Source organism: Phocoena sinus, chromosome 15, assembly GCF_008692025.1.
Source record: "Phocoena sinus isolate mPhoSin1 chromosome 15, mPhoSin1.pri, whole genome shotgun sequence".
NCBI lineage: Eukaryota > Metazoa > Chordata > Mammalia > Artiodactyla > Phocoenidae > Phocoena > Phocoena sinus.
Genome location: NC_045777.1, coordinates 46,016,117 through 46,160,295, shown reverse-complemented (window position 1 = coordinate 46,160,295; position 144,179 = coordinate 46,016,117). Strand labels below are relative to the sequence as shown.

Genomic DNA, 144,179 nt, shown 5'->3' with positions numbered 1-144,179 from the left:
GGAGGGGCTGGGCCCGTGAGCCATGGCCGCTGAGCCTGTGCATCCGGAGCCTGTGCTCCGCAATGGGAGAGGCCACAGCAGTGAGAGGCCCACATACTGCAAAAAAAAAAAAAAAAAAAAAAAAAAAAAAAAAAAAGAATGAGATGGGAGTGACATCCGGAGACTTGCAGTGCACAGGTCTCACAAGGACTAGCAGCTTGCGCCTCCTCCCCTGGGAGCTCAGCCACCTGCCGTGCAGAAGTCCAGGCTGGGCTACTGAACGATTCCAGACCACGTGAAGAGAGTCCTGGAGGACGACAGGCTGCCTGGGTCATTCCACATGAATAAGCCCAGCTGACACTCCACGGAGAAGCGCCCAACAAGTCCTGCCTGAATTCCTGACACAGAGTTGTGGAAAAGAATAAATTGCTGTTGTGTTAAGCCACTCAGTTTGGGGTGGTTGGTTAAGCAGCCATAAATAACGGATACAGTGGGGACAAAGAGGTGGACACAGTGCTGAGCTGCTTGCCACATAAGAGGACGGCACGAATAGAATGAGAATGAATGCACAGAGTATTTGGGGATGCCCTAAATTGAGTAAACCAATCTGGCTAGAGCAGCCATTTCAGATTAGCAATCAGAAGAATGTAGATCGATAAACTGGGTCCAGGTAACTTTAACGTGGGAGGGGGAACTTCAAGACTCTTCATCAGTGCCCTCTGTAGTGGATGCTATCAGTGCCCTGTCGGCAGACCCCGGCCCTTATTCTTCAGTGGGCACCAGCTCAACATCCAACCACCAGCACTGGCATTTCATTGCCTGAGTGCTTGTTTGTTGTTGTCTCGCCCACCTACCTAAGCAAACAGGACAGAAATGCTGGGGGAAATAATGCCTGTGAGACTAATGACTGATGGGAGTTGGTGTATAAACATCCCAGCTCAGGTGGACTCACTCTAAGGCAGGTGTTCTACACTGGGTCCCAGAGTTTCCTTGGTAGAATTAAATCCCAGTCGCCCACAATGGTAACTTGGTTCATAATGCACTTTAATGGCTGAGTTCCCTTCCCTGTTATTCAACCCTGATTCCTACTGGTATTTACTTCCTACTGGAGGTCCTGAGATCACCTCCCAATAAATTGCTTGCCTTTGGAGAAACCCAAATGAAGAGACTCTCATTTTAGAGTTAGGAAAAATAAAGCCAGGATGCAGATTCCTTTGGGTGAGTGCTTTAACAAAGTGAACTAAAATATGCAGTTTTTCAAACCAAATAGAAATTTATTTCTCTCCAAGTAACAATTCAGGGTGAGAGGGCTCACTCTGCTCCAGTAAGTCATCTTGCAAACCCAGGCCATTGGGGGAGCTTGGTCATCCTCAATATTTGTCTTCCATTCACATCATTCCCAGCCAGCAGGAAGGAAGAGGAAGGTGCAAGTATGAGATGATGATTACGCCCATCACTTTCACTTGCCTTCCATTGGTGAGAACTTAGTCACATGGGCCAAATGCAGCTGCAAGGGAGGCTGGGAAATGTAGTCCAGATGGACAGCCATATGCCCAGCAAGAAGAGAATAAATTGGTGAGAAGTGGCAGACGGGAGTCTCTGACAGAGGGAGATTGGGTGATTGCCCAAGGGATTGCAGCTAGTTAGTGGACAACTAGAACTATAAGCCTTTTGCCCACCATTTTTTTTCCTTCTGCCCCCAAACTGATTCCAGCCTGACTGTGGTCTTGAATGCTTAAGAATCTGACATTCTGCAGGGTCCACCTCCCCACATCACAGAGTCAGCAAAGCAGAATAAGCCCTTGGAATTCCTCTCAATTTCAGTCCATACTAGGCTGCTAGATTGGACTTTCTGGCCAAATCAAATGGCATAGCGGCCCATAGTCTCTACTGCCGTGACCCTCCCTTTTAAGCAGAGGCAGCTAGCGTCACTGTTAGCCCATGTTGCCCCTTAATACAAATTTTTTAAATTAATTTTTATTGGAGTATAGTTGATTTACAATGTTGTGTTAGTTTTAGGTGTACTGCAAAGTGAATCAGTTATACATGTACATATATCCACTTTAGATGCTTTTCCCGTATAGGTTATTACAGAGTATTGAGTAGAGTTCCCTGTGCTATTCAGTAGGTCCTTGTTAGTTATCTATTTTATACATAGTAGCATGTATAGGTCAATCCCAATCTCCCAATTTATCCCTCCCAAATTTTTAAAAATAATAATAATGGCCCTCCCTCTTCCTCAAGGAAATTTACTGCCATTCAGCACAACAGTGTCTTAAAAACCATACAAGTCTACAATGGCAATGATGTGAAGGGCACCCCTGGAGTTAGGTGAGGTTTTCTACCTGTGAGTTGTAATCACGAGTCCTGGGCTGGGGAGGGAGAGGAAAGAACCATGGAGCTGGCTGACATCTGTGACGATCAGGGACATTTTACAGTCATCTCTGAAGAACTTGGACTTGTTCTTGGTTTGCAATTATCCACACACAGGCTAAGTGCTGAAGCTCTTTCCTTTTGAGCACAATATCAGGGATGGAGATGTACACCCAGCATCAGCACCCAGCACAGCTCATTAAAATATTAAAATAGAGGAAACTGAGAGTAGACAGGGCTGTCTAAGTGAATGCTCTTCACAACTTTTACATGCTAACTTGTATTTTTCACATTCAGTGTTTGACTAGAATTGGGTCATATGTGTAAAAATTGTCTTTTTTTTTTTTAAGGGCAATGGAAACAAATGACTTGAAAGAAATTGTCTAATGGCTCCACACTGTTCTTATCTCTCAGATTTAAAAAAACAATCCCTTTATCCGTGATAGAGATAGCACTGAATTATTAAATCATTATCCTACCCCTTAGCCATTCTTTAATTTTTCCCAAGATAGAAGGTATATTTCTTTTACAGTCAGGTTGGAAATAACCAGGGCATGTTCTGTTTAAGTTATTGACCATCACTTGTTACTGTATGTGCAATATTTTAAGTGCAAGTGTACATGAGTGCAGTTACCTCTGAATTGAACTCTACAAAGTAAGGTGGCACTCTGGATTTTTTCCCCAACAATTTCCCCTTATGCTCGACAAAGCTCCATCCAAATGCAAACCTCAGTCTCATTTGTACTGAAAATATGTGTCTAATCACCAAGAAGCCAAGCATTTATCAGGATAATCCTTCCAAAATCGTCAACTTTAATGGTATCCAGACGGCTTTTCTGGAGAGGGCTCATTAGTTTAAAAAAAAAAAAAAATTCTCAAAATGTCAGTGTTCTGTGGCTTTACTTAGAGAGTTAAAAACATAATCAGAGTTCCCTGCCTTCCTGCTTAATAGCCATTTTCTGCCTATATACTGCTTTGAAAAATAGTCAAGCAAATGTAAAGAAGATAAATATCAAGCATAAATGAAATACTGCCAAAGGGGATAGGTTGTACGCATAAAAATGAGTAACTTCAGAGCTGCACACTAAGAAACTGAATATCTTGGTGTTTAAAATTAGAATGGCTCCCCAAAGAATTGATAATGTTCCATTTAAGAAAAGAAATGTTTTCAAATCACTCCGCTGGCTAGAGAAGTCTGAATCAAAGTCAGAAATTAATAAAAAGATGCAGACAGAGACCCCCAGTCATAAATAACAGAGCCGATTTGTATGCTTATAAAAAGCCTGCAAGGCCTGGCGGTGTCTATAGTTCTAAGGGCAAAAAATTTAATAAGATGCAAGAAGAAAATAGAAAAAAATAGAAATGGATGTACTTGGTGGAAATGTTATTGTATTCTTGTGACACAATGACTTGTTTTCTGGAAAAGTAGTTCTTCCATTGAGCCCAGGCACACACTGTGTTCATTGTAAAGTTGTATATTCAGGCCTGTAGTCTGAAGGGTTTGCCCGTGTTTAAAGCTCAGTGCTACCCCAGGCTCATTAGAGTACAAGGACAAAGCTCTATCATGTTACTGCTTCAACACCACTCAGAACTTTGGGGTAGTTTTCAGTGGCTTCAAGTACTTACATTGTCAGCAGCGCGGGAAATAGAAAGTAGAATACTGAATGCGTGAGGTGTATACATCAAATGTGCAGGAATGTATAGACGGAGATAAGGATCCTAGTCGAACACCCCGTTACAGTGAAGTCGGCGCAGAACAGTTCCAGGGTAAAGACAGACGTGGAGTAAATGGAGCTGCAATGCACTGCTTGCAAAAATCAGAGCAGTCTGGGTCTCTTTCAAGATCAAAGGGCTCCTTTCTAGACTCTATATCAGGAACAGAGCTCTGCTATGGGTGGCAGAATGATAAGGGAACGTAATCACAGCCATAAAATCTTTAGTGTAGGGACAGGGATAGCAGAGGGAAAGCATCAATTCAGGTCTGTTTCGACAGCAAGATGGCATCATTCTACAAGTGGTTTTATTGTTGTTGTTTTGTTTTGTTTTTAAAATTCTGGGCCAACTCAATGTTTTGACTGACATGCTTGTTCTTTGTGGGAAGCTGCTTATCAGGATGGGGACAGCGTTGGCTGGGGGTGAAGGTAGGAAGGAGAGAGTGTGGTCAGGAGGAGAAGTGGGAAGAAGTCGGGTAAGGACTATGTCCAGTCAAAACAACTCACTCCTGCTGTGATAACTCAATTTGTTTCTTATGTATTTATTTTGGCAATAAATAATACCCACAGACAAGGAGAACATTGAAAGGTACAAGAAGCAATATGGTGAAAACTCAGTCCCCCTCCAGCCCACCTACCCAGGCTCCTCTTCCCGTGGGAACCACCATGACTCTCCCTTGCCTTGCAGATATTTCAATGCACAAGTCCAAACTCTGTTTCTATATTAAATAAAAACAGGCCTCCACCCCCTCAGTCCCCCTCCCCAGGACGTCTGTCTATCTCAGGGTCTTCAATAGATGAACTCCGGACACCAGGCGTTTTGTTTTGTTTTGTTTTGTTTTTTGTTTTAAGGGGCAGGATTATTACTTAATGATAATGACATATTTTACACATTGTCGTCTGCTGATGTTTAAAAGATAAGAAGAAATTTGTCTAGGCGGACGCCTGAGGCCCTCGGAGGACACCGGGAGACCCTGCCAAAACGCTTCCAAACTGAATAGTCGTTGGGCTGCCAGATAATTCAGAAACTATTTGTATGAGCTGTTTACCAAATTATTAACCGCACAGATGTTGTTTGGCTGAAGAGCAGCTGAATCCCCTTTCTGGCAGCCGCGGAGACAAAGGTCTCCAGGAATAATTGGAGATGTGCATGGAATATTAAATTAATTTACTGCTCTTAATTCTTATGCAAATTCTGACCTCCGATGGCGCCTATCAATTACCCCGCGCGCAGTGAAAGCTGAGGCGACAGTTTCTTTTCTTCTCTTTGCTTTTTTTTTTTTTTAAGAACTCGAAAAAGGAAATATTTGCAATAAGCAGGCGGTAGGAGCACCGCGTAACTGGAATTATTTAATTGAATCTCCAGGTTTTCAGGGTTGTCAGTAGGGGATATAACCCCAGGACTCGGGGGAGAGGGCGGGAGGGGTACGGAGGGCGCAGGAATTTGTGGGTTTGACTGCACACCTGTGGACCTCGGGAAATGCGGCAATGAGCAGAGACGAGTGTTGGAAAAGGAACCATCGGCCTGCAGGCGGACGCGGGCCTTCGCGACTCTGCGAGTTCAGCATCAATGCGCGATTCCGTGTCAGCCCCGCGCGCTTCGCAAACCCGGGTCAGGCTTGGAAGCACCTTTGCGCCGCTCTCCTGGACCGCTGCCTGCAAAGTCTGCATCTGAGCTCTGGCTTTCTTTAACTTATCTTTAAAGGGTTTTAACCCGTCTCTAACCCCCAACCAAAAAAACCAAAACAAACCAACCAACCAAAACAAACAAAACCAGATTTTATTCCTTGCTTGAAAAACCAAACCACCACGATGCGCGCGCACGTCCAGCTCCTACTGAAATCCCGGGTGGGCCGAAATGCATTTAATTGTCTCCTGCGTGGCGAAGTGACACCTACTCTTCTCTCTGAATTGAGCAAACGCCCGGGCTTTGTCTGCGCTTGTGGCTTCGGCTCTGTGCGGCTTCTGCACTTCGGTGGTGGGCTGTAAAACTGGGGTCTCTGAGTCTTTCATCATCTTTCTAATAAGGAAAACCAAGTCGGGCGCATAATGTCTTCGGCCCCGGCTCGACCTCCCCAGGACCTCGGCAGCCCGACGATGTATCCAGCGGCCCGCGGCGCAGTCACGACGCGACGCCTTTCAGCTCCTTGCGGCCCCCACAAAAGCCAGACAACAATATCAATTAATCATGCAGCCGGCAAACAAGGAGATTTATCCCGCGACAAACAGCCCCACCGAGAGCCGCTGAATGGGCGTGATTAGCATGTGAAAAGGCGAGCAAAACTCCGCGGTTCAACAGCTAAAGAGCAATTTGATGGGGCTGGGATGGGGAAATTACTTGATTAGCGTCCTTCGGAGGAGAGCACAGTTCCAGCCCCTCGGCCCGGAATCCGAAGCGAAACAAAACGCGCTGGTAAACGCGGCGACCTGGAGGGAGAGCGCGCGAGGGAGGGGAGCGCGGGGGCCGGCACTGCGGCTGTGAACCCGGGTGGGGCGGGAGGGGCGAGAAGATGATCTGCTGGCCACGGCCAACGCCCGAGGCCGGAACCAACACGAGCCGCGACAACTGCTTCTCACCGCCCTCACCTCGGGCTCCCAGGCCGGGACAGGGCGGACTCAGACATTCCCCACCCGGGGCTGGAGCTCGACTTTTCCGCGCTGCCCCTGCTCGGGTCCGAAAGAGGTGCATGCGGAGGGAAAGGCCCACCCACGGCGTCCCACGGGTCCCCTGCGGGGGCCTCAGGGGCGCAACCCGCCCGGCAGCAGCCTCCGCCAGCTCTAGGGCTCCGGACCCCGGGTCGGAGTCGCGAAGACTGCGATGCGGCCGTTCCATCCGCAGCTCTGCGGTTCCATTCCCGCGGGCAGAGAAGATTGGAGCCAGTCAAGACTGTTTTCCGGCTGCTTCGAATTTAATCACCTTGTTGCTGCCTGCTCGAAAGGCTGTCGCGTTTGGGCGTGATTTCTGATGGGAAAAGCGTTCCTTGGCTGCATCCCCTCGGGGAAGAGGTGGGGAGCTGGGGCAGAGTGCCACGCGGAGTGAGGGCGCTAGGGCCTAGGTGGAGGGACCCGGATGGAGCAGGCCCCGGGGCTCTCCCTGGGTTCGGGCGGGCAGCCCCGGGCCTGCCCCGGATCCGCACACGCAGGGCCAGAGCTGGCGGCTTGTGACGCTGCGTGTCGCGGCCTCCTCCCAGAGGAGGCCCGGAGTTTGGCTCGTGTACACTCGGGCCTTTGGGGCGACGCTTTTATTTTCTGGGGACATGGGTGACTGGGTGAAACGCTGAAGAGCAAGGGCAGCTCAGGGTTCGCCGGACTCAGGCCCCCAGTACGCCGTCTAGGGTGGGCGCCCACGCTTACCCCTCAACCCCCGCTCGGCTCCGGAGCTTAACCCCAGCCTTGGGAACTTAGTTTCCTCTCTCTGGGCGCCCATAACTTTCCCTCTGGACGCATGCCCACAAGCCCCTGCTCCCTGGCTCCTCCCAGCGCCAGGGAAGGGAAAAGCCACCCCCCAACCCCGTCCCCAGTTCCCCAAATCCCAGACTAACTCCCTCTCCGTCTCAGGACCTAAAAGGGTCCTTTCATCTCACGCCCCAGATCTGAGTTTACAGGTGTTTTCGGGATGCGGCCTTCAATTTTCCTGGGGGCGGGAGAGTCTAATTCGGCCTTCGTGAAGTACACGAACACAAAGGTAATAAAGACTTCAACAGGCAGATTCGCCAAGGCCCCGGCCGTCTTAAATTCACCCTGCCCCTTGGCACAAATGAACCAAGCATCGAGGAGTCAAGTCTTGTTTTATATAAAGGGGGGGCGGATCGCCCCATCAAGCTGAACAACTGTCACCCAGTTGAACAGGGTGTCAAGCCGCAGTTCGCGGCCAACTTGAAAAAGCTAAATTCTTTCTGAAAGGTCTCCGGCGGTGGGCGTGCAGCGAACTGCAGCTCGCCCCCTCCTCCCTTTCTCCTTCGCCCTCTCCCTCTCTCCCTTGACTCCGCGCTGAAGTTACAGTTACAGCCTTCCTCTTTCTGTCCCCAGTCGGACCCCGCGAGCCATGGCTTCTGGCTGAGGTCAGAGAGGGGCGCTGCGGCCCGCAGGCCTGGAGGGCGCAAGAGGGAGCAGGGCGCGGCGGCAGTGGCAGCTCCAGCGAGGAACCGAGGACCCGCGAAGCTGAGGGCTCACACCCGGACGCGGAGCCCCAGACGCCCGACGGTCTCCAAGCACGTCTGCCGGACAGGCAGAGCGGCGGGACACGCGGAAATCTGTGCCATGCGCCTCCGCCCATCTTTTTCCGCCCGACTCTAACGCGCCGCGTGGCCCGAAGCGCTTTCTCTGGACGGCTAGGGCGGTGCATTTTAATTCCAAAGCCAAGAGGTTGAACCGTCTCTAAGTTGGCGGGCGGAGGGGGCGGTAGCTGGAAACTGCGTGGCTGAATGCCTTTGCCTGCGGGGTAGCAGAGCTGTTCCCACCCATAGCGACGGCTTCGGGCTGGCTTTGTAGTTATTTTTGCGAGTTCTGCCCGGTGCCCATCACATTGCCCTGAAAAGCAAAAGAGGCCGCTGCAATTTATTCCGATGGGCGGCTTTTAAGAAGCTGGCAATTTGAACCGGCTGGGTGTTACTTAGTGCAATACGAAATCAAATGATCCTATTTCTCAAATAACAGTGTCTGTGAGGAGAAGTGAATCCTCTGAAAGGGTAATTGTCTGCTGATAGTGTTTCCCATTACACCCGATCTTGGCCTAAATGGTGTTCGAGAGCGGGCTGAGAGCGAGGGGTGAAATGAACGCGCGAGCTCGCCCTCGGGAGGCAGCGAAGCGGCCGCTCGGCTCGCGTCCTGGCACGTTGGGCCGGCAATGCCACCCGATGCGCCACCGACTTCGACGTCATTTTGCAGGTGGCCGACATCATTAGACACGAGTGATCTTGTGGATGAAAGAATAAAAGTAACTCTTCCTTCCTCTCGCAACTTTGGGAGTCGTTAGAAATTGGAGACTGCACTCTTCTTCACAGCGTCCTGGCGTCGTTTAGTCAGACAACAGATTGATGATAATCTGCGAAATAAAACCCAGCTTAGCCCCTCTCATCCTCCCGTGTTAATATTGAGAACGCGGAGTCTTTCCTTCCAAGGACACATTTGTGCCTAGGATCATCCCAGTCCTGTTTTCAGAACTCAAACTTAATTCCCAGGGAAAATACTGGGTCCAGGAGTTGCCTGTTATTCCCATGGCATGTGGCACATTTGGGAGGAAAGAGTTGGCCCCGAGCTTTATATTATCCTCTGTAGGCCCAGCCGCTGTTTTTAGTGACAGCCAGATATAGGGGTTCAGCTTATGTCTGAGAGAAGCACGGACGAGAAGCAAATTTAAGGAATGATTTTATGAACAGCGTAAAATCTTAGAAAGCGGCGGTCTGCAGCCTCCGCGTCTGGCCTCGGGGCGTGTGGGTGCCCGGGGTGGAGCGCCAGGGCGCACACTGATGATACCTGGGGCCACCTCTCTGCGGAATCACTCCCGGTGGCAGAGGCGCGCAAGCAGCAGCCTTGCCCATAAATCCTTTTTACTTATTATGCAGGCCCCACCAGGGGAGCGGCCTCCTCTGTAGAGCCTGCGAGCCTGGACACAGAGGCTTCGTCCGGACCAGTCTCACCCGGGAGAAAGGCAGCTCCAGGGCCACACTCGGGCCAAGGACGAGATAAGGCTTCTGGTCGATTCCTCCACACACACACCCCTTCAAATTTTTTTCTTACGCAGGACTTTTTGTGTTCCGAATATCCTGGAGTTGTAGGTACAGCATACACTGTGCTAATTGAGGCATTTCAGGCTGAGCCTACTAGAACCAACTCGTGGCTTGTTTTTGCTCTAGCTAGGCAGTTTTATTTTAGTTTTTAATATTCTCTTGGAGTGTTTTGAGACAAAATATTTCTTTTCTTTTTTTCCCCATCCTATGACCTCTGTTTACAAGTCCATTTGGTTGTTCGTGATTTCCCCTCTTTCTTGGCGCTGCTTCCACGTAATCTAGAGAAGACGAGGAAGGATGGTAATTCCCGCAAGTCGGAGGAACCACGCCGAGGACGCTTCTATCCCTTTCACGGAGGCACGTTCTGCCACCGCACCTGGAGTCCAAGACACAGGACACTAGGCGGCCGCTCCTGGAGCAATCTGGGGCCTCTCTGGCTGAAGGAAAGCGGGATAGCCTGGGTTCAGCCCGCAGCGTCCGCTCCAGGATTCGTCGCCTGCCTGAAAATCCAGCCGGCATCGGTCCTCCTGCCAGGCCCGGGGCACGGCCTGGACGCCCGGCCCTCCAGAGCCGGTGGTGGTGCTTATTCCTCGCACGCTCCTGCTCGGCGTCCGTACCGCCCGGAATGCCGTTCCCGAGGGGCTTCTGGGGACATCTCGCCTCTCGAGGCCCTCCTCCGGCTAAACTTTAAGGCCCGCGATGCAATCAGGAAGTGAGAGACCACGCTTCCTCTGCCCTCGAGTGGCCTCTCGGGGTCTCCGCGCAGCCCGGCCGCTCTGCCCTGCAGCACAAGCAGCCGCCGGCCTGGCTCGGGGCAGCCGGGGCGGCGGCAACAACGCGAGGACAGCGGACCCCTTCCCCCTGCGCAGGCCAATGCGGGGCGATCACCTCCAAACCTGCGCTCCCACTTCTCCCGGAGGAAAGGGGGCCACGCCCGAGCCTGTCCACGGGCCTTTAAGGAGAAGGAAGTGACAGTGAAGAGTCCCCCAGTAACCTCGGAAGGGCCTAGATCACATTCCCTCACCTCCTCCCCAGTAAATGAAGCTGGGAACCCCGGAGATGGGCCACGCGTTTTTGTCAACCTCGCTGCGCTCTCCCGGGGCTGCAGGCTCCTGCGCGGCTTGAGAGTCCCTCTCTCCTCCTGGACTTGCCTGGACCCAGGGGGCACGGACCCCGCTCCGCACGGGACGGTGCTGGGGGCCTCGGCTGGGGGAGAGAGGGGACTTGGATGGCTCAAACCTGCCGCCACCTCCCCGCCTTCAGGGAAACCCTCTCAAAGTCCAGGCCCGGGGAAGGGGGCGGGAGGAAACCCCGCGGTGCCAGGCCTCACTCCCCTTTTTCCCAGGGGTCCCGGGGTCCCAGGGACTCCCTAGGGCCCTGTGGCCGAGAGGCGGGGAGTTAAGAAAGATATCTCCTCTTGCCGGGGACCATCTCCCGGCCCCTCCGCGCCTTTGCCGGGGAAGAGCCGGCTGCTTGCCCAGTTCAGCGGCTCAGACCCGAGCGGTCCTGAGCGCACACTCCCTCCCCTCCGCGAGCGAGCCAACCTACCCCCAACCCCGCCCCGCCCCGCCCCGCCCCACCGCGCTCCGCTCCTAGACCCACTAACCTTGCGAAGGCGCGGAGCCGCCGCTCGCCCGACCTCGCCGGGCTCTGCGCGGAGGATGAGCGCGGCTTTGCGCGTGCTGGCTCCGCGGCGTAGGCCCATACTCCCCTCCCCCACGCCTTATAATTTAATCACACGCGATATTAAATTATCAAGCCGCTCATTAATCATCGTGCGAGTTACTGGGACTCAACACGCCTCCGCGAGTTTTGACAGCCCAGACCAGTTCGCGGGGTCGGAGAGTGTCTGGGTTTGGGGGACGAGGGGGGGTGTCGAACCACTCGAGAAATACTACGAGCCCCACGCGGGCTGTCGGGGCCTCTTGCCTGGAAAAAAGGTTTGAAAAAGAGCAGGCTGGGCTTCTGAGTTTGGTCTAGGCTAGGGTTTGTTAAAAGCCCAGACGCATCCCTCCCGGGCCCCTTTCCCGAAGATCTGGATTTTGATCACGACAATTAAGACAGCCAGCGGCGTATCAATCAACAGCATCTTAATTTGCAGTTTTTCCGGAGGGTGAATTTGACCTGAATTAGTGTATCTTCATTACCTACTTTGGACGGTATGAAATTAATGCGTTTGAAATACAGATGAAATCGTATCACTGAAGTCATTTCAAAGAACAACTTTTTCCCAACTCAAAGGGAGCTCTCTTGCCTTTTGCATACTACAGATGCGAAGACAGGAAAATAAAGGATTTTTTAAATTAAATCCTTAATGTGAGGTTTTCTTTTTAAAAATAATCCATGTTTTTCACTCCAAAGTTTTTACAAACTGGTTTTATTTTTTAGTTTTCCTCCCCTTTCCCTATTTCTAGTAGATGGATGTTTTAAAAGAATAAACCAATTAAATGAGAGTTCATGTGATTTGATTCCATACAATGAAGAAAAAAAGTGTTCATTAAAAGTTGTCCTAGTGGGGCTTCCCTGGTGGCGCAGTGGTTGCGAGTCCGCCTGCCGATGCAGGGGACACGGATTCGTGCCCTGGTCCGGGAAGATCCCACATGCCGTGGAGCGGCTGGGCCCGTGAGCCATGGCCGCTGAGCCTGCGCGCCCGGAGCCTGTGCTCCGCAACGGGAGAGGCCACAACAGGGAGAGGCCCGCGTACCGCAAAAAAAAAAAAAAAAGTTGTCCTAGTGGCACAAAAGAGGGTAATTAGTTCTTAGCGTTCAGGATCTCACACATCAGGAGAACAATAACCAAAAGATCAATAAAACAACAAGCAAAAAAATAAACACCCCCCTCTAGAGGGGGTGATGTAGGTAAGAATCTGTCAACCAACATTCTTTAAATATCCAGTTTGAAATTAGTCTTGAAAGAAACGTAATTCCCAAATGAAGTCCTTCCCCACATTAGCATAAGCTAAGGCAAGCGCGTATCAAGAGAAGGCCAGCTCCTGCAGGAAATGGCTGTGAATTTAGTTAAGTTGGCAAAGTTTTCTAAACAAATCTTAGAGAAATGAAATTACTTCCCTTTTAAAAATATAAAAACAAACAAAAAAATAAAAATAAAAATATAAAAACAAATGTCAAACCCAGGGCACGGTCAAAATCCTTAGCAGGTAAATTGCGTTTCACCTTCTCCACCAGAAAATGTGATCAATTTAGTAAGCAAATAAGTACATACATCTTGACCCTGTGGTCAAGATGCTTTACCACAGAATATTATCGATATTATTAAATGAGTCCAAGACCTTTATTGAGATATTTTCTCTCCTATTAATATGTTGTCTGCATTTTTCTACCCTACCAACACAAAGAGATAGGTATCAAAAACTCACACACACACACACACACACACACACTGCTAGGTGAAATACATAAATCCTAAAGAAGCTAGAAAGGGGGAAAAATACCATAATATGGTGTGATTTCTTTAAAATAAACCAACAGAGGAAAAAACTGTCTTGACTATCTTTATCCAGGCAGTTCATGCCTACCTATGTTCTGCAATAATAGGGACAATTGTTGTACAGACTGAGACGTGGCTTTCTGTCCCAGGTGCTCTGTCTAGTTAGAGTGAGCCATTGGCAACGGCCTGCTGAAAATCAAATCTGAAGATTTGAATTTAAAACTGGAGACTTCAGCATAACCTGAAATGATCCCAACAGCGTGGACTGGTGGACTGGCCAATTGACTACTTCTGAAATGCAGAAGGAGGATCAAGAGTACGTGGGAGGGGCTTCCCTGGTGGCGCAGTGGTTGAGAGTCCGCCTGCCGATGCAGGGGACACGGATTCGTGCCCCGGTCCGGGAGGATCCCACATGCCGCCGAGCGGCTGGGCCTGTGAGCCATGGCCGCTGGACTTGCGCGTCCGGAGCCTGTGCTCAGAGACGGGAGAGGCCGCGACAGTGAGAGGCCCAAGTACCGCAAAAAAAAAAAAAAAAACAGTACGTGGGAGCTTGCAAAAAAAAAATTAAAACACGAACGTTTTCTTGAATGGACCCACCAGAAATTAGGGAAATGAATTCCTTCCATTCATTTGACTATTTTTCTTCATGAAACTGCTTGTGCAGACATCATCCCATTTGACTCTTTCAGGAATGCTGAAGGTGTGATTGCCTGGATGAGACCAGTTCATGCCCAATCCCACCCATTGTCCAGCTTCTGTGCATCCCCCAGTTTCTTCAATCCGAATCATGCAGGGCAGTTGAACAGTTTCCTGCCGAGCAGAGTAGTGGATTATTATAGCCTTGTCATAAGTCTTGAAATCAGACTTACTTCTCCAACTTTCTTTTTTAGAGTTATTTGGGCTGTTCTAGGTCCTTTGCATTACCATATGAATTTTAGAATCAGCTTATCAATTTCTACAAAAAAAAGCCTACTGGGATTGTGATTGAGATTCCACTGAATCTATAGATCAATTTGGGGAGAACTGACATCTTAACAATGTTGCGCCTCCTGACCCATATTTCTCTTCATTAATTTAGATCTTCTTTAATGTCCCTCAGCAATATACACAGTCTTCAGTGTATAGAACTTTCACATCTTTTGTCAGATTTTTCCCTAAGTATTTCATATTTTTATTATAAAAGGTATTTTTTTTTATTTTGATTTCCTATTGTTTGTTGCTGGCATATAAAAATACAGTCGTTTTTGTATATTGATCTTTTATCCTACAACCTTAATAAAGCTCACTTACTAGTTCTCCACAAGGCAGTAGAAACCAGAGGTCAGACACAGCTTTAGCCAGATGAGAGGACATTTGTCATGTAGATAACCATGGGTGGATCTCTAGTTCTCTGTCGGCTGTAGGACCTTGAACAGGAGAATCAACCTCTCTGAGCCCCAGGATAATAATGCTTAACTTGCCACACTATCTTAAGATTGATGGTCTCATGTGTATTAAAGGGCACACATTCAGTGCCTGACTCATGTTCTAGGCTCTCTATGAAAACTTCTTTCATGCCCCCAAATACTAAGCACCCTTTAGGCCCAGAGTAAGTGCTCGAAAAGTCCTTACTTATTCACCTATCAGGAAGTACTTTCCATTAAGGAGCCAAAGGCTAGGTTCTTAGCTAATGTATATGCTGTTTCTAAACATAGCAGAGTCTGTCAGAGTCCATTTCCCCTTGATTCAGCCTGGATGGTACCTTCATGGTTTCTCTCCAGCCAAAGACATCCTGCGTCTCTCTGCCTGAGGGTGTTCTCTGGTCCATGGAAGATTGGAAACACTAGGCAGCTAACATCCCAGGGGCAACTCTCCATCCCGCCATCAGGATGATTTCGTTCTATTCTATACAGTCCCTTACAGGCTCCGTTGAATTGAGCCACACTTGCCCACAGTGATAACATGCTGATTAAAGTACCTATATCTGCCTCCTTCCCTCCCCTGTGTCACATCCTCTCTTTCTCAACCACTTCCTGGGGTCACCTCCTAAATAAACTACTTGTGCCCCAAAACCTTGTCTTGAGATCTGCTTTTGGGAGTGGAACCAAGACAGGTCATTTGACAAATGATGAAGCTAGCTAGAAGCAGAACTAGAGTTAGAACCCAGGTCTTCTGGCTCTAGAGTACATCCTCTAGTCCTACTGGATATGGAGTAATACACTTGAAACAATGATGACCCGATATCAAGCAGTGTATACCTGGACACCAACAAGGCAGCACTGACTCCACCATGCCTGTCTCCTAAGGCTGGTATTACCAAGTATGGGTCTGATTGTATGTGGTTACAACAGCTAACGATTGAAGTAGTGGTTCAGGTCAGGTCACTGAAGCCGAGGAGGGAAATTTTCTCTAAGATAATGGAATAGTAGTGGTATGGGGTGTTAAAAAATCTAATGAAAACTGGGGAGAGGGGGCTTAAAGAGGGGAGCACCTCTGGATGTATGACTTAATGATACACGTTTTTAAAAGCTCAGAGGTAGGTGTCAGCAGCCTCTCCTGAAGCATGTGTTTCCATATGTATGGCACACGCATGCATTTTGACCCATTAGCAGTTCTATAGTGGGGTGGCGCTCTGTTGTACCAGAAAGATGCCTATCCCAATGACATTATTAAGTCAATTTTTAGAAAGTAAATAGAAGTTACTGCATTAAATGACACCACTGTCAATATCATAGTGTACAAAATAAAAACAGGTCCATCAAGAGAGGACTGATTAAACTGCTTCATGTGATATCCATAAAGTGAAACACTATATTGCTGCATATAGAATGAGGCAGAGTTATAGTCCTACATATACTGGTACAGAAAGATCTCTAAGATATGTCAAGCATAACACAAGGTGAGGAAATGTGTTTCCTTAAAAAGTAAAAGTAGAACTACCATGACTTCCCTGGTGGCGCAGTGGTTAAGAATCTGCCTGCCAATGTAGGGGACACGGGTTCGAGCCCTGGTCGAGGAAGACACCATATGCCGTCGAGCAACTAAGCCCGTGTGCCACAACTACTGAGCCCACAAGCCACAACTACTAAAGCCCACGTGCCTAGAGCCCGTGCTCCACAACAACAGAAGCCACTGCAATGAGAAGTCCGCGCACCACAGCAAAGAGTAGCCAGCCCCCGCTTGCCACAACTAGAGAAGGGCTGCATGCAGCAACGAAGACCCAACGCAGCCAAAAATTAATTAATTAATTATAAAAAGTTAAAAAAAAAAAAGTAGAGCTACCATATGATTCAGCAATCTCACTCCTGGGCATATATCTGAAAAAGACAAAAACTCTAGTTCAAAAAGATACATGCATTCCAGTGTTCATAGAAGCACTATTTACAGTAGCCAAGACATGGAAGCACCCTAAATGTCCATTGACAGATGACTGCATAAAGAAGATGTGATACATATACACAATGGAATATTACTCAGCCATAAAAAAGAATGAAAGAATGCCATTTGCAGCAGCATGGATGGACCTAGAGATTATCATACTAAGTGAAGTAAGTCTGACAGAGAAAGACAAATGTCATATGATATCACTTATATGTGGAATCTAAAAAAATGATACAGATGAGTTTATTTACAAAGCAAAATAGACTCACAGACATAGAAAACACTCTTATGGTTATCAAAGGGTAATGGGGGGGGAAGGGAGGGATCAATTAGGAGTTTGGGATCAACAGATACACACTAATATATATAAAATAGATAAACAACAAGGATCTACTGTATAGCACAGGGAACTATATTCAGTATCTTGCAATAACCTATAATAGAAAAGAATCTGATAAAGAATAGATATACATTTATATGTATAACTGAATCACTTTGCTGTATACCTGAAACTGATACAGCATTATAAATCAACTATACTTCAATAAAAAAGAAATGTAGAGATATTCATATACATATAGACATAGACATATATATGTGCTCAGAATCACTCAGAAAAGTTACATAAGAAAATGGTAACTGGTTGCGCACCAGAAAAAGAAGCTGGAAGCTGGTGGTAGTGATTAGAGGGATATTTTTACTGTATATCTTTTCCACAGAATTTTGCATGATGTATTGTTTATAAATAAATAATGAAATATATGAGAGCTTTCTCGGCAGCCAGCTACTGTAGAAAGAAGCCAGATCATTGAATGATGCAGGACCATGTGGACAGAGGTCCAGCCAATTGCTTTACCAAGGCCCAGATATAAGGGTGAAACCCCCATGGACATTTTTCCAGCCTCAGCTGAGCTCCTGGTTGAATGCAGGCTAATATGTAATCCAGGTCACCTGGCTGAGCCCATCCAGCCCATAGGTTCATGAGAAACAGTAAATCATTTTTGTTTGAAGACACTGAAATACAAGCACAGGCACACATAGATACACACACACACACAGGAAAATAGAAAGGAAAGAAATATATGAGGGAAAAAAAGAGAAAGAATATTAAATGCAGAAGGATGATTTTTCCCAAGTAGAATCCCAAGGTAAGTAGGAGACACATTTTGGGTCACTCCTGGTGCTGCTAACTGCTAGCAAGTAGTTCACTGTGGACTCAATCCAGTCCCGGGTGAGGCTATCCTACAGTAGGGATCCAGGGATGTAGTAGAAAGCACATAGATTTAAATCCTCAGCAAGTTCCTTAACCACAAGCCTCAATGAAACTGTGATAATAATATACATTTTACAGAGCTCTTGTGAGGCTTGGAGATGACTCCCACAAATGATCCTATGGCTGAAAGACAGTGGGTATATAATAATCACTGACTTCTTCAACAAGTACCATTCTGCCTCAGCTGTATCAGTTATCTAATGCTGCATAACAAATCAGCCCAAAACTTAGTGACTTAAAATTAAAAGGACCATTTATTATCTCATGGTTCTGTGGGTCAGAATTCAAGAGCAGCTTGGCCGGCCCGTTCTCTCTGGAGGTCTCTCACGAGGTTGCAGTCAGATGTTGGCTAGAGCTGCAGTCATCAGGAGTGGGGACAGGGCTGGAGGATCCATTTCCACTCCCTCACATGGTGGTAAGGTGACACTGGCAGTTCGAGGGGGGCCCCAGTTACCCTCCAGTGACCCTTCTTCAGGATAGCTTGGGCTTCCTCACAATATAGTGGCTGGTTTACCTCACAGTGAGCCATCTTTGGATGTCACACACCATCACACACGTTAGTCCTGATTCAATGGGAAGGGACTGCACATGAGCATGAATTCCTGATGGAAAGGAGCACGGGGGGCTGTCATGGGCTGAGTTGTGTCCCCCAAAACTCATATGTTGAAGCCTTAATCCCCGGCACCTCAGAATGTGACTGTATTTGGAGACAGGCCCTTTAAAGAGGTGACTGAGGTAAAATGAAGTCACTAAGATGGGTGGGGCTAATCCAAAATGACGGGTGCCCTTATAAAAAGGGAGATTGGAACACAGACGTGCACAGAGGGAAAACCATGCAAAGACACAGGGAGACCATGGCGTCTCTGCAAGCCAAGGAGACAGGTTTCAGAAGAAACCAGCCCTGCCTAAACCTTGATCTCTTCTAGGCTCCAAAACTGTGAGAAAAGAAATTTCTGTTCTTTAAGCCACCGAGTCTGTGGAACTTTGTTATGAGAGCTGGAGCAGCTAATACAGGGGCCACCGTAGAAATCAGCTTCCACACTGACCATCCTAACATACGGAGAAAATAATGTCTTCTTCAGACACAATGCTACATATCGTGTAATTGTATTCATATAAGATTTCCACAGGCAAATCCACAGAGACAGAAAGTAGATTGGTGGTAGCCAGGGACCAGGGGTGCCCATAGGAAGGGAGAGTGACTGCTAACGGGTAGAGAGTCTCTTTGGAGGGTGATAAAATGTTCTAGAATTAGATAGTTGTGGTGGTTGCACAACTTTGTGGATATACTAAAAACCACCGAACTGTACCATTTAAAAGGGTGAATTTTATGAACTGTGAACTATACCTCAAGTTTTTTGGTTGCTTTGGGTTTCTTTTTCTTTTTCTTTTTTATTGAAGTATAGTTGATTTACAATGAGCCAGTCTCTGTTGTATAGCAAAGTGACTCAGTTATATACCTATATACGTTCTTTTCTTATATTCTTTTTCATTATGGTTTATCACAGGATATTGAATATAGTTCCTTGTGCTAATATATCTTAATTTTTTTTAATGGCTACATTGTCCTATCAGCCAGTATCTTGGAGTGGTCCTCTGGGCTGGGTTCTAGTCCCTGAGCTGAGCTGAAGAACGCCAAAGGAATAGATGCGTCTTTCTCTCTGCGGAAGAATTACAGTTGAGTTGTGGTAACGAACCATGGCTTTAAAATACTCACGGTGCATTATTTAAAGAGCTGAAGAGATTCCAATTGAGTCCAACCCGAAAAAGTCCACCCTGGGGAGAAGTGGTGTCTGTCAGACCTCCACAGACCCATTCCAGCTTCTGCTCCAGCTGCAGTGGCCCACCCTGGACAGGACATGGCCTCTCGTCCCTAAGTTTCCCTGCGCCAACAAACACTTGTCATGGTGAGAAGCTGGAGAAGACGGAGGGTTTGGGCTCTGTGTTGTCTGGTGGGGGTTATAACACCATGCCCGCTCTTGTGAGCTGTGTGGTCTTGGCTGGATTGCTCAACCTTGATGTGCCCCAAACTCCTCATCTGGAAAATGGGGATAGTACACGTAAAGAGCTAGGAAGAGCCTCCATTAATATGAACTATTTGATGCTATTTATTGATGCATGTGTACACGCACACCCCCAACGACAAACTGAACTTGTTGCCATTCCCCTTTGGTTACACGGAAAAGTCCTAGGAAATTAGGAGCGTTCCTTGTCCTCAGGGAGGTGTGGGATCCACTTGCTCAATGAATGTTTTCTACGGCCAGGCTTGTGCTAAGAGCTTCTCAAATGTTACCTCCTTTGTACCTCACAATAACTCCATAAATAAAAATTTGCTGCTCTGAGTTTAGAAATGAGAAAAATAAAGCATTTAAGATGTTAGGAAATGTGCTCAGAGCCACACAGCTGGTATAAGGCAGAGTTGGGATTTGAATTCAGGTCTTCTGATTCCCAAGCATGTGGTCTTTGGACAACGTGGTGCTGGGCACTCCCTTCCGTGGCCTGGATTTCTATTCCTGAGGGGTGATGGGCTGGGATCCCTCCTACATCCAGGTTAGACACAAAAGAATGAAACTGAATCTCGGGTTGAGGTTCCCAGCTGAATGTCACCTGCTGTGTCATCAGCCATGAGTTCAGGTGACTGGACCCCTCTGAGTTGGCGTGTGAGTGCAGAGCCAGCAGGGTTGATAAAGATGGAGAGGAAGCTTGGGAAGTGGCTTTGAGAGCTAGAGAGATAGAGACAAATCGTCCGAAGCAGAACATGGGCCTTTACCTCTGATGACTCTCCCCATCTCCCAAAGGGATATTCTTCTTGCCTTCTAAGAAGTGACACCAGCTTATATTTATTGGGGGCTAACTCTACCAGACATGATTCTATGTGCATCACACAGACTACCACATTTAATCCTCTCAACAAGCCTAAGAGGAAGGTACTATTACCATCACCATTTTGCAGATGAGGAATTTGAGGCACAGCAAGGTTAAGTAATCTGCCCAAGGTCACACAGCTTGCAAGAGGAAGTGGTAGTATACCACGCAGAGGAGGACCTGAGCCTGAATCACATCCTCTGTATTCTACCTCTTCTCTAGGACACATGGCAAGTGTTTATTGACTCCGGGAGGGTGTTCTGTGTGGCAGTCACCGTCCAGGTACCCCAGGGATGACTGAAGCCAACATTTCTACAAAGACACATGCCGTGGATAATTGTAGACGATGTGAAAAGTAGAAGTTCGACATCCGGTGCCCTGTCACCTGGTAAACACAAACACACAGCCACCAAATTCAATGGTATTTATTATGCAAAACCCTTTGGTTTCAACCTGCCTGCGAGTTTTAAGAGCAGGTCTAGAGCATCCCTTTGTTTCCAATCCTTGTAGTTAGGAGGAGTACTCGTTGAACCCTGGTGAGAAGTGCATGCAAGTGGCAAACAATTATGAAATCCACCAAATGATTTTTGAGGAGAATCTCAGCATTCAGATTGTTCACACGTGACGTCAACACCTACAAGGATGCAGGGCTGCTGCTCCTGCACCCAGGGATCTGGGACATACCTGGCCAGGTGGAACCAAGCCACCACCCAGTCCTGCAGGGAGAAGAGTGTAGGATTTGGTGCTCTAAGTCTAATGCCTCTGAGGATTCCATTCAATAATGGGAGAATCCTGGAGACCTCACAGAAGCAAAATTCAAGGGCTTCAGGGAAATCATGGGCACATGGAAGCTGTGAGGCAGAGCGAGCCCATCTCCTTTAAGAACCGAATCTCTAGCAGAGCCATTCAATGACTCTGTTATTCTATTTTTCAGCTGTTATTTAGCTTTCATATATCTCGCATATTTTAGAGATCCACACGTTAATTGCTGGTTTACATGATATGAAGTCATATGAGGAAATCTATGTTTTCACTTTATTTATTGGAATTTGCATCCTATTCTTATTGTTTTAAATTAGCTATTACAAATGCCTTAGAGCAAAACGCTCTTAGTAACCTCTTGCCTTCCTGTATCAATTAGTCAGGCTTCTCCAGAGAAACAGAAACAGTATGATAGATAGATAGATAGATAGATAGATAGATAGATAGATAGATAGATAGATATACAGACATACCTCATTGTTCTGTGCTTCACTTCATTGCACTTCACAGATACTGAGTTTTTTGCAAATTGAAGGTTTGTGGCAACCGTGCCCCGAGCAAGTCCATCGGTGTCATTTTTCCATGAGTACTTGCTCACTTCATGTCTCTGTGTCACATTTTGGTAATTCTCTCAATATTTCAAACTTTTAAATTATTATATTTGTTATGGTGATCTGTGATCAGTTTCTTTCATGTTGCTATTTCAAAAAATTATGACTCACTGAAGGCTCAGACGAGGGTTAGCACTCTTTTTGGCAAAAAGATATTTTTAATTAAGGTATGTACTTTTTTTAGACATAAGGCTATTGCACAGTTAATAGACTGCAGTACAGTGTAAGCATAACTTTTATATTCATTGGGAAACCAGAAAATTTGTGTGACTCGCCTTACTGCAGTATTTGCTTTATTGAGATTGTCTGAAGGGAACCCATAGTATCTCCAAGGTACACCTAAATTTATATCTGGACATAGAGAGAGAGATTGATTTATTATAAGGAATTGGCCCATGCAGTTGTGGGGACCAGCAAGAGCCAAGTCCATTGGGCAGGCCTGCAGGCTGGACATTTCAGTGAGAGATGATGCTGCTGTCTGGAGTCTGAACACTGGCGGTTTGGAGGCAGAATTCCTTTCTCTTCTGGAGACTTCAGTCTTTTCTCTGAAGGCCTTCAACTGATTTGATGAGGCCCACCCACATTATGCAGAGCAATCTGCTTTACTCAAACTCTAGTGATTGAAATCTAAAAATTACCTTCACAGCAACTTCTAGACTGGTATGTGACCAAACAGCTGGGCACCATGGCCTAAGCAAGTTGACCCATAAAATTAACAATCACACCTCTCCTCCTGATCACTATAACCTCCCACCAATGATGGTATTTCACCTTCTAGCTCCTGCTTTCCACTTCCTGGTGACTCATGACCGCCTCCTCTCCCCCACCATGCTTAACCATCTTTCTACTTTATCTCTAGAGCTTCACTGTTCGACACAGGAGTCAGTAGATACATGTCCTCTACAATTGTAATTTTAACAAGTTAAAATAAAATGAAATTTAAAATTCAATTCCAGGGTTGCGGTAGCTACATTAAAGTGCTCAACAGTCACATGTGGCTAGTGGCTACCATACTGGACAGCACAGAGTAGAACATTTCCATCATTGCTGAAGGTTCCAGTGGACAGAGGTGCTCTAGACGTTTCTTCACTATAGTTTTGCCTTTGCTATCTAGGCCTCTCTCCTCAGACCTTGACTCTGAATCTCAGAGCTGCAGGTTTGCAGTCTCCTTGACCATCTGGATAGTCATATATATCCTCATTGAGAATGTTGCAAAAAGATAGTTTGATGCATTTGTGTAATTCTTGCATGGAATGCTTGTGTATTGCTCAGGATAAGTAATGTTAGCTGCTGAAACAAACAACTCCAAAAGATCAGTGACTCAACACAATAAAGGTTTATTTCTTGCCCAAGTTACAGTCCTGTACTCTTTACAGCCATTCACTCTTCTTCCAGGGCCTCAGAGTTCTCCACTGGGTCCTCTGCATCCAGCCGGCCACCTAATGAAAAGTGGGGAAGACAGTACAGGATGTTCAGGGGCCAGGTCTGGAAGTGGCTGCATCACTTCTGCTCACATTTCATTGCCCAGCCTGGGTCAAACAGACCCATCTCACTGCTACAAATGTAGTCTTTCCAAGGGCCAAGGAGGAAAATTAACAGAATGGTGAACACAAAATGCTGTATCACAGCATGTAGAAAAAAAGCATTCCTAGGTCAAGGGATATTATTTCCCCCAACAATGAACTATGTATATGTAAAAACCCTTCTGGGTCACACAGTATATATGTCTACACATCTCATACAAGGAAAATAAAAAATATCAGTAACTATCAAATGATGAGTTTCAAGGCCATATAGAATGGAGGCTAAGAAAGGATGGACTTGGAAATTGGAAAAAGTCTGTTTGAATTCCAACACTACCACTAACTGGCCAAGAACACACTGGCAGTGTGATCTTAGGCCAGTTGCTTAAACTTGCAGGGCCCTCAGAGGACTCATGGGGTTTAAATGCGGCAGTAAATGCTTACATTAGTGTAGACGCTCAGTGGCAGGTGGGGCTACATACACACATACATGTGACGTCATGGCCTTTCCCCCACATTCTACTTTTGAGTCAGATCTACCTACAAACCGTGTAGTAATTGCAAAATGAAATACTTTCCCGTGTTCATGTCTCTTATAGGTTGAATTGTGTAGCCCCCACAAACTCCCCCAATTCATATGTTGAAGTCCTAACTCCCAGTACCTCAGAATGTGACCTTTGTTGGAAGCAGGGTCATTGCAGATCTAATTAGTTAAGATGAGGTCATACTGGAGGAAGGTGGACCCCTAATCCAATATGACTGGTATCCTTATAAAAGGGGAAATCTGGAGAAATACATGCACACAGGAGGAATGCCATGTGAAGATAAAGGCTGGGATTGAGTGAGGCATCTACTAAGCCAAGGAATGCAAAAGATGGCCAGCAAGCCACCAGAAGCTAGAGGAGAGGCATGCAATAGATTCTCCCTCACTGCTCTCAGAAGGAACCAATCCTGCCAACACATTGATCTCAGACTTTTGACCTCCAGAGCTATGAGACAATAAATTTCTGTTGTTTAAGCCACCCGGTTTGTGGTACTCTATCATGGCAGCCCTAGGAAACTAATATAATATCCAAGCAGTTATTGACTCATATACACAGAATTTAATCTTTAAATTGCAGGTGTTCACATTTTTGTAAAATGCTAATTTCAACATATTTCCAAAATCAATTTTCCATCCATTAATTCAACTGTTTTAGAGCTACAAAAACAGCAACTTCATAGGGGTCACCCTAAGATCCATATGAGTACCGGGATGAAACATTGGCTTTTCTTGCTGTTTGCTTAATGGGGCTGTTAGGGACCTATCTTTGGAACTAGGCTCATTAATATTACACAAATGACCGGTTGTATGACCTTAGCCAAGTCCCTTGTCTGCCCTGAACTCTTTTCCTCCTCTAAAAAATACGAGAGTGAGGCTACATTCCTTAACTAACTTCCAGCTAAGACATTCTTTGGCTTAAAAGAAACCTGGCCCATCTAGGAAGACTTGATGGCCTGTGGTCCAGGTGAGCTGAAAGCAGAACTGCTTACAGAAATCAGCTCTGCTAATATAAGGGGATTTAAGAACAATGTTAAAGGAGAGTGCACCAGCAAATTAAATATTCAAAGTGAAGAACTCTGAATTTATTAAAAGTCTGTCACCATTGAGAACACATAATTTTAGCATAAATACTCTAGAAATATTCATTTAATTTGCTAGGTGTAACTGTTAATAAATGGATCCTGCATCTAGATTGTCATATGTCATTAATAAATCAACCAAAGAATGCAAATTATAATTATTTTGAATTATCTATTTACTGCTTAATTATATTTAATTTTAGACTCTCCTAAAATGGCCAAATAAAAATTTTGGATGCTAAATGACTGTCTTATCTGCTTACTCTGTGTATTTGCTGAAAATAATTAGTTACATTAATTGGGGATTTTTTTCCTTAAAAAACTAATATGGGTAGGGATGGTCCTAAATAAAATATCGCCATACATGCATTTTTTTGGCCAGGGTTGTAGTAAAATATTGTTTGCACTAAAATCAGTAAGCAAAGCTTTGCTCACTACCATGGGATCAACTTGGTATAATGTGACATAACAACTAAATAAAAGTAACATCAGTACTACCCTTAGATTCAGGCAAGAGGCCCTACCTGGGCTTCTATACGTTACAGAGCCTGTTCTGGACTTTGTCTGGCCATGCCACTCCATACAAGGCGAGGAGGCCCCAGGGCCAGGGGACATGCCTGCCTGGAGGTCTCACACACACACACACACACACACACACACACACACACACACGTCCTTCTAGAACACACTCCAGGTGTCCATCACCCGGACATCCCCTGGTCAAAGGGGCCTAAGCTCCTTTCCAAGGCCTTTAAAGACCTCTTTCCTGGGTCCTTCTTGCTAGGATGAGCGTCACTGGTGTGCTTACCCTTCAGCCTGAGAAGTGGCCAAGAGGAGGCTGAGGTGGGAATGAGGACAGAGCTAGGACTTGTGGACTGGTATGGGGAGGGGGCTACTGGGGTGGGGGCCGGTAAGGCTGGGTAAGGAGTCAGAAAACTAAATTCCCCTGTATGAATTCTCCCCTTTTATGAAGGCACATTGGTCAAGGTAGGAGGGACCATATTTTATCTACAATTTGTCATCTTGATTTTTAATTGTTTCATATTTTGACAGATGGCATGAGGGTCTCCATTCATCCTCTTGCCCTGGACCTAGCAAATGTGAAGAGAAGGCTGAGTAACATCATCATTTTACACTGCAGACCTTTGAATGGCCCATCTCTCTTGCTGATGATCTATTTCTGAGTTTGTCACACCTAGCACACAAGTAAGTGAAATTAATGACAAAGAAAAAACAAAAGAAGTGAAGAATAAGAGACTAAAGAAATTCTATAGCTTCTTTTTTCCTGCCCTGTGGGCTTCAGAATACAGTTATGGTTCTTCAGAAAGTTTTTCCCCCAAGTTGGTGATGATGATGATAAAAACTGATGCTTCTTCCTATGTGCTGGGACCCCTTCTAAACACTTACACACATTAATGAATCTCATCATTATAGAAACGACATAGGTGGGTCGTGTAGTAACAGCCTCCCAGTTTTACATACGAGGAACCCTGGGGGTAAAGAGGGTGATTTGTACGTGGTCACACAGCTGGGCAGTGGAAGAAGGGATTGGAGCTCAGGCAGCGGGCTCCAGAGTCCCTGATGAAGTATTGTACAGGGCGTTTGTCCACTGAGCTCTGTCTGCACAAATGTCAGCTTTGCAAGCAACTTGCTGGCAACTTCCCCCTCTTCACCAGCCAGCAATGTGATCTGCAGCCTTAGCCACAGCCTCAGGGTCAGCACGGGCTTTCAGCTAACGGGGTCTACTCTCAGGGTTGAGCATAGCTGCTTAGGACTGAGGATTTTGTCTTTTTCGTGTTTTGTTTTGCTTTTAAGCGCTGGCAGGAAAACAAACAGCACTGTGCCCAGCACTCAGCAAATATGGTAAGAAGGGAAGGAAGGAGAGAATGCACCTGGTAAAGTTAAAGCAGTTTGATGCCAAAGACAAAAATGATCACGTGATTACTCCCGCCCAGCCTCCATCCTCTACCTAGGGGGCGGGGATCACGGGGTCGGCTTCAGACCTGGCCTTCAGAGGAGGGACCCGCCCGAAGGAGGGCCAGGGTCTCTCCCACGAGAACTCCGAACGGTTGGGGTAGAAGAAGACTCCAGCCTCAAAGCAAAGGGGCCTGGGCACTGAGTCGCAACGCCGCCTCTTCTTCGCCGGCGTGCACCCCGCCCTCTCCCACGGCGCCCCGCCCCTCCTAGCCGTCTGCCCCGCCTCCTCCCCGCCCCTCCATCGCGCCACGACCCCAGGAAGTTGCCCCACCCCTCACGGCGCCGTGCCCCCGCCCCTCCACGGCGCCCCGCCCCACCCCGTGCGGCGTCGGGGCGCAGCGTCTACCCGCGGTGCATGGTGGGGCCGTTGCTTCGGACAACTGGGGCCGCGGCCGCCCGGAGGCTGTGAGGAGTGGTTGCGGCGGCGGAATGCAGCGGGCCTCCGCGCCGTCCGCGCCCCTGGCGAGCCCCGACTACTACGAAAGGCTGGGCCGCCTCCAGCACGGGCTGCGGGACAGGTACGGCCTACCCGGGGCGGGGGCGGGGAGTCGGCCGGCCCGAGGGTCCGCCGGAGCCCTGCCTCCGGTTCCTTTCTGCTGCCCCCGCCCGCGGTTCCCCTGGGCCCGGGTCCAGTCCCGCGACGCCCCCCCCCCCCCCCCCCCCCCCCCCCCGTCTCGAGCTCCCGGAGGGGCCTGGAGGACGGAGTTTACCAGAGACACCTCCTTATGGGCAGTGTCCCGCGGGAGCGTGCGGCCGTGTCACTGAATGTGCCCAGAAGTGAGAGCGGGAGTCTCCTGTCACTCTCAATCCAGCCCGTGAATTTCTCTGGTCCCCTTCCACACGCCCCCTCCCCGGCTCTTCACATTCTCATCCCACCCTGACAGCTGCGCTGCATCAGTGATGACAGGTCCAGGAACGCAGGCGGGAGAGTGTGTGTGTTTGTCAAACATGTGCCCTGTTTAAATGAAGGAGGCTTTTTTGTGGGGCCAGATCTCCAGCGAAGGGATGACATTTCCAGCGGGAGAAGCCCAGCTTTCAGAGGGTTCGTGATACCTTGATTAAGACATGAAAGATGAGAACCACTGAAGAACAGCTTGATCACATAAAGAGAGAAAATTATAAAGCAATTTACTATAAATAACTGCGTAAAAGATAGGCTGTTGAAATTATTATTCAGTTGCTAAATTAATTGGAGTTGGAAATCTCATTAGTTGACAAGAAAGGAAATAGAGTTTTGGATCTCTTGATAAACAAAACGTTTAATGAGTGTTAAAAGTTACAAAATCATTTTAGTGAAGAGAGCTGTGTGTGTGATGATTCTAAAATGACAATAATTACATGGAAGGTAAAGGCAGAAGTTACTGGTTTTGAAAAGGAATTATATTCAACCTATGCTAGAGTTAATTCTTGTTTAATATTTATAGAGCATCTACAAGAGGCCTCCTTAATAACATTCTCACTGTATTTACCCCTGAACCCTTTTCTACATCCTGTTTTCTTTCTGACATACCACTACTCACCCACCCACCCACTCACCTCACCTCCAACTTAAAAAAAAAAATCACTTCCTGCAGTGCCTTCATTGAGAGACAAGATAGTGCTCTGTGCTTTGGTACACTTACAGTGCTCTGTGTTCTGTTAAAAGAGTGGCTTAGTTACCCCAGGCCTTTAGTTATTTGTATTTCTTAACCCAAGTTCTAATTTTAAAATGTTACTGGTTCAAATGGCATTTTTTTAAAAAAGCTAATTGTGAGTTATCATTTTTGCTTCCTGTGCTAGGAACACCTGGCTATTTATAGTCCTTATGGTATAATTTCTGTGTAATGATCATTACTCACTTTATGTCTAACACGTAATGCTTTCACTGTTAAGCAAGGTGAGGCTGTTGAAATTATATAAGGAATTTGAGTCAAATTTTACAGCCTATTCATGGTTCTGCATTTGGAGGTTTCATTTTTAAGTCAGTACAAATTTGTTACTGTGTGTATTCATTTTTCATTTTAAAAGTCCATAACTAGGGCTTCCCTGGTGACGCAGTGGTTGAGAGTCCACCTGCTGATGCAGGGGACTCGGGTTCGTGCCGTGGTCTGGGAAGATCCCACATGCCGCGGAGTGGCTGGGCCCGCGAGCTATGGCCGCTGAGCCTGCGCGTCCGGAGCCTGAGCTCCGCGACGGGAGAGGCCACAACAGTGAGAGGCCCGCGTACCGCAAAAAAAAAAAAAAATTCCATAACTAACTCTAATGCATAGTTAATAAGTACAGAGGCAAATCACTTCGGATACAAAGAAAACTGCAGGACAGCTGTGGAAACCTAGGTTCTAGTCCACCAACAGTTGTGTGACCTTGAGCTGGTCATTCAGCTCCCCTGACCTGCCTTCGTCACCAGAAATGAGGGGCCTTGAATATTATGTAAAGTAAGGCCACAGATTTTTTTTCTCTAGTAGAGCAATGAGCCTTAAAGTAAAAAAAAGTCTAAAGCTGTTAGTTTTGCAAAGCAGCAAGCAATGAATATTATCGTCTGTATCCCATCTGAGTATTTGTATGTACCTGTTTGTTGGTTTGACCAATCCCCGTGACCATAAGGACCTTTATCTCCTTAAAACTCTAGAGTCATTTTAAAGGCTGCAACCCCGGGTAGTCACAGCTGATTTGTCAGTCTGAAAATGTCCTGGGAATGGTAGAGAAAAACAACTTGCCCTTTCTTAGTCCTCTTAGAGGTGGGTTATTGCAATGTTAGCTGGTCTAATAACTGGGCCCTCCCCTTGTAAGTGGTGTATTTCTAACCCAAATTGTCTTAGCCGTGCTCACATAGATGTAATTTTATATTCTGAATTTTTTCCTTTTTGTATACAGTGTTTTCTCTGCATCATGGCAAAAGCCAGTCACTGGATTTAAAACAGCCTGATGGAGTGACTTGTTACAGTGTGTTCAGTGCCACAAGCATGGTAGCAACATGAAAGTGGAATCGACTCTTACAATTATATAAAAACATCCCTTGAAAAGGCCCATTAACCAGCCCCAGTTTTTTCAATGCCAATATTGATTCAGAGTGAGATATCATAATAGTCCAGAAATTGATGCTGAGATATTAGTTGAGTAAAGCTGAAGATGGTATTGAGACAAAAATAGAATAATAAGCAGCTTACAAGGAGAAAACTAAACCCCGTGGCTATACTTTAAGGAGCACCCAGCTGTGTAAAACTTTGAAAGGTCCAGGTCAGAGGTGTAGGTGATTGAAACCGGGGCCTATGGATACACATCTCAGGGCTGGGTGTTTAAAGATTCTGAAATAGAGATTTAAGATGCAGCAGTTCGGGCTTCCCTGGTGGCGCAGTGGTTGAGAGTCCACCTGCTGATGCAGGGGACATGGGTTTGTGCCCCGGTCCGGGAAGATCCCACATGCCGCGGAGTGGCTGGGCCCGTGAGCCATGGCCGCTGAGCCTGCACGTCCAGAACCTGTGCGGAGAGGCCACAACAGTGAGAGGCCCGCGTACCAAAAAAAAAAAAAAAAAAAAAAAGATGCAGCAGTTCTAAGATGATCTTCCCAATAAGCCTTTCTCTGGCTTTTTATTGGGGTAAATATCTTATTTTAAGTCTTGAATTTAAAATAGATATGAAAGTCAATGTCGGGGGCACTGCAGCTTGGATGTGTTTAGAAAATGGGCCTGTGAAGAAGAGTTAATGAGATCAGCATCATTTTGCCTGGAATTAGAAGGCCAAGAGGTGTTTGTGATTTTTCAGTGTTTGAAGGGTCGCAGTAGAGAAGTAAGACCAGTGGACGTCTGTATGTACTGAAGACAGAGCAGGAACACGGAAGTTTTACATTCATTATTGAAAAGAACTTTCTGCTTGGGAGGTGATGGATTCCCATAAAGCTGGTGGTCCTTTTTCATTTGAGGTCACGGGCAAATTTTTAAAATTATTTTGAAAAAAGTTCAAGCTTACAGAAAAGTTGCAAGAATAGGACAAAGACCTCTAATATTCTCCTCACCCAGATTCCTCAACTCCTTAACATTTTATTTCTTTTTCCCTTTCTGTTTGTCTCTCTGCCTGTCTATGTGAAAGCATGAGACTTCTTTGAACCATTTGAGAATTGCAGATATGATGTCCCTTACATGATCACTGTATAACCCTCTAATCAGAAAACTAACATTGATATACCAATCCACAGGCCCCAGTCACAGTTCACCAACTGTCCTAACACTTTTTTCTTTTCTGGTCCAGCACCCACCTGTGAACCAGTGTTGCCATGTCTCTCCATTCTATCCCAGTCTGGAACCATTCCTCCATCCTACCCTGTCTTTCGTGTTCCTGACAGTTTCATAGAATAAAGCTCTCATCCCAGAGGGTGATCCTCAAGCTGGGTCCGTCTGATGGTTCCTCATGACCAGACAGTGATCATGTTTTCTTGGCAGGAGTACCACAGAAGTGAATCATGACATCACGGGCAAGGTCACAACTGCATTTAAGGGTTTTTCTGTCCCCATAATTTAATGGCAAATTGCTTACACTGTCCAGTCAGTCACTCTTCATTATCATATTGATCGTGAAACCTTAGAAGGGGAATAAATACTTCTAACAGGGAAGCAGTTATACCACGTTTCCTTCACTTCTCTTCCAAGTCCAGTCTTCTTAATGAGAAAGTAAAGATCTGTGTGAAGCTACTAATTTAAAAATTTGTGATTCTGTAATCTTTTTCTTGTTTAAACATAGGCACAGCCCAACCAAGGAATGGATTGTGTTCCCCAAGCAAAGACTAGGTGTTTGGATTTTGGGCACCATTGTCCCTTTAGAAGAATTTTGGTTAAATAGTGGTTTCCATTCTAGATTACAATAAGCAGAAAAGTTTACTAGACCTATAATATAGCTAACAGTGTAACTTTGGGGTTTTTTTTATAGGAAAAAATCGACTGAAGGAAAACAGAAGCTAATAATTAAGAGCTCCCAAGTGGACGTGGCCTCGGCCCTTTCCCTCAGGAGGCCAGCCTGAGCGCCCATCCTCCTCTGGACTCCTTTGATTCACAGTCTTTTGTTTTGTTTTGTTTTTTTAGCATTTTTCTCTTAGACATTATGTGATTTCTCATTCAGCCTTGCTTAATTAATGTCAACTTAGATTACCAGTTTGACTTCAGTTGAAGCTTGTACTTTGGTGGTCTTTGAGCAGAGCCATCTGTGGTTAAACCTCCAAGGGCTCTTTTTGAGACTGGGATGGCTTGCTGTTCAGCAGTTTTACCCTCTAGCCCCTTGGTTTTGGCTGCTGCCACCTTTTCTGCTGTCCAGTTTCGCCTGCTTCTTGCCCAGGCTGGGTGTGCAGGTGGGCATGTCAGCTCTGTCCTCTAGCTTCCTGCCAGCACTTACCTGAACATCACAAGCTGTCTCTACTGGCAGTACCTCCGGGGACTAGCAGTGAGTGACGAATCATGGCGATGTTATCAAGTTATAAAAGGAAATGCCTTCAGTTCCAAGTAGTGGTGTCAGGGTACCTGGTCTCCCCCAAATGTGAGTAAGGCCAAGTCTGCTTCTCAGAGATCTCTTCCTAACTCAGCCACATGGCCCTGCCCAGGCCTGTCTGGTTGAGAGCAGAGCGAGCCCCCAGCCTTCCGTCCAGGATGGATTTATGGAAGCCTTGTGTGTGGAACCCCCATTGTTCTCAGAGATGCTGGCCATGTTGTATTTTGCATATTTATCTTGTTTATTGTCTGCCCTTCCCCCTTGAATGTCACTGCCTGAGGGCAGGGATCTTGGTTAGCTCATTTACCAGGTCAGTCTTCCCCTAGAGCAGAGCCTGGCTCACCACTGCACTCAATAAATAACTCTTGCTGAATGAATGAACCTGCTTCCCAGCCTTTTCTCACTACGTTTCCCCATTTACTTTGAGAATCTTGTTCTTTTTGCTTCATATTGGTGTCCTTTTTGCCTTTTAGACTTCCCTAGTGACTGCTAAGTACTTCTGTGTCTTGAGTTCCAAATGCAGGTGGCATTTTCTGCTTCTCAGAGAGACCAGAGAAGCATTCTCACGAAGGAGATCGTGTTCTAGATCTGCCTGTCTTGTTACCGATCAGTGTAATTTATTCATAAAATATATTCTTTCTGTATTATAGTGAAAAGAAGAGATTGGACCTGGAAGGGAAACTCTATGAATATAATCAATCTGATACATGCAGGTAAGATATGACAAAGTTTTAAAACCAATTTGCCTATATTAATCAAAATTTAACCCTAATATCAATATATGTTACAAATACCATAGTTGTCCTGTTGCCGTTCCTTATTTCTAATGTGTAATCGTTTCGAGTAAACACTGCAATTTAATACAATCACTATTAAGTGTAAGAATAAATTTGATGAAAATATAAGATAAAAATTATTGTATTTTCATTATTTGATAATTTGTGTTCTTTCAGGAATCTTGCTTAAAAAGCTTAAGAATAAGACACATTATAGTCTTACTTATCTTTTTGGTCACAATTTAAACACATTGAATCTGTGAATGATTGAGTCATAATTATTACAGCTGACCTTTCAACAAACTGTTGTAGGCAGGGTTACATGGTGTCTCATTTGTTCATGGGTGTATGACAATGACTGTTAAAATTATTCTGAGCAGTGGATAATATACATATTATCCTTTTTAGGTTACTTACTCTAACATTAAGAGCAAACTCTTAATATTTTTAATTATCTTTTAAGGAAACTGAACTTTATCCTTAAGCCAAATATATGGTGTAACCTCCAATATTATTCATAGGAAAGTTTTCTGGCTGTGATAGAGTTAAGTTTGTGACGTATCCACTTCACAGTACGAGTGAGAAATGAAAACATCTCATCCAGAAGAGAGAGAAACCAAGAATACTTTAAAACCAAAGCACCCATCAGGTCCATTTTTCCTCATCTCCAAAATTATTCTTTCGCTTTGTTTAGTGTCCATACTTCCAAAGCTACCAGAGTAGACAGCCATGTGTTTCTAGCGGCTCCAAAAGAGACAGGGAGAGTCAGCAAGACAGTGGAAGAAATAGCAGTGATGTGGATGCCGTGGCCTCAGAAGTGGGCCCTAAGTCTGAGAGGATCGTGGCAGTTGCCATTTTTCTAGCCCCTGACTACAGGGACAGAAGACAGGGCATAGACTCTTCCTACAGCCTGTTCCCAGGTGGCTTCCCGGCATAATGGCCGGGTGAGATGAGAGACCAGTGGGAATCTTCATCAAGCTTCGGCTAGCTGAATTTGTTCCCCTCTCTCAGCCTCTTGTTTCCTGGAAGACAGAGGGTATGGTTTGCTAAAAATATGCTTTCTTTGCCCATAGGATAAAATCCAAACCATCTAACATGGCTGCCTCAACCTGATTGCCCCAGAAGGCAGAGTCTGAGACAAGGGTTAGTGTGTAGGTGGTCGTTTATTTTAGGAAGTGGTCACATAAAGGGCTGGGAAGAATGGAGTAGGAGCTGGTAACTGCTGTGGGCACCTGCGGCTCCATCTCTCTGCTCCTCCCAAGTGTCCATTCAAGGGAAGGAAGAGGGGGGCTCTTTACCTTTCGGTTCCTGACCCCCGTTGGTCAGGGCCATCTCAGGAGGTGTTAACTCCTCCGCACCTCCAGGCTTTCCCTGCTGCAAATTCAGAAAAGCAGCCCCGGGAAAGCAAGATACCATGGGCGGCGGATGCAGGTGCTGCCAGGTTGCTGCAGCCATGGCTGCAGGAAGAAAAGCTAGGCCAGGAGGAGGTGAGGTGGTGCGGTGGTATACCAGAGCTTCTATTATCTGCCCCTGTTTAGTTTCCATCATTACTGTCTCTTGCCAGCCTCTCCCTAAAATTCTTCATGGACTGAATCCTCGGTTTCTGGAACGTGACAAGGTCTTGTATAGTGAAGCAGGTAGACTTTCTTGCCAGGTGCCTCTGTTTAGTCTCAGCCTTGCCAGCACTTAGCCAGGCAACCATGGGACAGTAACTTCAGTATTCTGTGCCTCTGTTTCTTCATCTGTCAAATGGGGATGGAGATAGTTATGAGAACTTAATAGAGCCTTAAGCAGGGTCTGACCCAGAGTAAGAGTCAATAATTTATTGTTTATGACCATTTTTTGTCAGTATCACTGTTACTCTTATTTATTGCCTCTGAGCTTTCCAACATGCTGTTTCCTCTGCCGGAATGTTTTCCCCTCATCTTCTCACTCTTGCTTTCCCCAATTTTGGGTTAACTGTTAATTCATCCTTCATATCTCAGCTGAAAATTAATTTCCACTGGGAAGGCCTCCTGGGCCCCTTCAGCTAGGTCACATTGCCCAGTCTTTAAGAGTCCCTTGCAGTTTCCCTCATAGCAGCCATCACACTATATTGTGTGTATCTAAGTTTTGTTTCCCTGTTGTCCCAAGCTGCATGGCTTTTGTATGCAGAGTGCTGACTGTATGAATGACTGCATGGAGGGCTGGATGATTTGATGTGGTTAGCTTCGAGGGTTAACGTGAGGGCAGGAGTGAAGCTAGACTTCGGGTGGAGAAGGCTTGGTTCCTATTGTACCTACTCCAGGTGGACTCTGGTCGCAGCCAGCAGCCTCCCCAGGTGCCTGTGTGGGAAAGTATGTCGGGTTCCACCTCTGTTACCGTCACTTGTGTCGAAAACGGCAGGCATGGGCAGCAGTACACCCAGTCCTGAGTTTTTTGTTCAGAAGGAAAAATGGGGACAGCCAACCAAGATCAAAGCACAGAATTATTAGCACGATAAAGAGTTTCTTGAAAATTATTGGCTTAGAGGTGGGAGTTTAAGGTCTATTGTTGTTTAATTTTTAACATCTCCAGCGTCTCTGCAAATCTGTTTTTGAGGGTGAACATTTTTATAGTTTGCAACTTATTTTCGCTTGATGAGAGAATGTTGAATAATTAATTGAGCCAGCAGTGGAAATGCTACATACCAGGTGCTCTTATGACTTAAATACTTGTGAAGACAAAAGAGCTGAGAGGAGCAGTGTTGGTAATGAGGGGAGAGGGGCTGCACAGTTCTAGCCACCTGCTGTGTCTTTTGATACTGCATTTTGGATGAGAGTCTCCAAAGGTTTCTTCACAATTTGAGTAGAGTGACAATCCATATATTGTTATAAAATATTTTCATAATACAGTATGTTATTGCAGTTTCTAAAAAAAATTTTAAATACCTAAATGAGAACTTTTAGGGCATTTTAAATTTCAAAATTTCTTAATGTTTGTGGATTGTGGTGCATAGTTTGATTCTATTTCTGTATGAGCAGGTAGTTTTGAAATTGTCACATAAAAGAACGCCATTGGGCTGTTCATCTGAAAAGGGCCACCTTGGCACGGCTCCTGACACCACACTTTTGAGAAAGAAATCCATATAAATCTTTATGTGTGAGTGGTGTAATGTGGTCTGGTATCCATTTCTCAGGAGAGTTATGCCTAGAGGTGATGCCTCAGTGATGCTGCATTAATTTCCTCTCTAAAAGTGCACATGCATCCTATCCTTTAGGCGGCAGCGTTTGGGTAAAATATCTTAGAATACATTGTCTCATTAACAATTTTGTTAAATTCTCCTCCTTAGAGTTGTTCAAGTCTAACTCCATCGTTTAAAAATCTGCTTTTATTCTTCTAGAGTTAAGCTGAAGTATTTAAAACTAAAGAAATACCTGAAGGAAATATGTGAATCAGAAAAGAAGGCTCATACTCGAAACCAAGAATATTTAAAGCGGTTTGAGCGGATCCAGGCTCACGTTGGACACTTTACCACAAGTTCAGAGAAGCTGCAAGAACTGAAGGTGACATCTCATTTTGTACTGTTTTCTTTTGTCCTTTTTAGCTAAGATTGGAACTAGTGAGTAGTAAGTTTCTGGTCCGTGGCAGTCACTGATATTCAGTTGTTCACCCGTAAGTTAACTGTCAGTTTTCTCTGGGAATTACTTACCATGTGACCAGATTTTGATCAGAGAACTGGAGATTGCATTTTCTCAGATTTCTACTTTAGTTGAGGAATTACTGGAACCTTTAGTTCCAGAACCTACTTTAGTTGAGGAATTACTGGAATACTTTGTTACTCTACACAGGTAGTTAAACGGGCACGGCCTCTGGCCACACCTGACCTGGCGCCTGGCACATGGGATCTCTTGGCCTCAGGACTGAATTTGAGCAACATCAGGTTCCCTGTGGAGCCTGCTTCCTTCTTCAGAGGTTCTTTTTCTGTGGCCTGAGCCCCACTGTTCTGGGCAGGCCAGGTGTCGGGGGGAGACTGGGGGGAAGAACTGGCCCAAGGACTTCACCCTCATGCCCGTCGACTCTGCGAGCCAGAACAGCCACGCCTTCCCTGCCCTCTCCGACCCTGGCCCCCACTCCCTTAGGCTGCCTGGCAACCTTCTGCTCTACAAACTGTGTCAAGCATGGGGGGCTAGGCCTTGTTTCTCACCATTTGTGCTGCTCAAGGCTTTTGCCCAACTTAACCCACCTGCGTACTGGTTACCGGAGAAGTTGGCTTCAGCACTTCCCTTCCTTTTTTTTCCTCTCAGTTTTCCCCTAGCCGTGTATAATACAGATTTTAAGTACACAGGAAAAGAATTATTATAATGAACATTCATGCTGTGGTCTGAATGTTTGTGTCTCCCTGCCCAAATGCATATGTTGAAATCCTAACCTCCAAAAGTGATGTTATTAGTGGATGGGACCTTTGAGAGGTGCTTAAATCACGAGGGTGGGGCTCTCATGAGCAGGATTAGTACCTTGTAACAGAGGCTCCAGGGCACTCCTGGCCCCCTCCACCAGGTGAGGACACAGTGAGAAGGTGGTAGCTCTGAACCAGGAGGGGTCTGTCACCAGAAGGCAGCCGTGCTGACATCTTGATCTTGGACTTCCAGCCTCCACAACTGTGAGCAATACGTATCAGTTGTTTATAAGGCACCCAGCCAGTGCAGTTTTATTACAGCAGCCTAAATGGACTAAGACAGCTCATGATCTAACCAGATGCAACAGTTGTAAATATTTTGCTATATTTGCTTTGTCTGTGTCTGTGTATGTATATTTTTTCCTGAGCCATTGAAAGTATGCAGCAGAACCCATGACATTTCTCCCCTGAATACTTGAGTGTGGATCCCTTAAGAACAAGAACAGTCTCCTCCATAATCATACCATTATCACACCAAAGAAAATTACTAATGATTCCATAATATTATTTAGTATTCAGCCAATATTTCAGTTTCCACAGTTCCCTTCAGAAGTCTGTTTTTCCAGACCAGGAGCCAACTAGGGTACACATTACATTTGTTATTGTGTCTTTTTTAGTCTCTTAATCTAATTTGGTTTCCTACCAGTCTTCCTTGTTTTGTTTTGTTTTTTTAAGTGATACTGGCTTTTTGAAGAAGCCAGGCCAGTTGCTTGTAGAATGACTTACATTCTGAATTTGACTGGTTGTTTTAACTTGTGTAGCATCCCCTGTGTTTCCTGTAAACTGGAAATTTGGTCTAGACTAGCACTGCCCAGTAGAACTTTGTGGTGATGGGAACCTTCTGTCTCGGTACTGATGCCATCTAATACAGTAGCCACTAGCCATACATGGCTACTGAGCACTTAAAATGTAGCTTGTGACACTGAGGACTGAGTTTTTGTGTTAAATTTGGTTAATTAAATTTAAATAGTCACAGCTGAGGTTATACATTCTACTGCATCCCGTCAGGAGGCTCATGAGCCATGATGTCAGGTGGTCTTGTTTGAGCCAGGCTGAGTTTGATGCCTTTGTTAACATGGTGACTTCTAGGTCTCTCTATTGTAAGGTACCTTTTTTTCCCTTTGTAAATTAGTAAATAATCTGTGGAGTGGTGGCATGACATCTTGGGAATACCTTGTTCCTCAACAGCCTTTTTTGCCTAGCGGTTTTAGAATCCATTAATGATGCCTGAATCAGTTATAGTGGAGGTTGTGAAATGGTGATTTTCTAATTTGATCTCGTCTTTTACATTTGTTAGCTGGCATTCTTCTATGAAGAAGAGCTTTCTTTCCTTCTTTTTCTCCCTCTCTCTGTCTAAATGTCACTCTGGGCTTGTGAATCTTTATTTAGTCATTGTATTATCAATTACTGTAATTATTCTTTTGTTGCTTACATTCTCCCAAATTTTGCCAGTGAGAGTCTCTTCGAGTTGGCTCCTGTGTCCTTTTGACAAGATGTTCCAGGTTTACCTTATACTTCCCTGCCTCGGACTTGGAATTAGCTTCTTATCTGAGGAGCTGTGGTTCCTTTGGGTGGGAAGGGGTATTTAGAAACCAAGATCTGGAGGCTAGATGTGCTCAAGCAATAGTGAGTCTTAGCTACAGCACTCCAGGTTTTTCCTCCTAGTGTTCAAGTAGAATGCTTAAGGCTCAAAAAGCAATTGTTATCAACATTGTAAACCTCTTTTCTTTTTTTTTTTTCTTTTTTCAGTACATGGGCCTCTCACTGTTGTGGCCTCTGCCGTTGCGGAGCACAGGCTCCGGACGCGCAGGCTCAGCGGCCATGGCTCACGGGCCCAGCCACTCCGCGGCACGTGGGATCCTCCCGGACCAGGGCATGAACCCACGTCCCCCGCATTGGCAGGCGGGCTCCCAACCACTGCGCCACCAGGGAAGCCCCGTAAACCTCTTTTCTTTTCAGAGAGTTCAAAGAGAAAATAAAAGTGGTGGACAAAGCAGGGAATTTCTTCTTCTCAGTGGAATAAAGGAAATAATAGAAGTTTTCCTCTTATTTTCATATTGATGCTTTACTTAATTATTGATTTCACATTATAACCAAATGTGAGAGGGAGGAATTTGAAAGGAAGTATCATTCTTTGTAAATATTTTAATATTGAGAGCATTTGTTGTGTATAGTATGATGTGTTAAAAAAAAAAAAAAACTTGTCTCATGAGCTACTAAAGAATATCAGCATAGGGGACCATTTTCAAGAAAAGAATGATAAACTGTATTTCTAGGACTATGTAAAGCTTTATTCATAAATATCATTTAAAAATGACACAGATATTGCTTTTTGAATTTTGGAGAAGGAATGCCTTTTTAAAAATCTGCTGATGGCATAAAAGGGCAGGTCATGTAGCTGCAGTTGGGAAACATACGTGTTCTGTGGAAAACTGTACATTGGCTGTGAACCAGCCAGTGATGCCCGTGACACCACCAACTCAGCAAGCTGTGGAGTGGAGTGTCCAAGCAGTGGGAGTCGTCGTGTTTCTTCCTGCCTCTTCCTTTGTGCCACGGCCAGTTGTGGCCTTAGGAATACCAGAGCCACTTGTCTCCCTTAATCCCGCCCCACTCCCACGTCACATCTTCAGCTCACGGAAGTCTTAGGAGAGAGGTATTCTGGTCAGCACCTACGTGGTGTATTTGCCACACACCCCAGAATGCCCGGGGCGTTTTCCCTTGACTAGAGTATAGTTAGTGTGAATGGACTTCTAACTGGTGGAAGTCCAGAAAGTGAAACAAGGTGAAGCATTGTGAGAGAAGTGGGGATTTTGCCCAAATTATATTAAGTGAATTTCTCCCTCTTTGTAAGACGAGGCCCACTTAATTGTAGAATGTTAAAATGGGCTGAAAAACTTTTTGAAAAGCCATTTCAACTGATTTTATGAATTATACTACTTTATTTGGGGTCCTATAATAATTTTCAGGGCTTTATAAGGATAGTGATGTATCATGTAGTTTTGTAAATACAGTTTTGTGGCCATATTGCTACTTGTCAGATGGATAAAGAGGGTGAATAAACTCAGTTCACGAATATAAATAGGAGAATCACCGGTGCTGTGAAGAGGGTGCCCCTCTCTCCCTCTTCTTGCCCCCTCACCGCCTCTCCCCACCCCACCCACTTCACCTCTGTTTCCCCTCCCTCCTCGCACTCCGCACCTTGGCAGCTTTAGTGGAAGGGCCCAGCTGGTACTTAGAGCAGTTTTCCTCAGGTGCCCTTTGCTCTTGTCTCAGGTTGGCTTTTCTCTGAAGCTGACCCTGAGACAAGGGTTCGGATGTAAGTGGCTTATTTGGGAAGTGCAAGGATGCCGGGAGGCAAGTGGGGAGCTGAGACAGGGAAGGACAAGTAGCCGGAATGGTGGTATTAAGTCAACTACCACAGTCGGCCCCTGGAGCTTAATTCCGCAGGGGAACTCCACCAAATGGTTCAGAGCATTTGGGAGATGCATAGCCGGGCTCCTGAGCATCACTGATTGAGGACTGCTGGGGGAAGGGCACAGGTGTGGGGAGCTCATTAACCGTGTGCTCCTGTAGGCAGAGCAGCCTCCCCAGGCTCTGAGGGGCCTTAAGCACAGAGACAGGGGTACTGGAACTTAGGAGCACTGAGAAAGGTCCCATGGCCACGTGTGGAGCATTGCCAGCGTCTGCTTTGGCCTCCTGCATTCAACTGCTGGGCTTGGGGCTGGCATGTCAGGGCTCAGGGAGGGTCCCTGGCCGGGAGCGGGTCATCATCTGGTCATGTCTCCCCTCTGCCTGAAATCCTTGAGTGCGCAGCCTTCTCGGGACAAAGCCCAGGCGCTGATCTCTGCCTGCCAACTACCCACAGCTTCAGCCTTCTGACCACACACAAGTTCTGTTCTCTCTCTGTCCCTCTCACACAGCTATATGGATGTGCACATTTTCTCTCCCCACCCTGTCCCCTTCCACCCTCTCCCTCCATCCCCACCCCTCGCTCCTGTCTCCCCTGCTCCCCTATCCCAGTCTTCCTCCTGCCATCTCCCCTCCCCTCCTCCACACCTCCATCTCTTCCCCTCTCTCTCCCACCGCATGTCTTCGCACCATGCCTCCACATCTTTATCTCCCACACATGCGCGTCTGCACTCTCTGCTACACACATGCTGAGTGGTTTGTAATTCCTTGAATGCGCCACGTTCTGTCCTACGTCCTTCGACTCGGAGGACATAGAGGAGACCTTGCTCCCTCTATGCCGCTGTAGGTCTATGTCATATGATCTACTTAAGCACCTCCTTCACGGTACTGTCATTGTTGCGTGTCTTTTTTCCCACCTCACCGTGAGCTCCTTGTCTTACTATTTCAGTGCTCTCAGTGGCACATAGTAAGTGCTCAGTAAGCACTGACTGAAAAGTAATTCTTCCATATTCTTGTTTTCTCTTATGGACCGTAAACAACTATGTGAGGATGAACGTGTGTGATTGGACCCATGGCAAACCACCCAAGAGCATTTGTGTTTGATAGCAGAGGCATTTTGAAGACATAATGTCATTATTTAAAGATGTGATCTTGTTGAAAATTCAGTCATCAGGTTACATGTGCCTATAGGGCATAAAATTTGAAGAGAACAAATCTTCTGAGCTCTCATACAATTCCTGCTAAGCACTGTGACAGCCACTGTGGGCAGAGCATGACCTTCTGGCTCCTGAAGACAAAGTCTGTAGCAAACCCCATTTTTTTGCCTGTTAATATGTTCTAGTTGAATAAATAAATATTCCTCCATATCTTTTGGTAAAAGTTCCACATTTAAGAGGAAGCCCATATACTGGAAAAAAATAGGAGAGGGAAAAACAAAAAGACTGTGAATCTCTCATATTCATCTGAGAGTCACATTAGTTTATTTAACTCTCTGTAGCCATCCTTCAACTGTAATGTGCAGAGGCCAGGCCAGCTGATCTTCAATGTCAATTCAGCTCTGCAGCTGAGAATTACTGTACAATTTCAAAGACCAGTGAAAAAAGGAAGCTTATGAAAAAGGTAATAGTGGCACTTTCAGGCAAGTGGTTATGTGACGAGGGAAAACTGAAGGACTGTAAGTGAGAATACAGGAGAAAAGAAGGAAACAATGAAAACTGGGGCGCATTGTGAGTATGGAGAGATCCCAGACATGCCAGGACCTCCAACTCCTCTTCCCACGACCCCAGATTACCGTCAGCAGATTTCATTAGTTGAGCTGAAATGAATCACCTGTGCAGAGTAAGGAAGTGAGTAGGAAAGGCCTCCTAAATTTAGGTGGACAACAGCAAATCCAGTGCTGTGAAGCAGTACAGGACAGCAAGTTCCTGATTGGGAGATGAGAGGATTGTCCTTAGAGAGGCTCTAGGCCAACACATGCTACTGAGGCGTGAGTCGTTTGGCCTCTGAAGCAGCAGCTCTGACTGTGAGGAATCTAGGCCACGTGGCAAGAAGGGAACAGGGACCTCAGTCTGCACCCAGGAGAAAGGATGCAGTGCAAGCCCTCCTGTATTGTGGAGATAGAAGAGGCCCATGGGACCTGATTCAGAGAAGAAATAGGGAATAAGACGTGAAAGACTGATGGTCAGAGAAATAGATGTACATGAGGACACATATTCTACTGCTTCATCAGGCATTTTTAGCTGGAAAGTCTTGGAGAGATTCATCTGTGCAATGTTTCCCAAACTTTAAAAAAAAAAAAAACCTTTTAAACATAGTATAACCCTTTGTTTAAATGCAGATAAAGGAGGAAGTAGAACTGGGGAGCCCTGTGGGTTGAGAGTCCCTGCTCTCCAGTGTTCAGGAGGTAGATTGGATGTATAATAACCAAGTACTGTATGTATAAATAAAAGGCAAAGAAGGAGAGCAAAGACAGTTGTAGGTGCAAACCCACAGTCCTAGGTCATGCAGAGTTACAGTTTGTGTCGATTATCAATTTATCATAGTAACTTGTAAAATTTCGAATACATTGTATAGTGTTTATTTGCATCATTAATTTGGAAGAGTAGCTACAGTTCAGATGTTTCATATGCATTGAGAACAATCTGCATTGGACTTTTTTTAAATTTTTTTTTTGCAGCACGTGGCTCTTCATTGCGGTGAGTGGGCTTCTCTCTAGCTGTGGCATGTGGGCTTCAGAGTGCGAGGGCTCAGTAGTTGTGGTGCTCAGGCTTAGTTGCCCCGCGGCATATGGGATCTTAGTAGCCCCACCAGGGATCAAACCAGCATCCCCTGTATTGCAAGACAGATTCTCAACCACTAGATCACCAGGGAGGTCACCCTGCATTGGACCCTTGAAGATAGTTTCCCTGCTGTTCCTTATGAAGTCCTGAAGCAGTTAGTACTTTTTTGCTTCAGTAAAATGAATTGAATAATACTCTTATATTTCCATGAGAAAGTGCTCTGTCTTCTGGAGTTGTGGCTCTGAAATGATCCCATAATGAGGAGATCAGGTACAATGCCTGTTGCATGTTTATAACTGATCTTAAAGAGCATAAGAAAACATTTGTAGCCACAGGAACAAAGAATTTTTGTTTAAGGTTTATTATTTAATAAACCTCTGTTTACTTTGTTTGTCTATTTTGTAAATCACCCCTCATCTCTTTTTAAAGGTATTTTCTCTTGGAATTTGTAGAGTGTGCCTGTTTAAAGCTCTTGGGGTTAAAAATTAAATATCTGTTGAGTTCAAAGGAGTAGATATAGAACAGAGAGATGTAAGTTGTATTTTCTTAATTGCCTTCTTTATCTTTTCTTGGCTTGTTTTGTCATTTTTACTGGCCTTATGAAACTTTGATTTAATTAGGTCTCTATTTATATCATTACTGCCAATCTACTGTGTTAATAGCATTCTGATAGAGAAAAAAGAAATCCCTGCTTAACATATTAAAAATGGGGCAGCATATAATACCTTTTAAGATAGTTTGAAGGAGACAAGTCAATTTTGGTTATTGTCTGTTCACTTTTTGTGTGTCAAAACAAAAGTTTGGGCCTATTTTATCTTCAGACTGAGAACTAAGAAAACAGTTTTCTAATTTGGTTATCTTATAGGTGTGTTTCCAATTGCAGTACATCACTGCCTCATTTAGAAAGTGTTCTGATACTTATCTGTGATGGACCACAAGCAGAGACTTTTTCAGGCTTTACTTACTAACATATGAATCAAAGTGCTTTTTATGCGTTGCTTTTAAGAAAAAGTCGTTTTATGATGGAATCACTTTCATCAATTATAGTGTGGTAATGACACAGACATCTTTATGAGTTATTAGCACGAGAGCAAACTTGATGCCTATGGTACTGATCATTGACATCTACAGTGTATTTGTATCCATAAAAAATGGAGTTTGCAGGGGACACGGGTTCGTGCCCTGGTCCGGGAAGATCCCACATGCCGCAGAGCAGCTAGGCCCGTGAGCCATGGCCGCTGAGCCTGCGTGTCCGGAGCCTGTGCTCCACAACGGGAGAGGCCACAACACAGAGAGGCCTGCGTACCGGAAAAAAAAAATGGAATTTGTTTCCAGTTGATGATCTAGCAAATAATATACTTGCTATGACAAGTAGGACCATGATATTATGTGGATACCATACAGATAAGAAATCAGTAGGATTGCTTTCTCTTCCTTTTTTTAGGGCAGAACTTTTCAGAAGCACTGTCAAATGTGTAACTTTCATGATAAAGTAACTGGATTTTTCATGATAGCTTAATATATCAAGGTTTAATTTCCTACATTGATGAAGGACTATGTGAAAATCCATCAAATGTTATTTTATTTAAAACATGTAACATTTTATAGAATTCAGCTTTTGATGTGTTATTTGTGAAATTGTCTGTTTTCTAAGATAAACTGAATTTCTCAGCAGTATCAGTTTTTACTTTCTCTTTACTGTTCCTTTTATGCTGTAAAGTCTGAAAAATATAAATAGGTGCTAGTTGTCGTAATATCCTCCACAAAATCAAACTTTGTTTATATTTAGATTGAATATGAGACTCAAATTAAGAAGATGCAGCTACTCTCAAAAGATAGCCTGGGAAAAAAAGGTGAACTGAAAGATGAAGACAGAGAAAAGGTAATAAATTAAAATGATAAACTTTCTGTTAACAGAGGATTTTTGGCGTGTTCATCTTTTAGGATACTGTTGTAAATAAAATGGTCTTATTACAAAGATCTTTTTGATTAAACTTTAAATGATTATTTAAAGACATTTGCTTATAGAGTATTGCTTTAATGTATAATTCAATTAAATTTGCTGAAAGGCAGTCACTGTGGCTGTAAGAGATAGATTCCAAAGAAAACCTCAGTGTTGTTAGTAGGTGAAATTTTGTTTTTCTAAATAATGCTTTGTAGCTGCCTTTTTCTTAGTTCCAAAAATGTTTTAAATGAGAAGTAAATGAAATGTGGCGTTTTGCTTCTTTTCTTTGTATACGTAATTTTGTACATTTTAACCTTTTCATAGATAAAGTGGAAAGAAAGGATTGCATATCTCAGCAACAGACAAAATGAATGGCAAGGAATACTTAAATAAATTCTGCTATGTATCTGCCGTAATGCAGGCTTCTAATCCTCCCGCCTATCTCCATATAAATGATTCTGCTCAAGACCATAGATGTTTTCTTCACTAAAAGCAGTAAAGCTCTTTTAGATGAAATGTCTAAAAACATCTTGTAATAACTTGGAGCATGCTGGCAAGAGTAGTCACTTGTGACTATGTGTGAAACCCCCTCAGCCAGTCGATATTGTAATAAGCAAAAATGGGAGCATCACTCCATTATTCAGAGAAGCCAACAGCGTGCTTCCTCCTTAGGCTGCAGCATTCATTAAGAAAAGCTTACTGGGCTGAAAGCTGGAAACAGATGATAACGGGATATGATTTTCATATTTAATGCTTTCCTTGGAAGAGTATGTGTGCTACAGATTGATAGAAGAATCAACTGCTACTTTACTGAAAGACTTTCAGGTTTGCCCTATAGCTACCGATGGAATCATTCAGCCAAGAAATTAACTTTTTCTCCTTTTACCTGTTTTATATATCTGCTAAGCAGGCTGCCGGGCTGCCAGTAAATGTTATTATGCAGTTAACTGTTTGGTATTTAAGACTCTTATCAGAAAAGAAACAGAGGCCACACTATTTTGTTTTTATAGTAGGAGCAAGGTTTTAGTTTTTCTTTTTTCCGTACATTAACAGGCATTAATCTGAGTTTATAGGAAGTTTTAGTTTTCCTTCCCAGAGATTAAAAAGTTAAAAAACCTAGAACTTTAGAGCATTCTTTAAACTGTAAGATACAGAACACCAAGCCCCAGCAACCCTGACCTATATAAAAAGGCCTTTAATGATAAATGATTTCTCTGCCATTAGATGTATACCAAATGTGGTATGATGTGATAGATTTCTGAGACATTCAGGCAGTTTTTCTGTTTGACGTTTGGTCATGAAATAATTGACGTGTTTTTTAATCTATAATCTAGTTTGTTCTTTCTGTGCTGTTCCTGATAGACACCTTGTTAGTATGACAGTGTCAATGGTACTTAAATAAAACAGGAGACTTTTTTTTATATTTGCACTTCTGATTCCTTACCTTACATATAGTTATATAGTTTCCTTTTAAGTCATATTTAAAATTAGGGCAAGAGACATATAGCTGACAACTCCTTAAAATGTTATAGAATAATTAGAAGTGTTTCCTGTTTACTGGAATGTGTCATCTCATTAAAAACTTTGACTTTTGACTGTATGTAAGACTCAATTAGGTAACGTTTTGAGACATAGCTTGCCTTTTTCAATTTCCCATTGATGTTCTATCAATTAAAAGGTAAAAATATTTCAGCAGAACCCTGAATTAGTTAACACTTACTATACACTAAACCAGAACAATTCCTTACCGTATGGGGTATGTTTTATCTTTCAGCAGTCACATGAGTTAGTCTCTGTGCCCAGAGCGCTGGTCTCCAGGGAATGGCCTGAGCACGGTGGTTGAATTCAGTAGATCGTTGCTGAGTGAGTGCTCTGTTTGAGAAGCTGCAGCAGGTCCCTCTAGGAATGCCACGATGCTTGCCCTTGAGGCGCTTCCCACAAAGCGATGTTCTTTCTGAGGCCTGGGATAGTGTGTGCTGAGTCCCAGCTACATGGAGAAAGAAAGTTTGCTTCCTCTGCAATGAGTCCTCCACGGCCTAGGGGAGAAGGTGGTGTGTGAGCTGGCGTGAAGGGTGGGGAGGGTGCCAGTCACTGGGTATTTGATAGACATTCTTGGGTCTGAAGATGTTGTGAGTGAAGGAGTGGAAGCAGGAAGCCCGGCGAGAAGCCATCAGTCTGGCTAAAGGCGAACATTCTTGCAGGAGAGTGGGAGAAAATGATCTTGGAAAGGGGCATCGTGGAACTCAGTCCAAGGCTCGAGGATTGAAAATTTCCCCCTGGAATCAGTGCGTGTGCACGTGCATGATGGGGCAGGTGAAGCAAGGACTGGGGCTCAGAGCAGTTACATCACAGGCGCAGGAAGGCAGGGCTGGCAGTGCTATGCAGGATGCCCTGGAGGAAGGAGCTCATGGGGTGAGAAAACCTGGGTTCATTCAGATGCAAGGAATGAACTGAGGGCCTGAGTTGGGGTGGCCATTGAGATGGAGAATGCCAGTGAAGGGGAGAGGAGCTGTCAAATTAATGATAATTCTGAGTTATGAAAAGATAGCTTTAAAAAGTGGTTGTGCAACTTTCAACCAGAAGCAGCAGCTTGAATGCGCCACTAAGAAGAATGATCAGGTAGTAGTTGTCTATTTTTTCAATGTAGAACTTTAGCTCGGTTTTATAATAGGAGTCCAGTGTTTTCATGCATCCAGTTGCTGCTCTTCAGAGTCATGTGTTCTCTGAAGAGAAGTAATCATCGATCTGTTCATCCCCCAAGCTTGTTTCTAATATTAGTCTACTTAGTAAACTCTTATGTTGTTGTTGTTAATAGACAGAAAAGACAAAGTTCCGTTCCCCATTTGACTCCTCACAAATTTTACTATAATATAGTAATCCTTCTCTATTATACATTGCCATTTTTTATTTGGGGGTGAACCCTCGTTCCATTGGTCTCTAGGCATGTTCTTCTTGTTGCCCAGATTTTTCGTATTAGCAGTGACTAGAGCATACACATAAAGACACATCAAAACATATGCACCCAGGAGAGGTGGAGATGGCATTAGTGAATGAGAGCATAAACCTTGAGGTGGGATTTGTGAAGTTTCTTTGAACTGTTACACTGTGAAATATGTTCTACTAAAAGCAGAAGTGAGCTGGATACTTCACAGAAAGATTATACTCTGTCAGGGCTGGAGAATGTGGAGGACCAGAGAATTCCATCACAGGGCTAAAGGCTGGTTGGGGAGTTCCACTTCCTCTGTTGTAAACCTCCCTGCAAGGGTCACGTGGAGAGTGACTGTGCAGCTTGTTACTTCCGCTTCTAATCCTAATATTAACAGTGGGGAACAGTGACTGCACACGTATTTTGTCAGGGGCAGCATTAAGCACTTCATATTCATCAACTCATTTAATCCTGTCAGCAATCCTGGAAGTAGATATTATCGTATCCTCATTTTAGAGGAAGGCTCAAAGAAGTTGGTTAACTTGCCCAAGACTACACTGCTAGGCAGAGCCCAAACTCAAACCCAGACCATGTGGCTTTAGCATCCATGTTATTAGCCATGTTGCTACACTGCCTTCCAAGGTAGTATGGGTGAAATGCTCCTCGAAAGTTGGGAGAAATTCGTGGTCAAATAAAAACAGTCTAGCCGTATCATGTGAAATATTTCAGTTATTCATTTAGATGCTGCATTTTCACCTAACCTTGGGAGAGAGTGAAATGGTCTCCCTTGGTGGTATAATAGTCCAGCTGAATCAAGTGAGATCTGATTTTGCACTGGTTTAATTGAGTAAGAAATTAGACATACACTTTAGATTCATTATTGGGGATTTTTTTTTTCAAAAAAAGCTGTGGTTTAGTAACACAATTTGAGTTTAACTCATTCAGTTTTGAGTATTGTGGCATAAGAGATGGGCACTGAAATCCTCGGGTTTGGATCCTGTGACCAAGAGCTAATTGTCCGACCTTGTAAGTCTTGCTGGAGTGAGTATAATAACAGTGGTTGATTTGAGGGTTTAAAAAGGTAATGAATAGAAGTCTGCTTGACACCTGGTAAGTGCTTGGCACGTGTTCAGTGATCCTCTTGCCCCTGTCCCCACTGTCACTGTCGTCAGCCATCTTCCTTCTCCACTGGGGTGGCCGTATGAGGGTGTCCCTGGCTTTCTACCACTTACCTATGGGAGTGGGGATAGAGAGGCTACCTACCAATTAGGAAACGAGAAGTAAAGCCCTTGGTGGTAGCAACTCATAATAGATGATTTTAGCATGATTACAATACAGAATAACTTACAGGACATACCTTTGAAGCCTGAATTTAATGGACCCATTTAAAAATTTAGGTAGTTCTAACCTCTTTTGGATTTAGTGGCCAGTAACATCTCCTCTTGGCCTCAGTTGTGAAAATTTGGTTGAGTCTCGAATCTATCCCATTGGCAAAATGAAGAGTTAAAAATCACATTGTCATGGTGTCTTAGTCAGCCTGGGCTGCCATAACAAAATAGCACATTCTGGGTAGCTTAAACAACAAATTTATCTTCTCATCCTTCGGGGGGCTGGATGTCTTAAGATCTAGGTGCCAGCTGGGGTGGTTTCTGGTGAGAGCTCTCTTTGGTTTGCAGATGACTGTCCTCTCTCTGGGTCCTCGTGTGTCCTTTTCTCTGTGCACATGTGTGGAGAGAGGCGGATCTCGGGTCTTTTCCTCTTCTAAGAACATCAGTCTGTTGGATTAATAGACCTCACTGAACCTTAGTTACCTCCTTCCAAGCCCCATTTCCAAATATAGTCACGTTGGGGGAGGGCTTCAACATAAGAATTTGGGGGGGCACAATTCAGTTTATAACACGCAATAAAGTAAAATAATTCCTTCAGGATTGTTATATGTAAATTTTTATTAAGGGATTTTTGGAAATCTTCTCATTGTGACTTAAGGGCTTGTAGAAACTAAGAGCAGTAATTGTACTGTGTGAAAAGCTGGAAATTGGGTTTGACAGCTCCATTTTAACATTCTGCATTTATCTTGTTACTTACCAATTCCCTCGTCTGTGGGGGAAAAATAATAAGAAAAGATAAAATTACTGCAGTATTCTGCAAAACATGAAGTATAACATAAGTATATTTTTCAAAGTACAATAATATTCAAGATCTACCTGCTTTGAAAACTGTAAGCAGTTATTATTAACTGAGACGCCATTACAGTAGTTCTTAACTTGCTGCTGGATCCATCAGCATGTCCTCTCCCCTTTCTGCCAGTAAAGATGAACTCCTGATTTTAAAAATATTTTCAACTGTATTCATTTGCTTTGCTATCACTTTCCCCAGCTCCCAATATGTTTTCAATTTATTTAAACTAAAAAAAGTTTTACCCATTTCTTTCATCTCCCACCCCCAACCTCTGGCAATCATCAGTCTGTTCTCTGTATCTATGAACCTGGTTTGTGTTTGTTTGTTTTAGATTCCAAATGTAAGAGGGATAATATGGTATTTGTGTGACTTATTTCACATAGCATAATGTCTCAAAGTCCATCCATGGTGTTGCAGATGGCAGGATTTTCTTTTTCATAGCTGAATAATATGCCATTGTATATTTTTACCACTTCTTTATCCATTCAGCCATCATTGGACACTTAGTTTGCTTCCATACCTTGGCTGTTGTAAATAATGCTGTAGTGTACATCGGGGTGCAGATAACTTTTCAAGATAGTGTTTTCATTTTATTCAGTTAAATACCCAGAAGTGGAATTGCTGGCTCATATGGTAGTTCTATTTTTAATTTTTTGAGGAGTCTCTATACTGTTTTCATAGTGGCTTCACCTGTTTACATTCCCACCAACAGTGCACACGGGTTCCCTTTTCTCCACCTCCTCATCAACACTTGTTATTTCTTGTTTTTTGATAATAGTCATTCTAACGTGTGAGGTGATATCTAATTGTGGTTTTGAGTTGCATTTCCTTGATGATTAGTGAAGTTGAGCATGTTTTCATATACTTTTTGGCCATCTCTGTCTTCTTTGGAAAAGTGTCTATTCAGATTTTTCTGCCCATTTTTTAATCAGATAATGTTTTGCTCTTGAGTTATATGAGTTCTTTATATATTTTGGATATTGGCCCCTTATCAGATATATCATTTGCAAATCTTTCCTGCCATTCAGTAGGTTACCTTTTTGTTGATGGTTTCCTTTTCTGTGCAGAAGCTTTTTAGTTTGATCTGGTCTCACTTGTTTATTTTTGCTTTTGTTGCTTTTGCTTCTGGTATCAGATTCAAAAATCATAGCCAAGAACTTATGTCAAGGAGTTTACCACCTATGTTTTCTTCTAGGAGTTTTATGATTTTGTAAAACATTCAAGTCTTTAATTCATTTTGAGTTAATTTTTGTATATGGTGTTAGATGGTGATCTAGTTTCATTCTTTTGCATGTGGCTGTCTAGTTTTCCCAGCACCATTTATTGAAGAGGGTTTTTTTTCTACTGTATATTCTTGGCTCCTTTATTGTAAATTAATTGACCATATGTGTGGGTTTATTTCTGCGGTCTCTATTCTGTTCCACTGATCTATGTGTTTGTTTTTATGCCAATACCATACTGTTGTAATTACTGTAGCTTTGTAATATACTTCAAAATAAAAGAGCATGATGCCTCCAGCTTTGCTCTTCTTTCTCAAGATTGCTTTGGTTATTTGGGCCTTTTGCATTTCCATACAAATTTTAAGATTGTTTTGTTTCTGTGAAAAATTTCATTTGAATTTTAATAGGGATTACATTGAATCTGTAGATTGCTTTGAGTAGTATGGACATTTTAACAATATTAATTCTTCTAATCCATGAGCACAGAATATCTTTCCATTTATTTGTATCTTCTTCAGTTTTTTTCATTAATGTCTTATAGTTTTTAGTATATAGTCTTTCACTTCCTTGGTTATATTTATTCGTAGGTATTTCTTATGCAGTTATGAATGGGATTGTTAATTTCCCTTTCTGATATTTCATTATTCATGTATAGAAACTCAACATTTTTGCATATTGATTTTGTTTTCTGTAACTTTACTGAATTGGTTTATTAGTTCTAACAGTTTTTTGATTGAGTCTTGAAGGGTTTTCTATATATAATATATATCATATGCAAATAGTGACAATTTTACTTGTTCCTTTCCAGTGTGGATGCCTTTTATTCCTTTTCCTTGCCTAATTGCACTGGCTAAGACTTCCAATAGTATACTGAATAAAAATGGAAAGAGTGGGAATCCTTGTCTTGTTCCTATCTTAGAGGAAACGCTTTCATTTTCACCATTGAGTATGATGTTAGCTATGGGCTTGCCCTATATGGCTTTTATTATGTCGAGGTGTGTTCTCTCTATACCTGCTTTATTGATACTTTTATCATGAATGGATGTTGAATTTTGTCAAATATTTTTTCTACATCTATTGAGATGATCATATGATATTTATCCTTCATTTTCTTAATGTGGTATATCACATTTACAGATTTGCAGATACTGAACCATCCTGTACCCCTGGAATAAATTCTACTTGATTGTGGTATATGATCCTTTTAATATATTGTCAGAAATTCCCTGTCCAGTGGTTAGGACTTGGTGCTTTCACTGCTGTGGTCTGGGTTTAAGCCCTAGTCAGGGAACTAAGATTCCACAAGCCGTGTGGCACAGCCAAAAAAAAAAAAATATTGTTGAATTCAGTTTGCTAATATTTTTTAGGAGTTTTGCATCTATGTTGATCAAGAATATTGACCTGTAATTTTCTTTTCTTGTGACATCTTTGTCTGGTTTTAGCATCAGGGTAATACTGGCCTCATAAAATGAGTTTGGAAGAGTTACCTCCTTTTCTGTTTTTTTGGAAAAGTTTGAGAAGGATTGGTATGTATGCTTCTTTGAATGTCTGGTAGAATTCACTAGTGAAGCCTTCTGGTCCTGGACTTTTGTTTATTGAGAAGTTTTTGATTACTGATTCTACCTCATTACTAGTAACTTATCTGTTCAGATTTTTTTGAATTTATCCACTTCTTGTTGGTTGTCCAGTTTGTTGGCATATAGTTGTTTATGGTAGTCTTATGATCCTTTATATTTCTGTGGTATCAGTGGTAACATCTCCTCTCCAATATTTTTTAAGAGGTACAGATGGATAACTGTGACAGGAAAAGGAAGAAATGAACTAAAGCCTTGGATTACAGATTTACCTCAAACACTTAACTACAGAAAGTAATAGGAAGGTATAGAAAAGTTGATCATTATGTCAGATCCTTAAACACTGACACATACTCCTTCCTTTGGCAATAACAGCCGTCTCTCAAAAACTTTTCAGTTCCTAATATTATACCACTGTCAATAATAATGTGAAACACAGCATTTTTCTCTTCAGCTTCCCTGGCTCAGAAGCTGCTTTGAGAAGACACATAATAATATTCAGAATTTTAAGGTTAAAGACCACCCTATTTCCTGTTGCTAAGCAAACAAAATGACAGACTATTCTTTAAAAAAAGAGACAGCTGTCTGAGCCATTTCAAACGTAGCAATGCCTTATAGCGAGCAGCAGTTAGTTTTTGCAGGTTTCTTGTAGTTTTGCAGGTTTCTTTTTTGTTATGCAAGTTTAAATAATTGCTGTTGGGAATGTAAAATGGTGTAGCCACTTTGGAAAACAGTTCCCGGTTCCTCACAATGTTACCATTGTGTACCAGTGTACTCACAACATAGTTACCATATGACCCAAAAACTCCACACTCAAGAGAGGTGAAGACATATGCCCACACAAAATCTTGTACACAGATGTTCATGGCAGCAGTGTTCTTAACAGCTGAAAAGTGGAAACATCTCAAATGTCTATCATCTGACAAATGGATAAACAAAATATGGTATATCCATGCAATGGAATATTATTCAGCCATTAAAGAGAATGAAATACTTATATTTGATACAACATGGAGACACCCTGAAAATGTTATGCCAAGTAAAAGAAGCCACAAAAAATACTGGAAAACAAACTAATGGTTATCAGTGGGGAGAGGGAAGGGGGAGGGGCAGTATGCATTACTGTGCCAATTAAATGTGGACTGTGGAATGGAAAATACATCAATGTTAAATTTCCTGATTTTGGTCATTGAACTCTGCTTGTGAAAGAGAATGTCCCTGTGCTCAGGAAGTACACACTGAAGTGTTCAGGGGGAGGGGGCAGGGTGTCTCCAAGTTAGCCTCAGATGGTTCAGGAGAAAATGGTGTGTATGTATATACACATACACATATGCATGTGTGTAGGCAGGGAGAGAATGATAAAACAAATCAGGCAAACCATAAACAATTTACTTATTGGTTTATTATAGACACTAATATGTAATGTTCTCATTAATTAGTGTATTACTAGAGCTTGTTGAGGACCAGAGTTCCATATTCTAAAAAGTCTGGCAAAATTGGCATTTAACTGTTTCCCGTCACAGAGAGCTGTAGCTTCTGTTTTCAGGAAGTACTCTTTGTTAACAGTGCCATCTTGAAGTGGTCACTGTTTTTGCTTTCTGCAGTTCTGTAAGCATTTAAATCGTGGGTACATGCTATTTTTGTTGATTGTGCAGGTTACCATTTAGATTTTGTTGTTTCTCTCCAGTTCTTGGCCCTGGGAATGGGCCTGGAGTCTTTTGCTTCTCTTAGTGGGTCAGAGGAGTTAGAGAGGAACTGATTGAAAGGAATAACTCAGGGGCACTTCCTTTGTCCTTCCCCAGGGGGCTTTCTCATCTCTAAGGCCTGCCTACCCTTTGACTTCATATCTTGGCCTTAAGCAGACCAACAAAGAGACAGGTACTTAGGGCTGCGGTGTACTCCCTGTTCTGAGTTAGTTCATTAATACTCCCTAAATCGGTCTTGAAAGTGAAAAATCAAAGGCCTCAAACTCATAAGTCTGATCACTGATTGGCCTCAAGTCTTCACTAAATGACCACTATTGTGTATATACTCTGAGTCCCCTTCAGCATACGGCCAGCTGAAGCTCTCCACAGTAACCCATCACTTGGAGCCATCTATTTAAATAACTTTTTGTTTGAGTACAGGAAAAATGAAAGTAGTTGTTAGATTAGGGTAGTGGTAATTGGTGATTTTTGCCTGTTTTAAGACTTCTTTGTTACTGATAATAGGTCACGTATTATGTCACAAACACTGTTTATACTGATGAATCAGAATGTTGATTAATATAATTTTGCTGTTTAAACCATGTGGTATAATGAAAAATTCTTAATAATGACATAATGGCCTCTTTGGACAGCAGTATCCTATAAGGCAGTCTTGACGGAGCAACTTCTGTTCTAGGAGGCTGTCCTACTCACATGTGTGCAGAGTCATACACTCAGGGATAATTATTGCACATGGTTTGGAAGGGTAGGTGGTGGGAAGCAAACCAAGGTCCATGAAAATAAGACTCGTTAAATAATTTATGGAACATCTATAGGAAAGGTTAATACACAGCTCTTAAAATTACAATGTAGTCAGTTTCCAGTCCAACGGGTAAGAAACTTGGAAGTCACCACTCCATCCTAACAAGTAAAAAGATGAACAAGCCAAAAATCAACATCTCTTTTTAGATCTGACAGAGAAGTGAGGTCACAGGGCAATATGCTGTCCCTGAGGTCCCAGGGCAATATGCTGTCTCTCTCTGGAGAGACCAAGAGATGACTAGAGAGAGCGACAGCTTCCCAGAGCGGAGCTGACGCCTCTGCAGGACTCAGTGCCGGACAGAGAAACAGGAACTGTGACTGACAAAGCTCAGTGTGGGCAGATCCACGAGAGAAACTCTGGGGGACCCAGCCACAGGGGCCCCCCACACTTTTGTGAGTTTTACCCCTAGTTCTACCAGGTCCTCACAGTGACTGTCAGGGAGGAGAAGGGGGAGAGGAGCCAGAATGCTCTGTTATTAACAAGGTCTGCCCTCAGGAGAAGCTGTTTAGCCAGAGCTTGACTGACCTGAGGGAAGGAAAAACCCAGCTCCAGAAGGTGCTAGCCTCCTGCGTGGAGGAACGGAAATAACAATTCCAGCCCCTTCTAGCCTTGAACCTAAAACTGCTCTAAAAATAATGTCTTTTTAAAAGTTCATTGAGTGTAGATATATGGATTTATTTCTGGACTCTCAGTTCTGTTCCATTGATCTGTATGTCTATTTTAATGCTAGTACAGTCTAAATTACCCCTGGTTTTGTAGTAAGTTTTGAAATTGGGAAGTGTGCATCTTCCAGCTTTCCGCTTCTTTAGAAAATTGTTTTGGCTATTCTGGGTTCCTTTATTTCCATATAAATTTTAGTATTAGCTTGCCAATTTCTACAAAAAAAGCCTGCTGGGATTTTGCTGGAGTTTGTATTAACTGTGTAAATCAATTTGGGAGTATTGCCATCTCAACAATTTTAAGTCTCGTATTGCTTGAACACAGAATGCTGATCTTGTTTGCCTTTCATTTCTTTTTCTTGCCTTACTGCCCTGGCTAGAATCTGTAGTATGGTGTTAAATAGAAGTGTTAAGAGCAGACATTCTTGTGTTAACTCTGATCTGAGGGAAGGAAAGCTTCCAGTCTTTTACCATTGACTGTGATGTTAGCTATGGGTTTTTCATAGATGCACTTTATCAGGTTAGGGAGTTCCCTTCTAGTCCTAGTTTGCTGAGTTTTTTAAAATCATAAACACATGTTGTATTTTGTCTAATGCTTTTTCTGTGTTTGTGGAGACAATAATTTGGGTTTTTTATTTGTTCTTTATTCTATTAACATGATGTATTATATCACTTAACTTTCATATGTTAAACTAACTTTGCATTCCTGGGAAAAATCCTACTTGGTCATGGGATATAATCCCTTGTATATTATGCTGAATTTGGTTTGCTAACATTTTGTTGAGAATTTTTACAACTATATTCATAAGAAGTGTTGGTCTGTAGTTTTCTTTCTTGTGATGTCTTTGTCTGGTTTTGGTATTATGGCTGGCCTCATAGAATAAGTTGTGAAATGGTTTTTCCTCACCTGTTTTTGGAAGAGTTTGTAAAGGATTGGTATTAATTCTGAAGGATTGGTATTAATCCTTCTTTAAATGTCTGGTAGAGTTCACCAGTGAAGCCTTCTAGTCCTGGGCTTTTCTTTGTGGGAAATTTTTGATCACTAATTCAATTGCTTAACTTGTTTTAGGCCTATTCAGATTTTCTGTTTCTTCTTGGGTGAGTTTTGGTAGTTGTGTCTTTCTAAGAATTTGTCCAATTTGTCTAGGTTGTCTAATTTGTTGGCAAACAATTATTCATAATATTCCCTCAGTTTTTTATATCTGTAAGGTTGGTAACAAAGTACCAATTTCATTTCTGATTTTAGTTATTTGTCTTGTTTTTTCCTTGGTCATTCTAGCTAAAGGTATGTCAATCTGTGAATCTTTTCAATGAATCAGCATTTGGTTTTGTCGATTGTCTCCAGCTTTTCTATTTTCTAATTCATTTATTTCTGCTCTAATCTTATTATTACCTTCCTTTTGCTTTCTTTGGATTTAATTTGCTCTTCTTTTTCTACTTTCTTAGCATGGAAGTGTAGGTTATTGATTTGAGTTCTTTCTTCTTTCTAATAAGCTTTTCCAGCTCTGAATTTCCTTCTAAATATTTCTTCCCATAGCCTTTAGGATCTTGTGTTTTCCTTTTCATTTATCTCAAACTGTTTTCTAATTTCCCTGGTCATTTTTTCTTTGACCCATTAATTATTTAGGAGTTTCTTATTTAATTTCTATATATTTGTGAATTTGCCAAATTTCCTTCTTTTATTGATTTCTAATTTCATTCCATTGTCATCAGAGAACTTTATTTTAATCCATTTAAATTTATTGAGACTTGGTTTATTGCCTAACATATGGTCTGTCTTGTAGAATGTTCCATGTACATTTAAGAAGAATATATATTCTGTGTATTCTACTGTTGGTAGGTGGAGTCTTCTTTATATGTCTGTTAGGTCTAGTTGGTTTATAGTTGGTTCAAGTCCTCTGTTTCCTTATTGATCTTCTATTTAGTTATTTTAACCATTATTGAATGTAGAGTATTTAAGTCTCCAACTATTATTGTTGGGTTTTGCTTTAGATAGGACTTTGTTGTTAGATATACTTACATGTTTCTAATTGTTATATCTTTTTTACAGATTGACCCTTTTATCATTGTAAAATGTCTTGTGTCTAGTTACAGTTTTGAGTCTTAAAAATCTATTGTGTCTGATTAACATAGCCACTTCGGCTTTCTTTCAGTACTGTTTGCATAGTATATTTTTTTTCCATGGGGCTCTCTTGATATATCTTTTCCCTTTCCTATGCTTTCAACCTGTTTGTGTCTTTGAATCTAAAATGAGTCTCATTAGACAGCATATAGTTGGATCATATTTTAAATCCATTCTGCCAGTCTCTGGCTTTAATTATAGTATTTAATCCATTTAAAATTAATGTAATTACTAAAAAGGTAGGATTTGCATCTGCCATTTTGCTCTTTGTTTTCTATATACTGTAAGTTCCCTACATACGAACCTTCAAGTTTTGAACTTTCAAAGATGCAAACGTGTGTTCCATCAGCGTCAGGCATGAGTGAAATTGCAGCTTGCCCTCCGTCTCCTATTGCTGGCGATCCTTCAGCTCTACTATCTCCCACCTCCTCTCCCTCTTCCAATCAGTAACTCTTCTTGCCTGTTCACTCAATGCCAGCCCCTGTATGCCAGCTGTTGTACTGCACTACTGTACTTTTCAAGGTACTGCACTGTCAGATTAAAAATGTTTTCTTGTTTTCTCCTATATGATTTAAAAGACAAGAGTTACATGAAAAACATATTTATGCTTTTATATGTACCAACATAGTTAAATACATATTTACCAGTGTAGTTAACCTAACTACTGCTATTTATTTCTTAATGCAGACTTGAGTTACTGTCCTTTCATTTCAGCCTGAAGGACTCCTTGTAGTATTCCATATAGGGAAAGTATGGTTGTGACAAATTCTGTTTTTGTTTAGTGAGGAACGCCTTAATTTTGCCTTTTTTTTTTTTTTTTTTTTTGGGCAGTGCTGCACTGCATGTGGGATCTTAGTTGCCCGACCAGTGCCCCCTGCAGTGGAAGTGCAGAGTCTTAACCACTGGACCACCAGGGGAGTTCCTCTCATTCGTTTTTGAAGTAACATTTTGGTGGCTATAGAATTCTTGGCTGATAGTCTTTTTCTTTCAGTGCTTTGACTGTGTTATCTTACTGCCTACTGGCCTCCACAGTTTCTGATGATAAGTCACCTGTTACTCTTATTGAGGATCCTTTTTATGTAAGGAGTCACTTCCCTGTTTTTGCTTTCAAGATTCTCTCTTTTTGGCCTTCAGTAGTTTGATTATGATATGTCTAGGTGAGGATCTCTTTGAATTTATTACACTTGGACTTCGTTGAGCTTCTTGGATGTGTAAATGTTTTTCATTATATTTGGGGGAGATTTCACTATTATTTCTTCAAAATTATAGTGTCTTTCTTTTTCTTCTCCTTCTGAGACTTTCATTATGCATATGTTGGTATGCTTAGTGGTATCCCGCAGGTCTCTGAGGTTCTGTTCATTGCTCATTATTTTTTCTTTCTTTTCCTCAATGTAGATAATCATAATTGATCTGTATTTAAGTATGTTGATTCCTTCTTCTACCTGTTCATATCTGCTGCTGAGCCCCTCTAGTGAATTTTTCATTCTGATGACTGTACTTTTCAGCTGCAGAATTTCTGTTTGGTTCTGTCTTTTAAATAATTTCTATCTCTTTATTAATCATCTCTATTTGGACATTTTTCCCATACTTTCCCTTAGTTCTTTTAGACATGATTTCCTTTAGTTCTTTGAACATGATTAAAATAGCTAATTTAAAGCCTTTGTGTAGTAAGTCCAACATTTGGGCTTCCTCAGGGATAATTTCTTTAATTTTTATTCTTAAAACTTTTTTTAGAATTGAAGTATAGTTGATTTACAATATTGTGTTGATTTCTGCTGTACGGCAAAGTGATTCAGTTATACATATATACATTCTTTTTTATATTCTTTTCCATTATGGTTTATTACAGGATACTGAATATAGTTCCCTGTGCTATAAGTAGGTCCTTGTTGTTTATCCATTCTATATATACTAGTTTGCATCTACTAATCCCAAACTCCCACTCCATCACTCCCCCACCTTCCCTCCTCCTTTGCAACTACAAGTCTATTCTCTATATCTGCGAGTCTGTTCCTGTTTCATAGGTAGTTTCATTTGTGTCATATTTTAGATTTCACATGTAAGTGAGACTATGTGATATTTGTCTTTGTCTGATTTACTTCACTTAGTATGATAATTTCTAGGTTCATCCATGTTGCTGCAAATGGCATTATTTTGTTGTTTTTTATGGCTGAGTAGTATTCCACTGTATATATGTACCACATATTCTTTACCCATTCATCTGTCAGTGGACATTTAGATGGTTTCCATGTCTTGGCTATTGTGAACAGTGCTGCTATGAACACAGGGGTGCATGTGTCATTTGGAATTATAGTTTTATCTAGATATATGCCCAGGAGTGGGATTGCTGGATCATATGGTAATTCTATTTTTAATTTTCTGAGGAACCTCCATACTGTTTTCCATAGTGGCTACACCAACTTACCTTCCCACCAACAGTGTAGGAGGGTTCCCTTTTCTCCACACCCTCTCCAGCATTTGTTATTTGTAGACTTTTTAATGATGGCCATTCTGACTGGTGTGAGGTGGTACCTCATTGTAGTTTTGATTTGCATTTCTCTAATAATTAGCGATATTGAGCATCTTTTCATATGCCTATTGGCCATCGGTATTTCTTCTTTGGAAAAAAGTCTATTTAGGTCTTCTGCCCATTTTTGGATTGGGTTGTTTGGTTTTTTTGTTGAGTTGTATGAGCTGTTTGTATATTTTGGAAATTAAGTCCTTGTCAGTCACATCATTTGCAAATATTTTCTCCCATTCCATTGGTTGTCTTTTCATTTTGTTTATGGTTTCCTTATGGCTGTGCAAAAGCTTGTTAGTTTGATTAGGTCCCATTTGTTTATTTTTGTTTTTATTTCTATTGCCTGGGGAGAGTGACCTAAGAAAACATTGGTAGGATTTATGTCAGAGAATGTTTTGCCTGTGTTCTATTCTAGGAGTTTTATGGTGTCATGTCTTAATGTTTAAGTCTTTAAGCCATTTTGAGTTTATTTTTGTGTATGGTGTGAGAGTGTGTTCTAACTTCACTGATTTACATGCGGCTGTCCAACTTTTCCAACACCACTTGCTTTTTCCCATTGTATATTCTTGTCTCCTGTGTTGAAGATTAATTGACTAGGTGTGTGGGTTTATTTCTAGGCTCTGTATTCTGTTAGATTGATCCATGTGTCTGTTTTTGTGCCCATACCAGGCCATTTTGATTACCGTAGCTTTGTAGCATTGTCTGAAGCCTGGGAGGGTTATGTCTCCTGCTTTGTTCTTTTCCCTCAGAATTTCAGGGATAGTTTCTATTGACTGTTCTTTTTCCTCCTGTGTATGGATCATACCTTATTGTTTCTTTTAACATCTCATAATTTTTTGTTAACTTTTGGACATTTTAAATAATAAAATGAACGTCAAATTTACCCCTTCCTAGAGTTTATTGTTTTGTTTGCTTGCTTAGTGATTTTCTGAATTGTGTAAAGTCTGTATTCTTCGGCATGTGTGGTCACTGAAGTTTCTGTTCAGTTAGCTTAGTAACCAGCTAATGATTAGACAGAGCTTTCTTCAAATGCCTGAAACCTGTAATTCTCACAGTCTTTACCAAGAGGCTTTGGCACTCATCCAGGCAGTTTCCAGCTCCACCTTAGCCTTCATGTCAGTGCTTGCCCAGAGCTTACCTTGAAAGATAAGCCTGAGGGGACAGCTTAGGCCCTTCTCAGGACTTTTCTTTTTTTTTTTTTTAACATCTTTATTGGAGTATAATTGTTTTACAATATTGTGTTAGTTTCTGCTGTATAACAAAGCGAATCAGCTATACATACACATATATCCCATCCCTCTTGTGTCTCCCTCCCAACCTCCCTATCCCACCCCTCTGGGTGGTCACAAAGCACTGAGCTAATCTTCCTGTGCTATGCAGCTGCTTCCCACTAGCTATCTGTTTTACATTTGGTAGTGTATATATGTCCATGCCACTCTCTGACTTCGTCCTGGCTTACCCTTCCCCCTCCCCGTGTCCTCAAGTCCATTCTCTACATCTGCGTCTTTATTCCTCTCCTGCCCCTAGGTTCATGAGAACTTTTTTTTTTTTTTTAGATTCCATATATATGTGTTAGCATATGGTATTTGTTTTTCTCTTTCTGACTTACTTCATTCTGTATGATAGACTCTAGGTCCATCCACCTCACTACAAATAACTCAATTTTGTTTCTTTTTATGGCTGTGTAATATTCCATTGTATTTATGTGCCACATCTTCTTTATCCATTCATCTGTCGATGGACATTTAGGTTGCTTCCATGTCCTGGCTATTGTAAATAGTGCTGCCATGAACATTGTGGTACATGACTCTTTTTGAATTATGGTTTTCTCAGGGTATATGTCCAGTAGTGGGATTGCTAGGTCATATGGTAGTTCTATTTTTAGTTTCTTAAGGAACCTCCATATTGTTCTCCATAGTGGCTGCACCAATTTACATTCCCACCAACACTGCAAGAGGGTTCCCTTTTCTCCACACCCTCTCCAACATTTATTGTTTGTAGATTTTTTGATGATGGCCATTCTGACCAGTGTGAGGTGATACCTCAGTGTAGTTTTGATTTGCATTTCTCTAATGATTAGTGATGTTGAGCATCCTTTCATGTGTTTGTTGGCAATCTGTATATCTTCTTTGGAGAAAGGTCTATTTAGGTCTTTGGCCCATTTTTGGATTGGGTTGTTTGTTTTTTTGATATTGAGCTGCATGAACTTTTTATATAATTTGGAGATTAATCCTTTGTACGTTGATTTGTTTGCAAATATTTTCTCCCATTCTGAGGGTTGGCTTTTCGTCTTGTTTAGGGTTTCCTTTGCTGTGCAAAAGCTTTTAAGTTTCATTAGGTCCCATTTGGTTTTTTTGTTTTTATTTCCATTTCTCTAGGAGGTGGGTCAGAAAGGATCTTGCTGTGATTTATGTCATAGAGTGTTCTGCCTATGTTTTCCTCTAAGAGTTTTATAGTGTCTGGCCTTGCATTTAGAGCTTTAATCCATTTTGAGTTTATTTTTGTGTATGGTATTACGGGGTGTTGTAATTTCATTCTTCCACATGTAGCTGTCCAGTTTTCCCAGCACCACTTACTGAAGAGGCTGTCTTTTCTCCACTGTATATTCTTGCCTTCTTTATCAAAGATAAGGTGACCATATGTGCGTGGGTTTATCTCTGGGCTTTCTATCCTGTTCCATTGATCTATATTTCTGTTTTTGTGCCAGTACCATACTGTCTTGATTACTGTAGCTTTGTAGTATAGCCTGAAGTCAAAGAACCTGAGTGCTCCAGCTCCGTTTTTCTTCCTCAGGATCGCTTTGGCTATTTGTGGTCTTTTGTGTTTCCATACAAATTGTGAAATTTTTTGTTCTACTTCTGTGAAAAATGGTAGTTTGATAGGGATTGCCTTGAATCTGTAGATTGCTTTGTGTAGTATAGTCATTTTCACAATGTTGATTCTTCCAATCCAAGAACATAGTATATCTCTCTGTATCATCTTTAATTTCTTTCATCACTGTCTTATAGTTTTGTGCATACTGGTCTTTTGTCTCCTTAGGTAGGTTTATTCCTAGGTATTTATTCTTTTTGTTGCAGTGGTAAATGGGAGTATTTCCTTAATTTCTCTTTCAGATATTTCAGATATCATTCCTTTCAGGTATCATTAGTGTATAGGAATGCAAGAGATTTCTGTGCATTAATTTTGTATCCTGCTACTTTACCAAATTCATTGATTAGCTCTAGTAGTTTTCTGGTAGCATCTTAGCATCTTTAGGATTCTCTATGTATAGTATCATGTCATCTGCAAACAGTGACAGTTTTACTTTTTCTTTTCCAATTTGGATTCCTTTTATTTCTTTTTCTTCTCTGATTGCTGTGGCTAAAACTTCCGAAATTATGTTGAATAATAGTGGTGAATGTGGGCAACCTTGTCTTGTTTCTGATCTTAGTGAAAATGGTTTCAGTTTTTCACCATTGAGAACGGTATTGGCTGTGGGTTTGTCATATATGGCCTTTATTATGTTGAGGTACGTTCCATCTATGCCTGCTTTCTCAAGAGCTTTTATCATAAATGGGTGTTGAATTTTGTTGAAAGCTTTTTGTGCATCTATTGAGATTATCATACAGTTTTTATCCTTCAGTTTGTTAATGTGTATATACATTGATTTGCATATATTGAAGAATTCTTGCGTTCCTGGGATAAACCCCACTTGATCATGGTGTATGATCCTTTTAATGTGCTGTTGGATTCTGTTTGCTAGTGTTTTGTTGAGGATTTTTGCATCTATGTTCATCAGTGATATTGGCCTGTAGTTTTCCTTTTTTGTGACATATTCGTCTGGTTTTGGTATCAGGGAGATGGTGGCCTCATAGAATGAGTTTGGGAGTGTTCCTACCTCTTCTATATTTTGGAAGAGTTTGAGAAGGATAGGTGTTAGTTCTTCTCTAAATGTTTGATAGAATTTGCCTGTGAAGCCATCTGGTCCTGGGGTTCTGTTTGTTGGAAGATTTTTAATCACAGTTTAAATTTCAGTGCTTGTGATTGGTCTGTTAATATTTTCTATTTCTTCCTGGTTCAGTCTCGGAAGGTTGTGCTTTTCTAAGAGTTTGTTCATTTCTTCCAGGTTGTCCATTTTATTGGCATATAGTTGCTTATAGTAATCTCCAATGATCTTTTGTATTTTTGCAGTGTCAGTTCTCCTTTTTCATTTCTGTTGATTTGAGTCTTCTCCCTTTTTTTCTTGATGAGTCTGGCTAATGGTTTATCAATTGTGTTTATCTTCTCAGAGAACCAGCTTTTAGCTTTGTTGATCCTTGCTCTTGTTTCCTTCATTTCCTTTTATTTCTGATCTGATCTTTATGATTTTTTTCCTTCTGCTAACTTTGGGGTGTTTTTTGCTCTTCTCTCTCTAACTGCTTTAGGTGTAAGGTTAGGTTGTTTATTTGAGATGTTTCTTGTTTCTTGAGGTAGGATTGTATTGCTGTAAACTTCCCTCTTAGAACTGCTTTTGCTGCATCCCATAGGTTTTGGGTCATCATGTTTTCATTGTCATTTGTTTCTAGGTATTTTTTGATTTCCTCTTTGATTTCTTCAGTGATCTCTTGGTTATTTAGTAGTATATTGTTTAGCCTCCATGTGTTTGCTTTTTTTCACAGTTTTTTTCCTTTAATTGATATCTAGTCATAGCATTGTGGTCGGAAAAGATACTTGATACAATTTCTATTTTCTTAAATTTACCAAGGCTTGATTTGTGACCCAAGATATGATGTATCCTTCAGATGTTCCATGAGCACTTCAAAACAAAGTATATTCTGTTGTTTTGGGATGGAATGTCCTATATCAGTTAAGTCCATCTTGTTTAATGTGTCATTTAAAACTTATGTTTCCTTACTTATTTTCATTTTGGAAGATCTGTCCATTGGTGAAAGTGGGGTGTTAAAGTCCCCTACTATTACTGCGTTACTGTCGATATCCCCTTTTATGGCTGTTAGCATTTACCTTATGTATTGAGGTGCTCCTGTGTTGGGTGCATAAATATTTACAATTGTTATATCTTCTTCTTGGATCCATCCCTTAATCATTATGTACTGTCCTTCTTTGTCTCTTGTAATAGTCTTTGTTTTAAAGTCTATTTTGTCTGATATGAGAATTGCTACTGCAGACTTCTTTTGATTTCTATTTGCATATGATATCTTTTTCCATCCCCTCACTTTCAGTCTGTATGTGCCCTAGGTCTGAAGTGGGTCTCTTGCAGACAGCATATATATATGGGTCTTGTTTCTGTATCCATTCAGCCAGTCTGTCTTTTGGTTGAAGCATTTAATCCATTTACATTTAAGGTAACTATTGATATGTATGTTCCTGTTACCATTTTCTTAATTGTTTTGGGTTTGTTATTGTAGGTCTTTTCCTTCTCTTGTGTTTCCTGCCTAGAGAAGTTCCTTTAGCATTTGTTGTAAAGCTGGTTTGGCGGTGCTGAATTCTGGACATTTGCTTGTCTGTACAGCTTTTAATTTCTCCATCAAATCTGTATGAGATCCTTGCTGTGTAGAGTAATCTTGGTTGTAGGTTTTTGTCTTTCATCACTTCAAATATGTCCTGCCAGTCCCTTCTGGTTTGCAGAGTTTCTGCTGAAAGATCAGCTGTTAACCTTATGGGGATTCCCTTGTGTGTCATTTGTTGTTTTTCCCTTGCTGCTTTTAATATTTTTTCTTTGTATTTAATTTTTGATTGTTTGATTAATATGTGGCTTGGCATGTTTCTCCTTGGATTTATCCTGTATGGGACTCTCTGCTTCCTGTACTTGATTGACTATTTTCTTTCCCATATTAGGGAAGTTTTCAACCATAATCTCTTCAAATGTTTTCTCATTCCCTTTCTTTTTCTCTTCTTCTTCTGGGACCCCTATAAGTTGAATGTTGGTGCATGTAATGTTGTCCCAGAGGTCTCTGAGACTGTCCTCAATTCTTTTCATTCTTTTTTCTTTATTCTGCTCTGTGGTAGTTATTTCCACTACTTTATCTTCCAGGTCACTTATCCGTTCTTCTGCCTCAGTTATTCTGTTGTTGATTCCTTATAGAGAATTTTTAGTTTCATTTATTGTGGTGTTCATCATTGTTTGCTCTTTCGTTCTTCTGTGTCCTTGTTAAACGTTTCTTGTATTTTCTCCATTGTATTTCCAAGAGTTTGGATCATCTTTACTATCTTCACTCTGAATCATTTTTCAGGTAGACTGCCTGTTTCCTCTTCATTTGTTTGGTCTGGTGGGGTTTTTACCTTACTCCTTCATCTGCTGTATACTTCTCTGTCTTCTTATTTTGCTTAACTTACTGTGTTTGGGGTTTCCTTTTCTCAGGCTGCGGGTCCATAGTTCCTGTTGTTTTTGGTGTCTGCCCCCAGTGGCTAAGGTTGGTTCAGTAGGTTGTGTAGGCTTCCTGGTGGAAGAGACTTGTGCCTGTGTTCTGGTGGATGAGGCTGATTCTTATCTTTCTGGTGGTCAGGACCGCATCTGGTTGTGTGTTTCGGAGGATCTGTGAACTTATTATGATTTTAGGTGGCCTCTCTGCTAATGGGTGGGGTTATGTTCCTGTCTTGCTAATTGTTTGGCATGGGGTATCCAGCACTGGAGCTTGCTGGTAGTTAAGTGGAGCTGGGTCTTAGCGTTGAGATGGAGATCTCTGGGAGAGATCTCACCGATTGATATTACATGGGGCTGGGAGGTCTCTGGTGGTCCAGTGTCCTAAACTTGGCTCTCCCACCTCAGAGGCTCAGGCTTGACACCCGGCCTGAGCACCGAGACCCTGTCAGCCACATGGATGCTGTTCATTAAAAGTTCATTAAGTAAGTCAGACAAAGACAGATATCATATGATGTCACTTATATGTGGAATCTCAATGACCTGGATGCCGGAGGCCCATGGTTCTGGAGTCGTCCTCAGGAGTCTCGCACACGCCACGTATCAAGCACACCTCAATCCTCTTGGATGCCTGACCCCCACAAAACTTCGAGTGACAGTGAGGTGGGGCGTCTCCCAGAAGCATGGTCAGGTGGCGGGAAACTGGGTCCGGCACCGAAGTCGTGCTGGTGTGGAACCGCCACGGCCGGAGCCGGACAGCCCGGGCAGCAAACTGCACTGCGCATGCCCAGGCCGCAAATCTCTCTCCTTCCAGAACCAACGCCCCCTCAGGACTTTTAGTGAGCATGCCCACAGTCTAGGTTTCCAGGAATATGCTGGAGCTTTTCAAAGCCCCTGTGGACAGCTCATTCACCAACTTTTCCTTTTAAGTTATTTTAGTTAGCCTGTTGTTTGCCCAACTGTTATCCACTGCCTTAGGCAGCCTTGATGTTAAACATTTGCCTCTGCTTATTTTTGACAAATAACCCCCAGGGAAAGTCAGCTCCAAGTCAGGTCAAATAAAGACAGTCTTGTGAGGGTGGTCTTCCAGGGAGCTACTAGACAGGTCAAATAATGTCAGTTCTCTGGGAATGGGGCTTTGAAAGAGTTCCAGTCCTTTTCTACTCCTTTCAGTGTCTATAAGGGTGCTGGTTTACAGGCTGTGATTACAGGCTGCTGATTTTCAAGGTTACCGCAGACTGGAGGAGGGGGAAATGCGAATAGGGCAAGTTAAAACACCGTGAAGTACTGCTGTTCCTACCAAGATTCAGTTACTCTTCTTGAATAAATGTTCCTCAGATTGCTGCAAGCCTTTGGTTAATTTCCAGAGTTCTGAAAAGTTATTCTGAAGATGTTTTCCACTGTTATTGTTTCTTTTACAGAGCAGAGAATTTTGAGAGGTCCTTATTCCGCCATTTCTCTGACATCCCTTTTCATTTGTTTTTGCTTCAGAGTTGTTTGTTTTATCTTTAGAAATAGAAGAGACAGTATGTTTGAAGGGAAGTAAGACCTAGATTCTGTTTCAGCTATGTGAATGACATTTTCTCTGAAAATTTTGGCCTCAGTTTTTCCATCTGCAGAGGAGGGGTGCAGATGCATCTCCCCATCAACCTATAGTGCTCTGTGGACTAAATGCTATTATGTATGTGGAGGTGCTTTGGTCCCTTTGGAAGAAAAACACTTAACTTCTTCAAGGCTTTATGATTGTTACTTCCAGTTCTGCTTCCCATTGTGTGTCCTTGATCAAGCCACTGAACCAGTTGCTTCTGTTTCTCTTTCCCATCCCACCCTCGTCCCCTCCTCTCTCTCTTTTTAAGGAAGAGACAGTGCTCATACTGCCCATAGACATGCCAGTGAATTTAAATTGCTTTAAATGTCTTTAAAATTACTTGAAGTTGTTCAGAAAAAAACTGCTATTATTTTCAGTTTGACAGGAAATTAGATTATTTTGCACATATGCATTATATTTTAATGCAGTCTTGAATATGTGATTATTGGAAGTTTTTTAATATTACCCACACTACTAGAAATAGAGTTTTGAAACCCCCAATAGTCCTTTATATGCCCCCGGTTTTTTGTTCAAGTACCTCTCTAGCTTCATCAAATCCACTTCTCTGTGGAAAGTGGTTAGAACTCAAAGTTTATTTTTTTAATTGTGGTAAAATATACGTAACAGAAAATTTACCATTTTAACCCATGTTTGAGTGTACAGTTCAGTGGCATTAAATACATTCACATAGCTGTACAATGCAATGTATGTATCTCTTTTTGAAAAATATAGATTCCATAGTTCCCTGACCGTATTTGCTTTGTGAACCAATATTGTTATTACAATTAAATAGTGTGGACTGTACTGTTTTTTGGTCATTCATTTTGTAGGAAGCCATGAGTTTTATAGAACATGGTAGGTGTTGCTTTCATTGGTCCTGCTTCCTGACCTAATTTCATTTCTGAAAACAACCTAAATAACCTCATTGTTCATACACAACCTGTTTAACTTTCATGTCTTTTGGTGGTGCAGGTTGTAATGCCGGCAGAAATTAACTCAGGGACCGCCGCGTCAAGAGGATTGTATCAACCAGCAACAATCTTTATGGGCCGCCAAGTGTCAGCCGTCTCAGGCGTTGGAGATTTCAGTACAGAGCAGAAATCTCCCCAACCCACAAAGAACTTTTCAATTCCTGACCCACATTCACACCAACAGACAGCCCAGAGCAGTAATGTGACAGACAGCTATGTAGTACAAATTCATAGTGACACACAGTGCTTAAATAAGTCTGACAGAATAGATGGAAAGACATCTCTTCAGATGGGTGAGAAAACGCCAGTCACAGCCAGCGCGTTGTCTGAGGAGGAACAAACTCATTGCTTGCAGATAGGAAGCAACGCACGTCAGGGCAAGAGTAATTTATCTGAAGGCAGAAAGTCTGCCGAACTCCATTCCCCATTACAGGAGAGATTAAGTCCAGAGAACAGAACCACTGATTTAAAGTGTGACAGTTCCAGCAGATCAGAGGGATCAGAGGGAGAAATACTGACACGGGAGCATATTGAAGTCGAGGAAGAAAGAGCCAGGCCGCCAGTCTCTCTGCCGTCAGGCTCAGAATACGGTGCATCTGAAATCGAGTGTTCTCAAGAGAAGCATCCTGCCTGGGAAGCTTCCTCAGGTGGGGGGAGAGGCTGAAATGGTTTGCTGGTTTTTGTTGGTATTTAGTTTTTTGGGTGGTGATGGTCTTATGTAAGAATACAAAATACTGTCTAATTGTATCTGTCAAAAAACAAAATAGTGACTTTGCCAACAAATTCCATTCTAATGAGTTCTTAACTAGGTACATGGAAATATTTTTGCGAGCAAATTCTCTGATTTTTAAACCCACTGTGATATTTTAAAAATATTTTTCATGGGTCTTAAAATACTGTAGTTCGCTGTGGATTGTTTATACACGTCTCTTAACAGATGAGCCAGCTCTGCTCTGGGAGGTAGGACGTCTCACCCCTGCTGCCGCCTGAAGTCAGTGATCAGTAATCTGTTCATGTCCCCGTTACAGATCGTCCTCCTCGCCGGGACCCAGAGGCACAGGAGCCCTGCAGAAAAATGTGGGAAGAGCAGGAGGAGGAGAGTGAGAGCAGCAGCAGTGACCTCACAGTTTCTGTAAGTGAAGAGGATCTGATTTTAAGGAGTCCAGAACCACAGCCAAATCCAGGTGACACGGTGGAGGAAGAAGACGGAATAGAGGCCTTAAATTTAATTCACTCCAAGCAAGAAAGAGATGCCCCATCCACTGAAAAACATAATTGTATTTTGCAAACCCTAAGCTCTCCAGATTCAAAAAAGGAATCCTCCACTAACTCGCCAACAAGAGAGTAAGCCATTCAATTTTTTTCATTGTTCTCTTTTTAGTTATAGACATTTTTAGAGACCATTCCACTGGGAGTATATTATTGAACACTCAGCCATGAATGTATAAGTTCCTTAAGTCTCATAAATAGTCTTTTAGATAAGGACTAATTTCTTTTCTTCTTTTTTTTTTATGAAATAGCTTTAAAAGCCTGAATATCATTGAAATCATGGTGATTGGCAGTTTATAATTATATCTAAAGAATCCCTGGTTAATTCATAAGTCATTCCCCCCACCCCCTACCCACAATCCTTTTGGAAAATCAGTCATTTTGGAGTTGTAGTAACACAGGTGACAAACACTTAAATTTCCTAGGAATTCAGCTTTTGAGACTAAGAACTTTATATCTAATTAATTTGCTTAATCCTTCTATCCCTTGCCAGAGTGTCATTTTCGTCATACAATTAAATACGCATTAATAAGTTTTTGTAATTATATATCTAAGGCAGCTTTCATTTTCTGAATGTAAAAGTGAGGACATTGGAGTCTTTAAGGGTAAATAGGAACATCGGTGTTATATGTTTTGAACACTTACAATATCCAAGTCATAAAAGCTCATATATGATTTTTTTACTGTTGATCGGAGATAGTGGAATTGTAGAAAACATGGAAACTGTTGAGAACCAATTCTGCAATAAAAGTAGCACAAATAGCATCAAATCTCTTAGGGATACAAGGAACTTAAGTACACAATCCGAGGTAGAGCTCGCTGTTTAAAATGAGGATACCAAAGCCAGGGGCATAGGAGTGGCACATAGGCCATGGGGGCAGACCCTCCACACAGCCTCGCCGACCCACCCCACCCCCAGAATGTTGTTACACTATGATATCATCTGTCTCTCTCTTTCCAACAGTCCCAGCAGCAGTGAAAAGCCAGGCGGGTGTTCTTGTATGCATAGGTTCACGTTCTCTTTAAAGCACCACTGAACCTTTTAATATATTGCCTCTTACCACTCATTACCTACTTACGGTGAAAAGTTTAATTTATAGTCTGATTGCCTCCAAACTGATGTTCAAGACATACTTATTAAGAGCATCCAAATACAAAGTATTTGCGCTGTGGATGGAAGAACCAACATGGTTCTTGTCCTTGGGAGACTGGCTTTATTGCAAGGCAAGCCAGATGGGTTTTTCTAGTAATAATACTTCTCTCTCATCGAGGAAATACGGGTATTACATACTATTAATACATCATTAGAAACTTTATTACTAAAAAGAGAATGTTTCTATTTTAGGTTTGTATTTGCAGGCTTCTTTTTATAGTTCATTGGACAAGTTAGTATTTTGGTAGGCTAACTGGAGGCCTAGTGTCCTTACCCAGGACTCAGTCCTTTTCTGAGATGAAAAAAGTTGAGTGTATAGAATTAAGAACCTTCTATCTCCTATTCTCCTATGTGAATGACTGTTTCCTGTGACCCTAAAACAAAGCTCCTTGAAGTGTTGGGATATAGTTTTCCATAAGTTGTTGGAAAATAGGGGCATTTGGGGAATTTTTGAAAGTTTGTTTTAATAGAATGCCCCCAGAATGAAAGGTCAGTCAGCAGTGGTGGTTTTCTGTGTCCGTGTTACCAAATTTGAGTCTGTTGATTTTCTGTGGTGAAAGTCCTCCCCAGGCATAGATCGATGCTGGTTTTAAATGGTGCTGGCTAGCTTGCCGACTCCCCACTGCTCTTGAGGGGCCTGCATTCTTTTCTTTCCTCTCTAGCATTTGCTCTTCTTCTTTGCTCAGAGGGTTGATTATTAACCTGAGCCTGTGACTTCATACTTACAGAGTACCGCTCTGACCTCAGAGGTTCTCAGTTTACTTTAGGATCTGTTGAGGGCCTGGAGAGAAATTACTAGAAGGGATTTTAGTTAACAGAGGTGAAGAGGTGGGACAAAGGAAGACACACAGAAGGATTTGAACAGGAAACTGGAACCTCTGATTTGATGAGAGTGATGATGATGACTTCACACACACCTGGGAGATACTGCAGTCTGGTTCCAGGACACAATAAAACGAGTCTCATGAGAAGGCAAGTCACACGAATATTTTGGTTCCCCAGTGCGTCCATGTTGTGGCATGTTTCAGAACTTCATTTATTCTTATGGCTGAATCATAGTCCAATGTATGGATAAACCACATTTTGTTTATCCACTCATCTGTTGATGGACACTGGGGTTGCTTCCACCTTTAAAAGCCAAGTGACTTTGAGAAGCTTCATGGCGTGCTCCCATGGCTACCTCCAGATGTTGAGCATGTGATTCATGTACGTGAGCTGACCCTCCATTGCAAGCTGCAATTAACTCTTCTCAGAAGAACACTTACTACAATGAAGCTGCACAAAAGAAATGTTGAAAAGGAGGCCCTTGAATCTTTTATTTTCTTAAGGAGTGAGTAGTTTGCTACAAATGTCGGTACAAAGCCCCATGACTTAAAACACGAGACATTTATTATTTGTCATGTGACAGGTGGTTGGCCCAGTGTCAGTTGGGGCCACAGGGATAACTTAGCCACTTGTCCCTCATCTGGGAGATTAGTCCAGCCTCAGTCACCTGGTAGAGGTAGCAGAGTTCCCAAGACAGCAAGAGGGCAAGGCCAGTGCACAGATGCTTCTTAAGTGTCTGCTTGCATCATGTTTGCTAATGTCCCATTGGCTAAAAACATTCACAGGGCCCAGCACAGTGTCAGAAGGTAGATAAAGACAGCCCATCTCTTGATGAGGTGAGTGGCAGAGCTGCGTTGCAAAGGATGTGTATCCAGGGATGAGAAGTTTATCATCATTTTTTGTAACCCACCACTGTACTTTAGGACAAATTCAAATAAAGATAAGCTTGATGTGAGTCCAAAGGGTCAGGAAAGGTTTTATACAGGTGTTGATGCAGCATCTTAAAGGATGTACAGGTTTGAATAAGGAGGAGAAGGGAAAGGGGTGGATTAGGTCTGAAGGAAGAGTGCAACTAGGAATGCAGGTACAGAGAACACAAGGGGGAAGGGGGCAGGCAGAGGGTGTGGCTGAAGGCTTATCCATGAGGGGTTGTCAGAGTGGAGGTTTGAAATGTCTCCTGGGACATGGTTGAGAAAGGCCTTGAGTATCCAGTTAACGTATTTAGAGTTATCTCTATGTTTTGCAGAATTGTTGAAGGCTATTTTGAGAGAAGGGGGTAGTATGGTGAAGCACTTGATTTGGGAGAATTAATCTGATGTTAGTTTCATCAGGATGACTTACCCATGAGGTAGCCAGAATTCTGAGATGGCCCCCGAAATTCCTGCCCCTGGTGTACACCTGTATGATCCCCTCGCCTTGAGTGTGGGCAGGACAGTGAGGGTGATGGAGCTGCCTGCCGTGATTAGGATGTCATATGACAGAGATGAAGAATTTTGCAGATAATCAAAAGGACTTATCCAGATTGGACCTGATGTAAGTGGATCAGGCTTTAAAAAGAACGGGCTCAGAGATTCAAAGCAGCTGAGCTATTCTCCTGTTTACCTGCCATCTTGTGGAGGCCACGTGGCAAGAAGTGGTGTGCAGCATCTGGGAGCTGAGGGCCTCAGTCCTTCCGTCATAAGGAACTGAACTCTGCCAGATACCAGTGAACCCGGAAGAGGACCCTGAGTCTTAGATGAGATTGCATCCCAGCCGACACCTTGATTTTAGCCTCGTGACACTGAGTGGAGACCCCACTAACCCATACCCAGACCTCAGACCCCTGGGAACTGTGAGATAAATTTGTGCTACATGCTAAATTTGTGGTAATTTGTTATGTAGCAATAGGAAATTAATACAGTTGAACTGGAATCAAGGATTATAACTTTGCAAGGATTGTATGAGTAGAAGTCGCTACACATAACAGGCTGAATCAGATGTGTTCAGGGTCCAGTGTGGGAGCACGTGATGACAGGGGGTCGGAGTGAGCAGCCCAGCAGCCAGAATAACCTGTGCTTTCCCTTCCCTGTACCCTCACCATCTGAGCAGGTGCCTTTTCACACAGGGCCCCATGCAGGTGAGCAGGGATGGAAGGGGGTAGACAGGTAGGGACCTAGAAAAGTGGGTGTGCACCTCTGTATTAACCAACAAGCTGTTTCTCACGCAAACATTATTTCTCTGGTTCTTTCTCTAGTGAATGAAGCAATGTATTGAGAGTTTTTTGTTTTGCTCTGTTTACAAATGTGTAATGTCATAGATCCACCTTTGCAATGTCATCCAAAGTAGTTTTACTGTCTAAAAATTCCCTTTGCTCCATCTACTCATCTCTCTTTCCTCCTCATCACCCAAACCTCTGGTAAACACTGATTTTTTTATTGTCTCTGTAGTTTACCTTTTCCAAATGTCATGTACTTGGAGTTAGACAGCATGTGGCCTTTTCAGACCGACTTCTTTCACTAAGCAGTATGCATCTTAGATTCCGTCCTGTCTTTTCATGGCCTGATAGCTCATTTCTTTTCAGTGCTGAATAATATTCCATTATCTGGATATACCACAGTTTATCCATTCACCTACTGAAGAACATCTCTGTGGCTGCCACATTTGGGCAATTATGAATAAAGCTGCTGTAGACATCCATGTGGAGGTTTTTGTGTAGACATAGGGTTTCAACTCATTTGGGTAGATATACCGAGGAGTGCAATTGCTGGAGTGTATGGTAGACTATGTTTAGCTTTGTAAGAAACCCCCAAATTGTCTTCCACAGAGGCTGTACCATTTTTATTCTCATGAACAATGAATGAGAGTTCTTGTTGCTGTACATCCTTGTCAGCATTTGGTGTTGTCAGTTTTCTTGATTTTAGCCATCCTAATAGGTATGTGATGATATCTCGTTGTTTTCATTTGCAATTCCCTGATGACATATGATGTTGAGCATCTTTTCATGTACTTATTTACCATTCATATATCTTCTTTGGTGAGATGTCTGTTCACATCTTTTGCCTATTTTTTAATTGGGTTCTTATTTTTATTATTGAGGGTTTTTTTAAATAAATTTATTTATTTATTTTTATTTTTGGCTGCGTTGGGTCTTTGTTGCTGCACACGGTCTTTTCTCTAGTTGCAGCGAGCAGGGGCTACTCTTTGTTGCGGTGCATGGACTTCTCATTGGGTGGCTTCCCTTGTTGCAGAGCACGGGCTCCAGGCACGTGGGCTTCAGTAGTTGTGGCACTCAGGCTCAGTAGTTGTGGCTCACAGGCTCTAGAGTGCAGGCTCAGTAGTTGTGGTACACGGGCTTAGTTGCTCCATGGCATGTGGGATCTTCCCAGACCAAGACTCAAACCCGTGTCCCCTGCATTGGCAGGTGGATTCTTAACCACTGCGCCACCAGGGAAGCCCTTATTGTTGAGTTTTAAGAGTTCTTTGTATATTTCAGATACAGGTCCTTTATCAAAGAGATAATGTGATTTTCAAATATTTCCTCCTAGTCTGCAGCTTGTCTTTCCATTTTCTTGACAGTGTCTTTTTCAGAACAGAAGATTTTGTTTTTGTTTTATTTCTTTTTTTAAGCCACTCTAGGGGTGGCCGGCACCAGCAGCAAGTTCCACCACTGCTGCCGGTATGAGCTACTCAAGGCACCAACCAGCCATCTTGAGAGCCCCAGAAGTTTTCATTTTAATAAAGTCCAGTTTATCAATTTTGTCCTTGCATTGTGTATTTGTTATTGTATCTAAAAATCATCACCAAATCCAAGGTCACCTAGATTTCCTCTTATGTTATCTTCTAGAAATATTATAGTTTGGCATTTTACATTTAGATCTGTGATCATTTTGGTTAATTTTTGTGAAAGATATAAGGTCAGTGTCTAGATTTATTTTTTTTCATGTGGATATGTGGATATCTTTTTGTTCCAGTACCATCTGTTGAAAAGACTGTCCTTTCTCCATTGAATTGTCTTTGCTCCTTCATAAAAGAACAATTGACTATATTTGTGTGCGTCTCTTTCTGGGCTCTGTATTCTGTTCCATTATCTATTTGTCTGTTTCTTCACCAATACCATACTGTCTTGATTATGGCTGCTTTATAGTAAATCTTGAAGTTGTGAAATATCAGGTCTCTGACTTCATTTTTCTTCAGTGCTGCATTGGCTGCTCTGAGTCTTTTGACCTTCCCTATAAATTTTAGAATCTATTTGTCACTGTCACCCCAAAAAAAATAACTTGCTGGAATTTTGACTGAAATTGTATTGAATCCATAGATCAAGTTGGGAAGTGCTGACATCTTAACAGTGTTGAGTATTCCTATGCATGAAATTGGAATATCTCTCCATTTATTTAGATGTTGATTTCTTTCATCAGTTTTGCAGTTTTCTTCTTGCAGTTCTTGTACGTATATTGTTAGACTTATTCTTAAGTACTTCTGTTTTTGGTGCTAATGTAAATGGTATTTTGTTTTTAATTTTAAATCCCAATTATTCATTGCTGCTGTATAGGAAAGGAATTGACTTTTGTATATTAACCTTATATCCTGCAACATTGCTATAATCATTGATTAGTTCAAGGTTTTGGAGTTTTTTGGTTGATTCTTTGGCATTTTCCACATAGACAAGCATGTCATCTTTGACTAAAGACAGTTTTATTTCTCTTTTAATCGATGTCTTGTATGTCCTTTTTCTGTCTTATTGTATTAGTTAGGACTTCTGGTACAGTGTTGAGTAGTAGTGGTGAGAAGGGACATTCTTGCCTTGTTTTTGATGTTATAGGGAAAGAATCTTGTTCTTCCCCATTAAGCATAATGTTAGCTGTAGGTTTTTTGTAGATGTTCTTTATCAAGTTGAGGAAGTTCCCCTCTGTTCCAGGTCTGAGAGTTTTTTATCATGAATGAATGTTGACTTTTTCTTATGCTTTTTCTATACCTAATGATAATGATCATCTGATTTTTCTTCTTTATCCTGTTGTGATGGATTTCATTCATTAATTTTCAAATGTTGAATCAGCCTTCCATGCCTGGGATAAAATTCATTTGGTCATGGTGTATAATTTTTTTATACATTGATGGAGTCAGCTTGCAAATATTTCGTTAAGGATTTTTGCATCTATGTTCCTGAGAGATACTGATCTGTAGTTTTCCTTTCTTCTGATATCTTTGTTTTGGGTATAAAGGTAATGCTAGCTGTATAAAATGAGGAAGTATTCCCTCTGCTTCTGTCCTCTGAAAGAGATTGTAGAGAATTGGCAGTATATTTTCTTCTTGAAATATTCAGTAGAATTCACCAGTGAACCCAACTGGACCTTGTGCTTTGTTTTGGAAGATTATTATTGATTCAGTTTCCTTAACATACATGGTTCTACTCATATTACCTACATCTGTTTGTGTGAGATTTGGTAGATTGTATCCTTCAAGAAATTGGTCCATTTCATCTAAGTTAAGAAATTTGTGAGCATAGAATTCTTATTACTCCTTTATTATCCTTTTAATTTCCATGGGATCAATAATGATAGTCTCTTATTTCTAATATCTGTGTCTTCTCTCTTTTTTTCTTGGTTAGCCTGGTGTTATAGACTGAATTTGTTTTTTGTCCCCAAAATTTATATGTTGAAGCCCCAGTTCCCAAGTGACTATATTTATAGATAAGATCTGTGAAGAGGCGATAAAAAGTTAAATGAAGTCATATGGGTGAGGCCCTAATCCTGTAGAGGTGGTGCCCTTGTAAGAAGAGGAAGAGACACCAGAGCTCTTCCTTCTGTGCTATGTGAGGACACAGAAGGGGGCCAATCTGCAAGTCTCACCAGGGACCAAATCAGTCAGCACCTTGACCTTGGACTTCCCTGCCTCCAGAATTATGAAAAATAAATTCCTGTTGTTTAACACAGTTTGTGGTATTTTGTTATGGCAGCCTGAGCAGACAAATACACCTGACTAGAGGTTTATTCATTTTGGTTTGTTGTTTTGTTTCTTCTTTAAATAACCAGCTTTTTGCTTTATTGATTTTCTTTTTTGTTCTCTTGTTTTCAATTTCATTGGTTTCTGCTCTAAATTTTATTATTTCTCCTGCTTGCTTTGGATTTAACTTGCTCTTTTTCTCATTTCCTAGGGTAGAAGCTTTGATTATTTATTTTAGATCTTCTAAAGCATGCATTTAATGTTATAAATTTCCCTGTAAGTACTGTTTTCACTGCATCTCATAAATTTTGATAAACTGTATTTTCATTTTCATTCAATTCAAAATATTTTAAAATTTCTCTTAAGACTTCTTCTTGACCAGTGTGTTATCTAGAAGTGTGTTGTTTAATCTCCAAATATTTTTAGATTTCCTGTTATCTTTCTGTTATTGATCTTATTGTGATCTGAGAAGATACTTTCTATGACTTTTGTTCTTTTAACTTTGTTGAGGTGTGTTTTATGGCCCAGAATGTGTTTTATCTTGGCAAATGTTCCATGTGAGCTTGAGAATAATGTGTATTTTGCTGTTGTTGGATGAAGTGTCCTATATATGTCAGTTAGATCAAGTTGATTAATGGTGCTCTCCAGTTCAGCTGTATCCCTTGCTGACTGTTTACCTGCTAGATGCATCAGTTACTGGTATAGGTGAGTTGAAGTATTCAATTGTAAGAGTGGATTTATCTTTTTCTTCTTGCAGTTCTACCAGTTTTTGCTTATGTATTTTGATGCTCTGTTGTTGCATACATACACATTAAGGATTTCTATGATATTCCTAGGTGTGCTGTTTTGGGTGTTTATCCTGCTTGGTGTTCTCTGAACTCCTGGATCTGTGGTTTGGAAAATTCTCAGCCATTATTTCTTCAGATATTCCTTCTGCTCCTTTCTCTCTTTTTTCTTCTAGTATTCCCATTACTTTTGTAAGTTTTGTAAGAGATTTCCAAACTGTCTACCAAAGTGGCTGTAGCGTTTTGCATTCTTACCAGCAATGAACGGGAGTTCTTGTCGCTCCACATCCTCACCACCATTTGGTGTTATCAGTGTTCTGGATTTGGGCCATTCTTAGCATTGTGCAGTGGTATTTCATTGTTTTATGTATGTATGTATGTATGTCTGGCTGTGCTGTGTGGCTTGTGGGATCTTAGTTCCCCGACCAGGGATCGAACCCATGCCTCCTGCAGTGGAAGCACAGAGTCTTAACCACCAGACCGCCAGGGATTTCCCCTCATTGTTGTTTTAATTTGCATTTCCCTGATGACATAGGATGTGGAACATCGTTACATATGCTTATTTACTGTACATACATCTTCTTTGGTGAGATCTCTCTTAAGGTCTTTGGCCCAGTTTTAGTTGAGCTGTTATTTTTCTTATTGTTGAATTTTAAGAGTTCTTTATATATTTTGGATAACAGTCCTTTATCAAACGTGTCTTTTGCAAATATTTTCTCCCAGTATGTGGGTTGTCTTCTCATTCTCTTGGCGTTATCTTTTGTAGAGTATGAGTTTTTCCTTTTAATCAAGTCCAGCTTATCAATTAATTCTTTCATGGATCCATGCCTTTGGTGTTGTATCTAAAAAGTCATCGCCATATCCAAAGTCATTTAGGTTTTCTCTTATGTTAACTTTTAGGAGTTTTATAGTTTTGTGTTTTATGTTTAGAACTGTGAACCGTTTTGAGTAAATTTTTGTGAAGGGTATAATGTGTGTGTTTGGATTCTTTTTTTTTTTTTTTTGCATGTGGATGTCCACTTGTTGCAGCATGTTGATGAAAAGTTAACTTTTGTGAGGGTGGTTATCTTTCATTTGAAGATATTATTTTTTTTATTGAGATATAATTGACATATAACTTTATATTAGTCTCAGGTGTACAACATAATGATTTGATATTGGTATACATTGCAAAATGATCATCACAGTAAGGCTAGTAACATCCAACACCACACATAGTTAAAATTTTTTTTTATTGTGAAAATTTTAAGGATTTACTCTCTTAACAACCTTCAAATATATACTACAATATTATTAACTATAGTCACCATGCTCTATGTTACATCCCCAGAACTTATTTTATAACTGGAAGTTTGTACACTGTAGCCTTCACCCATTTGGCCTCCTCCCACCCTTTGCCCACCTCTGGCAACCACCAAACCACCAATCTGTTTTCTGTTATCTATTAATTGAGTTTTTTTTTAGATTCTACATATAAGTGAGATCATACAGCATTTGTCTTTCCCTGACTGATTTATTTCACTTGGCATAATGCCCTCAAAGTCCATCCATGTTGTCACAAATTGCAGGATTTCCTTCTTTTTTATGGCTGAATAATATTCCATTATAAATATATAGCACAATTTCTTTATCCACTCATCCATCACTGGACACTTAGGTTGCTTCCATATCTTGACTATTGCAAATGATGCTTCAGTGAACCTGGGGGTGTGTATATCTCTTCAAGTTAGCGTTTTCATTTCCTTCAGATAAATACCCAGAACTCGAACTGCTGGCTCATATGGTAGTTCTATTTTTAATTTTTTGAGGAACCTCCATACTGTTTTCCATAGTGGCTGCACCAATTTACATTCCCACCAACAGTGCACAAGGGTTCCCTTTTCTCCTTGCCAACACTTGTTACTTCTTTTCTTTTTTTTTTTTTTTTTTTTTTTGGCGGTATGTGGGCCTCTCACTGTTGTGGCCTCTCCCGTTGCGGAGCACAGGCTCCAGACGCGCAGGCTCAGTGGCCATGGCTCACAGGCCCAGCCACTCCACGGCATGTGGGATCTTCCCGGACCAGGGCACGAACCCATGTCCCCTGCATCGGCAGGCGGACTCTCAACCACTGCGCCACCAGGGAAGCCCTTCTTTTCTTTTTGATGATAGCAGTTTTAACGTGTAAGATGATATCTCATTGTGGTTTTTATTGCATTTCCCTGATCATCAGTGATGTTGAGAACTTTTTCATGTACTTGTTGGCTGTCTGTATATCTTCTTTGGAAGGATGTCTATTCAGATCCTCTGCCCATTTTTAATCAGATCATTTGGGTTTTTTGCCGTTAAGTTGTATGAGTTCTTTATATATTTTGGATATTGACCCCTTATCAGACAAATGATATGCACATATTTTTTCCCATTCAGTAGGTTGCCTTTGTATTTTGTTGTTGGCTTCCGTTGCTGTGTAGGATTTTTTCAGTTTGATATCGTCCCACTTGTCTATTTTTGCTTTTGTTGCCTGTGCTTTTGGTGTCATATCCAAGATATCTTTGCTAAGACCAGTATCAGGTAGCTTTTCTCCTGTGTTTTCTTCTAGGAGTTCTATAGCTTCAGGTCTTACATTTAAGTCTTTAATCCATTTTGAGTTGATTTTTGTATGGTGTAATATAAGGGTCCAACTTTGTTCTTTTGCATGTAGCTATCCAGTTTTCCAACACCATTTGTGGAAGAGGTTGTCTTTTCCCCACAGTGTATTTTCCCCATCGTGACACTCTTGTCGAAGATCATTTGGCTGTATGTGCATGGCTTTATTCTGTTCCATTTGTCTATGTCTGTATTTATGCCAGTACCATGCTGTTTTGATTACTGTAGCTTTGTAATATGTTATAAAACAAGAAAGTGAGTCCTCCTGCTTTGTTCTTTTTTCTCAATATTATTTTGGCTATTCAGAGTCCTTTGTGATTCCAAATGAATTTTAGGATCGTTTGCTATTTTTCTGTAAAAAAATGCCACTGGGATGTTGAGGGATTGCATTGAATCTGTAGATCATGTTGGGTAGTATATACATTTTAACAGCATTAAGTCTTCAAACCCATGAACACAAGTTGTCTTTCCATTTATTTGTGTTTAATTTCTTTCAACAGTGTTTTGTAGTTTTCAATGTGCAGCTTGCCTCCTTGGTTAAGTTTATTTTTAAGTATTTTGTTCTTGTTTTTTTTTTTTTTTTAACAACGTAACAGGAGTAACAGTTTTTTAAAAAGATTTATTTATTTATTTGGCTGCGTTGGGTCTTAGTTGTGACATGTGGGATCTTTAGTTGTGACATGCAGGATGTAGTTCCCTGACCAGGGATCGAACCAGAGGCCCACTGCATTGGGAGCATGGAGTCTTAACTGCTGGACCACAAGGGAAGTCCCTATTTTGTTCTTTTATGCTATTATAAATGGGATTATTTTCTTAATTTCCCCTTTAGATTGTTCACTGTATAGAAATGCAACTGATTTTTTGTGTGTTGACTTTGTATCCTGCAACTCTACTGAATCATCATAGTATAAATGCGTTTTAAAGCCATGGGCCCTGAGAGGACCATTAGGAAGTAAGCATACATAGGAAAGCAGCCCAAGGCCTGACTCCACAGTCAAGGTCAGGAAGATCAGAAGGAACCAGAAAAGGAGTCTGGGAGGAGTCTGCGGTGAAGAGTGAGGAGAACTGAGGGCCAGGCTTGTGCTATAGATGCCAAGTAGAGTGTTTTAAGTGGGGTTTAGAGAGATTAAATAACCTTCCTAGGGCACACAGCTGGCTGGAGGTGCAGGTGACGTCCAGCCTGGAGGGCACATGCCAGAATTCATGCTCCTAATTTCTGCGCTCTGCCATGCAAATCACAACCATGACGGTGGTGGTGTTCCCTTCAGTAGCGCCAACTCTGTGCCAGATACTGTTGTGAGAGCTTTATTTATAATAACCCATTTATTCCTATCGCCATCGTCATCTTATAGAGGCGGAAACTGAGAAACAGAGAGGTTGTTCAGAGTCACAAAGTGGCTCAGTGTGCTTTGAACTCAGCCGTCTGGGTCCAGAGTCTGCATTCTTAACTGTCTGTCAGTTATTCTCTCCACTGCCTACGTAACTGGAGTGTCATCAAGGGTAATATTTCATAAGGTTGAATAAGGAAGCTCAAGAAACAAAATAGATTCTTTAATTAGAAAAAGAAAAGAAAACCAAGCAGCGGCAGTTTGACCTTTGGCTCTGTGCATATTGATTTTTGTGCCTTCCAGCCTCAAATAAGCTGATGAAATGCTATGTACCTTTCTTCCAGCTTGAACAAAGTACTTGCCGAGTTGCTTTGTTCTTTCTCCCCGTGGAACATGCCTGAAAGCTAAATGTAATACTGCCTTTTAAGTTAAGTCAAATGAAAGCCTTGGTTTCTCAAGGTCCTAAAAATTCGATCACATAGATTGAATCTCATCCAGTGATTTTAATTTAGCCCCTCTCAGAAGTTAAATATAGGAAGGAAATTCTTGCATCTGAGAAAGACTTGCTGGTGGAAATCATGTTGCCTGGAGTAATAGGTTACAACCAAATTCTTTAGAATTTACCTAGCGTTCACTTTTAGAGGAGCTGGAAGCACACTGATAAATGCAGTGTTCCTTCTGATGTGATGGCACCTTCAGATATCTGTTCTCAGTTGTTTCTTTTCTTCACTGTTGCTTGTTTTTCCTGGACATGACCTCTGCCCCTCAGTACAGGTGCTCCCCTGAGCTTTTTCTTGCCACTCCACATATTCTGGCTTTTGTTCTCCAAGTAAGGCTGTGCAATACACTTCTGGAAAAAATAACCCCGTGCCGGGGTGGGGGTGGGGTGCGAAGTGCATCCCCTTCACGTTCAACCTGGCACTTCATTCTCCAGTCTTGCCTGTGCCTCTCCTGTTAGCTTATCTGTTTTGATCTGAAAAATCTGAGACTTTTCTTATGTTTGTTTTGGTTTAAATTTTTAAAGTCCATAACCAGGTTTTCAAGAGGGCAGTAATCCTGAGACCTGATTGTCAGCAGAGTAGGCAGTAATTACAGCCATTATCACCTGGTGTGTATACAGATGTTAAAAGAACTCTCCATTGGCCAGCCTCAGCCTGGTGTCCCACCTTTGCCAGCCATCTCATCACAGGCTGCTGGCCTCAGTCAGAAGAGGTGACCTGGAGCGAAGGCAGTGTGGGGAATGCTGAGAAGCACTTGCAAAGGTTACAAAAGAGCTGCTTTCACCAGCAAGACAGGTCTGCTGATGAAAATTTCCTCCATTTTTGTTTGATTACTTATTCCAGTTCTTAAATGCTTATACGCATATTCAGGTTTTCATGTATTTTGAGTCAGTTTTGAAAATCTATAGTGTACTAGAAAGAGATCCATTTTCTAAGTTTTCAAATTTGTGGGCATATTTCATATTTTAGAATTTCTACAGTGTCAATAATTATGTCCCCTTTTTTCTTTGCTCTTTTTTGGAATGACTTTTATATATATAAAATATATGAGTTTCAGGAAGAAACCTAAAGAGGATTTACATTTGCTCCTGGCAGAGTCTTGGGCAGAAGCAGTCCTGGGTTACTTTCATCCAGGTCTGAGGATTGAGATGGATTGAAGCCAGGCTTTGGTCCCTCTGAGGGCCAGACTGTATCTGTTTCACCCTTATCTGTAGGAAGTAGCCCTATGAGTTTCCAGTTCCAAGTGTGGCTGATTTATTAGGGTTCGCCTTCCTTGGCGGACCTGGACTTGAGTTCTTATTCTCTTGCTCTCTGAGGTCATCCAAAGCTCCACTCAGCCTCTCACACTTATTAGCTACCTTTTCAGAAATTGGCACATGCCCTTCAAAGAAAAGGTGCCCCCAAATGCTAGGCTCATCTCTCTGAATTTCCTTTTTCTCTAGATTTTGATCCTGTAGTTCTTTCCTACTTTATCTCTCTAATGTTATCAAAGACATATTTATATATATATATATATTTGGTCTTAATGCAAGGATTAGCTTGCATTACCAACAAGAAGCTGAACTCTTTATCTTAGGTACTTTTTAAGATAAGTGTTATTACTGAAGGGTAGCGTGCATGCAGAAAAGTGAACAAATCTTGAATATGCTGCTCGACTAATTATGACAGGTGAATACGTGGTCACCCCGCCCAGGCAAGAAACAGCATGAGCACCCAAGCCTCCCCCTCCCTTCCCCACCATGTCCCCTGCTCCCGTCTCCCTCACAGTTACTTCTGCTTGGCCGCTGCTTCCTTTCTGAAGACCTAGGAAACCAGATCTCATTTGGCTGCTTTCACTTTTCATTATGAAACGCATAGTTTTGGCCACGTCATTTCTAATTTGGTTTGCCCTTTACTTTTTAAATCTGTTCCTGGAACGGCTTTCTCCCCTTGCATGTCATCTTTCTTCCCTTGTGACGAGCCCTCTCGAGTCTGTTAACAATTTGTCCCTTCAGATTGTACACAATACTTTCTTGTTTTCCTGTGTGTGATTTCTAGAAAGCCTTCCAAACTGATGACCATGTGCTGACACGTAGAATATGCTATTTCAGGATGTGGTTGTGTTTTATACACATTTATGAACAATTACCCAGAATATGAACCTGTTGCCTTATTTTATTTCTCGTATCAGGCTAGCCCTGCCCCTGATTTCCTTTCTTGAACTAGAAACAATCACAAGAAACAAATCAGGAATTGTTTGGTTTGGAATGTTCTCTTGATCTCTCCTTGCTCTAGACATATTGTGAAATTGCAGGAAATATGGCAGAGCCATGACCTATTGTGACTGTGATCTTGGATCTCCTTTTGGCCGGTATCACCATTGACTAATCGAACTTGGCTTCTCAGTTCTCAATTATCACCTTCATCAGATTCACTTTTTTGGCACAAGCACTGGGTACAGTGGCTGGCATATGTTGGCATCTGATAATTAATTAGTTCGTGGTGATCTGATGTGATGGTTCCGGAAGTCAGGATTCAGGGATGTCCATGAGGTGAGACAGGAATGGCCAACCTTTTTTTTAAGTTAGAAATGAACTTGGCTTCTGTCTCTCCCACTTCTGACTCTTTTGGCAGTTTGGTAGATTGAATTTCTAGCATCGAAGAATCAGAATCCTGACAAAATGGGTGTTTTATTTTAGTTGGTCCTTTTCATTGAGAAATGGTGGGTATCGTGCCATGTAAGCATAGCTTGTGCTTCACATCAGCATGTGAGGTCCCCAGTGAGGCCCCAGAACTCAAGAGTTCACCCAGGAAATAATCATCCAAATGGGTGTGATAAGTTTTCCTTAAAAATGGGATACCTTCCAGAAACAAGGTAATCAGAGCTGAAAATGTATCATAAAGGAAAACCCTAGTCTGAGCAGCTGTGGGGGACTCTCTGAAGCCAGGATGTGTGAGCAGCGGGAACGAGATCTGCCTGCAGCAGGAAGGGAATGCCAGAGGCAGAACTGGGTAGTTGTGTGTTCATCGCTGCTCTGGGGAGAGAAGCGCTGAGTCCAGGGCTGGACAGCTCTGAAGATGTCTGGGGTGGGACAGTGGTGTTTTCCACACTCCACCTTGACCTACCTGAAATCTTTAATATCTCTTTAGGGATAGGCTTGGGTTGTTCTATAAACTTAATATGGTAATATTTGTAACAGTGCTAAGAACCTCTGTCATCTTTGAGTGGGGAGGGGGGCAGCTGCCTGTTGCACGGCCCCAGAGCTCCCTCTCCTGTTGCTCTCCCAGCATGCCGACAAGGTGGCCTCTTACTCCCCTCCTCACTCCAAGTGGAAAGATGCTTTTTGCTGCCCTGATAGTCCCCATTCAGCTCCATTCAGAGCTCACTTCCAGAGTTTGTCCTCAGGGCAGACAGGTCCGCACCCACTGCAGTCCCCTCTGCTCACCCTGAAGTGGACCTGGGGACCCCCTTCCAGGTGGGCTGCCCAACTTGGAGGTTCGTGTGCTTGGGCCCAGCAGTGGGGCCTCTACCTCCACGGCTCTGACCGCACCATGTGGCCACGCCCTGCACAGTCCCTGGGGCCAGGGCAGCACCCACTGGCTCTACCCAGGCCCACACTTCACCGTGAGCCCTGTCCAAGTTGGGTGGATGACGATGGGGAGGGGTCCTCAGAGCAAAACTGGGATCTGTTTCCGGTCATCGGGTGGCAAACATCAACACTTCCCTCCTCTCTGTTTTGTTGCCGTTTTATTCCTCCTCTTTGGTTCCTCATGGCTCAGCTTCCCTGTTCGTAATCACCTTAACTGATATTTCCCACCTTTGAAGAACAGCCTTTGAGCCATTGATGATAGGCTTCTGGAAAAACCAAATTCATTTTAAGGCACATTGGAGCTTGAGACCTGAGTGGGAGGCTTCCCTTCAGGGGAGCTTTGCGGGGAGGGTGTGCAGGTAGGCCAAGCAGATAAGACAACCGAAAACCCAAAGGGAAACAAAAAGTGAGCCCTTGATATGTTTTCTTATACTTTTACTGTTGATCTCACCATTTTCAGTCCCTGCTGGGCGATTTACCTTAACCTCCAGGAGAGCCGTGAGGAGGAGTCCTGAACCCCCATCTTCTACGGCTTCCAACTAATTCTCATTTTTTTCTCACTGCTCTCCCTCGTCAGGGTAATTTGTTTTAATTTGCTTGTCATTTTGATGGACTGAATGTGTGTCTAAATCTGCTGCTTAAAGCAATGCTAGACTAGTTTTCTCCATGGCAGTGATGCTCAGACATATTCCACTGGCATTACCCTGAAGTGAGTAAAGTGGTCTTTTCCAAGTTTGTAGAAAATGAATCTTTGTAATTTTGAGAACTTTCTCAAAATCATTTCCCTAAAACTTTGGTACCTGCTATAGCTTGCCTACTAGGAGATAACAAAATGAGTGAGAGTGCCAAATGAATAAGGATGAAAAATATGGAAGCAGCTGATTTTGTTAGCTTTGACAGATTGGCTTTTTATCATGGATATATGTTTGATTTTTATATTGTGTATATATATATATATATATATATATATATATTCATCGTCCGCTTGTAAAAGTTTTTCAGATTTGTGTGATGAAACGAAGTACATTAGTACACTCTGGTGTTTTGCAGAAAGTTCTGTGAACTCCAGGTGTTCTGCCACCTTAAACACTGAAAAGCACTACTTTCCAGCACCATCGAATCCCTAAACGAATTTTTTATGGTATTGAATCATGGCACTGATGGTCCTTACTGATCAGCTGAAATACAGATTACAAGGACATATGCTGTCCATGGTTGTTTGGAGCATTATTACATCTGTAATCACGAGCACACTTGGAATTGGTTTCCACTGTTTTGAAAAGTGCACTTACCTGGAATTAGGGATGTGCTTGTCTGACATCCCCTGAACCCCGACACTGACTAGAGAAGCCTTTTCACCTGGTTCCCAGCGTCTACCCAGGAGGGCCAGTTAACTTGGATTGTTTCCCTGCTTGCATCCTGCCTGCCTCTCCTCCACAGTTAATCCATTTGTTCATTGACAATGATGATTTGGTATCGTCCACTTTCTTGTTTCTTCTTTTTGTCTTTGGCATCGCTTAAGCAGCTTCTTGGGTGAGTGAGCATTGAATAATAAAGTGACTCAGCTTCTTCATGGTAATACAGTATTGCCTCTCTGAAGGGCCCGGCAGCAAGTGGGCACCGTCTTTTCCTGCAGTCCTGTGTTTGATTTCTGCTGACTCCTACAGCAGAGGGCAAGCGTTAATAGCCAAGTGTTCAGTCTCTTTCCTGCAGGTCCCTCCCTGGGTGCTGCTGTTGCCATTTCAGTGGCATCATTGAGGTGGACCCAGAACACTGAGTCAGTGACTGCCCTGGACCCCACTCCCATTCATCAGACTTAATTGGCCTTGAAGGAGTCTCATATGTCCCTTCTAGGTGAGAAGCGACATAAACACTAACTTATTTCAGGGTCTGAATGTTGCCTGAGCCTCAGCGACCCATCCACCACCCATCGTGCCTTCTGGTCTCCCTCTGGCGGTGGTGCCACGCTGGCCCAGCCTGAGCCTCCTGGTCTCCTCTCCTACAGACACACCCCTGCACACACACACACACACACACACACACACACACAGACACACACGTGCGCGCGCACATACACGTTTGGAGACAGACGTGTACCAGCACGGCGAAAGTCTGATGTTTGGTTTTAGGGTCCTCCATCAGTCATTAAGCCCCAGCAAAGATGGTTCTACCCTGACGGTAGAAGATACCCCTTTACCAAAAGCACCTTCTCGCGTTTAATTATAGAACCAATGATGATGTCTAATAAAGAAAATTTTTTTTACTATGTTCATAGTATTTTTTAAACTTTTCCAAAATACACGGCCTGATTGTATTAAATTTTTGAAAGGCATCAGGCTGTCTGATAATAAGTCATTCACCCTGTGTGTTCATTTTGGCAGCAGAGACTTAAAGCCTGGTCACTTTAGGTAACTGGCTCCATAAATCTGTTGTATGCACCTCAGATTGGAGAGCTCAGCCAGCACCCTAATGATGACACCCCTCTGGTGACATGTCAGGGACTTAACAGAAACCCAAGGAGCAAATGTTTCCAGCCTTCATCCTCCCAGCAGGGTGGATTTTTATCAACCTGGGTGTTACGTTTGGGACACACAGAGATTCTTGGCTACTAAGAACTCGTTCTGGGTTCAGGCGGGTTCTTCCTTTTGAAGGCTGGAGGGGAGCACCAGTCAGAAAGGGGGCCTTCCAGCGCCTCATTAAGGAACTTAAAATCAGGTGGTCAGGGAGAGGGAGTAGTTCTGAGAATTGAAGTGGGGCAGAATAAGGAGATCTGTTTGGAGGCCAGCGAGGGGGAAAAGGCAGGGGTTTTGCTTGTGCAGCCTCTGCTGCTTTAAATAAAGAGCATGCTCGCAGGCCCGGGTGCCCCGCACGGCAAGCCCTCAATCCCAGCTGTCATCGCCCTCACACGGCCTCCAGGTGAAGAGAAGGAGCCCTTGTTTCCCGGGTGAAGAGAGGAGTCTTGTTCGTGACCCCTGGCCCGCGGCCGCCGCAGACCCCCGCCCCCGCCGCTGGCCTTTGTGCTGCCGCCCCCTCCTCCCCTCCCTCCGGCTTTGTGCTCCCTTTGAGTGCCCCCCCGCCGGAAGGGACCACCCAGGGGGTTGCACAATGGGGGCCGAGGTAGCCACGAAAACATAGGTTTCCTAAGATAGCCCATGAAAAGAAAAATACTGTTTAACTATGTACATGTTTGTCCTTTCTACAACCGTTTTGTGTGGCCAACAAAACCCTACGTCCAGACCCTGCCTCGGCCGCACCTACAGCTGTTCTGGCCACCGGGCGTCAGGCTTGGGATCCTTGCTCCCAGTTCCTGTTCCCAGGGTGCTAATTCTTCATGCCGGTTACGTTGACGTGTTTGGATTGATGGTCAGGAAGTTTGATAGCAAAGCAAACAAATTACGCTGGCCTGATGAAACTGTTTATCAGTCGTCCTCAGAGTTGGTGGCTTGGCGTGGCTCCTGGGTGAAATGTGTCTGTAAGACTACCCAACAAAAGCTGGCAGCCCAGAATTCAGTTCTCAATAGCCATTTACACCTCGGTAAAAGGATTAGCGCTGGCCGATTGCCACCCTGTTTAAATCTTAATTTGCATCTTTATGGAGGTAGGGCTTTCTTCGGGCCTCTCTGCTTCTGGGTTGTGTTTGTGTACCTGTGGGTGGGGTGTCACTAGAGGTTTTCTCTTATTGGCAAAGGTGCTAAATTGCTTCAGGAGGACCAGTAATCTACACAAATTGAATTAACGGCTCGGGTTTTGACTGACAACAGTCGGCTTTGGTTCATTAGTTATATTTTGCAGCAGTTGTGGGCTTTGAGCATTAGGTACGTGAATGCATTCTGTTACTTCTGTTTAAGAACCTCATGGATCTTAGGAGAATTTTTAAAAGTTCATTGTAATCAACAAATTTCCGTGGGAATTAAATGCAGAAAGCAAGGCCTGGGATCTGATAAAATGATAGTTTTTAAATCATCTTTTCTATCCAGACCATGTGTTCTTAGTGAAAAGATCAAAGCCACTTATGTTTCAAAAGGAAGGTAGGACTGAAGCCGTGAGTTTCCAGGCGGGGTTTCTGCGACCTCCGGAATCGGATGCAGACAGTCCATCTGGGTTGTCCCCTTCCCACCCTCACGTGTGGGTTATTCCTTAGTGACAGGCTCACCATCCACGGCCACCTCTGCGAGTGATGCCTGTTTGTTGTTGCTTGTTCTGAAATACAGTTTCCTCCCTAAAACTTTGTTCTGGATGTAACCAACTCCCTTCTGATTCTTCAGTTTCGTTAAAAAGACAGTAAACGTAATTCATAAAACTTTTAACAGGTAACACTATAATATGTAAATTAGGTAAGCAAACTTGTCGCTACCTGGAGTCGGGGACCATACCATGCTGACTGCTGTCTCCTGGAGAAAAGGAAGCCCGAAAGTCAAGCTCGCATCACTGCAGCTGAAGCGCATCTGTGCTGAGTCCCCCAAAAACAACACCCACGGGCATGTGTGAAAGTCATATGCTACAGTTAAGGAAAAGTTTATTTTCTGTTTGCTAAGAAGTCATTCTCAGCTTGTGATAGTGAAAGAAAAAGCATAACACCTTTTCTCCCTTACTTTAAACAAAAAATTCTACCTTAATTTGAGTGCTCACATTAGCCTGACATGGAATTGCTTTCTTGTAAATTATGTCCTAAATTCTGTGTGACTGAAAAATGAAGCTTTCTTAGAAAGTAATTACTTTAAATTTAGCCAAAACCTTAGAAAGTAATTACTTTATGGACTTCCCTGGTGGCGCAGTGGTTAAGAATCCGCCTGCCAATGCGGGGAACACGGGTTTGAGCCCTGGTCCAGGAAGATCCCACATACCGCGGAGCAACTAAGCCCGTGTGCCACAACTACTGAGCCTGCGCCCTAGAGCCCGTGAGCCACAACTACTGAGCCCGTGTGCCACAACTACTGAAGCCTGTGCACCCTAGAGCCCGTGCTCCACAAGAGAAGCCACCGCAGTGAGAAACCCACGCACCACAACAAAGAGTAGCCCCCACTCCCCGCAACTAGAGAAAGCCTGTGTGCAGCAATGAAGACCCAATGCAGCCAAAAATAAATAAATAAATATTTTTTTTAAAAAAGTAATTACTTTAAATTTAGCCAAAAACTAATTTTATTTATTGTGTACTTAACTATTATTGGATGAAATAAAATATTTTAAAGTGCCGTTTGTGTTTCTAGCAATTGCTTGTCATCCAGCAGGTTTGTCCACTTGCCGGAATTCACAGAAAACGACTGGATGGTAGGGCCCAGTGCCTTGGTGCCAGGCCACATATTCCCCCGGGGAGACTGGACATGGGCTGTCAGGCCATTGCCCTCCCAGCTGAAGTATTTTGGTAGGAATGCAAATAGAAGACATGAAATTGGGGTCTTGAATTCTGAAATAGTATTTTCATAACACATAGTCTTTAATCTTTAGCTCAGTACACTGTGTGAATTATTTAAGAGTTATTTTCAGCAAAGGATTGATGGATATTTTGCAAACTAAAGTCTACCCATGGGGAGATAACTGCTAGAAATCTCAACACAGACCAACTCATCAAGGTTCAGAGTTAATCTGGCATCGGCCGTAGCTCCATGGGGACAGTGCTTGCGGCCGTCTAATTGATCACTGTCTTGTTGATCACTCCTTGCGGAGCCCTGGAAGCCCCAGACTGGTGTGACACCAACATGTAAAAACAGGCTGTGACAACAGGCGTGTCATGAATTCCCTAATCTGTTTTTAAATCTTGGCGTGTCATTCAACACACAGTGTCTTTAAGTGTGTCTTCAGCATCCTGTGAAATCACAAGTCCAGTTGCTGTTCTCAACAGGCTTCTGGTCATGTTGAGAAGACTTGGCAGACAGGGCATAACTGGAGAGCAGTACAGAGTAGGATGCTGTCTGCGTTGTGCTAGAGGAATTCAGGGATGAGAAAGATCCCTGCGAAGGAGGCAGTCGGAGAATCTCCCAGACAGATGTGGGGGGAGCTGGTCTAAGCAGACCTGATGTTTGGACCAATCAGACTAGGAAAGAACGAAGGCGTTTGGAGTGTGATGGAGCACTGGCCCCACTGTGGTGGTATCGGGTTGCGGGGGTGGGCACGGATGCTGGCATCAGGGAGCATTGTCTGTAGGGGGTTTATAACAATAATCAAACCGCTGATCAGCTTTCTCTTCTCATCTTTCCTGAGAATGGCAGAGATAAAGTGCTCATCCCTGGAGGGAGGCTGCCCCCACCCCTCCTTAGCACAGCAGCATTAACCAGTGTCTACCGAGTTCCCTGCTGTACTTGGGTTTGGGAGGAGGTGCGGAAGCCACAGCCCTTGCTTGGGGTTTACCACCTGGTCGGGAAGTGTGTCTAGAGGCATCGTAAGCTGGAGACCCCAAGCCTGCAGAGGGCCCCTGTTTGTCAAGCACAGTATTTAACTTTCTTTTGAATAGTTGCCCCATTTTAAAATTTGAGAGATGGCATATAAAAATAAAACTAGTAATTGTGAATTTCCAGCTTCTCGAAAACTGGAAAGATGGAGCCTCACTGAGACACATTCCTCAGTGGAAGCCTCGGGCGACTGGCCATTTGAGGTTGGCATGTGCCCCAGCTTTTAGCATCCTCAGCCCACCAGCCATGGGTGCTTGGGTCCTCCCGCACAGCGCTCACACCTGTGCGCTCCCCCCGGCCACCCAGAGCACAGGGTCAGTCCCCTGGCCAGTCTGTCCCTCACCAACCCCATCGAGGCACAGCTGCCAGGAAACCCGCCATGGCTCCAGAATCCACAAGGTTTATCTCTGTTGCCTCACCAGAGTTTTATACCGAATTTGATTCCCCTTTACTATTCCGTCACCACCAACTGCAGCCACCACCTGGCCAGACTCATCTCGTTGCTGGTCCCCACACCTCTCTCACCCTGGCATTTCCCGTCACCTTTGCCTTGTAGCTCCTTGGCTTCAGCTGTCATCTCTCTTCCATCTGCATCCTGCCCGGCAGAAGGTCCTGCTCCCACTTCCTGATTGTCTTCCCCTTGTGCGCTCCTTTACTGCTCTGAAATTGGCTTATCTTCCTCTTCTTAAGGGCAGGTCTTGATCTCCGGTGGCCTCAGCCTGCAGCGGCTTGAACAGGGTTTTGGTTTCCAGCCAGAGATTGAGGTCGGGTCACAGCAGTGAGAGTGCTGAATCCTAGCCACTAGACCAGTGGTCAGTGACAAGGCCCTGGCCCTTCAGCTTTGCAGAAAAGAATTCCCACAAAGACAGAAGGTAGTGAAACAAGTAAAGTGTTTATTAGGAGGAAAAAGGGTACAGTACGTGTGGACTCTCAGAGAGAGAGTCGTGCCCTTGTGGTAGTTTGAATCACTTATGTAGGGCATTTCTTCCGGGTTTCTTTTGGCCAGTCATTTTGATTTGCCTGATTCTGAGTCCATATTTGGTATATCTCAGGGTCCTGCCATGTGCATGCGCATCTCTCAGCCAAGATGGATGCCAGCGAAGAGACCTATGGGTAGGTTGGCATCACTCCCCTTTTGACCTCCAAGGAGCTTTCTAGTTGGGCAGATCTCTTTGACTTCGAGAATGAGAAGTATGTGGTCTTTTATCTGGGCAGGGCCCAGCCTCTTCTCTCGATTGTCCTGCTATTTTCATCTTGGAGTATCATCCACAGGGAACAAACTCCAGCTGTTTACCCTGTGGGGGGGGCCCATCTATCTCCTGCCTCAGTCTCATTCTGTGAATTGGTTGGCGACAAGATAAAGCCTTCCAGGGAGAATCAGGACCCAGATTTTGCCTTAGGAAAAGCAGGTATCCACAGGTGCTGTAAGTCCCACTGGCCAGGAGTCCAGGAGGTGTGGGGCAGCAGAGCTCAGGAGTGAAGGACCCAACAGGGTCTGGCCCATAGGGATGAAGACTCCAGGCTTAGCGTTTAGACAGGAGCTCGGGACTTGGCAAGGAGCTGGAGTGCCGACAGGGTGGTCCGGAGTCGAGAACAGGGCTTGAATCTGGGGGCCCATTTCTATTTCCTGCCCAGGGTGGAAACCTGCTCCAGAGTGGGGGGTGGGTCCATACCTCCAGTGTACAGGAGGAGCAGGTCTTTTTCATCCTTGCCTCATTGGGCGCATGGCCATTGCATAGATCTAGTAACTTAACCAACCTTTGCACTAATTACAAATTAGTAGTACTTTGCTAATGAACATTGGTTTATAAGTTGCTTCATTTTCCTTTTGGGGTACGTATTGAATCTTCCCAACTACACATGTGATCAGTTCCTTTAAAGGAGAAATACTGTTTTGTCTTTGATATCTTCTCCCATAGCTTTTTAGAATCATGCAAACAGACATTTTTTTTTAAAGGAAGTTACTACCCAATCTCTTTGGAGGCTGTTGTGGCCCTATGACAGACCTAACCTAAAACAGTGGCCAAATTGTTAACACTCCACCAGTCCCCCCGTGGACTGCAAATTGATGATGAGGGCTAAATCCCTCTTTCCACTCCTTCCTGTTCTTACTAAGAATAAAGAAAATGTTGCAGTGGAATCTGAATGGAGAAATAATAGTCATTTTTCTACATTCAGAAATAGAGGATGTAACCTGTACTTCAGCCAGCAGTTTTCAATTTCTTAGCAGTGACAATTTAAGTAAATTTCATGTGAGTTGAGGAGCTCTAACTTTGTTATGATTGACAATGTAAAATTAGCCTTTTCTGCTGTTAAGATTCTCTGGCATTCCTATCAGTCAGGTGGCGTGTGGAATGAGATTGCACAGCTGTGGATCTGAACATCATTAAAGTCTTCAAAGGGTTAAAAGCTACTTCCTCTGATGGATTTAAAACTGCCACATACACACAAACAAGTTTTTCAAACCACCCCGTTTTACATCTTTGTCGAGAGACAGTCTGGTTGCTGCGTTTTTATGTCTAGATTATATTACAGATATATTTCAATAAACCATGAGGAACCACCATAGATTCTAGAAGCTGGCCGTCTGTGCTTAAATAAACATCTCCTGCAGTACCTGTTTTATTTTATAGGCTGTGTAATCACAGTGACATTCTGAGAAAAGACCTTGACGCCTGTGAAGCAGCTGTCCTTCACCAGATCCCCAGACTCTCCCCTGGGGGTGGCAGCAACGAAAAGCAAGTCAGGTGTGACTGTCGTCAAGTTGCTGCTGTGGTGGGTCGGCCCTTGTTCCCAGATAAGGGTCTCGAAACACTGGTCCACATGATCAGCACTGTGCTGGGCACTTGCAGCATCAATTTAACTGTGGCTTCACCATCTCCTTCTTTGTGAATGTATCTGTTTTTCATTGTTAATTGGATGTTATCTACTCAACCCCAGCCCATAGCAACATTTTTAGGCTTACCTGGGGGGAGGGAAGGTGGGTAGGCTTTGTCTGACATGTTAGCGTACCTTGGTGAACGCCCAGGTTATCCAGCAAAGCCACCATCTAGAGGGATGTCCTTAGCAGGTCCAAACCCCAGATAGGTTCCTAAATTTCCAAGGTCATGCTAGTGATACAGACCCCTAAGTACGTTCCTGCACCAACAGCATCGACAAGCCCTGGGAGCTTGTTAGAAATGCACGTTCTTGGGTCCCACCCCAGATCCACTGAATCAGGAGTCTGGAGGTGGGGCCCAGCCATGCAGGGTTTGAATGAGTGTTAAACTCTGCTTCCTCAAGTTCGAGAGCAGCGCTCGGAGGACGTGCCTTAAATGGCTAGAAAGCTGGGGTGAGCGAGTGGGGGTTAATCATTTGCAGGGTGGTTGGTGCATACGAACCATGATTCTTGTACGTCCTTCCTAAATCAGATAGAAATCGATCCTTCCACCCACCTTCTCGGCACTCTAGGTGTCTTCTCATGCATGGCCTCAGAAGCTTCGTGGCATCTGGGCTTCTTAATTGAATTCGCAAAATTACAGTTGTGTAGTATGTGTAATAGTTTGTCCAGTGCTGGCCCCTGGTAGGTGCTTGATTCATGGTATGTGAATGTTACCAGTGTCCTAACCCCGATTTGTATTCTAGGGACTGACTATGTTTCCTCTTTATGAAGTAGGTCCCCACCATTTTGCAGCAGAGAACAAATGACGGCTCAGGTGTGGTCAGCCATCTGAAAGGGCCTTGACTGGCCAGGAGAGCCAGAGGGGCTTCGGGTCTGGTTGTCTAACATCCGGCCTCGTCTTCTCTCCCTTCTACATGCCACACAGGCACTTCTATGTAATGATATAAACAGGAAGGATAACATGATTTTCGGAGTAGAATTCAGCATAAATCCAGTGTGTATTGGGTCCCATCAGGGTGTGAGGAGAAGTCAGGGTAATGGCCTCTAAAAGGACCTTGTTACAAGAAAACTTGGCTAATCTCAGGGCTCCATTCCACAGACCACAAGGTGAGGTTCACAAGTCCTGAATGTGTTTACATTCCCTTCTGCATCATGCTGTGATCTCCAGACTACAGAGAATGCTAGACATGACCATCCTGGATCAGTAGCTTTTCAACTTAACAGCAGTAAAGGGCAGTGCACGAAAATCCTCTTCCATGTTTTTTATCATGTGAAGTGACAAAAGGCAGTCTTTAGAATACCCTTTACAGGGGTGTGAAAGAAGCTGGCTGGGGAGGAGGAGTCTGGTCACTTGGTGATTGTGTACTGTAAGGCTCTTCAGCTGGAGCCCGGCTTCTTTCTCACTGCCTTGTGTGTCTGTTGATATACTATTTGGCATAAACCACAGTTGTGGTATGTCGCATAAAAAGCATATTATGCATTTATAATTCTCTTTGCAAACTGAGTTGTTAGACTAAATGATTCATCGTGTGACTCTCTTAACCTGGGCTGCCAAACTGTGACTGTGGGTGATAAGATATGATATCTCCATCAACTACACCAATGTTTGTTATAGTTTCTCAACATGCATAAATAGAGCATTGGTTTCCATTATGAGAAGTCGCATTTTTACATGACTGTTGATCTACAGTTATGTATAAATCAGCCTTCCAGAAGAAATGATCCTTCTTTATGACCAACACAAATTTTAAAATTAATATCTGGAGCCTTCAGAACTGTTTCTTTGCCACAATCATTTTTTAAAGCCAGATAAAGAAGTCAGGAATGGTTCCATTATAATGTCACTGTTGTGTTCTGTTACAATTAGAATTACCCCGTGTCGTGACTGAGGATGCTGTTCAGTGCACACTGATTGTCACTGGCTCCCTCTCTAGCCTCGGAAAAAGGCCCAGGTGTCTACCTGACCTTTGAGAGACAAGCAGTCAGGTCTTAGCTGCCAGTCGTTTCTCACAGGCTTTATTTCTTTATTTTTTTTATGCTCCTTATATTTTATTTTACTATTTTTAATTGGGGTATAGTTGTTTTACAATGTTAGTTTCTACTGCACAGCAAAGTGAAGTAGCATTCCCTGTGCCATACAGCAGGCCCTCATTAGCTGTCCATTCCTTACACATTAGTGTATATATGTTAATCCCAACCTCCCAGTTCATCCCACCTCCCCTTCCCCCCTTGGTGTACATACGTTTGTTCCCTACATCTGTTTCTGTTTCTGCCTTGCACACTGGTTCTATCTGTATCATTTTTCTAGATTCCACGTGTATCCGTTAATATGCGATATTTGTTTTTCTCCTTCTGACTTACTGTACTCTGTATGGCAGTCTCTAGGTCCATCCACATCTCTACAAATGACCCCATTTCATTCCTTTTTATGGCTGAGTAATATTCCATTGTATATATGTACCACATCTTCTTTATCCATCAAAATGGATTAAAGACCTGAATGTAAGATGGGGCACTGTAAAACTCGTAGAGGAAAACATAGGGAGAACACTCCATGACATAAATCACAGCAAGATCCTTTTTGACCCACCTCCTAGAGAAATGGAAATAAAAACAAAAATAAACAAATGGGACCTAATGAAACTTCAGACCTTTTGCACAGCAAAGGAAACCATAAACAAGACGAAACACAACCCTCAGAATGGTGGGAGGAGATATTTGCAAATGAATCAACGGACAAAGGATTAATCTCCAAAATATATAAACAGCTCATGCAGCTCAGTATCAAAAAAACAAACAACCCAGTCAGAAAATGGGCAGAAGACCTAAACAGATGTTTCTCCAAAGAAGACATACAGATGGCCAAGAGGCATATGAAAAGATGCTCAACGTCTTTATTAATTATTAGAGAAATGCAAATCAAAACTACAATGAGGTATCACCTCACACTGGTCAGAATAACCATCATCAAAAAATCTACAAATAATAAATGCTGGAGAGGGTGTGGAGAAAACGGAACCCTCTTGTACTGTTGGTGGGAATGTAAATTGATAGAGCCACTATGGAGAACAGTATGGAGGTTCCTTAACAAACTAAAAATAGAAGTACCGTATGACCCAGCAATCCCACTCCTGGGCATATACCCAGGGAAAACCATAATTCAAAAAGACACATGCACCCCAGTGTTCATTGCGGCACTATTTATAATAGTCTCACAGGCTTTAATCCCGGCGTCACGCTCCCCCTGCCCTCTGTGTGCTCCCACCTCCTGTGCCCCTTAGCACCCAGGAGCTGTTGCTAGGTATTCCCCGAAGTGAAGTATTCCCTTCTGCCTTGTGATATCCCTTGGACTGAAACAGTCAGCTTGGTCATTCCGGAAACACAGACTTGGAGAGAATGATACTTTTGTTCCTTAATTGTTAATGACATTGATGTCACAGAATTCTAAGCCGGGCAGAATGGGAAGGCTCTGACAGCTTATGGACTCCTGCAGGCCTGTGAATAGAGCCGTGTTTGGTGTGGTCGTGGCCCTGCTTGAGCCCCTGACCAAACCTGCAGGCGACATCTGTCTCTTTGCTTTAATCCCATCTGGAAAATGGGACACCTGCCCCATAGCATACTCTGAAAGATAGTGTGGAGATTTCTGAATTCTCTATCACAGGATGAAGCATCTTAAAAATGAAAAACCATTCCTATCATCATTATTATTAATTTTTGTTATATCAAGGATTAAATGTTGAAAGTCCTTCATACGAAAGGTTTACTATTATTAGGTGGAGGACCAAGTCATTATTTTAGACAATTATGAGTTTTTAAAATATGATTCATGTCACTTGGGGCAGTTGATTTTAAAACTTTGTTCATGTTGCCTCCTGGAGAATATATTTTAACACAAAAGTGATTACTTAAGCACTTTATCTTATATGAAAACCGTGATGAGACAACCCATGAGTTTATGTTTGTCCCGGTGCAATTAATTGTCTCTGTCAGTGGCTACTTTCAGGCGGAGTCACCCAATTGTACTCTCAAGCTAATGCTGAACAATTGAGTCAGCTTTATAGTGTTTGGAGTATAGTATGTAGAAATCTCTTTATCTTATTCTGCTTATGCTCAGAATAAAATTCAAGGTACTTATTACTTTGTCTGCATTTAAAACTTTTGTCAAATTACCAATCTGTTGTAAATCATTTGTAGTTAGGAAATGCTGGTACATTTGCTTAAATTGCAGTTTTCTCATTGGAAACCATTCCAAGTATATGAAATTAATTATAGACTATTTAGAGTCTGTTGCTTTACTTATCTTTAATTAGAGGAGTATATAATTTAGCTGACGTCACACTTTGTTTTTTCCGTGTGACATTGATACTGTAAAGTTTCCGAAGTGAAGTGGACAAAAGAGGAAAAAACTTAAGTCCTTTGTACCACTATGTAGATGTTCTGATTCTGTATGTTTGTGAGGAACCAGGGACGGGACTCCACACAAGGCCAGCCATGGCCCAAGCCCTCCTTGTTGCCAGGTGTTGGTTTAGCTGTTCAGAAGTCACAGGCTCTAGTGCTCGATCTCCTCCAGAAGCTTATTTGCTTTTTGACCCCATAGGTTTCGTTCTTTTGTGAAGCAGGTATAATAATTATAGGAAACCTTAGCTACTTCTTTCACTCCAGGACCCAAAGGATGGTTACAGTTGGCAGAGGTGTTAGTAACCTGAGTCTTGCCTTGCTTGGCTTTGCTTCTGCAGAAATCATGTGTATCAGTCACCAGAGAGACTGGTCTCTGATAATTCATTCCATCCCAACTAACTTAACTAGTTTAACTCATCCTCATTAAACTTGTTTTCAAATTTAATTCATCCTAACTAAACATTCTTTCAGGCTAAAAACACAATTGATTTACTCATTATGAGAAATATACCTGCTGACTGGACTAGGGTTTGCTGATGGCCTGTGAGCGCATTTTCCTAGGAGGGAAATAAATCTATTGCAAACCCAAGTACAGATTCAAAGGTTGCTCCATTCACATAGAACAGAACAGAAAAGAGGAACTGGGGGCTTTATGACGTCACTGGGATCTAGACATCACCAGGAGAGGCAAGTTGCTAAAGGGGCTTTCTACCAAACCAGCCTGGAACCTTGGAATCATTTGGGGAAGTGTTTAAATAAGTTCCAAGATTCCAATGATGCATCATCCCACTTTATAATCAAGTCTTGGGAAAAACTAGGGTTAGGTCAGGCAAAGGTTATAACAATTAAGATTTATTTTAAAAGGTTCTGGATTGTACCTAGACTAACTTTTTTCACATTTTATTATGAAAATTTCCAAACATACAGAAAAGTAAAAAGAACTGTATACCCACATACCCACCACCCAGATTCTACCATTGACATTTTATTACACTCCCAAATCTGTCTCTCTCCATTTCCCATCCATCCATCCATCAGTTCCAATCTGTTATTTGTCTGCATTTCCAAGTAAGTTGCAGATATTAGTACACTGTTTTTTAGCTTATACTTTGAAATTTTTAAACATCCACAAAAGCAGATATGAGTATAATGAAATCCCATGTACCCTCACCCAGATCCACAGTTGTCAACATTTTGTCAGTCTTATTTTATCTCCTTCCCTCACCCACACTTTTTTCTTGAGTAGTTTAAAACAGACAACATTTTTCTCTCACAAATACTTACATCTCTAACATACAAGGATTAAATACATTACCATTTAAGAAGATTCTTTATTACCTAGTCCTTGTCAGTTTGCTTTGGCTTTCTCTAAAAAAGTCTGTCTGTATTTGCTGTGTTTGAATCAGGATCCAAATGATTTCCCTGTAAACTGATGGTTGGACCTGGGTCCAGGATTACATTCCAGGCGGGTTATTCTGGCAGAATGACATCCAAGGCAGTGCTGGTCCTTCTTACTCCACCTCCTAAGGCAGCAGGTGTCTACTCGTCCCACCGTTTGTGCTGCCAAGGCTGGGCCGTGGGCTCGAGCGTTGGCAGACGGGTGCCTCTGATATAAAGCTTCCATTACGCAATTTTCTCAAAGTTAGGATCCTTTCCTAGATGCATTTCATTCACTTGGACTTAGAAAATGGTGACTTTTCTAACTCAGTTCTTTCTTCTGCATTTATTAGTTGGAAAAACTTTTCCCATCAACTACTTGGTAACTCTGAAATTTTTTTTTCAACCACAGAGGCAGGGTAAATGCTTGATTCTATCCCTTTACTTAACCAGTTTCCAGAATAATGAGTTGTTGCCCTAGCAGCATCCAGAGGTTGGGTTGTTTGTATTTTTGTGGTGAAAACACACATGAACATAAAGTTTACCATCTTAACCATTTTAAGTGTACAGTTCAGTAGTGTTAAGTACATTCACATTGGCGTGCAGCAGATCTCTAGAACTGCGTCATCTCACAAAACTGGAGCTCTGGGCCCGCTAAACTAGTCCCTATTCCTCCCTCCCCCAGCCCTCGGCAGTCACCACACTACTCTGTCTCTGTGAATTTGACTACCCTCAGCATCGTATGTAAGTGGGATCATACCGTATCTGCCTTTCTGTGACTGGCTTATATCACTTAGCAGAATGTCTGTAGATTCATCTGTGTTGTGGCCTGTGAATCCAAAGGTTTTTATTATTTTTAAAATTTTATTTACTTATTTTTCAAACGAACTCATGTATTTTTATATATTTGCTGTGTATCAGTCTGCGGTAGTCATTATCCTTTTGGTTCTCAAACTGTCCTGTCCTTGGCCAGTGGAAGCCCCTTCAAGAGAACCCTCAAGGCCTTTGCACACAGCTCAGAAGTCTGAGAACTTCCTTACTTCCTGGAACGACAAGGTGCTCCAGGCTCATCTGGTGCATTTCCTGCCCCAGACCTGGAATATAACGCATTTTCCTAAGTGGGCCTGGTTCCTTTTAGTACTGCATCTAAGTACTGGACTCTGGAAATTCCCTTAGCCCAGAATATATTAGGTTCCAGACTTTTCTGGATAAACTGTCTAATACTAGCTTGATTATGGGGGCCTTTAACTATGTGGGAGATTCGTAAGTCACCCAGCGCGGCACACGTCTAATGGGTCTCCTGTTTCTGTTTCATAGGTTTGAACAAGCACCAGCCTCAGGTTTATGGAGGACACCATCGGGCCAGTGTGTTACCACCTTGAAAAGACATGATAATTCTATCCAAGAAGAGGTGGTCGCGAAGCAGTCTGAAGTTTTCCCAGTCAAAAACGTGGACCAGAGGACAAGGGTTAGTAATTTTTATTTTTTTAAATAAGTTTCAACATGTACAAGTTAGTCATTTGAGGAAATAGTTACGTTCTTAACAATGATTAACATATTTGAAAAAAATGATAAGTTGTAAGTGAGGTTTTGTGGTTGGTTGGTTGGTTGGTTGGTTGGTTGGTTGGTTGAACTGTCTGATCTCAGGCCTTTTGCACAGTGTTATATGTAGGCATCTCAAGTCCTTACATAAAGTTAACCCAGGTCCTGGAGGTAACCTAATTAAACATAGCTACCACAGCATTTGCCCAGGGAATTCAGGAGCATCTTGTAGAATTCTGGTTTTCTTTCTCCGCTCCATCCTTTAAAAATACTGTATGGTCGTTTATGTCAACTCCGCAAATATGTACTAATCCACTTCTGTGGATTAGGCAGCAGCCCAGATCCACTGGAGGGAAAGAGAGAAATCCCACGTGGTCCCTCCTTCAGGGGAATGGCATAATGGGATGCCTGCAGTAAGAACACGGCAGAGGGTATGGACCCTCAGGAAAGGGAGCCAGGCCATCTGGAGAAACAGGGCGGGAGCCGAGGGGTGTGCGAGGTGACCCTTAAAAGACAGGCAGGATTTTGACGGGCTCAGAGGGCGGGGCGATGGGCAAGGGCTGTTAGGAGCCCAAGAACAGACCAAGAAAGCCCACACTTTTCCAGGAAACGGAGCTGTTCTCTGTGGCTGGGGAGTGGACTGCATCTGGGGACGGGGATGAGAAGCTCTAGGGATCACCGCCCACCGTGCAGGGTCTGGCCCAGCTCGGGAGCCGGTGTTCACGGGTTCAGCAGAGTTTGGAAAGCCACGGAGCCCCTTGAGCCAGGCTGCAGGAGGGTCTGCAGGGCCTCAGGGAATTTAGCCTGCATGGATGGGAGGGGGACGGCCAAGGACGAACCCTGCCACGGCTCAGCCAGGACAGTTGGGGGCTGACTGATGACCTGTCACTAGGGAGAGCGTGAGATGCTGGACATGAGCTGATGGAGCCCGTTCCTGGGGAAACATGGGGAGTGCGGGGTGGGGGGTGGAAGACCAGGTCCAGAGCAGCCGCCCCATAGACATGGCCTTTCTTCTCCTGAGCTTAATGTCTTGTTTGTCTTGTTTCCAAGTATGTTTTTTCTTTCTTTTTTTTTTTTTCTTGGCCGTGCTGTGTGGCTTGTGGGATTTTAGTTCCCCAACGAGGGATTGAACCCAGGCCCTCGGCAGTGAGAGTGCAGAGTCCCAACCACTGGACTGCCAGGGAATTCCTTCCAAGTATGTTTTTTTATCCTTATACATAATATAGTGTTCTCAGGCTTTTTGATCATTTTACAGTTTTTATTTTTATTATGCACAGTGTTCAGGATTCCGCATGTGCCCCCTCTGGAGGCAAACCTTTCCCTTCTGTCCCAAAGCCACAGCCTGTGCTGCCATGCAGTCCAGAGCCTCTGCATCACCCTCCAGCCTTCCCAAACCCCCCTTTCCTGCCCCCTTAATTAAAAGAGAGTAAAAGGACATTTTTTTTTTAAGCATTTCAAACATACGTACATGGAGTGATACAGTGACGCCATTGACCCACACTTGCACATGTGTTACCCCTGCACCATGTTGTTTCGGACTCCCTCGCCCTCCTCCTCCTCCTTCCCTCCCCCTGCCCTTTCTCTGCTCTCCCTCCTCGCCTCCTTCCTCCCCTGTTCCCTCCTTCTGGAGTAAATTATTGCAGGTATAGATAGAGCCCCTGGGCACCCCTCACAGTTCCTGCCCTTTTCAAAGGTAACCTTGTGTGCATCCTTCCTGCACACATTTTCATTTTACTGCATTGCGTGTGACTCAGTAAATAACCCTTAGTTTTGTTTTGTTTTGTTTGAGGTATGGTACCATTTGTGTGAATGTTCTTAGAGAAAGAACAGTATTCTTTAGGAGGAACAGAACCTGTGCTTTTTAGATCCGTTCCATACCTATTGATAAATGTAGATCCTAAAAAGGATTTTGTTTTCAGGTTTTATTATCCATCGTATTTAGTACTGTTTTGTAACGACATCATTTTCCATTCTTGTTCACTGCGGCTACCCCAAATCTCAGCCATGTCAAGGGTGAAATAAGTATTGGTCTCCTGCCATTTGCCATCTCATCGTCTTTTTTTCTAAAGGTGTTGTTTATATCAGGAAAACATATTCCAAGTTCCAGACGACCAGTTCACTCATAATTTTTCAAATAATAGCTCCATCATTAATGGGAAGGGGGCTTCCCAATTAACAGTTTATGAGTCAAATGATATTCTTCCTCCCCTAGTAGGTTTCTTGTTCCTTTTTAAATCATCTTAGTGACAGCCATAAAAATTACTAATAAATGAATGACAAAATCCATCCTTAAGGGACTTCCCTGGCAGTCCAGTGGTTAAGACTCTATGCTTCCAACTGCAGGGGGCACGGGTTCAATCCCTGGTTGGGGAACTAAGATCCCGCATGCTGTGGCATGGCCAAAAAAAAAATCCTTCCTTAAAAATAGAAGCAAGCAATCAGTTTCTCAAATAGGTTGCGACTGAAAAAATGTACGGCCCTAAAGACTAACGTTACCAGAATGATGTGGGCAGGGGCAAGCCTTACAGACGTGAGAATAAAATGCTTTTCTGGGCTCTAGGACTGTTAGATTCACAAATCGTTTTATGATTAGCATAGTCAAGTGTCTTTGAGTTGTTTTCCTGTATTCGAACAATATATACATTTAGTAAATAGTATGGGTTCAATGTTTCTCTGTAGATAAAATCTTAAAAGTAGAAGATTTTCAAAATTTAAGGAAGCACTACTAGACATCACTTGGTTAAGAATCTAATGAAGCTCAGAAATACTTCCTTTGATCTCTTGGGTAAATGGCTAATTAAACAGCCACATGTAAATGATGTTTACCTGTGGGTCCCTTGCTGTCAGCTGGAGTCAACCCGTCTCCTGAGTAAATACATCATTAAAGCTGCTGAAATTTGGATTATGTCCCCCTGAGACCAGATAAGATCCACAGCACCCGCATAACCTATTAGGCAATTACATAATTGAGCTGCATGCTTTTAAATCAGGAAAATTTGTAATTATGTGAAAAAAAAAAAATGAGTTGGGTGCTTCATTAAAATACAAAGTACCTTAATACTGCTTTTCTCCCAAGTGAAGCCTGCTTCCACCCAGGGGGACCTCTGCAGGCAAAGCAGCCCAGCCTGCCGGAGTCACTTGCAGAGCAGATGGGAACGGCCACAGAAACCCCTGCCCCTCTCCTGAAATGAGGGACTGGTGTTCTGTTCTTCTCTCTTGAATACTCGTTCACTGGCTCATATGAATACTTCCCCTTTCTTTTCAGTGCTACATCGATGAAATCCCCTTCCTCTCCTATAACTCAGATAAAACTTAAGTAATGATACTCGCGTTTCTCTAACACTGAAAAATTACTTCCGGTGTGCAGGAGGAAGGTTCTTGAGGAAGGGTCAGTTAATCTGTGTATGAGGGGAAACATCCATGCTGTCAACATCTGTGGTGTTTCATTCTCTTGTTCTTCTGTGTCTGCATTAACAGCACTGGTTTACATATGGAAGGTAATTTTATTTTATTAAGTGCTTTCACGTTCATTTTCTCTTTGTAGCACCCGTTGCAGAAACCGTATTCTTCTAGAGCTAGCATATGTTTTCTTTAAAAAAGTAACAGGGGAAAAAACCAAACTTGGAATATTAAGGTAAACAAAAAGAAGAAAATTGCCTGTTATCCAACTGTCCACATAGAACCCTGTTGACAATGCGATGTATGGTCTTTAATATTTAACATATTGACAAACGTGGGTTATACTGTTTGTGTGCACGGGCTCCATGGTCCCCACTTGTCACAGGTGAACTTCCTTTCATGCCGTCGCGTGTTCTACATCCTTTCTAACGGCTGCACAGAGACCCCTGTGTGGCTCTTCCACTGTCTCTTTAACCAGGCTCCTGGTGTTAAACATTTTAAGTTGTTTTTAATTTATCCTCTAGTAAAAAGGTTTCAAAGAATATCTGAGCAGTTCAGTTTTTACAGATTCCCATGCGGTTTCCTGAGAATGATTTCCTAAATGTAGATCTGTTAGGTCAAAGGGTATGTGCGTCTCTCAGGCTTCTGCTCTGCACTGTCAGATCTCACCCTGGAAGGGTCATCACTTACCAGGAATGGATGAAAATATCCTTTCTCTGAGCTCTTTATGAAACTGGATACTATCAATTTTTTTTTTTGAGCACCAAATTGAGAAGTGCCAGGGAGGTCAAATTGCGGTCACACTTTTCTTCCACCTATTTGTTAGCCATCTGTATTTCTTCTTTATATTAGTAATTTGCCAGTTCACGTTCTTTGCTCATTTTTCTATTAGGTTAGTAATATTTTTCCTTACTGACTTTTAAGAACTCATATATGAATTTGTATTATTTGCTACAATATTTTGAGCAGTTTGATTTTCACCTTTCATTTTTCTTAATGGTGTTTGGATACAAAGCCTTTTCCATTAATATCTTCATTTATCTATTTATGCCTGTGAATTTCACAATTGATAAGTTTCTAGATGTAAATTGAGTCAACCTAGATGACTCTTAGGGTTCTAGGCCTAGCAAGATCCATATTTAGACAGAACTTTGAGAAAATGAGCCAATTAATCCTAGGTGTCCTGCTGAGCGTAACTCATAGGACAGTTTTTCTTTCATAAGATCTGAAATATGGAGGTGTCACTCTCAGTCATCCTGTAAGTAGTGTGTGCCTTGGCGCTGAATTTCTGAGCGCTTTCTCCTGGCTCCTGGGAAGGTTAGAAAAGTGAGGGACTAGTTCGTTGGTGTTGACTTAGGCTGCAGACTGCTAAGAACAATGAGGCAGTCTCCAGCACCACCACCACTACCACCACCACTGGGCTTCAAATGTATGAGATGAGAGCGAGCCTTTACTACCTAACAAATAAGTTGGAACCCAAGCACGGGCCATTCATAAGCACCATCAGAAGGTCCATCTTTGGTGGCATTTTTCAGGTAGAGAGCCCCACTTTGCAGAGCCCTTCAGTCACAGGTGGGACGTGCAGGGCAGCTTGCTCACTCTTTGCGCTTTAGTTCTTTCGCCGGTCACACTGCAAACTCCTTCCGTTTGGGGCCTTCCTTAGAAATGCACCTTTTCAAAGATCTGCAAACAGTACATCTTGAGAATGTATCACAGATGTTTTTCCTGACTCTGCATAAGTTGTTTTTGGTGGGCCCTTTGAATGGACCTTCCTACCGTTCCTTGTCTCAGGCTGACTTTTGTTTCTGTCCCATATTGTCATTATTTCCTGCTTGTTAGGGACTTAACTTGTGAATTCCTCTGCGGATGACCCGCTGGGCAGATCTACCGCCATCTCTGTTGGCTTCATGGTCCAGCAGAGTCAAACCAACCATTCTCATGCTGTAATTTGACCATCCATCAAAAACCCTTATAGATATAAAATACTCATCTCTGAGAAGTTATCTCTAGAATTAGTAAGAGAAATCCTAGAGATATGAGTATTAAGTAGTGAAGATAAATGGGATAAAATATACGAAATAAATGAAAACCTGCAGTGTGCCCTGCACTTACTCACCATGGTGCAAAAAGAAGGCTCAGTATAGAGCTGGTGACACTGGTGGTATTCTTAGCAAGCTTACAAGGGCTTGTTAGAAGGATGTTTGCAGTATCATTATAGCACTTTAGTCTGTGTTCTTTTGAAGCCCAGGTGGAACCCAGCTAAAGCAAAAGAAGTTCTTACATGAAAGGAACGTGCAAAACAGTGATGTTGATTGTGTGTCATCACGGAGGGACTAGTGAGAAGTAATCCGAGTTATTGAAAATCTAGGACAATCTCCATTGTCTGCAAATTCTACAGTATAAAGTGTAGAAAGCCTCAACAGTCCTTTAACAACTTTATTCTTAAACTGTGGGTTAAGGCAGTGGCTATTGTGAAGTCATGCCAAGAAATTATTAGTTACAGCTATTGCATAAGATAATATGAGGAAGAAATACATACTTGAGGCACTCTCAGAAAGTTTGGATTATTTTAAATATCAGAAAAAGAAAATTATAGTTTTAACTACAGAGATTAAGCCAATTCTTTTTGTTCATCTCCTAAAATGCTTTCCATATATCCAGAATTATTGGGTGCACAGAATAGGAGCTTACTCTCTGTGGGGACAGACAGACTAGATCAGGATGGGCAGAGATCTTGAAATGAGACATGCTAGGATGGTCCAGAGAGCATCCTGATGGTTGCGAGATGGTAGCTTCTGTCCTTCTGGACAGATTCTAGAAGCAAGTGCAGTGCCGTGGTTTACATGGGCAGCTGGGACTGGGCACTATGGCAGCCAGTGATGGGAACCAGCCCTGGCCCGAGCTTCAAGGGAGGATGGTACACCTGAATGCCAGTCGGCAGAAACAGGGCTCCTGTTCAGTTCATTCCAGAGTTATCCCAGTTGGAGTAAAATCCAAGGCCCACTTTATACAAATGTAGGAAAAGCTCCTGGTTACAAGAACTGGACAGACAGGTCTCGGCTGCAAGGCTAACTTGACGCCAGGTCTTTTGGCCAAGGAGACTAGAACTCCTTAAGTCCCCTTCAGTCCACTTCTGGCCCCTCGGATAAGCCATGGGTCCTGGAGGCCAGCTGGTCCTAAGGCGGGCCGAAGGCAAGAGCCTTGCAGGGATGTCAAGGCGTATGACCGTGGCCTCGGCCAAACTCATAAGGCTCAATCTTCAAGGTTTGGCCTCGGCGATTCTTCACATCCTTTCACGTTGATGACAAGGAAAGAGTATGATATTCCCCTTTGTTCACTAGATGTTTGCATTGTTACCGTTTCACTCTTGCACAGAAGATGACCAGGGAGCCTCTGCCCAGCTCCCCCTTCCCTTGAGGGTCTCAGGTCCATTCCCCACACAGTGGGTCGGACCCTGCCCCGTGTTTACTACTGTCATCAGGTACCAGGGAGAGGTCGGTGCCACCACCTAGTGTTCCTCTCCCACCGCCGGGGCAGGCTTCCACTTCCGAGTAGGGGGAGAGAGAGGCTTGTGCTCTGGCAGCGGGACAGCGGCACCAATGGTTGTTCAGCTCTGGTCACCAGTATATTTTTATTTCTTGGGGGAGGAGTGCTGACCTGGAAATGCACTGGCATGAGTATTAACGTATCCTATTAAGTGCCACTTTTTCTCTGCCTCTCACATTGGCTGTGGTAAAATCCCTGCCCACCTCCCTGCCCAGGACACTTCTGGCAATGTCGACAGTTCAGTGCCCTGTGAAAGCAGATAGGCCATGTGGCAGCTGAGTTTCCTCAAGCTCCCCGGCAGGCTTAGTGGCAAAGTACAGAGTGTCTTTATCCTTCGTTGAAGGTTATGATTTCCAATAAGGTCGGCTCTCTTTTTGCTTTAGTGTATCCTCCTCCGCCCCCAAGTTTTTCCACAATCTTCCCATTGAGGGGAAGTTCAGGGGTCATTTCTTGAAGAATGGGGATACCGTAAGGTCACATTTTTCCAGGTCTCCTTCTCAGTCCAAACCAACTCTGTCCTCACGTGCCTGAAAAACAGGATTCGTGCAGTGAAAGAGTAGATCTTGGGTAAACCACCCAGGTTAACAGAGGTGGTCACGTCTCATATACATACTTCCCAAGTAGAAAAACATTGCATTACATAAGATTCAGTCCTCAAAAAATGTCTTCTTGTGAGTGTAAGTTGTTGTAAAGAATTAAATTACGCTGGAAAATAATCAGGTGTTATTTTATCTTGAAGACATTTTAATTTCAGTTAAATGTCAGGAGACAAATTAAATCCTAAGTAAAGCTTAACCTAAAATAACATTTGAAGGCTGGGTCTTTGAGACCAAGGGGAATGTGACTCACCACGGCTTGTTTTCATTTCTTTGTGCTTTCTTTTATGCACCGTAGGCAACAGCATTATTGAAAAAAGGCCTCACAGGAGAGCATAAGGATAGGTCGGCTGTTCACAGCAGTGAATCATCTTGCAGCTTGCCATCCACTCTGAATGACAACAGTGGAATGAAGAACGGAAAGCCTGCTCTGTGGCTCAGCAGTGTTCCTACAAGGGAACGAGGTAGCTATTGTTAAGGGTCTGTCCACAGCGAAACTGCGTTCAGAATCAATGTGACACCCTCTTTCTCAAAGTGTGCCCATAAAATAAAGCTTCTAAGGAATCCCTGTGATTCAATATACATGACATGTTACTTGTTTTATACCACCTTCCAGAAATAGGTGTTTCAAGACTGGGAAACCTAATCGTAGGTCTGCAGTTCTGCCAAATTTCCAATAAAATATGTTTTTGTAAGTTATGAAATCTTAACAAAATTAACAATTGATAATATATACTTTTTGATCATCCCACAAAGATGAAGACGATTCCATTGAAATGATACCGTAAAGAACTGAAGTTTTTGATATCACCTAATAGAATTTACTCAAAATTATTAAACATTCTTTTTAATTATAATAGAACCTTATAAAAGTCTAAACAGATGATTAAGAATCAATGAATTTATGACCCCAAAATTTAATAAGCAATTTTTAGTATCTAGAAATTGTGATTATTTTAGTGTTACTGTTAAGACGTGCCAGTAAACTGCTATAATGGCATTTCCAAGACAGCTGTGAGTTGCTCAGGATATTGTCAGAAGTTGATAATGTGCACAGGACCTGAGGCCCACTTATGTTAAGCCCCACACAAGTCTGATAGATGTAAGGTTAAATTATTTTGCATGAAAGCAACATAGAGATACCTTAGCTTTCGAATAGGTTTCCTTTAGTAATAGTGTATTTCAGATGAGATAAACTGACCAAGAAAAGAAGACGGGAAGGCAATGCAAATAAAAGGAATGGCAGTTAAAAAACCAAACAGACAAAGGCCTATTCCATCCATATAACCTTGAAATACATTTTTATTATCATATGTTTGATTTTTAGAAGTTTCCAGTGGCTGCGGAGACGAGAGTGCAGAAGAAAGCGTGGCAGCGAGGATGCCAGTCACAGGTAAGGTCGTGGCTGCCTGAGGGCCTCAGATTCAACTTCCTTATGTAACCAGAACATTTCAGGTTGGTGGCTGTGGACTCTGCGAAGAGCAAGTGCATTCCACTACCACGTGCTGTAGCAAGGGATCAATCCTGAGAGCATGAGGTGTGAGCTTAGGTTAACATAAAGGAAGGTAGAAAATAACCCTGTCTGCTGAGTCCTTCAAAATTGTTACATGTTTACACGTGTGAGTGTCCCACCCCCCCATGAGCCTTTCAGCACCTGCGTCTGTGTGAAAAGGTCAGCCCCTGTGGGGAACACCAGTCATTATATGGCCAACTACAGATGTTTCTGATTTCCCTCTTTTCTTTCCTGTAATAATTGAATGTATCATTATACTGTAATAAGAGCAGGAAAAAAAACAGTGCTGGACAAGAAGCTTGCTTGTGCCTCAGTTACAAAGCCCATCTGATCATTAAAAATTTTAGCAGTAAAGTTTCATTAAGATCTGTTAAGATTTCTGCACATATGTTAGGTCTGTTTAGGTGAAATCTAAATGTCATTACTTATTTTAGTTTTAGAATATCAATAGCAGCAATTAGTATTCTGAACAGAGTTCTTATTTGTCGTACATCTAAATTTACTAGTACCTTATTTTGTAAAGTGGTGTGCTACTTCATTATAAATTCAAAGGTCTGACTTTAAATATTTATGCAAGTAAACACACCATTGCACGGAGGTACTGAGGCATGCATCTGCATATGTGTGTGTTTTGTTGTTCATAAGCAGAAGAGAATGGTTTCCTTTATGGCAATATGATTCATGGCCTGATGATTAATTTTAAACCCATGTATCCAGAATGAACTCTGATTTTGAAAAAGGAGTTTATAGTAGAGCAATTACTGTATATATTCTGCATCAGATAATATTTCACTCCAAAATACAGAGGTTTTCTTTTCTTTTAAACATTTTCCCTGGTGATACGTTTATTGCATTTTTATTCTTCATTTTGAGAAAACTCTGATAGAATTCCCTGTTTGTTTTTTTATTAGCAGAGTTAATAGAAGTGTAGATGATCCCAAACTGCAGATATCCAAGAAGTCATTTGAATGCTTTCCTTTTGCATCTACCTTTGAGTGCAGGATCTCTAATGACCTCTGAATTTGTTTCAGTTAGAGTCCTAAGGGCTTGTTGGGGAGGAACCAGGAAGTGACCTCATTGCCTATTCTTCCTCATCTGTTCAGTATCAGTCAGTGACTGTCCCCAAGTTAATACAGATGTAGTCTTCCCATGGGACTTTTTAACTGAGGTACTGTTGACATGTAACGTTACATCCGTGTCAGGTGCACGAGGTAATGGTTCACGGTTTGTAGACGTTGCAAAATGATCAGCGCAGTCAGCCTCGTTAATCTCCGTCGCCACATGTAGTTACAATTGTTTTTCTTGTAATGAGAACTTCTAAGGTTTACGCTCTCAGCAACATTAGATATGCGGTACCACAGTGTTAACTGTAGTCACAGTGCTGTACATTCCATCCCCAGGACTTACTGATTTTATAACTGGAAGTTTGTACCCTTTGACCCCCGTCACCTGTATCACTCACCCCCTACCCCCCCACCAGTAATCTCCAGTCTGTTCTCTGTATATCTCAGAATTTCTTCTTAAGAGAGGAGATAGTCAAGTACCAGGGTTTCAAGTCTTTCTTCTCTTCACGTGGGAAGAGGTGTGATGTACCTAGAAGTAATACGGACTATTTGCCATGAAGGTTTTTTTAAAGAAATTGTCATTGATCCATCTAGTTCGCAGTTTAAAAAATGCTTTGTGCCTGTTATAGGCCAAAGCAGTAGGCATATAAAATAACCTGGGGGATGTAAAAAAAGCTTTCCGAAGCATTTTCTTAGTGGGAGCCTTGCTGTTCTGCGCCCTGCCACCACACCCCTCCTCTTCGGCACGTCCCGCCTAGTTCCTGCCGGAGGCCTTGTGCATCTCTGCTTTGCATATTCCATGGTCTCTGCGTATTCCTTGGTTGCGTCTGTCATTGCAGCTCCTTTGATCTCCAAGTTCTTGACCTAAATCTCTTTACTAAATGTTTGTGTCTTTTGCCATGATTATTTGGAGATTCAGCCTTTGGTGAAGTAAGGCAGGTGTATTGTTTGATTTAAGATAATGGAGGCCACCTCCTCCTTTGTAATAGTTCTGTTGAGGCTCTCCTGTCTATGTGGGCCACAATCCTCCTGGAATATTCCAAAGAGAAGGAACATTTGTGAGGCTGCCCACTGGGAGCTGAGGAGATGTGGTGGTGGATCCTGGGCTTTGGCATCAGCCGTTGTTGTCAGCTCTTTACTTCCTGCTCTGTTTCTTTAGTGTAACTAAACCCAGGTGATGTCAGGATTGAAAGTGACTTGTTAAAGCTGCTTCCTGCATCAACAACCAGCAGGTTACAGTAGTAACTTTGGACAGTTCGGAAGTGCTCATCCTCAGGGTGGGTGCTTCTATGTGATTCTGCCTTATAGCCATCTCCCAAGGGATATGGTAGAGCGAGGTCACAGGGAAATCAGGGTCCGGCACAGGAAATTGGGCAGAAGTTCTGAAGTTACACCGTTTTCAGAATGATGAGGGTCCTGGGAAAGTTTAACCTGAGAAGGGCACAAAAGCTATTCTTAAATATTTGCGGGGCTGCCAGATTTACCGAATATAGTCATAGAGTGTAACTCGGGGGCCCTGTTAGTGAGTGTTGCAGCGAAGGAATCCACACCCAGTAACAGCAGAACTCTCTAGCCTTTTTAGTCGGGTGTCTTCCAGGCACGAGGTTCTGTGCCAGGGCTTGAACCGTGGCAGGAACCTGCTCTCTAGAGGGGCTCCGTGGAAGGGTTCTTGCTTCTGGGAGCAATGACATTGCTTCTGATGCTAAGCCTGTGATTCTCATTCCGTAGTGAAGGGATCAAATGAGCCGACGTTCTCATTCATTTCCCTTCTTATTGCGTATCCCCACCATTTAAAAGAGTTTGCTGTCGCTCTGAAGGCATCGGCCTTGTATAGTCACTGTCATGGGGAATGTGAGTTTCACACTAGTTCCTGTCATCTGTGCGGAGACTTACGTACACACCCTCCTGCACACACACCCACGCACACAACCACAGCCTGTGATCTGCTTGTTGACACAGGCTACCCCTTCCTTTAGTCTGGTTGTTCGCACTAAAGAATCCTAAAGGTCAAAATCAAAGATTAATGCGATTATCTATGAGTGTGTGGTTTTCTTTATTTAAGAATAATATATAATTTGCATATATGTTACACCTTTACTTGGGCTGAGTCCAGGGAATACCAGGGACAGCCAAAGACCAGGTCCCTGCCCTCCTAAGCCTCCATCGTCTCTAACCTTCACAGGAGCCCTGTAGGTAAGCAAATCGTTCTACACATGGTCCGGCATACTTGGAAAGATTGAGAGCCCTGTTGAGGGCCATATAGCCAATGTGTCAGATCTTGAATCACACTCAAATTTCAGGAATTAAGCCCTGAAGTCCTTCCATCCCACCATGCAGCCTCTTTTGCTTTATGAGAGGCGCCTGCATCACGGCATCTGGATCGGTTTGTATCTTAACAAAAGATGAGCCCTGCAAGGACGATTTTGAGAGTGATGATGAGCAAAGCCTGGAGAGGTGGGCAGCTCTTGAGGATTTCTGAGTGTGGACTGTCCTGGGGTGGCCCTTGTAAAGCGGAGTGAGTCTGTACCCCTAGGCGAGCCTGAGACCACGAAGCGGGTACAGGACAGTCAGGTCAGTGTTTCCCTGGAGCACTTAGGCCAGAATTGAAGCCATGCTTGTCTAGATTATGAGAGAAAGTCTCCCTCTGAACTACTCATACCCCCAAAGTAAAATTTCCCACATTGGTAATTTTATTGGTATTTATACTAAATTTACCTTTGAGGAGGATTTGGTGAGTTTTAATTTTAGTAAATGATGCAGCTTATGCTAAATGTCATAAAAACCCAGCCCCGACACAGTATATGGCACACAATGGGCACTCATTTCATCAAACGAATGAATAAAAATGAAAGTACTAAGGAGTTTCCTTAAGCGCTTGTTGATTTAGGCCAGAACACCGTCTCTTTCCATCAGTCACTCCACCGGTACTTTCCCACCCACGTGCCCATCCTGGCAAAACTCATCTCCTTAAGCTCCATGTGAAAAGGGCTCTCAGCTTTTATCTCAAGAGGATTAAGCCTCTAAGAATGTCCATTCAGCCTCTCATTCTTTTGACACCAATTCTCTTGGTCAAGCTGTGTTGAAAGTGGTTGCCTGACTATGCCATTTCTCACTGATACTCTTTGGCAAGCTGAAATATTCCAGGTCAGACTGAGGTACGTCCATTTAGAAGCTCTGTGGGAGGTCAGCCTAGATTTGCAGGGTGCTCCTGGGGCTGTGGGCAGGGCTTCCCCAAACATCATGGCTTGAGTTTTGCATCAGATTGGGAAAAGGCTGGAAATACACGGTGGCCGCATTGTCACCGGTGGCTAGATTTATCCTGGGAGAGAAAACTGCAGTGACAACTGAGGACTGCGGAGTCCAGTGGCAAAGCACTTCTACTCCTCAGGCTTTCCTGAGACTGCGCCTCACCATTTCTGTCCCGGAAATGCACAGTCAGTCAGGATGCCTTACCTGCTGTGCCTGGGGAAGGGAGCCCAGGGAAGCACTGTGTGCCGCTGGGTTGGCCCTGGCCCCGTCTCCGTGGCAGGGGTCCAGCTGCTCACGACAGCAGAGAACTCCTCACGCAGGACGTTGCAGGCTAGTGGGGCCTGTTTAACGTGGTCATAGAAGAATGGAAGGCGCCTTTCTGAAGAGCTCTTGATTGGGTGCTTTCAAGGAGATGAACTCAGAAGTGCCTGAGAAATTCTCCTCAGTGGTTACACAACAGAATCCCGTGTGGAGCTTTAAAACAGACCCACACCCCAGCCACACCCCGGACCGGGTGCCCCAGAACCTCCAGGCCTGAGCCCCAGGCATCAGTCTTGTGTAACACACCAGGTGACTCCCCGGGTTTGAGAACCATGGAGCAGGGGATCTCAAAGCCGAAAGAGCCCTTGTAGGTCATAGTGTGAAACACCCTTATTTTATGCAAGAGACTTGAGTGGAGAGAGGGGAGAGGTTGGGCTTTAGATATTTCAGTACAATCAGGGGTCAGGGAGGGTATGATTTCCCTAGGGCTGCTGTGGCAAAGTGCCACGAGCTTAGAACCACAGAAATGTTTTCTCTCACAGTTGTGGGTGCTAGAAGTCCAAAATCAAAGTGGCAGCAGGGCCCTCTGAAGGCTCCGAGGAGCATCCTTCCTGGCCTGTGGCAGCCTCTGGTGGCTCCTGGTTTGTGGCAGCACGACTCCAGTCTCTGCCTTCGTCCTCACGTTGCCGCCGCCTGTGTCTCTGTGTCCTCTTCCCAGCAGGACAGCAGTCATTGGATTTAGAGCCCAGTGTAAATCCAGGATGAGTTCATCTTGAGATCCTTCGCTAATTACATCTGCAAAGATCCTGTTTACAGATAAGGTCACATGCTGAGGTTCTGGATGGTTGTGAATTTGGGGTACAGGGGGTGGGGAGGGATTTCTTCATATTTCACACTGCCGGCTTCTGGTTCATCATGTACCGTGATTGTTCCTGGCCCTACTATAAATGATGATGATGATGAGAATATTACTGTCTTTATTTCCAAATCTTCTCATTTTATAAATCATTGAGTACAAATTGCTAGAAAGTTGCTTTTAAAGACTATTTAATTATGCCACTAAGATACAGCTTCCTGATCAAAATTACTCAAAAGTTAAAGATTGCATGACCTTGAGAGTTGAAATTTCACCTCCCATGGCTGAGCAGTGTTACATGGTTATGAATTTTCATGTGAAGTAGTATCAGCAAAACTGTTTCAGTTCAGTTTTTGAACATTCATTAAAGGTCAGTTACAAGCCTGGCACTTACTTGCAGGTGTAATTGTTGAATCGCCCCATAGAAATTCAGAATGTGATGGAAACATCTATTTCCTGAAGCATCTCCAGGCAGCTCATCTGAACGGGGAGCATTTCCCTTCTCCGTGCATCTGCCCTCCCTGTGTGAGGACGGAGGAAACCTGGACAAGAGGCTCCCAGGCCCAGGATTGCTGGTAGAGTCGTGGTTACCGCAGAAAGTCTAGATATGAAAAGTAATTCCGGTTATAGAGCCAGCCTGTGTGCCTCTCACGTTCACCTAGACGTGCGGCTCTTTTTTTTTTTTAATTTATTTATTTTTGGCTGCGTTGGGTCTTTGTTGGTGCGCGCGGGCTTTCTCTAGTTGCGGTGCGCAGGCTTCTCATTGCGGTGGCTTCTCGTGTTGTGGAGCACGGGCTCTAGGCGCGTGGGCTTCAGTAGTTGTGGCACACGGGCTCAGTAGTTGTGGCTCACGGGCTCAGTAGCTGTGGCGCACGGGCTTAGTTGCTCTGCAGCATGTGGGATCTTCCCAGACCAGGGATCGAACCCGTGTCCCCTATATTGGCAGGTGGATTCTTAACCACTGCGCCACCAGGGAAGTCCCGTGTGGCATTTTTTTTTTAATTCCCAAACATAGATGAGTTTTTTGTATTTTCAGAATTGTGAAAGCACCCTTAGCCTAATAGTTTCTTGTTTTAATTTGAGTAGATTGCTAGACAAGTGATTTCTGGGTTTTAAGTAATAGTATTTACCTTTAGAATTAATTTTAGAGTTACATCCCACAATTTTTGTTTTATTTTGCAAAGACAACTGGGTTTGCGCCATCAGCAACACATCTAGTGCGGTGTGAATGAAAAATTGGCATGGGTGCAGAAATACATGAAAAGCGTTAGCCCTGGGAAACTCGTGGGCAGAAACTATTTTTCGAATTTAAGTTTAGAATTTCTGCATTCTTCCTACAGGAATCAGTTATCCTTCCTGACTTAGAGATGCCCAGTTCTTTGTCGGTTCAGGGTTGCTTTTCTAGCTGTAGTATGGCATTGTTTGCGTCTCCTTTTGTTATTCCCTCTCTTCTTTTCTTCACCAGGGATTTCTGCGAAAGCCAGGCCAGCCAGGCCGAGCCTCTGCCTTGGAGACGGAGACACCCCTCAGAGGCTGGGGAAACACATGTTTATCTGGCTCTTGTAATGGGTTGTTAAAAGCACTTGTTCGCCAGATATTTTCTTTTTCTTTTTGCTTGGTAGATTTAGAAGTATTTTAGCAGGTGTACATTTGCATATAAAAGAGAATGAAAGATAAGAAGTTGAGGCTTTTTCTTTCTCTCCTCAGCATCATCGCTCTCCTGCCTCCCTTTATTCAGCACATTTTCATTTTCTTTCTCTGTTCCCATTTTCTAGACAAAATGCGTATCAAAAAGAAAAAAATCTCGGTGATCCATCACCACTTGGCAGGAAGATAGGTGATGGGGTTCAGCCAGCTTGTGTAACAGAGTAAGGAAAAATGTATTTCTCTTGTTGTGTCGTCAGTCTGGAATTGATAGCTAAGGGTAGATTTTCACCCCTGGACCCCTTGCCTTATTTTGTATTTTCAGCCGCAGTAGTTTGTACTTTTGAAACTCAGTCTTGACGCAGCTTTGAGTGTGTAATGGAAGCCTGACTGAGCAGCCCAGAGCTGGAAACTTGCGCCTGCGTGTACACTACTTCTGTGTGCGCCAGAGCATCTAGTTAAAAATCATTGTATTCTTAGAAATGCTTGTTTTATCTCATTGTTCGCACTACTCAGTTTTTTTCTGAGGGTTTGACATTACTAACGGGAGGAAGTATTTCTCTGGAGTTCTGAGTCACAGGCTACAAAGTGAAGCCTTAAGGGGCCACCCAGTCCTCAAATTTGCAGACTTATGGTGTCCCTGCAGTTAAGACTCAGGTCTTTTCACCTTGGAAATATTGAGATATTACCCTCGTCCCGACCTTGTTTACAGCAGGCCAACTGGAACCTCCAGCTTTGTTCCTTTCGCTCCCCTGTCTGTTCACTCATTCATTTAACAACTGAATTTGCAGGGCTACGCCATGCGGCTTTCAGCCACTTGATTCCTCACTGCCCTTCTTCCTTCCAGAAAAGCCTGGGCCTGAAGTGCCACAGACTTCAACTCTGTGGCTTTGCTTTATGCCGTTGGTGTCCTGGCTAAGTCTTCTAGGCTGTTGCAGGAGAATGTCTGAATTGTTTGAGCAAAAAGTATACTCTTGCTTCCAAAAATTCTGGAATCTGGTCCATTTGATACAGACAGCGCCCTAGCAATCTCCAGACAGCTGTTGCAGCCTCCTTGATCCTATGTCCCGGGCTATGTCAGCTCTTTTAGCGGAGAAAGCCATCCTTAACATCTAGCTTGTATCCCTTGGCTGAAGTTTTTCTCTTGAGTGTTCTTGTGCCACATTCAGTGAACACAGAAAAAATTGCTCGCCGCTGTCTAGTTTCAAGGTTGCAAGTATGTTCTGTGTGGCCTGTGCAGTGTTTTAATTTTTTTTTAAGCCAGAAATCTGGCAAGACTAGGCCTGCTTTCCCGGCTGGCAGCAGTCGGCCGTGGCCACAGAACAGCTGTCCCCTCCGGACAGGGCGTGAGCTCTCCCGCCCCTCCTACCGCTCCCATCTGGCCAGAGTCACGTGTGTGGTCCTGCCGGGCCCCAGAGAGTGTCTGCACTGACAGTCCTGCCCTGTCCTCTCTGCTGCAGAATCTGTGTACTTGAACCCCTCTTCCCTTGTTTCTACACAGGCTGTGTAGCCTGTAACCTCTCCTGATCATTTTTTAAACCAAACCTTGATTTTGTTTTTCCTTTCTGGGTCATCTCTCAGTTCTTCGTCTGCTGTTTTGTGCAGCTCTTCTGACTAAAGTAACAGTGAATAAGGGTATCCGGTGCCGTGGGAGAACGACTCCAGTCCTGAGCGTCTGCTCCAACCCCTCCGGCTGCTTTGGGGTCGCTGGTCCTGCCTCAGTTAGTGTTTGTTCCTCCAAGGGAGTGCACATAATCCTTTCACCTTTTAAACCTCACTCTGCGCTGAAACCATTAGAGGAAGCGTGCACTGGAGGTGGGGGAAGGCGATGTGCCTGGTGGTCCTCAGCTGGATCGTGCCAACCCTTGATTACTCGGGTCAGGGCCGCCACATCCCACATAAAAACTGTCCGGACGGCCGCCAGTGACTCTGCTTGGAGAAGGACCACAGGAGGTTTAAGGATCAAGTGCCCGTGAGGAGCCGGGTGTGGGAAGGGGGTGGGCTCTGGCTGCGTGGGCGGGAGAGATGCGCTTTCTCCCTCCAAACTGTTGTACCGTTGAAAGCAGACTGAGGCAGCCTGGACGGGCAGCCCAGTGAGAGAGTCCGAGTCCTTCGAGAAGGACGGGCAGGCCCCAGTGTGGGAGACATGTGCAGCTGATTTCCGAGCGCTAGGATGGCCCCTGGGCTGGGGTGACTCGCTGCCCGGTCCTCCCTTCCAGGCTCACACCAGAGATGAGATACATTCCGTCTTGTATTTGGACAGAATACTTAATCCCCCACCCCCAATCTGAAATCACCTCACAGCTACTAACCTGATATTTTGCACAAAAATCCTCTCCTGAAAATAAATAGCACATGTTTTCTTGGTTTCTGAGAAGCCTGAGAGCTGGCTTACTGGAGTCAAATGATTTCCCTTCAGATGGTAGACAGCAGAGCCCAGCTCTAGCTTCCAGCCACCAGGAGCCTTTGTTCATCAAGAAGCAGCTCTCCTTTCTCTCTTTCTCTCCCCTCTTTCCCCGCTTCCTTCCTTCATTTCTCTTTAAAAAAATTTCTTTCTATCTTTTGCTGTCTTTTCCTTGACCAAATAAGTTTCACTGAATGCAGAAATAGCACATGGTCGTTAAAATCTGGACTTGTACCCTAAAAGCTGAAAGTCTTTTTGGCTGATCTTTATAAAGTAAAAACAAAACAGCATTTTCATCTGTTTTACAGTGATTCTTTACCTTTTTAGAATTCAGACACTCCACCTTTGATTTTATTAATACCTTACCCCCTCAACAGATTACCTGACAATGAATGTGAGGTGATACGGTTGTTAGGATTAATCGGAGAGTGTTATGATGCACTCCTATCGAGCCACCCTGGGACACTGGGATTAACCTACAGCAAGAAACACTTTCTATCCCAGGCCACTTCCCCGCACACACACAGATGTTACACAAAACAATACTTTCCCCTCGTGCGTGTACTGCATCTGGTGTTTTCTTTATTAAAGTTTTCAAACTATCAGTGCTAGTTCCAATGGACACTGATTTCACAATCCAGCAATGTTAAAAAATGTTGCCTTAGGATTTATTATTTTCAGAGTTAAGAGTCCCTGATCTGTGCATATTTTAATTACATAGCATTTACTACTCAAAAATATGATGCTCATTTTAAATACTTATTTTTTATCTTGACTGACTCTCAGTAGGGCAAGGTAAGTTATATTTTTCTCCTTCAGCATGTTGGTAGTTTTAACCAGTAATAACGGGCCTTGTAGTTCAGTTCTTAAACTGAACCAGCAAGCACAGGAATGCAGCCGATGGCCAGCCCCTGGAGCTGACAGGGGAATCCTTTAGTTAGTGGCCATGTTGAGAGTGTGGCCATGGGTGCTGTTTTGCTGTGTCTCTGCTAAAACTCTAACTCTGCATCCTCTGCTTCACCCAGGAGTCCTTGAGACCTGAGGCAATGGGGAAGCTTGTGTCCCTCAGGTCCTTCACGGGACCCTTATTTAGTATTCTTCCCAACAGTCTTCCCCACTTTAACTTAGAGCAGGGCTAAGGGCTCTGTTGATTGTTTCCTTTGACACATAAAAGTTTTTAAGTTTGCTGTAGTCCTGTTTGCCTTTATTTTGTTAAGTGTGCTTTTGGTGTTGTATCCAAGAAATCACTGCCAAATCTGATATCCTAAAGCTTTTCTCCTGCGTTTTCTGCTAGGAACTTAATAGTTTTAGGTCTTATATTTAAGTCTTTAATCCTTTCTGAGTTGATTTTTGTGTATGATGTAAGGTAAGGGCCCAAATTCATTCTTTTGCCTGTGGGTATCTTGTTACCTGGGACTTTTTCTCATATATAGAAACGAAAGCCTACCAGATGCTGAAACAGTCTACCCTTCAGGACAGTGCACACCAAGCTGAAGACGGATTCCAGAAGGCCGAGGGCTCTGCATCACTGTCAGGTAAGCAGGGCGGACAAGCCAGTATCTGGGAGACCCAGGGCTACGGCCAGGGCTGTGTACAGGGAAGTGTTATGATGTGCTCCTGTCGGAGGTTTCTGGAGTTTGCTTTGTAACAGGTTGTCACCATCGCAGAATGAGCCAGTACTTTTCGAGTCCTTAATGAACAGGAGTTTGGAAGAAGCTTCCCTCCAGGGTGTGTGCTGGCGATGGCCTTACAGGCCCTTGGGTTCTGCCTGACGTGTCACAATGGTACCTTGTCGCTAAGCACCACAGACACCCCAAATTCTTTCCCTTCCCACCTTTTCCCAGTTTGTTAATCAGTAGTGGGGAGTGTCATCTGGGCTACCTCCCTTGCCTGAATGATGGGGGATTTGGGGTTCTTCAAATGAAAAGACTGTAAATCCCAGTAAGAGCTCAATTTTAAGCTTAAATGTAGTTCCTTCAATTTAGGATTTTTGTTTCAATTATAATCTTCTTAGTTTTCTTATACGTTATTATCATATTTTTATTATTTTTCAGTTGTTTTTACTTTATCACACTTTTTTCCTTTTTTTTTTTTTTTTTTTGGTATAAGTCACCTCAACTCCCTTTGTGAAAGTAAACGGATTAATAACAGAAGGAAGTATACTTTAACGACTTGCTTTTTTTTTTCTTTTTTTTGGGGGGCTGTCCTGCGTAGCTTGTGGGATCTTAGTTCCCCAAACAGGGATCAAACCCAGGCCCACAGCAGTGAAAGCACCGAGTCCTAACCACTGGACTGTCAGGGAACTCCCTCTAATTTTTTTTTTATTATTTTTGATTAATTTCTTTTTGGCTGTGTTGGGTCTTTGTTGCTGCAGGCGGACTTTCTCTAGTTGCGGCGAGCAGGGGCTACTCTTCATTGCAGTGTGCGGGCTTCTCATCGCAGTGGCTTCTCTTTGTTGTGGAGCACGGTCTCTAGGAGCGTGGGCTTCAGTAGTTTTGGCTCGCAGGCTCAGTAGTTGTGGCGCACGTGCTTAGTTGCTCTGCGGCATGTAGGATCTTCCCGGACCAGGGCTCGAAGCCATGTCCCCTGCGTTGGCAGGAGGATTCTTAACCACTGTGCCACCAGGGAAGTCCCCGCTCTAGTTTTTATATAAACCACCACGCTGGGATTTTGCTTATCAGAATGAATTTCTCCTATTAGAATGAATTTCACCTATCAGAATGATTTCACCTATCAGAATGATTTCTTAATATCACATAATTCCCAGTCCGTATTCAGATTTCTCAATTGTCTCAAAGCTGTCTTCATCAGACAGACATTTTTTTGAGGGAGATATTTATGGTATATCAGACTTAGCTGTCTGTCTTTGGAAAGCTATTTCCTAGATAATATTAGTGTTAGAATTAGTTACTGCAAAATTCAGTTATTTGGGTTGTTGTGAGGATTCAGTGAGCCAGTGCAGGTTAAATGCCTAACACAGTGCCTGGTAGAGAAAAGCCCCCGGGGAGGGCTGGCCATGTTGTTGGTGGTGGTGATTTGAACTCCGCAAACATGAGACATTGTAGTTTGTTGAGGTATAAACAGGCTTCTGCCCCGATGGAGGTCTGCATCACTGTAGAAAGATACAGCCCTATGCACTGTTTGCTTTTCATCACTTTCTTCACATTTGAATCACAGAACCAGAATCCAGAGGGATCTCAGGAAGTATTTATCCAACCCCCTCCCTCATTTTACAAATTACCCAAGGGAGTAATGCCTCTTTTGGAGCATTACAACCCATTAGCAGGCATACATGGTTTGGAAGGTGACTCTACAGATGTGATTTTGGTAAGTATATTTTGAATGGCTAATAGGACAGGCTCAAACAATGAGTAAATTTGACATAAGTTGTAGTCCCTTGGATGTGTATCAAAAATTATAGTGCTATTAATATGCTAATGATTGGGCTTCCCTGGTGGCGCAGTGGTTGAGAGTCCGCCTGCTGATGCAGGGGACACAGGTTCGTGCCCCCGTCTGGGAAGATCCCACATGCCGCGGAGCGGCTGGGCCCGTGAGCCATGGCCGCTGAGCCTGCGCGTCCAGAGCCTGTGCTCCGCAACGGGAGAGGCCACAACAGTGAGAGGCCTACGTACCGCAAAAAAAATAATAATAATAAAATATGCTAATGATTAACATATGAGTTTGTTCATATGACGTGATCCACACAACACGGGTTGTACAGCCAAGCACCCCTCGATTCGGTTCCCATCCTCCACACTCAAAATCATAGTGTGTGCTTTGTAAGACATTGGGATCCTCGAAGTGCTCCTGGTAGCGTTGGCTGGCATTGGAGTTAGATGCTGGCTCTGGAGTTTATTGTGCATTCAGTCACGCATCACGTTTCCATTCTCGCCCTCACCCTGACCCTAGGGACTTCTCTGAGCTCCCACGAGAAGCAGGCGGTGGGTGGGAGGGCCACGTGCCCGGTGTGGAACGTCACACGCTGTCACACACTGAACGCAGAGCCACCCCAGATATAACCATGGATGAGGAGGCACGTGGCTCATCTCCTGTGTCAGGCGCCAGATCTCTTGTCTCCACACCTGTCTCTAAGGAAGCCACTTTGTTTTCATGTCTGAAAAGACCTGGTCCCCTTAAGCGGGTGCAGACCCTCTAGGGGCCGAACATGGACACATTGTTAAGAGAACCACTTTGCTTCAGAGGTTATGAGCAGGCACGCAGGTTACAGGTCAGGAATGCAGTAGGTGCCTTTCGAGGCGATGCTTATGCACCCTCTATCCACGATCTAGTTTGACTGCCAGTTAAGAATCAGACTTGTAGCAGAAACGTCCAAGGTGAGGACGCCCAGGAGGCAGAGGTCAGGGATCGCCCTGCAAGCTGGGAGCACTGTGGGGTGGTCTGGTTCCCCAGGCTCCAGGGAAAGGGGGTGGACTGTGCATCTTCCCCATCAGCCCTTTCAGGCTAGTTAAGGAGTAGCCTCGATGGTTTTCAGTGGGCGTTCATTCTCCTCCGTGAGAGGGAAAAAGAGAGGATTTGGCAGAGGGGCTTAAAGGCGGGTGGGCGGTAATGTCATCCAGAGGTGTCAGTTGCTTCTGAGACTGGCTCCCAGTTCCTGTTAGCTCGGTGAGCCAGCGCTGCCCCCGTGTTACAACAACTCGAATTATCCAGAGCCTAGTGCCACGGTGGAGACCCATGTGCTCACACACACATCGTGGCCATTTAAAATGGCGCTCTTTGAATGATTTTACTTTTTACGTACTCTGTGTAACTATCACGGGAAGCCGCCCCCTTCCTTTCCGTGTCATTCCCTGCCTCAGAAGCCCCTCGCTTTCTGTGAACAGCTCTTCCTCTGTTGATGTTTGTTTTACAAGTTATCGTGAGGCCGCTTCTGCATTCACTGCGATGGCCACGCTCACTCTCCACGCTTGTGCTTGTCACAGGTTTGAATATTGGCAGCGGTACATTCAAGACAAAGACAACTCACAAGATCTCTTCAGAAGCGAGTTTTTCGTCTAGCGAAGGCAGTCCTTTGTCAAGGTAAAGTCGTGCAAGCCTTTCTGAATAGCGGCAGCAAGACGGGAAATGTCACTCCTCAGGGAATTAAACGCTGGCTGCAGATGATTTTGCTCTGTGACTCGATGGAAGGTTATGGTTGAGGTTTTTGTTTATCTGAAATGACAGTGGAAACTTTAGTCTACCTTTGAAAATATTTGCACCAGAGCCAAGTATTGTTTTGCAGCTGTTGTTTCCTTGGTTTAAGACTCAATTGACACCTCAGTGAACCACAAATTAGCGTCTACAGCTGCTCGCAGTAGGGCTGCTTAGAAACCACACAATGGAGGGTGTCGGAGAGGGCAGAGAGAAAGAGCCAGGCCTTAAAAGAAATAAAGTGGCCTGTTTCTTCTTTCTGAGACCGCAGAGATATATACAAGCAATTGCTGGATATTTGTTTTTGTATTCCTCTTTTTTACCAAGTATTTGGGCTGGACTATTCTTTCCCTCTCTGATACCTTCTTGCTTATTTTCAAATGTGAAAATTTATCTTTTCACATTTGTTAAACTGTAGCACTCCTTGTAAGTTTTTGGAGCAGTGATAAGTGAGTCGTGTGCTAGATGTGTCATCAACATAAAATACTGATCGTGCAATGGCACTGAGTCACTTAGGAAGAATTTGTGGATGGGAGTAGAAGCAGTTGTCTGATACATACCTACCTTTCCACTTTGGGCTAAATAGCATTTAAAACAACACAAGTTTGCCTTTTGTAATATTTCCCCTCAAAAGATGTCCTGTAGATGATTGTATTACATTCGAATTAACTGCTCGCCCTGATGAAATTTTAAAACAGGAACTTTACGTTTGTAATGTCCCGTAAGATAAAATTATTTGTTCAGAAATGTGGTATTTTTACAGTGAAAAAAAATCTCATTTTCATTTCTATTTTGAAAAACACTACAGTATTTTTAGGACCTGGATATATTTAAATGAGATTGGTTTTCTGATATTAAGTTCTTTTAGAAACCTTGTGTGTTCAATTTTAGGGAATCCACTCATTTAATTTTTAGAAATTATTATCTTTAATATCTTTCATCTCTGTTTTTGAAGGAAGTGAGAGATAATGAATTATGGGACAGGAAGAGTATTAAAGTATTATATTTTTATGATTATATTATAAATTCAAGTTCTAGGTCTCCTGAAAGAAATTTTAAAAGATAATAAATTCTACAGGTAGTTTTTAGGATTTAATGGCACCATTTGGCTTAATAATACATCCCTTTAGGTTTTCAGGATTGTTAGAAGTGTTTATTTTCTTTATATTTTAGAGGCACTAAAAAAGCCAATTCTTCTTAAACTTTTATATATATATATATATGTGTGTGTGTGTGTGTGTGTGTGTGTGTGTGTGTGTATATATTCTTGGAGTAATGTTTAAACACATTTAGAAAGCAGTTGGATTCTGTAGAACATTTTCTCAGTCTGATCATTTGACATTTCATATCTTGCATCTATATTTCATTATAAAATCAAACTCCTTTCCCTTTCAGTTTTAGGCAGGAGCCTTTTGTTATTACTGTTGTTTCTGCATGAAATTAATTTCCTAAATTATAAATAATCACATCATCCCCTTTCCGGAAAAAAAAAAAGAGGCCTTCAGGGGACCCTCGGGTTCTCGACAGTTGATAATAATCCAGAGATGAAAGTTCTGGGCATGGAGTGTGTGGGTTTGGCACGCTGTTTGCCATGGTTGGTTCTTGTGCTGGGTTTGGTGTTCATACGCCGCCTTAGGCTTTTGAGAGCCCCGGGCTTGCTGTTTGTGCCTGGATTCACTGAAATTTCTTAGAGGCTTACATTTAAGGATCCCACTTACTGCAGTCACTCCTCGTGCTTTATTGCTTTTACAAGTGGTCTCGAAACCCAGTACTTGAGAATAAACGTAACAGTGCAGTGCTGCTGTAGCACTTTTAAAAATTCTTCTTTGCTCTATTTTGTCAGTGAGCTGATGAGCAACCTCAAGAAAAAAAAAAAAAAAAAAAAAAAGACCCTGCTGGACCTTAAAAAAAAAAAAAAAATGGCTTCCTCTGATGTCCTAGAGACAATAATTATGATGTGCTAGTTAAGCCCAAACTACAGCTGAGGGATTTTACTTTAAAGCAGCGGCTTGGGCGCAAAAATGCATTTATAGCTCTTTGTCTGCACCTCATTATGTGTGGGCCTGATTCATTAAGTAATTGGTTTGCAGTTGTTTACATGAGTATTAAGGCCTTCCTTTCAGCCGCCTTTGAGAGATACATTGTGCAAATGTTGCCTGTGATGAATGCAGAATGAGGACCAGAGGGTCCGTCCTATTGGCTAAACAGTGCACTCTGTTGAAAAGCCAGAGAAAGGGATTGGGTGCTGCTTTGCATAGCAATGACTTTCTTAATAAGCGTTACAGATTAATACACACAAGCTATAAAAGATGCAAAGAGATACTCTTAGCACATTTATCCATGCTCATTTCATTGTGATGGTGGTGGGGTCCCCGTGCTTTCATATTCCGTTTTCCAGAGCAGCGGCTTCAGTGCATGAGCCGTAATAGAATCCGATGTTTATTGTATTATAAACCACGGGCAAGTAGGCAGATCGGCAACAGTTTATTATTAAAGATTCTTTCAGTGTAAATCTTTTTCTACCATTGTATTTGCCTCAGCAAAATCATTTTGTGGTTGAGTGGGGATGAAAGGCATAATGTACGAAGGAGTGAGTCCTAATAGGAAGCTGTTCTCTGAGTAAAGACCACTTGTTCCCTTTTGTTGAGAGGTGCATGCCAGAGCTTCCTCTCCTCCGCAAACACTGTCTCGCCCCACCTTCCCCAAGAAGCTGTTTTCACTCTCCCGGATCCATTTAGTCAACAGAGAGCGTGTTTTAACCGCCTGCCATGTAACTGTGGTTTACTGCTTGGATTGAGATAACGTTTTACCGAAAGAAAAAGATGTGTGCTTGCAACATAATTGCCTGGGGAAAAGGTAGCAGAAGTCACCCAGCTACCGCACCCTGGCAGGGCCGCTGGTGGCATTTGGTGCCAGCCCTGCAGCCATGGAAGTGGCCAGCGGAGGGCACCAGGCGGCAGCTGCTGCTCTGGTGCGGCCGTCCTGTCTCTTCTTGCCTGATCCTGTGCCGCTTCCCCTGGGATGATAAGGTGATCACAAGGAACGAGTAGTCCAGAGAAATAAGAGTGAGGTTTTTCTGGAAGCCCTTTATGTTCTGATATAAAAGCCCCGGTCTCTGTCTCTGGTTTAGCAAAGCTAAATTCTCCATAAATTCTACCAAAGTAGCAGCTCCCTAAACATTCCACGTTTCTTGTCATAAGCCCGCCTACTTTATTTTTTCGACACAGCACGAAAGAACAGTCTTTGCTTGATTGGCTGAAGGGAAGGAGTAAAGAAGTTGACCCCTAAAAAATGGCATCTGCTGCAGGGCCCCTGGTTGACCATCAGAGGGCAGTCAGACTTTGTCAAATTAAAGCTGTCTCAGACCGGTCTGCCTCTTAACACTTAAAATTGAGGATTTACAGGGATTTGTTGGCACACTGATTGGGATTTTTTATTTTCTTTCCGAATTTTTTTTTGCCTTGTGCTTTTCAGAAACACGTCTTTTTTGAGGAAAATTCTAGCTGAAGATGTGTGAGACATTTTAATACTGATTTTAGCTTAGTCAAAATCATTAAACTTACAGAATTCAGAGTGTAGAGACCACATCTTCTCATAAGTTAGTTATTCTTTTCAGGCTTATGATAAGACTCTAGAACTGCAAGGGCTCTTCCCTCTGGGGCCCTTCCTCATCGCCCCCGACACCATAGGCCATGTTCTTGGTAGGACCCTCAAAAGCTCATTGGCAAACTTGACGGACGTGGCCTCAAAGCCACAAAAAGTTGGTTATGTTTGTTAATGGGCTGTAGATATTTTTCTCTTTCAAAAATATGTTACTGACCATGAGGTTGAGAGTCTGTGTTACTAACCTTAGAACATCCCGCGGCTCTGAGGAGCTCCTGTGGCCCACCTCCCTGGGTCCCTGTGCTCACCCGACAGCCTCCGTCACCCCTCACAGAGCGCGCTGCCTCCTGAGCCCTGGTGTGACTTAATGATGAGTCTCCTAGGAACCATAGGTTTTCCATGCCTCACTTTTGTCTCTACTTGCTGGTCCCACAAAGCAAACCTGAATCCTGGCAGACATCCTTGCCACCTAATTTTGTACTTATGTCGACCGTGTAGCCTATTTCTAGCGATATTATTAGCCTTTTGTTCATATAAAATGAATAGTTGAGGGACTTCCCTGGTGGTCCAGTGGTAAAGAATCTGCCTTCCAATCCAGGGGACGCGGGTTCGATCCCTGGTCGGGGAACGAAGATCCCACATGTCGCAGGGCAGCTAAGCCCACACGCCACGACTACTGAGCTCGCACACTGCAACGGAAAATCCCGCATGTTGCAACTAAGACCTGACACAGCCAAAACTAAAAACAAAATAAAAATTAAAAAATTTTTTAAATTTAATGAATAGTCGACACTTAATTTTGACTCTTCCTCTAGTACCCATGTCAGGTGTTCACTAGGTGCTGTGCTTAGAATAAAACCTGCTGTTAAGACCCCAGCTGACCATAACTTCTTATGTGTAGCAAGGATGAAAGCAAAAATGATTTTGATGAGAGTTGTCCTTACCTGTCTGTCCTAATCCCTTATCAATAGCAAGGGAATTTATAAACAGCATCGAAAACTGAGATGGTTTGATGGACAGACAGAGAAGACATGTGACAGAGCCAGTGTGGCAAAATGTCGACAGGGAGCATCTCACTGGTGGGCACATGGTGGTCACTGTGCAGAGGGGGAGGTGCCACACCTCCCAGGACACTGCGCAGAGACGGTACCCCGTGAATGAGACCAGCAGAGCATGCCCACGCCTTAATTTAATCAGTTATCTGCGGTGTCTTACCTGAAAGTGGTTTGTTTGGAAATAGGACCTCCAGACTAATTGTAAAGTTCTAGGGAAAAAACTAAAACTCTGCTCTCTTGGATTCCAGGAGTCGCCCACGAGCAGGCCGGGGAGGGTGGGCTCCCTGGCTTGCTGCCGGGCTTCAGGTGGTGGCAGCGCTTCACGAAGGCCTCGGCAGCCCTGGCCCTGGACCTCTTCCTGGTTCTGTGCAGCCTGCAGGCTGAGAGAGGTTTTATGTTTTTTAATGGTTGGGAAAAATCCAAAGAAGAATAATGCTGCACGATACCTGAAAGTTATATGAAATTCAAGTTGCAGTGTCTCTCAGTGACGTTTGCTTGTAACAAAGCCACATCCGCTAGGTCACATATTGTCCGTGGCTGTTTTTGTGCAGCAGAATAGTTACGACAGAGACCACAACACCTGAACCACTTACTCAGTGGCTCTCTACAGCTCACCTTCGCTGCCTCTGCCTTACACAGTGGAGGTGTGACGTCCACGCTGTCAGGGAAGGTCAGGCAGTCGGAGTCCAAGCACATCTAATAGAGCACAGGGACCATGCCCCGTGGCTTATAACCTGAACTCTCGCATCCTTATGCTTTCAGAAGTGCGTTTGGTTTGGGTTCTCTCTCATTTATGATAATAGCTAAACAAGTTGGCTCTGTCTACTCCGAGATCTCACACCATCCCCTTTGGCCTTGACTTAGCTTCAGACGTTAGGTGTGACCTGGAGAAAGAAATATTGACCCTACAAGTCATGTGTAATAAAAATCAACCTCACACTGCAGTGTCACATCGACTAGCAGAGATGATTTCCCAAAGGGAAAAATACTTCCCCTAAGGGGTGAGGATGGCATCGGAAACACCTGGAAGCATTTTCCACCTTCCTCAGGGTTGAACACATGCGTTTAGTTCTGAAACATGTTTCTGGGAAGACACTTGAACAACCTGATCTGAACTCAGATAGAAGTAAAAACATGCAAATTAAATAATCTAATATCAAATGTTGATCCACGTGCCTTTAGGCAAGGTCCTATGCTTAGTGAGGCTCATCTATTCCTTCCACACATATCACTGAGCACCTACTAAGTGCAGAGCACCAGGTACCCCAGGGGCTGAAACTGGTACAGTGGCAGCTCTCGTAGAGCTGACAGCCTAAGGGCAGTCACATGTCAGTTAGTGACAGAAATGACTGTGAAGTAGCAAATTCAGTGAGGACTTGGGGGTTGAGGGTGGGGTGTGGGGGAGGCTACAGCAGGAGGCCCAACGAAGCCTGGGCATCAACCTTGGAGGCGCTGTTCAGGGTTTAGTTCTTTTGCCAAAAGCAATAGGAAGGCGCTGAAGAGTTTTCAGCAAGGAGGCAGAGGGGTCAGATTTGTGTTTCGAAAGCTCACCCTTGCTGCCGAGTGGAAAGTGGGTCGGAGGGGACGAGGTGGATGTGGTGTCACCAGTTAGGAGGCTGTTAGAAAGGTCCAGGCAAGAGATGCTGGTTTGGTCAACCAGGCGGTGGCAGTGCATAAGGGACGGGTGAGGACACTTGGAAGTGCTGGGAGGTAAACTTGGCAGGACCTAGGGGCTGATTGGGTGTGGGAGGGCAGAGGAATGGTGAGGGGTTGGGAGGGACTCGAGGCTTGGGGTGCCGTTAGCTGAGACAGGAGAAGGGCCCAGGTTTGGTGGAGGAGCTTGAGTTTGGCTGTGGATGGATATGTTGGCCATGGGACTCTTTGGAGGCAGCCAAGTTGGAGCCAGCAGGTGAGCCCGGGACATGCATATGGAGCTCAGAGCAGGGGCCAGGCTGTAAGGACCTGGCATGTGCTCGCCTGCCTCTGTGCCCTTGCCTTGGGCCTGGCCTGGAAATCCTTTCCAGCTCTCACAGTAGAGTCCAGGGAGTGCATTGCTTCCTCTGGGATCCTGCAGCCACACCACCACCCGCCCCATCATCCACCTGTTCTCTCAGTCCTCCTGCCTGCCTTCTGCCTGCGGTGCTCCTGCCATCTCCCACAACCCCACGTGGCTCTTACTGTTTGAACGTCAGCTGGCAAACTAGTCTCTCTGCATCTTTACAGCATTGTTATGTCTGCCTACCCACCCTGCACTGAGCCTGGTGTCCTCATGAAGTGGGACCTGGATAGAGAGTAGACACAACCCACAATTGTGTTTTGTGTGTGTGTGTGGGTGTGCATGCACTCTTACAGAAGGTGGACTCAGGTTTACACTGTCAGCAGCCACCTGACTGGCGGCCTCCGTGACAGTCAGCACTGGCTGTGGGGCCGTCCACTCTTCATGGAGAAATGGCATAGGCCACTAGTTGGTCACATCAGATAAACAGGCACTCACCAAGGAAAGCTGAAAGTGTTTCCTCTAAGATCAGGAACAAGACAAGGATGCCCACTCTTGCCACTTTTATTTAACATAGTATTGGAAATCCCAGCCACAGCAATCAGACAAGAAAAAGAAATAAAAGGAATCCAAATTGAAAAGGAAGAAGTAAAACTGTCACTCTTTGCAGACGACATAGTACTATACATAGAAAACCCTAAAGATGCCACCAGAAAACTACTAGAACGCATCAGTGAATTCAGTAAAGTTGAAGGATACAAAATTAATATACTGAAATTTGTTGCATTTCTATACAATAACAATGAACTATCAGAAAGAAATTAAGAAAACAATCCCATTTACCATCACATCAAAAATTATAAAATGCCTAGGAATAAACCTACCTAAGGAGATAAAAGACCTGTACTCGGAAAACTGTAAGATACTGATGAAAGAAATTGCAGACAATACAAGCATATGGAAAGATATACTGTGTTCATGAATTGGAAGAATTAATATTGTTAAAATGACCATAGTACCCAAGGCAATCTACAGGTTCAGTGCAATCCCTATCAAAATACCAAGGGCATTTTTCACAGAAATAGAACAAATAATTTTGAAATTCATATGGGAACACAGAAGATCCCGAATAACCAAAACAGTCTTGAGAAAGAAGAACAGAGCTGGAGGAATCACACTCCCTAACTACAAAGCTACAGTCATCAAAACAGTACATTACTGGCGTAAAAACAGACACATAGGTCAATGGAACCGAATAGAGAGCTCAGAAATAAACCCACACATTTATGGTCAGTTAATCTATAGCAAAGGAGGCAAGAATATACAATGGAGAAAAGACCAGTCTTTTCAACAAGTGATGCTGGAAAAGCTGGACAACCACATGTAAAACAATGAAATTAGAACATTCTCTAACATATACAAAAATAAACTCAAAATGGATTAAAGACCTCAATGTTAAGACCGGATACTATAAAACTGCAGCGGAAAACAGGCAGAACACGCTTTGACATAAATCGTAGCAATATTTTTTTGGATCTGTCTCCTAAAGCAAAGGAAATAAAAGCAAAAATAAACAAATGGAACCTAATTAAACTTAAAGCTTTTGTACAGCAAAGGAAACTATTGACAACATGAAAAGACAGCCTACAGACTGGGAGAAAATATTTGCTAATGATATGACTGATAAGCAGTTAATATCCAAAATATATAAACAGCTCATACAACTCAGTATCAATAAAACAACCTGATTAAAAAATGGGCAGAAGACCTGAATAGACATTTTTCAAATTTATTGAAGAAGACATAGAGATGGCCAACAAGCTCATGGAAAGATGCTCCACATTGCTAATTATTAGAGAAATGCAAATCAAAACCACAGTGAGGTATCACCTCACACCCGTTAGAATGGCCATCATTAAGAAGACCATGAATAACAAATATTGGCGAGGAGAAAAGGGAACCCTCCATACACAGTTGGTGGGAATGTAAATTGGTGCAGCCACTGTAGAAAACAGTATGGAGGTCTCTCAAAAAACTAAAAATAGAATTACCATATGACCCAGCAGTTCCACTCCTGGGGTATGTGTCTGAAAGAAATGAAAACACTGTTTGAAAAGACACATGCACCCCAGTGTTCATAGCAGCACTGTTTACAACAGCTAAGGTATGGGAGCAACCTAAGTGTCCATTAACAGATGAATGGATAAAGAAGATGTGGTACATATATACACAATAGAATATTCCTCAGCCATAAAAAAGAATGAAATTTTGTTATTTGCAGCAACATGGGTGGGCTTAGAGGGTATTACACTAAGTGAAATAAGTCAGAGAAAGACAAATGCTGTATGATATCACTTATATGTGGAACCTAAAAAATACAACGAACTAGTGAGTGTCATAGAAAAAGAAACAGACTCACAGATATAGAGAACACTAATAAGGACCTACTGTATAGCACAAGGAACCCTACTCAATACTCTGTAATGTAATGACTATATGGGAAAAGAATCTAAAAAGGAATGGGTATATGTGTATGTATAAGTGATTCACCTTGCTGTACAGCAGAAACTAACACAACGTTATAAATCAACTATACTCCAATAAAAATTAAAAAAAAAAAACAGAAAAAACTAGTGGTTACCAGTGCAGGGGGCTGGGGGTGGGCGAGGCGGGGGGAAGGGATTAAGAGGTATGGATAGGGCTTCCCTGGTGGCGCAGTGGTTGAGAGTCCGCCTGCTGATGCAGGGGACGCGGGTTCGTGCCCCGGTCCGGGAGGATCCCACATGCCGCGGAGCGGCTGGGCCCGTGACCCATGGCCGCTGGGCCTGCGCGTCCGGAGCCTGTGCTCCGCAACGGGAGAGGCCACAACCGTGAGAGGCCCGCGTACCACAAAAAAAAAAAAAAAAAAAAAAAAAAAGAGGTACGGATACATTGTTCAACACAGGGAGTACAGCCAGTATTTTACAGTAACTATAGACGCAGTATAGCCTTTAAAAATTGTGAATCACCATGTTGTATACCTGTAACTTTTATAATATTGTACATCAACTATATTTCAATCAAAACGAAGAAACAGCCACCAAGTTTAAAGGGAGCACTGACAGAGCACAGACTGCCTAGAAAATTATGCCTTCATGGAGCTTGTTTTACTGGAAAAAAAATGTAAATTATGGCAGCTATGGCAAAAGGCAGATTTTCAAACCATAGGTTAGCCAGACTTGAGCCAAAGTGACAGAGATGTGTTCCCAGGGTTTCTTGCATCAGGAGGGCCAGGGTCCTGCCGAGAGAGCAGCAGTGCTGCAGCAGGATGTGTCCTCGTCTTTTCTCAGCGCTCTTCCCACCTAAAGGCTGGAATCTGCCTTCACGGAGTAATCTGCAAATGTAAATGGGAGGGAAAACTTCAACGGTAGTATGAGAAAAACATCAAAATGTCAAGCCATACACAAGTGACTGTTTCTTTTTTAACATCTCGTTGACCATTTAGGATGAACTTAAAAGAATTTAAGTGTAATAAGAAACTGGAATGGTGCTCCGAGAGGGGACTTCCATGCGCATGTCAATTGCGAAAGCTCTGGATAAGGTGACGCAGATGGACACAGTCTCCCGCAGAGCCAGTTTCTCGGTCCAGTGGGTTTAGTAAGCGAGTCACCCGGTGTTAGATGCGTCCCTGGACACTTGCACTTTCGTGTGTGTGACACACAGAAACCTAAACACAGGTGACAGGATTCTTGCATTTTTCTCTACCACGAGTTAATACCCTTAATTAAGCAAACAGTTTATTCTGAACTCCTTGTTAAGCAGTTGAGAATCGTATCGCTGGCTTGACAAAGGTAAGTGTTGTAACGTCTTGGCCGACTTCTCCCTGTTCCTCAGACCCTCTGCTTTCAGCTTAGCTAGCAGCGCTGCGCTTTGCCTGCTCGGTGCGTGCCAGGACCTGCCTCCTGCCCTGGCGGCCTCCCCAGTGAGCGCCCAGCGTGCGGCCCAATGCGCCCGGGACCCTCCCACCAGAGCATCCGCAGGGCTTTTTGGTTTTAAAACTGCATGGCACAGGGAGATCAGCTCGGTGCTTTGTGACCACCTAGAGGGGTGGGATAGGGAGGGTGGGAGGGAGGGAGATGCAAGAGGGAAGAGATATGGGAACACATGTATATGTATAACTGATTCACTTTGTTATAAAGCAGAAACTAACACACCATTGTAAAGCAATTATACTCCAATAAAGATGTTAAAAAAAAAAATCTTGGGGAGTAAATGTAAACCTTCTGGCCTCCCAGTGAGTAATGTGTGCTTCTTCCCTAATGCACTCCTTGTAAAACTATTAGTCTGATTGTCTTTATTTTTTCAGGACTTAGGTTCTTTCTTTATTTTCCAGGCATGAAAACAAAAAGAAACTAGCTACCAATTTAAAGTCTAAAGGTAAGAGAAATAACCAGAGACCAGACTCTCATTTTGTGTTTTAGCTAAAAGGGTGGTTTGTGACGTGTGGTGTCAGGCACGCTTGGGGGCGGGCGGAGGCGCCTGCCTGTGCTTACGGGCCCTGCAGCTCTCCTGGGGGAGAACTGGGGGCTTCTGAGAACACGGGTGCCAGGGTCCGTGGTGCCCAGCGCTTTAATCTGCAGGTATGACTTTGCAGGGGATCCTGGCCTCCCCCCCCGCGCCCCCCCCCCACTGCCATGTCTTCCACATGAAACGTCCTCACCTCTGTCCCCGTCCTCACTGCCACTGCCCGCAGGTACCCGCTGCTCTGACCTGAGGGCTCCTGCGGTAGCCCTCCCCCGCCCCTCCCCCAGCCCTGGCTTCTGAATCCTCATCCAGACGTCTGCCTGCTGGGGAAGCAGGGCCAGCACCCCCGCCACCTGCAGGGTAGAGTCTGGAACGTCCCCTTGTGGTCTGGCCCGGCCCCTGCTCCCAGCCCTGTTCCTCTGAGGTCGCGTCCTCTCCTCGGTGGATCCAGTAGCAGCCAGCCTTCCCTGTGCTCCACCCTCGTACCTCTGTGCCTTCGCTCACACCCTTCCTTCTCTGTGACATTCCTGCTAGGGAGCTCCTATGTATCCCTCAACACCCTCCTTCCACACTGGCAGTGGCATATCCCCTGCCGAGCTTGGGCCGCCCCTACTCCTGCCTCTGAAACCCTGTTCCCAGCCGGTCCGGTGGGACTTGGGGCTTGAGCACCCTCTGCCGCCGGGATCGGGCCATGTACTTACCCTCGCAGCCTCGGTAAGACACGTGTTTGTACTCACCTCGCCAGGCTGGTGCGAGGATTAGATGGGGTCACATCTCAGGAGTCATCGCGGCGGTGGCAGGCTGTGCCTTGTAGATACGGGGGTCGCAGGGGTGGTCAGTGTCGCAGGCGGTGGGCCCACCACACCCTGGCACTCCAGGCCGAGCCTGCAGCCTCCCTGTCGGGCAGCTTGCGGCTCCACCCGGGGGATTTTCTCTGGCCACAGGAGCCAGGAGCTCCAGGGAGTCGACGCCTGGTTGAGAACAACCCCCAGCCACTGAAGGGTGGGAGTTGGTGGATAAATAACCCCACTTCCTTGCTGGCTTTTGGGGCCATCTGAGGAGTGTTCTGTGGTCTCTCTGAGGCCCCAGCAGGACTGACCCCAGCGGTCCACTGCCAGCCCTGCTCCTGGTTAACACCCTCTTCGCCCCCCATCCTGCCCAGGGTCACCTCCCAAATGAACTGCGTGTACCCACGCCCTCGTCTCAGTGCAGACCTCACTGCTGTTCCTCCACCGTGTCCCCGTGCTGAGGAACAGAGGGAGCTCACGGCGAGGAGCAGTCAGGCAAGCTGTTACCGGGCCTGGTAGAGCACCCAGCCGCCCTGCCCCCATGTTCCCCCTGGTTACAGATTCCCATCCTACAGTGGAGAGTTGGGCAGAAGGGAGGAGCAAGTGTTCTGCCATGAGTTCCCATCGCAGCACGTGGAGCACGCAGAAGCGAGTCGTTGCTGCAACACTGGCCTGCGCCCCGGGCCTGTCCGCTCAGGTGCACCACGCAGGGCCCCCAGGAGGCTCTTTGCGGGCCACGGCTGATTAAGCCAAGCTAATCAGACTGCAGAGATGCTGAGCGGCTGTCTGGTTTTCTCTTCCAGCCTTCTGGGGCGAGTCTGACGACAGTAACTCAGAGATCGAAGCTGCCTTACGTCCTAGAAACCATAACACGTCCACCGATGATTTTGATGATTTTTATGACTTATAAGCTGTAACATCTGTTAGAAATAAAGTCTTTAAACAAACTAAACCCCTGTGTTCAGATGTGATGTTCAAAATAAACGTGTCCCTTTAAGTTTTCTAATTGTTTAATATGACAAGTTGGGACCATATTGTTATTCCAGTGAAATTTCATGACATAACTACGAACTGGCCTATTTGCTTTTACGTGTTATCAAAAAGCACAGTGATGAATACAATGCCCATCAAAATCCAGGTGGTTTCTTTGTAGAAATTGGCAAGCTAATTCTAAAATTCATATGGAAATTCAGGGGACCCAGAATAGCCAAAACAGTCTTGAAAAAGTTGGAGGACTCGCACTTCGCAGTTTTGCAACTTACTAAAATGCTGCGGTAATTAAGACAGTGTGGTACTGCATGAAATACTGACTTATATGTAATCTAGAATTGATGATCCAGAAATAAACTCTCACATTTATGGTCAGTTAATTTTCAGTAATGGTGCCAAGACCATTCAGTGGGGAAAGAATGGTATTTTTAACAGATGATGCTGGGATGACTGGACAGCCTCACGCAAAAGAATGCAGTTGGATCCCTACCTCACACTGTGTACAAACAGTAACCCAAAATGGGTCAAGGACCTCGGTGTAAGAGCTGAACAATCAAACTCTGAGAAGGAAGCACAGGGGTAAAAACCCTTGTGACCTCGAATTAGGCAGTGGTTTCTTAGATAAGACACCCAAAGCACTAACAACAGAGAAAAACACTCGTCAAGGTCATAAAAATACAGAACAGTCACAGATCAGAGGAGACAAAGGGGACGTGACAACTCAGTGAAATGGTGGGACCCTGGGTTGGATCCTTGAACCAGAAAAAAGGACATTAATGGAAAATTTGGTGAAATCCAAATAAAGTCTAGAGTTTAGTTGATAGTAATGTCCAGTGTTGGTTTCTAAGTTCTGACAAATGCACCACAGAAATGTGAGATAAGAGGAATGTACCATTAGGGGAAACTGAAACTGGGTGAAAGGTACATAAGAGCTCTCTGCATTATCTTTGCAAGTTCTGCAGTGACATTTGGGCGATACTCTTCCAAGCTTTTTCTATGTATATAAACCTTGTAAAAATTCTTGTAAACATTTCTAATTTTAATTCTAAATCTTACCAGGTTTAAATGATTTATACCCACTAAAAAAACAAAAGAAGCCCTTCAGTCAGGACGCTCACTAGATATTGCCGGTGATGCTGATGGAGTATACAGAGTCCTGCCTCTGAACAGCCTCTCCTAGAGACCACATGCTGTGACCACTGGTGGTCAGAAGGAAGCCTGGTGCTGGCCTTCAGCACTAACGTGTCTTACACTGAATCGTGGTAGGTAGGGCAGGCCTGGGCCCCAGCGCTGTTAGCAGGCAGAACTTTCCAGCTAAACTTTAATGCATTTTTTTTCTTTTCAGTTACTTTCTGTTTATCTCCGGTGACCCTGGTTTAAAATGTAAAGAAGTGATATAAATTTTCCTTTTCAAATACATTTTAGGGGAAAGGAGATAACTGACTTTTAAAAAATACACAGAGGGGATTTCCTGGTGGCGCAGTGGTTAAGAATCCGCCTACCAAGGGAGGAGACATGGGTTCGAGCCCTGGTCCTGGAAGATCCCACGTGCCGCAGAGCAAATAAGCCAGTGCGCTACCACTACTGAGCCTGTGCTCTAGAGCCCGCGAGCCATAACTACTGCACCCTGTGCGCCTAGAGCCTGTGCTCTGCGATGAGAGAAGCCACCACGATGAGAAGCCCGTGCACCACACTAGAGAAAGCCCACGCGCAGCAACGAAGACCCAACACAGCCAAAAATAAATAAAATTTACATTAAAAAAATAAGTATATACAAAGAAAATGATAGTACAAGTGATAGGAGGGCAAGGCTGGCCGGCTGGAGCTAGGAGTTCTGCTCTGCTCACCTATGACCCCCTCATCTATTTTGGGGTCTCAGGTGGGGTTGAGCTCTTGGGGAGGCTGTGCACTGGGCCCATGGCTTGTCTTGTTTCCCAGGTAAGAGCAGTCACAGCCTAAGTTAATAAACTGTGTTTTCCTTTACTCTCAGACGACTACCATGCTCACAAGACCTCTGACACCGGATGTGGGGTTTTTTCCCCATCTCAACCCATGCTCTGACACCAGCTGCTTGTCCTGTGATTCAGTTCCGTTCGGACAGTAACTGGAGTTAGTGCGGTCCCCACAGGTTCACAGCTCAGTCCCATAAGGCTAACTCCCACTTCAGACGCCAATCACAGGTCCCAGATTCCCTAAACCTTCGTCTGACTGGTCTGTAAGGTGGGGTCCTCACAGCCCCTCCTTGAGTTTGATAATTTGCTAGAATGGCTCATAGGACCTACTGAAACCCTTCCTTACATTTGCAGGTTTATGATGAAAGAATATGATGAAGGTTAGGGCACATCCAGATGGAAAGATGCATGGAGTGGGGTCTGGGGAAAGGGCACGGAGCTCC

At 43.4% G+C, this 144,179-nt stretch overlaps 1 protein-coding gene across 3 annotated transcripts; it reads left to right on the top strand.

The window, feature by feature from the left end:
* Window positions 1-27,550: 27,550 nt before the first annotated feature.
* KIZ (kizuna centrosomal protein) lies at window positions 27,551-141,746 on the top strand. Of its 3 annotated transcripts, XR_004345745.1 has the most exons (14): window positions 27,581-27,752; window positions 33,336-33,398; window positions 36,823-36,985; window positions 45,856-45,948; window positions 70,617-71,262; window positions 71,644-71,959; window positions 104,945-105,095; window positions 113,009-113,174; window positions 114,038-114,103; window positions 125,135-125,236; window positions 128,642-128,738; window positions 138,988-139,333; window positions 139,876-139,919; window positions 141,598-141,647. XR_004345745.1 is itself a non-coding variant. In XM_032604899.1 (13 exons), exons 1-13 carry the CDS (start codon window positions 27,664-27,666, stop codon window positions 141,702-141,704), a joined length of 2,103 nt encoding a protein of 700 aa, XP_032460790.1. In that variant the 5' UTR covers window positions 27,551-27,663; the 3' UTR covers window positions 141,705-141,746. The 3 variants fall into 3 exon arrangements, 2 of the variants coding, with proteins under 2 accessions (XP_032460790.1, XP_032460791.1); XM_032604899.1 differs by lacking the exon at window positions 138,988-139,333 and having other exon boundaries at window positions 27,551-27,752; window positions 141,598-141,746; XM_032604900.1 differs by lacking the exons at window positions 27,581-27,752; window positions 33,336-33,398; window positions 36,823-36,985; window positions 138,988-139,333 and adding an exon at window positions 45,296-45,481 and having other exon boundaries at window positions 141,598-141,746.
* The last annotated feature ends 2,433 nt before the right edge of the window (window positions 141,747-144,179 follow it).

Excerpts from the sequence above, each read along its gene's own strand:
- KIZ (XM_032604899.1), top strand. The coding sequence starts at position 27,664 with ATGCAGCGGGCCTCCGCGCCGTCCGCGCCCCTGGCGAGCCCCGACTAC. Across the intron at positions 36,986-45,855 it reads AGAAGCTGCAAGAACTGAAG|ATTGAATATGAGACTCAAAT; the intron begins GTGACATCTCAT and ends GTTTATATTTAG. Across the intron at positions 128,739-139,875 it reads GAAGGCAGTCCTTTGTCAAG|GCATGAAAACAAAAAGAAAC; the intron begins GTAAAGTCGTGC and ends TTTATTTTCCAG.